This window comes from Lontra canadensis, unplaced genomic scaffold, assembly GCF_010015895.1.
Source record: "Lontra canadensis isolate GAN:19392208 unplaced genomic scaffold, GSC_riverotter_1.0 scaffold75, whole genome shotgun sequence".
NCBI lineage: Eukaryota > Metazoa > Chordata > Mammalia > Carnivora > Mustelidae > Lontra > Lontra canadensis.
The window spans coordinates 6679966-6824144 of record NW_022631069.1 but is presented as its reverse complement, the minus strand read 5'-3'; the positions used below and the strand labels follow the sequence as shown (position 1 = coordinate 6824144).

At 41.9% G+C, this 144179-nt stretch overlaps 2 protein-coding genes across 4 annotated transcripts; one reads left to right on the top strand and one right to left on the bottom strand.

Moving 5' to 3' along the window:
* Positions 1-52696: 52696 nt before the first annotated feature.
* LRIG2 (leucine rich repeats and immunoglobulin like domains 2) lies at positions 52697-117312 on the top strand. 3 transcript variants are annotated; one of them, XM_032881408.1, is made up of 18 exons: positions 52697-53125; positions 87042-87107; positions 88681-88755; positions 88917-89051; positions 89579-89722; positions 89835-89978; positions 90636-90779; positions 90989-91132; positions 94065-94145; positions 94869-94940; positions 95078-95146; positions 100045-100208; positions 107224-107544; positions 108618-108899; positions 110714-111163; positions 111980-112144; positions 113771-114061; positions 115987-117312. In XM_032881408.1, the coding sequence occupies exons 1-18, from the start codon at positions 52887-52889 to the stop codon at positions 116211-116213; spliced, it is 3213 nt and encodes a 1070-aa protein (XP_032737299.1). In that variant the 5' UTR covers positions 52697-52886; the 3' UTR covers positions 116214-117312. The 3 variants fall into 3 exon arrangements, with proteins under 3 accessions (XP_032737299.1, XP_032737300.1, XP_032737301.1); XM_032881409.1 differs by having other exon boundaries at positions 52698-53125; positions 111995-112144; XM_032881410.1 differs by lacking the exon at positions 52697-53125 and adding an exon at positions 53287-53494.
* Positions 84240-84437, bottom strand: LOC116881571 (40S ribosomal protein S27-like). Its single transcript, XM_032881411.1, has one exon. It carries the CDS (start codon positions 84408-84410, stop codon positions 84240-84242), a length of 171 nt encoding a protein of 56 aa, XP_032737302.1. The 5' UTR covers positions 84411-84437.
* Positions 117313-144179: the final 26867 nt, after the last annotated feature.

Here is a 144179-nt window from a genome sequence, read left to right as displayed (position 1 = left end):
AAAAAAAATCTTAAAAAAATGTTAACAGAATTTTATATAATTTATCTTTTGAAATTATTAAGTTATGAACAAGTAATGTTTAATATGTGTTTGGTTATCACTTCTCAAGAATTACCATATCTTGTGAATTTGTATAGAATGAAATAAAATTTAACCTTCAAATACTGTTCTTTTTTTTTTTTTTTTTTCTTAACATGCAGTGCTATCTTAGTTTCAGGTGTACAGTATAGTGACTCAACACTTCCACACATCACCTGTACTCATTACAAGTGCTCCCCTTAATTCCCATCATCTGTTTTACCCACCCCCCACCCACCTCCACTCCAGAACAAACCATCGGTTTGTTCTCTGTAGTTAAAAATCCGTTTCATGGGGTGCCTGGGTGGCTCAGTGGGTTAAGCCTCTGCCTTCAGCTCAGGTCATGATCTCAGGGTCCTAGAATCGAGCCTCGCATTGGGCTCTCTGCTCAGCAGGGAGCCTGCTTCCCCCTCTCTCTGCCTACTTGTGATCTCTGTCTGTCAAATAAATAAATAAAATCTTAAAAAAAAAATTCTAGGGGTGCCTGGGTGGCTCAGTGGGTTAAACCTCTGCCTTCAGCTCAGGTCATGATCTCGGGGTCCTGGGATCGAGGCCTGCATCAGGCTCTCTGCTCAGCGGGGAGCCTGCTTCCCCCTCTCTCTCTGCCTACTTATGATCTCTCTCTGTCAAATAAATAAAATCTTTTAAAAAAAAGTCTGTTTCTTTTTTTTTTTTTTTTAAGTAATCTCCACACCCAACGTGGGGCTCAAACACACAACCCTGAGATTAAGAGTCACATGCTCCACTGAGTGAGCCAGCCAGGCTCCCAAAGAGTCTGTTTTATGTTTTGTCTCTTTCTCGTTAACCCTCAGATACTTTCCAAATGTAATAAACTCCTTTTGAATGTTAATTACATAATTAGTGAACTTCACATGTTACATGTGTAGACATTTAATTGTTTTATTTCCAGAAGACTGATGGTACACAAACATAACTTTTGTTTTAGATGGTAGTATTTTTGTGGTAAACAAATCCACCAATCCAGAAAAGTATAAATAGAAAAGTAAAGTCCTCTTTCATATCGGTCATTCCCTTTTTCTAGAGTCTACAGGTAACCACTGTTGAGTGTGTTTTTTATGTCCTTTCAGAAAATTTGCATACATATCCCAGCATGAAATATATTTATAAAAATACACAAATAGTATTGCATTATATATGTTGTTGAACATCATGCTATTTTCACTTTATAGATACTGTGGGAGTTTTTTTTCATATGTATAGATATGTCTCATCATTTTCAAATGTTGCATAACATTCCACAAGATGAACTATAATGTATTGAGCGAGGTGCCCTATAAACATAACTTTGAAGAAATGCTCATCTTTGGGCGCCTGGGTGGCTCAGTTGGTTAAGCAACTGCCTTCAACTTAGGTCATGATCCTGGAGTCTGGCTCCCTGCTTGGCAGGGAGTCTGCTTCTCTCCCTGACCTTTCTCCACTCATACTTTCTCTCATTCTCTCTCTCTCAAATAAATAAATAAAATCTTAAAAAAGAAAGAAAGAAAGAAATGTTCATCTTTTTTTAAAGTAGTGGCTTTGGGGGGGCCGTCTGGGTGGTCATTAAGCTTCTGCCTTTGACTCAGGTCGTGATTTCAGGATCCTGGGATCGAGCCCCGCATTGGGCTCTCTGCTCTGCAGGAAGCCTGCTTCTAGCCTCTCCCACTCCCCCTGCTTGTGTTCCCTCTCTTATTGTGTCTCCCTCTGTCAAATAAAAAAATAAAATCTTAAACAAATAAAGTAGTGGCATTGTGGGTGACTTTTTCTGCTTTTACGTGGAACTGTATTAATGTTCTACTGGTCGAGTAACTAAATTTTTAAAAAAATTATTAAACATGGGGCACCTGGGTTCCTCAGTCAGTTGAGCATCTGCCTTTGGCTTAGGTCATGATCCCAGGGTCCTAGAATTGAGTCCTACATTGGTGCAGGGAGCCTGCTTCTCCCTCTCCCTCTGCTGCTCCCCTTGCTTGTGCTTTCTCTCTCCCTCTATGTCAAATAAGTAAATAAAATCTTTAAAAAAAAATTTATTACGCAAAAAAATAAAGGGGTGCCTGGGTGTCTCAGTGGATTAAGCCTCTGCCTTCGGCTCAGGTCATGATCTCAGGGTCCTGGGATCGAGCCCCACATCAGTTGCTCTGCTCAGCAGGGAGCCTGCTCCCCGCCCCCTTCCCTGCCTGCCTCTCTGCCTACTTGTGATCTCTCTCTGTGTCAAATAAATAAATAAAATCTTAAAAAAAAAAAAAAACCAACCATCCCTTAGAGTGTGATTTGCCGTAACAAATTGAATAGGAGACTCTGGATGTCAGTAAAGACTGGGAAGGGGCATTTGAAATCACCTATTCAGGAGTAGATAATGCCCCCTAATTACATTTTCAGTAGAGACCAAAACCAAATTATTGGGAGTTAAGAGTCGGGAGTGCAGACAATTTGTTAAGGGAGTTTGACAAAGAAGGACAGAAACAGGACAGAACCTTTAGCGGCAAAACTGGGCAAAGGCTTTGTTCTGAGTTGGAAAGACACAGACAAAATAGGTGTAAGCCCTGTGTCCTTAGCTATTTCAGCTGCAAGCCTGAAGAAGACCTGATTAACAGTGGAAAGTTGATAGAGGGCTCTTTCACCTCTTGTTATTTTACGATCAAGAACTAACCGAGGGTTGAAGGGTTGACAGAGGGAGGTAAGGGGGATGGGCTAACTAGGTGGTGGGTATTAAAGAGACACTTGTAATGAGCAGTGGGTGTTATGCATAACTGATGAATCACTAAATTCTACTTCTTAAACTGTTACACTATATGTCAACTAACCAGAATTTAAATAAAATTCGAAACAAAATAAAAGAGAGCAGGGGTTAAGGGTCTTTATAAATTATGCTCTTGAGAGATCAGTGGCAGGGAGTTAGGAAGGGGAGGAAGGCGCTTGATTTATGTATTCCTCACATTTCGCCCACAAGCAAAATCTAGTTTGTGTCTAGCTGGCTCTTCCAGAAAACATGGGGCTGTCGGGAAAATGTGTCACGTTTAAAATCCTAAAATTAGATTTGCCTTACTGAGGGCCCCTCTGGGGCTTCCCCAGATGCGCATATGGTTTGAGGATGAGAGTGGGGAGAAAAAAAATAACCAGAGGAAATAATTATTAGGTTGGTGAACAGAAAGACTATTAGGCAAAAGTACTGAGTTTGACCATTTCCCTTTTCCTGTGTAGTTCTGGAAGTAATATCCCCATCTTTGCTTTAGTGGGAAGATTAACGCTCACTGGGGGAAATTTCCTGCTTGTTTGAAGGGGAAGGTAGTACTGGGCTAGTGGAGATGTATTTTGGACAAGGCATTGGATCTTTCCACACTTGTCATCACACTGTGCAAACCGCTCTCTCTCTAATACCCAGAACTCTCTGTGTGGGGGCTGAATCACGGTCTCTGGATACCTTATGCTGGTCAGGCTGGCTGGGAGGGCAAAGGAGGGAGAGTAAGTGACTTTTCACATTATGTCTTTTGAATTTTGTATTTTTGAATTTTGTCTTCTGAATTTTGAATTTTATATCTTTTGAATTTTGTATTGTGAACATGTATCATTTTATTTTAAAAAATTTTAAGTTGTTGTTTTAAAGGCTTGGTTAAGGCTGGGAAGGAAAATTGAAGGCTTTGTTCCTTCTGGTCAGAATAGACTCCTGGATTTGCTCTGTTTCATGACCTAATTATTCCTCTGATTTGTGACTTTTAGCTGTGTGACCTTTTAGCTGAAGAACCTCTCCCTGCAAACCGCAACCCCAGCCCAGTTATCTAAACAGGTCCGTTCATATGTAACATCTCATTTTCTTCCACCCCACTTTTTGTTTCCCATCAGCAAACAGAATATCTTGTTAAACACAGACTGTCTACCTCAAGTTTGAGATCAGAGTTACAGTCAGATACCTGCCCTGCTATTTACTAGCTATGTGACCTTCTGCAGGGCACATAAAATGTTCTGGGGTTTGGTTTCCTCAAGTGGGGCTGTGGATGGTGTACGCGCTAAATCAGGGGTCAAAGTGGGTGGGTTCAACTTCTGGTTCTGCCACATTGTTGCTGTGTGCCCTTAGACATGCTGCCCGGCCTGTGAGCCTTAGTGTCTCTGAAATGGGGACAAATCTTACTTTGGGGAGTAAGGGAGGTTGTAAAACTGAGGTAAAAGATGCAAGGTGGCTGGCATCCAGGACACAGGGTTCCTTTCCCCCTATTAGCTTTTTTTTCTTCCTCTTCATTTCCTTCTGATTTTTTAAATTATTATCATTATTATTTTTAAATATTTTGTTTATTTGAGAGAGAAAGAGAGGGAGAGAGGACAGGAGCAGTAGGGAGGGACAGGGAGAGAGGGAGAAGCAGGCTCTCCGCCGAGCAGGGAGCCTCATGTGGGACTTGATCCCAGGACCCTGGGGTCATGATCTGAGCCTAAGGCAGAAGCTTAACCAACTGAGCCATCCAGGCGCTCCTCTCTGCTTTTTTTTTTTTTTTTAAATTTATTATTATTTTTTTAATTCAGATTCCCCCCGTGTTATCTGAATAATAGCCCTTGCCTCTCACGGGGCTTTTTAAACTGCAAAGCAGAAAGAATATTTGGTTGTTTTTGCAACAGGCGGACAGACCCAGGGCCCCAGGCTGTGAATTTCTCTGACCTCTCTAAACTGAGCTTGAATTCCAGAGGAGAGCTCTGTTTTTCTAGGTGGAAGTTAGGTAAACTTTTTCAGGAGCATGCCCCAGGCAGCAGGCTGGGGGCTGGGGACCGTCCTCTGGAAGTCCTTTCCATCATTTGCAGAAGACTCTCAGCATCAGGGGGCCACCTGGGTGCTGCTCTCGCTGCCTCTGGATGAGAGACTGCTCAGGCTTTTGAAGTGGTAGGGGTTTTTGTTTGTTTGTTTGTTTGTTTTAATAAAAGTCATCTCTACACCCAATGTAGGGCTCCAGCTCATGACCCCGAGATCAAGAGTCACATGCTGTATTGACTGAGCCAGCCAGGAGCCCCTTAAAGTACACTTTTTTTTTTTTAAAGATTTTATTTATTCATTTGACAGAAATCACAAGTAGGCAGAGGCAGGCAAAGAGAGAGGGGGAAGCAGGCTCCCCGCTGAGCAGAGAGCCTGATACAGGGCTCCATCCTGAGATCATGACCTGAGCTGACGAAGGCAGAGGCTTAACCCACTGAGCCACCCAGGCGCCCCAAGTACGCTTTTTTTTTTTTTTTAAGATTTTATTTATTTCCTTGACAGAGAGTTCATGAGAGGAGAGAGGGTCGGTGGAGAAGCAGACTCCCTGCTAAGCAGGGAGCCCGATGTGGGAGTCGATCCCAGGACTCCAGGATCATGACCTGAGCTGAAGGCAGTCGCTTAACCCACTGAGCCACCCAGGTACCCTTAAAGTACACTTTTTTTTATAAAAGATTTTATTTATTTATTTGATAGACAGAGATCACAAGTAGTCAGAGAGACAGACAGAGAGAGAGGAGGACGCAGGCTCCCTGCTGAGCAGAGAGCCCTGTGGGCCTCAATCCCAGGACCCTGAGATCATGACCTGAGCTGAAGGCAGAGGCTTAACCCACTGAGCCACCCAGGCACTCCTGTTTTTTCCTTTTTTTTTTTAAGATTTTATTTTTTTGACATAGACACAGTGAGAGAGGGAACACAAGTAGGGGGAGTGGGAGTGGAAGAACAGGCTTCCTGCAGAGCTGGGAGCCTGATATGGGGCTCCATCCCAGGACCCTGGGATCATGACCCGAGCCTAAGGCAGACGCTTAACGACTGAGCCACCCAGATGCCCCAGGTTCTCTGATTTCTATCTTATTCAGAAAACAAGGAAGTAGGTATTCCATAGACAGAAATGGGTAGATGGATATATATATATGCACACATATAAAATCACTATAAATAATTCATACATACATAAATTACATACTGATGTGAATTTACATCAGTAACATGATTTGAATTTACATGAGGGATGCAACATTTAAAAAAAGAAAGAGTTGAGACATTATCCCAGACACTGGAAGTAAGAAAATCGCAGTTGCCCTACCCAACAGATGCTTTTACTTGGAGGGAATTGAGAGCCCATAATATGCTTAAATCAAGTTTCACGTAGAAATCATGTAGAGGGCACCTGGGTGGCTCAGTGGGTTAAAGCCTCTGCCTTCGGCTCAGGTCATGATGTCAGGGTCCAGGGATCAAGCCACTCATTGGGCTCTCTGCTCAGCAGGGAACCTGCTCCCCGCCCCCCGCCTGCCTCTCTGCCTACTTGTGATTTCTGTCTGTCAAATAAATAAAATCGTTAAAAAAAAAAAAAGAAATCACGTAGAAATCACTGGTGAGCTCTTTCTCAATCCATGTTTCCTTTCTTCCCTAATTAAAAAAAAATTACACATGCAATTAACTAAATCATTCTCATTGTGAAAGAGTCCCACAATACAGAGCCAGGAGCCCTCCAGCCAGCCCCTAGTCGCCCTGACCTCTCACCAGAGGGAACCACAACCATCATTTTAATGTGTATCCTGCCCACTTTCAAATTAAAGTTTCATTGCTGCTATCCTTAAGTTGTTGCCTTCAGGGAAAAAAGGCTGGGAAAGAGTGAGGAGAAAGTGGGATTCGGTAACCTACAAAATATTTTAGGCAGGACACTTTTCAAAATGCAACAGGACTGTGTGTGGTTTCCAGTGCAGGGCATCTGGCTCCCTCCACCTTGGTAAATACTCTGACTGACTCTGGCTCTAGCCTGTCTGCCAGACAGCCAGACACAGGAAACCTGACAAATCACTAGCATCTTTCGCTTCTTTATCTTTATTGCTTATACCCATCAGTCTCCTGTCCCCTGATAATGGCTGGGAATTGGAGTTCCTCTTACACACAGTAGCAAGGGCATGCTTTCTTCTCCTCTTTCCTTTCTAAAGGACAATGTCAAGGACATGTCCGGGCCGGGTCAGAGAATGTTACATCAGAGATACTGCTGCTATATTTACCCCCACTCGCCTTTTAAGCAAAGCAATTTATATGATGAAAAACAGCAGAGACAGGCTGTCCTGGGGTATCTTCGGAGAAGAAAAACATTGACTATGAAAGCTGCGTATGATCTTATGTTGCAGTACCTTTCTCTCAGGGCAAAATTTCTCTCTTTCTTTTCACTTTTTGAAAATTCTCTCTGAGGACAGAGATATAAAGAGACTTATTACTTCACCCCAGGCCTAGAGACCAACAGTTGCTATTCAGGGTTTAATCCATTCGAGGCTGTCACCATAGCCTTGAGACAAGAGAGACTAAATGGAATGAGAAGCAGCATCACCACTGGATTCGCTTTGCTATGGAAGTTTCCATATTGCCTCTGTCGCACTCTTGCCCCCAACCCCCTCTGTGCTAATTATTTTTATTCTCCAGGCCTCAGTTTCCTGCTCAGTAAAATAGGAAGAATCAATTCTGTTTCACTTGGAGAGGGGTTGTTAGGGGAATAAATAGGCAGAGGGTCGTGCAGTGGGAAGAAAGGGTTATTCAGTTTTGATTCAATTCAGCAGTTGCTTCTTGAGTACTTACTAAGTACTGGCAGAGGGAACCACCCAGTCAGACACTGTACCTACCCTTAAGGAGTTAACAATCAGTTGCTAGAAAATCGAATTTATGAAGAACCTTCCATGCCCCAGTTTCAGAGGAGGGAATGCTGGGGGAATTGGGAGAAGGTTAGGGGAAGCTGCTAAAGGGGCAGTGGCACTTGAGATGGGAGGGAACAAGAGGACATTCCTGAAAGAGAATAAAGAATAAAGGAAGGGGCCACCTGGCTGGGTTAGTCAGTGGAGCACGCTACTCTTGATCTTGGGGGTTATAAGTTCAAGGCCCATGTTGGGTATAGAGATTATTTAAAGTCTTTTTCTTTTCTTTTCTTTTTAAGATTTAATTTATTCAACAGAGAGAGAGAGACCACAAGCAGAGAGAGCAGCAGGCAGAGGGAGAAGCAGGCTCCTCACTGAGCAGGGAGCCCAACTCCCTGAGCTTGTTCCCAGGACCCTGGGATCATGACCTGAACCAAAGGCAGACACTTAACCAACTGAGCCACCCAGTGCCCCCACTTAAAGTGAAAAGAAGGAGAAGGAGAAGGAAGGAAGGCACAGAGGAGCCAGAGCTCAGGTTGAGCTTAGGGGATGGTGAGTATGCAGTCTGGCACATGAAAGGGAGCTCGGATGATAAGTTGGGTTCACGCTGGAGAGGCTACAAAGTCTGTGCTTAATCCCCTAGGTGTCACAGACATTTAGGGGAGGAGTGACCTGATGGAAGTAGCACTTTAGGGCGATTATCACAGCAGCTGGTGGGAGGGGAAGGGCAGCTTGGAGGGATAAAAGAATAGATGCTTGGGGGAGGTGAGGGCGCAGCCCTGCCACGAGCTCCTTGTTCCTGGACCCATCACCTGCCCGGAATCTTAGTCCAGCGCTGCCAAAGGAAGGACTTCCCTCCTAAGCACTTACACATTCAACAATTAGACTTAGCCAAATCTAGTTTTGGTGGGTCTGATGAGAGAGCAGAAGGAGAGCTGAGGACAAAGCCCCCCCTTGTCCTGGGATAATATGTGACATTCCTCAGGCACTCCTAGTTGCCCTAAAGCTAAGGAAAGGAAAAACAAATGGTTAACCTACAGAGATCACAATCCAAGAAGACCTGAGTCTCCCTCAGTTTACAAATGACTTAGCAATTTACAAAAACAAAGCATTTCTATCAATGGTTTGACTTCCAGAAGGAAATGTAGATACAGTTAAATGTCCTTTTATCCTGCAGCCCAGTGACAGATACTTGAAAAGAGCAGAGTGGACTGTTTCTCCAGGAGGTTCCCAACTATCTTCATGTTAATGCCTTGCTAGAGTGAAAAACCACCTTCACTTGACTATGGCAAGGCCTCCAGTATTCTTGAGTCTTCTTTAACAGAAGAAAATCCTTTTGAAACCTCCCTTTTTCCTTACTTCCCCCAACCCTATAATATATAATCTCCTGCCTGCAGATCCTGTCCCCATGCTTTAATAAACCACCATTTTGCACCAAAGACTTCTCAAGAATTCTTTCTTGGTCATCGGCTCCAGACCTCACCCCACCAAACTTCACCTATATTCCAAAACCACATCAAGTCTCTTTTTTTTTTTTTTTTTTCCCCAAGGTGACTCCTGGCCCCCCATGAGAGCATGAGCTTCCTGCAAAAGGGGCCTTTGTTCCATTCTTCACTCTCCCTCTCTGTGCCTGCATCACCGAGGCCCTCTACACTGTAGCCCGCCAGAGCCCTCACTCGGTGAAAAGATGGCTGCTTGGTCTTCGGACCTAGACTACACTTAAGTTCTGATTTTGTTCTGGGGTGTTTTCCAACATCAGCCAAAACATCCATTTAGTTCAGGGGGTGAAAAAGGAAATGGTAGGCAGATGGGGGAGGAGGAGATGTCCTGCGTCACAGCTGATGGGATTTTGGAATATAGGTGAGGTCTGGAGCTGACGACCAAGAAAGAATTCTTGAGACATCTTTCATGCAAAATGGTGGTTTATTTAAAGCACAGGGACAGGACCCGTGGGCATAAGGAGCTGATGCCCCTGGGGTTGTGAGGGGTGGCTAGTTATATACCATGGGTTAGGGGGAGGTAAGGAAAAAGGGAGGTTTTAAAAGAACTTTCACGTGCTAAAGAGGACCTTGCCATTGTCAAGTTAAGGTTGTTTCCCCCCTCTAGCAAGGCATGAATATTAAGATCATTGGGAGATTCTTTGAAGAATGTCACCCATGTCCCTCCCAGGAGTGGGGGCGGAGTGGGGGAGGTTGCTGGGTGTCTGTTTCTGCTTGTCTTCAGCCAGCCTTCTGTTCCGTCATCAACAGCGAAAGACCAAGGGTTATGGTCCCTTGAAAAAATTTTAAGACAGCATTTGTTGAACAGTAATTACAGTATCAGACATCCTACACTTCAAAAGTATCATCGCATTACATCCAGCTGGATGCTAACATCCAGTTGGCAAGCCTATGAGATAGTTACTGTTATTTCACAGACAAGAAAACTGATGCAGAACCCAATAGTTTGGTCATTAACTCCTAACCAGCGACAGAGTCAGGATTTGAATGGTGTCTTTCCGCTGTCAAAGTCCATTAACTTAGGGACTCCTGGGTGGCTCAGTTGGTTAAGCATTTGACTCTTATCTCACCTCAAGTCTTGATCTCAGGGTTGTAAATTCAAGACCCAAATACGGGTGCTGGGATGTAGAGCCTACTTAATAAAAGAAAATAAGAATTAAAAAAAAAAAAATCCATTACTTTAACCACTGTGGTCTATTGGTTCTTCGGCATTAGGGACGGAGATATCCGGGTCAACATTTCTTCAGCTCTGCAGGCTATACCCTTCTCCTCCAACACAATGGCCCTGTTACTTGAATGTCTACTGAGGAGTTGATCCCTTTGGATTACGACTTTGTTAGTGGAGATTACATTGCAAAGACCTAATCTTTCACTGCTACATAGCTCTCCGGGTAGATTTCAGTGGTTTGCAAGATTTCAGCCTGCCAGATAAATATCATTTATTGATTAATTCAATTTCCAAAAAAACCAATTAGGCCTATTACACTGAGTTGATGGGAACCAGATTAAAACAAAGGAATCTGAGTAACTTAAAAAGACTTGAAAATTTCTAGTAGACTCCTTTGAAATGGAGAGAACAGCTCTCAGACCCCTTTGGAGCCTTCAGGGTAATGGAGGTGGGGGAGTAAAATGCTTGGACCCCTGTTGGAAAACCCTTCTCTGACCTTCTATGGTAGAATGCATTTTAGAGAGCTCTGTTTGATGGTAAGGGAAGAGAGCAGAGCAGAGCACCTGAGGAATGAGGGGAGAGAAGAAGGGATGGTGAGACAGGGTCAGAGAGTCCTTCTGGTTATTCTGCCTTGAGGACGCTTGTAGCTTTTAGCTAATTAACTAAATTAGAGCCAGCTTTGGTTCAGTTGGGAAGGCATCCGTGGAAAGATCATGGATTCTGAAGAGAGGTACATTTGGATTTTATTATTATTGTTATTGTTAGTAAGATTTTTATTTTTTTATTTGGCAGAGAGAGAGTACAGGCAGGGCGAGAGGCAGGCAGAGGGAGAGGAGAAATAGGCTTCCCACTGAGCAGGGAGCCGCTCTAGAACTCGATTCCAGGACCCTGGGATCATGACCTGAGGCAAAAGCAAACATTTAGCCCACTGAGCCACCCAGGCACCCCGCATTTGAACTTTAATTATTGCTTTTTCTCACTACTTTGCCTAATTTCTGAAACTCATGGAATAAAACAATTACTTTTTAGGATTGTTATATATGAGACAGAATATGTTTTCAAAAAATCCTGGTATTGGGGCCTCCCTGCTCAGTGGGGAGTCTGCCTCCCCCTCTCCCTCTGCCCCTCCCCCTGCTTGTGCTCATGTGCTCTGTCTCTGTCAAATGAATAAAAAAAATCTCTTTTAAAAATCCTGGTAGGGGGCGCCTGGGTGGCTCAGTGGGTTAAAGCCTCCGCCTTTGGTTCAGGTCATGATCCCAGGGTCCTGGGATCGAGCCCCACATCGGGCTCCCTGCTCGGCGGGGAGCCTGCTTCCCCACCTCTCTCTCTGCTTCCCTCTGTCTGTTTACTTGTGATTTCTGTCAAATGAATAAACAAAATCTTTAAAAAAAAAAAAAAGTCCTGGTAGGGGTGCCTGGGTGGCTCAGCTGGATAAGCAGCTGCCTTCAGCTCAGGTCATGATCCTGGAGTCCTGGGATCGAGCCCCATATCAGGCTCCCTGCTCATCGGGGAGTCTGCTTCTCCTTCCCCACTTGAGCTCTCTCACTTACTCTTTCTCTCAAATAAATAAAATCTTTAAATAAATAAATAAGATAAAAGAAATCCTGGTGTTAATAGGCTTTGAATAAAGGCCAATGTAAAAATCTTGAGAACTAACATTTTGTACTGATTTAAGAGGTTTCAGAATCAGACAACTTGCATAATTCAGACTTTCTTATGAATTTCAAGTCTATTATCACTAAGAAGTTGTGGTTGAAATAAACTAGAAAAACCTCAGATATTTTTAGTAGACGAACGGCCAGCCAAACAGAAGAGCAAGACCTTCATGAATTTGCTGATCTTCAGGAAGACGGAATGCTGAGGAAGCCGCCAAATTGTCAAAATTTTTCATGTAGCTCTCTAACACCATCTGGATCGGTTGTAGCCTGAGAAACAATTACTTTCCACATGAAGATCACTGAGGACGTACTAAGTGGCATTGTTTCAAGTTAGATCTTGAGACATAATTTTTGTTTATTCCTGTATGTCGAGTCCTCCTTCCAAGATCTGCAGGGTTGGAGGCTTGATATTTCGAGGGTCTAGTTTTAGCTCCCTAGCTTCTTCCTGACTTTCCTGTTTCGTTTTTGTTGCCTGAGACCAGATGCTGAGCTCTTGTGGCAGGGTCCTATCTAAACAAATGGCCCTATCTCTCCAATCTCTCCAGGGAATGTAGGGAGGAAGGTGGGGGGGGGGGGGGGAGGTTATCTCTCTAGTACTACTCTGTGTGCCTCTTAAGCCAGGCCATGGAGTGGGTGGGGGTGGGGGTGGGTTTTGTTTTGTTTTAAGATTTTATTTATTTATTTGACAGAGAGTGATCACTAGTAGGCAGAGAGGCAGGCAGAGGGAGAGGGGGAAGCAGGCTCCCTGCTGAGCAGAGAGCCTGATTGGGGGGGGGGGATGAAGGGGGGGCTCGATCCCAGGACCCTGAGATCATGACCTGAGCCCAAGGCAGAGGCTTAACCCACTGAGCCACCCAGCCCCCCACGCTTTTTATTAACAAGCATCCTGAAATAGTGACAACATTCACACAGTCAGTGGATATTCTTGGTGGATTTCTGAGTTCAAATAATTTCAGAAAGTGTAGCTTAAAATAAAACAATGTACCACCATTGTAACCCCATTTTCAAAATGCAAAGAATGAGCAAGGTAGGTGTGGGCCGGTTCTCTTCCCTGCTCCCCATGAGGTCTGTCCCTTTGGAAACTGGTTTGGGCAGGTAGGGGTTGATGGATACCTGTCTTTCTCCAGTTCAGTGTATTCAGAGACAGGAGTTGAAAATCACTGTATACTTACTTAGCAGCTTTCCCTAAAATCAGGGGCTCTACACATGAATGTTATGAAACAGCAAGGCCATTCCCTGTTTCCAGCAGGGTCTCTGCCTGAGACCTCCTTCCCCTCTTCTTGACCTGGGGGGAGTCAGCTCAGCCATCCCCATCCTCAGGGAAGCCTTTCTTATCACTTCTTTCATCATCGGTCTGGGATAAATACAGGCTTAAACTTCGTTCTCATAAAGCTTTAACTTCTGTGTAGCGTTGTAATGGACCGCTTACAAGTTGATTGCTTTGCCAGTGTTTCTTAGGAGATTTTATTATTTTTTTTACCCCATCTATAGAAAGTAGCATAATGGAGCGCCTGGGTGGCTCAGTGGGTTAAAGCCTCTGCCTTCGGCTCAGGTCATGATCCCAGGGTCCTGGGATGGAGCCCCGCATCGGGGCTTCCCTCCCTGACTCTCTGCCTGCCTCTCTGCCTACTTGTGATCTCTGTCTGTCAAATAAATGAGTAAAATCTTTTAAATAAATAAATAAATAAATAAATAAATAAAATCTTAAAAAAAAAAGGAAAGCACAGATCTGGTATATAATAGGTATTTAATAATATCAGTTTGTGCATGGGAGGAAGGGAGAGAGGGAGGGAGGGATGGAGGAATGGAGGAAGGAAGGTCAAGGAAACCCCATCCATACATCTCCTCACTCCCCCTACCCCACTTCTCCCCCCAGCTCTGCCTGATAAGAGGACCAGTGTACTTCAGTTACCAGCAGGGAATAGCAGTAGAGGTCCTTGAGCATTAAAAAAAAAAAAAAAAAAATGCAGTTTGGGTTCCTAATTCACCCAAGTTTCACCATTTGCTAGGTGTCATTGCTCTGGCATCAAATAATTGAGATTGGCAAAGAGTCCACCAAAAACAAGCAACGTGTTGATGTGCCGAAATAGCATATTTTAAAAATTATCCTGTTCTAATCCAAGGTTTTGCTTCGAGTGAAATCTTGCTCCATGAAGGAGAAGTTGAGAACTCTAACCCTGATTTTGCTGCTGGTGGTGAGCTGGAGCCTTGCCTTACATTTTAATTTGTTTATCTGTAAAATGAGTCTGTGTTTAAAATGAGTTATATGGGGCGCCTGAGTGGCTCCATAGGTTGAGCATCTGCCTTCAGCTGGGGTCATGATCCCAGGGTCCTGGGATGGAGCCCCACATTGGGCTCCTTGCTCGGTGGGGAGCCTGCTTCTCCCTCTTCCTGTGCCTGCCATTCCCCCTGCTTTTGCTCTCTCTCTCTCTGTTGAATAAATAAATAAAATCTTCGTAAAAAAATAATAAAAATGAGTCGTGAGGCATAGTAGGTCGTGTTATCAGTTTATTGGGCTGTACCTGGCATTTTCAAATCGAAACCACTGACCTGTTGGGGTAAGGTCAGGATGGTTTCATGAAGCTTGGTCTGGTTAAACTGTGTACTCGGGTACTCGGTCAGGGTATAAAATGTACTTCTTACTGTGTTGTCACGGTCAAACATTTTGAAAGAATTGTGTTGTATGATAAATGAGGCCCTTCTAATCTTAGTGTGTGTGAATTTGGCAGGACTGCAGCGGAACCACCTAAAATAGAGGAAAAAGAGGGACTGGCAAGAATTAGAGAGATCAGTTGGAGCACTAAGCAGTAGGCAAACTGCAGTCAGACACAGAGCCCCAGGAAGGTGCCAAATAGAAATCCTTCAGGGAGTCGTGAAGCTTGGCTCTTCCCTACCTTCCTTTGGGGGCTTAAGTCTCCTTCTGACCTGTCTGTGGCCTTTATTTTTGTTAGTTGGGAAGAACATTGGCATTTTCTCCAGTCGAGTCGTTCCCTCCAGTCCCACCCCTACCCTTCTCCCCTGGTAATGTATAACTTCCTTTTGCGCCTCCTCCTGACCCCATCCCCCTGCATCCACAGGCACTGGGCCTAATCACTGCTGGGTGTCTGGCTCACACCTCTTTCTGCTCATCTTTGGTGGTCTTCTGCATGTACCCTCCACACTCTTGGAGCCAAGAAGCTTGTGTTGGAATGTGGGGTCTGAGGGGTGTGAATAAAGGGGTGGAATGTTTCTTTACAGGAGCCCAAATCTTCCCAAGGAGGCAGAGCAGTATAAATTAAGAACATATATTTTAATTAAGAGTTAAGAACATAGGGGGGCGCCTGGGTGGCTCAGTGGGTTAAAGCCTCTGCCTTCGGCTCAGGTCATGATCTCAGGGTCCTGGGATCGAGCCCTGCATCGGGCTCTCTGCTCAGCAGGGAGCCTTTTTCCCTTTCTCTCTCTCTGCCTGCCTCTCTGCCTACTTGTGATCTCTCTCTGTCAAATAAATAATAAAAATCTTAAAAAAAAAAAAGAATTAAGAACATATATTTTCATCTCAAACATTGTTTCAATTTACATAAGAAGGCATAAGACTTTATGATTATTAGTTTAAGCCAAAGGGAATCCTGAGCTTTATTTTTTTTAAATAAAATGATAAATAAATTTTAAATTTTAAATAAAATAAATTAAATAAATAAATAAAATAAATTCATTAAATTTTAAATAAAATAAAATTTTTTTTAAATAAATGATTTTTTTGTTTGTTTGACAGAGAGAGAGAGAGCCAGAGAAGGAGCACAAGCAGAGGGAGTGGGAGAGGGAGAAGCCAGGTTCACCGCAGAGCGGGGAACCCAATTCGGGGCTCGATCCGAGGAACCTGGGGTCATGACCTGAGCCGAAGGGAGACACTTAACTGACTGAACCACCCCGGCTCCGGGATCCTGAGCTTTAAACATTGGAGACTCACTGCTCCCTAGAGTCATCAGGGCCCCATTACCCACTGACTCCAGTCAACCTGTCCGTGCTTCAAGGCGGCAAGGTCAGCAGAATGGGGGAGAGAGATGGAAATACTTCTCTGAAACTCTGCTGCAGAGTGACTGATGGGAAAGTTTTGGGCCTCAGAGCCAGAACAGTCCAATTTCTTCAGTCCCTTCCAGTTATCAGATTCTTAAAATCTAAGATTTTTATGATTTAATGAGCAAATGAGAAGTGGTAGGAGATATTAGCGGGTATGTACACTTCTGTTATTGGGGGAATCCGGCTTGAGGACCAGGAGACAAAAGACCTTCAGAGACAAGCGCAGGCCCCCTACTCTGGCCGCACATGCTCTTGGATGGTGGTTAGCACAAACCTGTCAAAGCATGGATTGTTCTCGAGGCCCGTGTTGGGAAAGATGTTACGCACCATGCCTCTAGATTCTTCAACAAGCTCTGAGTCACCGCCAGAAAGCAGAGTTCAGGAGGCTAAATGCTAGCATTCCAGGGTCCAGGACCTTGGCAAATGACCTATCAAATGACCTTTGACATCTGGCTTGACCTCTCAGTTTCTCATTCTTCCTTTTCTGTGGAGTATTCAGATAAATAACAATGGCTTCCATTGCCAAACATTTCTTAAGGTAACGTACATAAATTCAAGGTAGTGGTGGTAGTAGATAAAGAAGTAGAAATAGAAGAAGCAGTAACTCTTAACTGCCTTTCTGTAACTAAAGAATGGAGGCACAGAGGGGTTAAGTACTTTGCCTTAGGCTCCCCAGGTATTGGTGTACGTGACTGAGTCTGCAACAGCCAGAGGCGATATGACTGGGAGGTGAGTAACTGGTGTTGGTTGCTGGGAACTGCGGTGGAAGTTGCTGGAGGGGAAGACTGGTCTGACCCTGCCTGAAGGAGCCTCGAAGTGTTGCTGAGTCACAGCCCTGTGAGGGCCCCCTGCGGAAATGACATTGGCTGCGGTTGTAGTCCTCAAACATTGTTTGCTCCCGTGTCTTTTAGAAGAGTTTTGAAAAGCCATGTGCCCTCTTAAGAGTACATTAAAAGCTGGGATCCAACATTTTTTGCTCATCAGCTTCAAGAGTTATAAAAGTTGTAAAACACAGTGATTGGCCTTTTGTAAATCACTCTTTAAAATGCATCTGAAGGATTCATATTGGTATCAGTTACTTGATATTATCCTCATGGATTTAGCTAATTCAGGACGGAACTCCCTAAATTGGAAGGGTCATATTGTTTCTTTTTTTCTTTGAAATCATATTTCGATTCCTCTGCCATGTAATTTTTTTTTTTTTTTAAGATTTTATTTATTTATTTGACAGAGAGAGAGATCACAAGTAGGCAGAGAGGCAGTCAGAGAGAGAGAAGGAAGCAGGCTCCCTGCTGAGCAGAGAGCCGGATTCGGGCCTCTATCCCATGACCCTGGGACCATGACCTGAGCTGAAGGCAGAGGCTTTAACCAACTGAACCACCCAGGCGCCCTCTTCCATGTAATCTTAAAATAATTTAGTGACTGAAAGCACTTTATTGGACCTCTGTTATACATAATTTTCTGCAACAAAAATGCACACATTGAAACTCATTGAAAAAAATCTTTCCAGTGACAGAGGTTCTAATTGTTTAAAAATATAATGATTAGTAAAATTTATCAAAGCAATAGATTTGTGGGGTGCCTGAGGGGCTCAGTTGGTGAAACATCAGTCTTTGTCTCAGGTCATGATCTCGGCCTCGGGATCAAATTTTGCAGCAGGCTCCCTGCTTAGCGGGGAGCCTGCTTCTCCCTCTTCCCCCTCTCCCTGCTTGTGCTCTCTTGTTTGCTTTCTCACTCAAATAATATTAAAAAAAAAAACTTAAAAAAAAAAACAGATTTATTACAAATTTTTTGATTAGTAAACACGGGTTCATTTTTTTTAAATGTTAATATACTTTATTTAACGTAGTGTATCCAAAATGTTATTTCAGCATGTAATCAATATAAAAAACTAATGAGATATTGATTATTTTTTCTTTTTACATTTTGAGCCCCATTTCTCCCATCTACCACCCCTGGCAACCATCAGTCAGATTTTTGTAAGTAGGAACTTTTTTTTTTAATTCCACACGTAAGAGATATTATATGGTATTTGTCTTTCTTAGTTTGACTTATTTTACTTAGCATAATGCTCTTGAGGTCCATCCATATTGTTGCAAATGGTGAGTTTTTTTGTTTGTTTTTTTTGGTGAGATTTATTTTTATGACTGAATTATATCCGTTGTGTATATATTTATCACATCTTCTTTATCCATTCAATCATCAACACTTAGGTTGTTTCCGTGTCTTGGCTATTATAAACAGTGCTGTGTGAACATACCTTTCTGAGTTTATTTTCATTTTATTTCTTTTTTAAAAAAGATTTTATTTATTTATTTGACACAGAGAGAGATCATAAATAGATGGAGGGAGAGGGAGAAGCAGGCTCCCCACTGAGTAGAGAGCCCGATGTGGGGCTGGATCCAAGTACTCTGGGATCATGACTGGACCTAAAGGCAGGTGTTTGACTGAACCACGCAGGCACCCTTATTTTCATTTTCTTTGCGTAAATACCCAGAGGTGGAATTGCTGGCTCACATGGTAGTTTTATTTTTAGTATTTTGAGGACCCTTATACAGTTTTGCATAGTGACTACACCAATTTACATTTCCACCAACAGTGCACAAGTGTTCCTTTTTCTCTACACTTTTACCAACACTTGTGTCTTGTCTTTTTGGTAATAGCTATTCTAGCAGGAGCAAAGATCTCATTGTGGGTTTTGTTTTGTTTTTTTAAGATTTTATTTATTTATTTGACAGACAGAGATCACAAGTAGGCAGAGAGGCAGGCAGAGAGAGAGAGGGGGACGCAGGCTCCCCACTGAGCAGAGAGCCCGATTCAGGACTCGATCCCAGGACCCTGGGATCATGACCTGAGCCAAAGGCAGAGGCTTAACCCCCTGAGCCACCCAGGTGCCCCTCATTGTGGTTTTCATTTGCAATTCTATTATGATCAATGATGTTGAGCATATTTTCCTCGACCTGATCACCATTTGTATGTTTTCCTTGGAAAAATTCAGATCCTCTGCCCATTTAAAAAAAATTTTATTTTAGTTTTTCAGTGTTCCAAGATTCATTGTTTATGCACCACACCCAGTGCTCCACGCAATATGTGCCCTCCTTAATACCTGCCACCAGGCTCACCCATCCCCCATTTGGACAAACTAAGAGGGGGAAAAGAACAGTAAAAGCACCTCATTGATTTGGGCCTATGTCATAAATGGGGATGAGTAGAGGACAGGAAGTGTTCATTGATACTTTTCTCTGTCTTGTCATGTTCTGGTGCACACACAGAAGTTAAGTGGCTCTCTTTCAATGACCGGACATGCCTTCGGGTGCCCACCTCTCTTGAGGACAACCAGCTCATCCCATGGGGCCCTGTGATCTAGAAGTTCTGGAGTCTGGAGGATGCTGACAAGGGGACAGAGATCTTTGGACACAAGCTGTTAGACACAGCCGGGTTCTCCATCTCCTGACCAGGGGTGAAGGAGGGCCTTCTGCGTTTCTCCTGCCAGTTGGGATGAAAGAAACAGTCAATGGAGAACCAGCTTATTATCTGAACTCAGCCCCCTCCAAACAATGCGCTGGTTGACACATTCTCTGCTCTTGTCTAAGGGGAAGGAACAACAGTAGGCTGATCTATGAGATCTTCTGGCCCAGACTTAGAAGGATCTGGACTTCTAAGCAGAATTCATCTTTTTTTTTTTTTTTAAGATTTTATTTATTTGACAGAGAGAGAGTACAAGCAGGGGAGAGCAGCAGGCAGAGGAAGAGGGAAAAGCACGCTCTCTGCTGAGCAGGGAGCCCAGTGTGGGGCTCCAGTGCAGGACCCCGGGATCATGACCCAAGCTGAAGGCAGCCGCTTAAACCTAGGGGGAATTTATTTTAACAGGATTTTATCCAAGCAAACCAAACAGTATTCACTGCATTTGGTGTACAACAGTGCTACTGAAAATGTAGCCACCCCTGACAGCTTTAAACTATCTTGGGAGTGTTAAGAATGCAAATTCTTGGGCCCTTCTCCAGACCTACTAAATCAGAACTCCTGGGTGAAGCCCAGGAAACTGTTTTAATAATCGCTCAAGGTCATTTTTATGTATAAGTAGACACACACACACCCACGCACACGCACACGCACACGCACACAGGGCTGCCTACAGCTCCTGCGGCTGCTGATGACACTTGGTCCTTTCCCTGTGCCTGCCCTCAGCAAGGCCCTGGGATTTGTTTTTCTCCACCGTGGACCTTGTTCATTTCCTGCTGCTTCCAAGAGGTTGGGAGAGGAAAGAGAGCGAGAAAGAAGGCAGGAGGGAGGGGCAAGGGGTTAGCTAAGGCAGTGGAGCTTTCAAGAATGAAAAGGAAAATGCTTGGTGACAATGTTCCTTTGTCAAGAGTTAGCTTTATGTTGATGAAGCTGCGAGTCATTAGCAATCCAGGCACATGGCAAGCGTTGACCTGGTCATTCTCTAGGGCCAGATCGCCCTCTGCTGCCTACCGGTAAATGACACTCCGGGACTCTGGAAGTGGCAAGGAAAAGGGAAGAGTCTCTGGGGCTGGGGTGGGAGAGAGGACGTGACTAAGGCCAAGAGGTCACAAAGTCACCACTTCAGGCTAGAAGAATCTCGTTACGATATTGTTTGCAGGGAAGGAAGAAGTAGCCAATTCAGTGGGTGTTTCCAGGATCCATCCAACAAACAGTGGGGTTCTGCCAAGCTCTCCAGTGGCTCCCATGATTCCAAGCTCCCAGCTTGATTTGGCTCTGCAGCTGCTTTCCCCCCTCTTCCTCACCCCTACCTCACCTTGAAAAGAAGGGGTGTTTAGAATCAGAAGAATATGAAACAAGATGGAATTTTTTGCTGTGGAGGCATCTAGGGGCTGTTAGTCAAGGCCCAGACCTTTTTTAAAATCTCATTTTCTGAATCCCTTGGTTTCCTTTGTTTCCAGAAAAGCACTATGTCTTTCCGTCTTTATTCCCTTGCCAGGGAACTCTTACCCCACAGTTGTGGAGTCAGCCCTTCTTTATTGCCCCACTTTATTGCTGTTGGGAATTATGGTTCATGTGGGTCACTGATGGAGAGAGCAAAGATTTGTTCCCAGAATCAAAGCTCAGGCACAGCAGTTGCTCCTGCCAACGGCGGGGCAGTGACCCATTTCCTCCTGGTTCTCGCTTTTGCCCCTTCTCGGCTCTGTCGGAGGCCGACCTCTGGCCGCTGTCACCCCGTCACCCCCCACCCCGGGACTTCTGTAGAGTGTAGGACTCCTGCTGGGGAGATACCTTTAGAGTCAGGTCTGGAAAATTACTTAAATTGCCCTAAAAAGACTCAGATGGAGTCGAGGAAGGGAAGGGAAGAGTGGATGGGAGATTGGGGAGAGGAAGAATAGGGGGTGGAGAAGGAAGGGCAGGTGGGGAGGAGATAAGAGCTGTGGTTCAATTTTTCGGAAGGTTCTGGTGTCATGATGAAATACTCTAGCCTCTCCCCAAACCATCTTCATGTACAGAATAAGGCTATCTATGTGATGCCAAGCCCCTTAACCAAAACAGATATTTTTAGATAAAAATTTGGTTGTTTGCTTGCCCTTTTGTCCACATGGGACCAAATATCTGGATCTTTAGATAACCACCTTTAGATAATTTTATGTATATAGCCACAGATGTATGCCTGTTGTATATTTGTATTAAAATCGAAGTTGGGGTGCCTGGGTGGCTCAGTTGTTAAGCGTCTGCCTTCGGCTCAGGTCATGATCCCAGGGTCCTGGGATTGAGTCCTGCATCAGGCTCTCTGCTCTGCGGGGAGTCTGCTTCTCCCTCTCTAGTCCCTCTCTCTGTCTCTCTCTCTGTCAAATAAATAAATAAATAAATAAAATCTGAAAAAAAAAAAATCAAATCAAAGCATCTTTGGGGTACCTGGGTAACTCAGTTGGTTAAGTGTCTGAGTCATGGGTTTTGCTCAGGTCATGATCTCTGGGTCATGAGATTGAGTCCCACATCAGGGCTTGGGATTCTCTGCCTCTGCCCCTCCCCCTGCCTATGCTCTCTGTCTCCAAAACAAATAAATTAAATCTTTGAAAAAATAAAATAAAATCAAAGCACCCTTACTTACAGTTATAAAATAAATGAGACCTGGAAATACGATATACAGCACAGTGAATACAGTTAATAATATGTAATAACTTTGTATGACAGATGGTAGCGTGATTTAGTGTGATGATCAGTTCCTAATGTATATAAATGATGAATTACTACGTCACACACATGAAATTGATATAATATTATATGTCAACTACAATTCAATTTTTTTTCTTTTTCTTTTTTTTTTTTTGTCCCCCCCCCCTTTTTTTTTTTAAATCAAAGCACCGGGGCGCCTGGGGGACTCAGTCGTTAAGCGTCTGCCTTCAGCTCAGGTCATGGTCCCCTGGGATGGAGTCCTGCATTGGTCTCCCTGCTCAGCGGGGAGCCTACTTCTCTGTCTCCCACTCCCCCTGCTTGTGTTCCCTCTCTCGCTGTGTTTCTGTCAAATAAATAAGTAAAATCTTTTTAAAAATGTAAAAAATAATCAAAGCACCTTTACACTGCCTTGTGATTATGATACTTGGAAGACAGTTTCAACTGTCATAACTAACCTACTTGTGTTCATTGTAAGGAGAGTTGCATCTCTGGAGCAATTTTGTGCCTGGAATTGAATCAGAACTCCAAGAAGGGGCATAATCATAGGTACTTTGGATGCAGACACAGGCAGGTCAGAGTTTAAGAAGAAGATATTTATTTATTTATTTTTAAATATTTTGTTTATTTATTTGAGAGAGAGAGAGATAGCAAGAGAGGGAACACAAGCAGGGGGAGTGGGAGAGGGAGAAGAGGCTTCCTGCCCAGCAGGGAGACCGATGCGGGGCTCCATCCCAGGACCCTGGGATCATGACCTGAGCCAAAAGCAAATGCTTAATGACTGAGCTACCCAGGTGTCCCAGAGAAGAATGGTATTTAATGGAGGGTGTGTTTGTGACAAAGTATGGTGACAGATGTTAATTGGACTTACTGTAATGATCATTTTGTAATACATACAAATATCAAATCATTATGTTGTACACCTGAAACTAATATAATATTATATGTTGATTGTATCTCAATGAAAAAAGAGGGTGTGAGTAGCTACATAATTTGCTGGGCACAATGCAAAGTGAAAATGGAGAGCTTCTTGTTCAAAAATTAAGAATTTCAAGATGGCAGCACCAGAACATTAAGTATGGGGCCCATGTAAGCACGGGGAACTGTGTGATTGCATGTGGCCCATTGAGCTCCAGTAGAGGGTCCCATAGGGAGGGTATGGACTAACAAATTCAAGGAGCAGTGATATATCTCCTCCAGTTTAAGTTTCCCCCATTTCAGTGTCCTTCCTTTTGCCATCTTCAAGGCATCTGGCAGGCTTTTTTCAACACCCACTTGCTGGTCCTAGCTGTGCTTTGGGATGGGAAGGATGGAGCCTGTGTCCAAGTTGGGGAGACACAGCTGGGGGAGAGCAGCAATGGTACTGGGGAGGAGCCAGTCCCCAGATGGCATAGGTGGCCTCAGAGCTGTGGAGAAGTACCAGGGGTGGCAAATGTACTTGGGGAGAAATCCTGTAAATGCCAGCATCATGTTGGCTTTCTTTCCTCCCGCCAAAAAAAAAAAAAAACAAAAACAAAAACAAAGGAAAGGGGGAATCCAATGAGGCTTACACTGAGAATCAGCTTCTCATATTCCAGAGAAGACAACTTGAGGTCACTGAAATGTGTTGATGGAAGAAAAGTGACCTGATTCTGTAGTCTTGGGCTAATGAAGTCTTGGGACACTTGGTTGCATAATCAGGCATAACTGGTATGACATGCTTTGTGGCTTGGGGTATGAATATAGTCTTCTCTTTTCATTTTCCTTTCAGCACTTGAGCCCCCAACTGTCTGTCTTTATTTTTAAAATTATGTTTTAAGGTAGTCTCTAACCCCAGTGTGGCGCTTGAACTCACAACCCTGAGATCAAGAGTCATGTGCTCTATTGACTGAGCCAGCCAGGTGCACCAACTCCCTCCACCCCCCCACCCCTGAAGCTTCTGCAGATCTGGCCGGATCCTTGCTTGGGAGGAGAAACAGTAGCAGTCAGTAACTCAGAGAGCAGAGGAGGAAATGATGTTGTCGGGTGTTCCCCAAGGTTGAGAAAGCAGCTCCCCTCAAGTTTTACTTGATTTCCTTCCCCTGCTGGGCAGAATCAGTGCTATATTTGTGCCTGAATAACCCAACTACATCCTTCCTGATTTCTTTCTTAGAATTATGAAGCCCTGCTTAGCATTCAAATCTCACTTTTCATAGACCTCAGTCATAAAACATCAAGACCGGGGCAACACCCTGATGAAATTAAATATTAAGGAAGATAATAAAAGCATATTTAAATATGTTAAAACTGTGTATTTTTTAAAAATATTTTTATTTATTTATTTGACAGACAGAGATCACAAGTAGGCAGAGAGGCAGGCAGAGAGAGGAGGAAGCAGGCTCCCTGCGGAGCAGAGAGCCCGATGTGGGGCTCCATCCCAGGACCCTGGGATCATGACCTGAGCTGAAGGCAGAGGCTTTAACCCACTGAGCCACCCAGGCGCCCCATAAACTGTGTATTTTTAAATGTGTTTAAAATATGTGTTTGAAATGTTTATTTCTAAGTTTCAGTAATTAAAATTGCTATTTAAGATAAGAATTGATCGTTGCTGCTTCTTCCTGCTAAGGGAGGTGATGAAATGCACTTTGATATGGAAAGAAATCTCTCTCTTGGTCCCTGATCCTCCCAGGGACTATGGAGGAAGGAGAAAGAAAAAGGTTTCTCAGTGGCACTGAGGGGTTGACTCTGGGGAAAAAGCTTGCAGGTTAGCTGAGCACAGTCTGAAGAGAAAAGCTGGGGTTGAGAAGGGGGTGAAGAGGTCCATTGTTTTGTTTAATAAGGTGAGGGGGAACTCAGTTTCCCAGAGGTCAAAGAAAAGGGGAGCCTGAAAATTAAATAAGCAAGGAGGCTTTGGGGAGAAATGATGATCAAATTCAGTTTGTGTTGTGTTTCTATGATGTAAATCCCTTCCTGTCCTCACATCTTCAGTAAAGTCTGAACACACAGGTATCTTGGGCGTGCAATTAATAAAACAACATATAATTTGTGCTGGGTATCATATACTATTGTGAGAACTTCACATTCACAAATTTCTTTAATCCTCATGGTAACCTTATGAAGTTGGTACTGTGATTCCTTTTAATTTTTAACTGAAGTGTAGTTGATATACAATGTATTAGTTTCAGGTTACAACATGGTGACTTGACATTTGTGCACATTACAAAATGCTCTCCATTATAAGTGTCAACATCTGTCACCATACAATGCTATGACAGTATTACTGACTGTATTCCCTATGCTATACTTTTCATCTCTCTGATTTATTATATAATTGAAAGTTCATACCCTTTAATACCCTTCACCTATTTAGTCTGCCACCCCATCCCACTCCCCATTCTTTCTATCTTTCTTTTTTTTTTTTTTAAAGAAATGTTATTTATTTATTTGACAGAGAAAGAGAAAGAGAGAGCACAAGCAGGCAGAGTAACAGGTAGAGGGAGAGGGAGAAGCAGGTTCCCACCGAGCCAGGAGCCCAATGCGGGGCTTGGTCGCAGGACTGTGAGATCACAACTGAGCTGAAGGCAGATGCTTAACCAACCACCCAGGGGCAGCCCCCACACCCCTTTTACAATCATTAATTTCTTCTCTGTATTTATGACTCTGTTTCTATTTTGTTTTTTCATTTTTTTGTTTTTTAGATTCTACATATAAGTGAAATTATATGGTATTTGTTTTTCTCTGACTTATTTCACTTAGCGTAATACCCTCTAGATCCATCCATTTTGAGGCAAATGGCAAGATTTTGTTCTTTTTTATGGCTGTCTATATAATCAGTGTATATCTGTATATCTCTACCCCCCCAATACATCTTCTTTATCCATTCATCTTTGGATGGATATTTGGCCTGCTTCCATGTCTTGGCTATTGTAAATAATGCTGCAGTAAACATAGGGGTGCATATATCTTTTCTAATCAGTATTTTCATTTTCTTTGGGTAAATACCCAGTAGTGGTATTATTGCATCATATGGTAATTCTATTTTCAATTCTGGGGGGAATCTCCATACTGTTTTCCATAGTGGCTGTACCAGCTTGCATTCCCACCAACAGTGCATGAGGGTTCCTTTCTCTCTGCATCTTTGCCAACAATTCTTGTTTCTTGTGTTTCTTATTTTAACCATTCTGACAAGTGGGAGATGATATCTCACTTTTTTTTTTTTAAGATTTTATTCATTTATTTGACAGACAGAGATCACAAGTAGGCAGAGAGGCAGGCAGAGAGAGAGAGGTGGAAGCAGGCTCCCTGCTGAGCAGAGAGCCAGATGTGGGGCTCAATCCCAGGACCCTGAGATCATGACCTAAGCAGAAGACAGAGGCTCAACCCCACTGAGCCACCCAGGCACCCCTCTCACTGTGGTTTTGATTTGCATTTCTCTGATGATGAGTGATGTGGAGCATCTTTTCATGTGTCTGTTGGCCATCTGGATGTCTTCTTTGGAGAAATGTCTGTTCAGGTCTTCTGCCCATTTTTAGTTGGATGATGATGATGATGATGATGATGATTTTTTGGTGTTGAGTTGTATATCTTCTTTATTATTTTGTATATTCACCCCTTATCTGATATATCATTTGCAAATATATTCTCCCATTTGGTAGGTTGCCTTTTTGTTTTGTTGATAGTTTCCTTTGCTGTGCAAAAGCTTTTTATTTTGATGTAGTCCCAATAGTTTGTTTTTGCTTTTGTTTCCCTTGCCAAAGGAGGCATATCTAGAAAAATGTTTCTGTGACTGATGTCAAAGAGATTACTGCCTGTGTTTTCTTCTAGGAATTTTATGGTTTCAGGTCTCACATTTAAGTCTTCAATCCATTTTGAGTTTATTTTTGGATATAGTATAAGCAAGTAGTCCAATTTCATTCTTCTGCATGTAGCTGATCAGTTTTCCCAACACCATTTGTTGAGGAGACTTTTTCCCATTGGGTACTCTTGCCTCCTTTGTTGTAAATTAATTGACCATACAATCAGGTTTATTTCTAGGCTTTTTATTCTGTGATATTGATCTAGGTGTCTACTTTTGTATATCACATCTTCTTTATTTATTCATCTATTGATGAACACTTGGATTGCTTCTACATCTTGGCTATTGTAAGTAATTCTGCAATAAGCACAGGGGTACATCTATCTTTTTGCATTAGTGTTTTTGTTTTCTTCAGCTAAGTACCCAGAAGTGGGATTCCTGGATTGTATGGTGTTCTTACTCTTAATTTTTTGAAGAACATTTATACTATTTTCCATAATGGATGAACTAATTAACATTTCTACCAACAGTGCATGAAGGTTTTTTTTTTTTTTTTAAAGATTTTATTTATTTGACAGACAGAGATCACAAGTAGGCAGAGAGAGAGGGGGAAGCAGGCTCCCCACTGAGATGCTCGATCCCAGGATCCTGGGATTATGACCCAAGCCGAAGGCAGAGGCTTTAACCCACTGAGCCACCCAGGCGCCCCTGCATGAAGGTTTTTATTCCATTTTTATGGATGCAGAAACAAGAGGCAGAGAGAGTAATTAAGTTGCCTATAGTCATTCATGGTTAATATATTTTGAAATATCACTAGATATTAACATGCTATTATTTATTTAAATTCCTATAATTCAAAAGTTTCAAAAAGTTATACATCAAATACCTGATGAATAAATTTTAAGTTCTCAAGTTTAAAATTAATGGAGAGATATGACAAGAAGGAACATGGGCCAGGACTGATTTTTATTTGTTTGTTTTCCATTTTTCTTTTGCAAGCTAACAAATCAGTGAGGTCAAAAACTCTGGCCACTTCAAAGTTAAAAGGGATTAGCATAGCAAGTGACAAGCATAGCAAGATTAAAGGCAAAGAACAATGCTAAGAAGAAATTGGAATTAGAATAAGATGATAAATAAGCTTTTTAAAAAAATGCCTCCCAAGGGGTCCTGGGCTGGCTCAGTTGGTAGAGCATGCCACTCTTGATCTTGGGGTAGTGCGTTTAAGCCCCAGGTTGGGCATAGAGCCTACTTTAAACAAGCAAACAAACAAACAAATAAATAAATCCCCCCACCTTCCTGCCAAATCTCTGGGCCCAGAGAGTTACGTTCCATAGTAGAAAAATGATTTGTGGATGGGATCATGGATCCACCAGCAATTTTCTATCTTTGAGCTTAAAGTTATACAGATTTTAATTTTAAATATTCTTGAGAAGTTGTGGTGAAAAAGGGTGTCAAGAGGCTGGAAAACACCATAAATTTCATAAATAGGAGAAGGGCAGATTCCAGAACCTCATACCAGGAAGTAGGAGTTTGTTCACAAGAAAAGAAAAATCCCAGAATAGTGTATTAAATAGTTGTTTTGTTGACACCTGGAATGAGTTTGCATTTTCAAGAATATTTCATGTCAAATTATCTATATTTTATTTTATGATAACATTATCAGATATGTAAATTAGGGACATGTAATAGTTACATTCCCCATCTGGATTTTAGCAAGACATTTACAGAGTCTATTGATGTCATTATGGAAGTCATGAAAAATGTGACAAGATTCTAATACAGTTTGCTGGGTTACATGGGTTAAATCGCCCATGTCAGCAAGAACTGATTCAGGGCCTTTGATCCTGTCCTGCGTGGTGTTTTTATTAGGGACTTAAGAATGCATTTTTTGAAAAGATCTTATTTATTTATTTGATAGAGAGAGACAGTGAGAGAAAGAGCATGCACTAGCAGTGGGGGGTGGTGGTGGGTGGGGGTGGTGGGGTGGGGGAGGAGCAGAGGGACAAGCAGAGTCCCTGCTGAGCAGGGAGCCTAATGCAGAGAGGCTCGATCCCAGGACCCTCAAGATCACAACCTGAGCCAAAGGCAGATGCTTAACTGACTGAGCCACCCAGGTGCCCCCTTAAGAAAGCATTCCTATTAAATTTCTACATCTAGAAATCTGGGAGCAGTATTTAATGAATTAGAGAACAGAGTCAGGATTCAAAATGATCTTGTTATTTTGGGATAATTACCCCAAACCAACCCCAAACCAAGAACATTATTGAATCCTCCAATTATGCCTAGGACTAGATTGAATAGGTATGAGCTTTTGGATAATGGGTTGATGGAAAATCCTATGAAAACAGGTGGGGTGGCAGAGTGGTCTTTTTTATTTTAAGTGTAACTGCTAAAAACAAACCAACAAAAACAAAAAATTAAAGAACTCTTCCCTGGGTGGCCACACCTGGAGCTCAGTCTATGGTTTGGTGTACCATTCTTTAGCATTATCCTTAAAAAACTGGCAGATATTCAATGATAGTAACACTGAGCAAGAGCCTTTGGTAAACATTTTCTTGTTTGTTCTTTCAACAGTCCTGTGTGATAGCTATTACTATCCTCATTTCACAAATGGGGAAACAAGGGCCTTATAAGATTAAGCATTTGCCCCAAATCATACAGCTGTAATTAGGATTTGACCACAGTCTGGCAGACTTCCCCACCCTTATGCCTAGCTGCTGTGCATGCTGCCTTTCAGAAGAATGACACGTCAGTATGGTCCCAAGTTGAATTGTGCCTTAGTGGAAATGGTTAAGGAGCATGGGCCTGTATTTTCACGTATTAATTTCGTGAGAAAAATATGGCTCTAGAACTCTTAATTAGAAGAAAGAGGGTGATCAGTATCTGCTACACTTAAAGAAAGACTTTGTAATCCTTAGAACTTACCAAAAATGGAAAAAGCTGCTTAAAAAAAAAAAAAAGTGTGTGTGTATGTATGTGTGTGTGTGTCCAGACTCTGGGTGCTAGAACATGGCGGAGACAAGTTTCTGTGCTCAGGGAGTTCTTTTCTGTTTAAATTAATTTTTAAAAAAGGATTTTATTTATTATTTGATAGAGAGACACACCGCAAGAGAGGCAACACAAGCAGGGAGAGAGGGAGAGGGAGAAGCAGACTCCTTGCTGAGCAGGGAGCCTGATGCAGGGCTCTGTCCCAGGACCCTGGGATCAAGACCTGAGCCCAAGGCACATGTTTAATGATTGAGCCACCCAGGCGCCCAGGAGTTCTTGTCAGTGTTTCAGTTTCTTGCAAAATGTGTTCAAGATAGCTAGTGATTCTCGCTGGATTCCTGCCTGGAGGGATATTTGAGTTGGGACTATACCAGGTAGGGCTTTGCACTGGGAAGTCTATGTTTGCAGTTAACCCAGTGATTCCTATTTGTAAATATTTGGATAATTTGATATTTAAGATTTTAGACCCACGTTAGCAACATATACTAAAAAGAAAGAGCTCACATGTTACTGTTGTCATTCTATCCACCTCCCCTCCTTGGTCACTCATAGCTGTTGCTCTCGGTGGTGGTGTTTGTTGTTTTTTTTTTTTAAGATTTTATTTATATATTTGACAGGCAGAAATTATAAGTAGGCGGAGAGGCAGGCAGAGAGAGAGAGAGAGATGGAAGCAGGCTCCCTGCTGAGCAGAGAGCCCGACGTAGGGCTCAATCCCAGGACCCTGGGATCATGACCTGAGCTGAAGGTGAGGCTTTAACCCACTGAGCCACCCAGGTGCCTGCTCTTGATGTTTTAACTGTTATTCAAATCGGACTGGGTTAGATGTCTTCACGGACTTGGGCACAAACATTCAGAGCTTGATCAACACTGGCAATGGTTCAAATGTCTAACAGTGATGAATGGATAAACAGGAGGTATCTCCTTATCATGGAATATTGCTCAGCAATAAAAAGGAATGAAATGTGCATATACACAACAATGGGATGGTTCTCAAAATAATTCCTTTTTTTTTTTTAAGATTTTATTTATTTATTTGACACAGAAATCACAAGTAGGCAGAAAGGCAGGCAGAGAGAGAGGAGGAAGCAGGCTCCCTGCTGAGCAGAGAGCCCAATGCGGGGCTTGATCCCAGGACCCCAAGACCACGACCTGAGCTGAAGGCAGAGGCTTTAAACCACTGAGCCACCCAGGCGCCCCTCAAAATAATTCTATTGTGTGGAAAAAGGTACATAGACAAAGAGCTCCTGTTGTGCTCTTGACTATTTAATTATTCATGCGGACAAAAAAATCCGTGCTGTTTGAGCCCAGAAATTAATGGATTCGGAAAAAATGCTCAAAATGCTTGCATAGAGAACAAAAAAAGGCTGCTTTAAGGAGTTGCCCCGAGGTGGCCTAGTTACTGAGAACCTCAAGGCTGAGTTGTAAGCTCTCTCGAAGCTTTCCTCACGGTCCTCTTCCCTTGGGGTCAAAGTTTTCAGGACTCAGCAGTAACCAGAAAATAGCCTTCTGCCTCGCTGGGATCAAGTTAGAGGTCTCTGGGTTAAGAAATCTGTTTATTGTTCAGTTTTAACAACATGTACTTAGTCCTTGGAAGGCGCAAGGCGCTGGGATGGGTGCTAATTGTCTTTGCTGTCAGTTATGATCATCTTTGTTCAGCTAACTTGGGCAAAGCACTCTGCCGGCGGACTTTAGAGGTAGTATCTTCTTTAATCCTGACAGCCCTCAATGATGTGGAAGTTATGTTTAATCTTCATTTTACAGTGAAGGAAACTGAGGTCGGGAGACGTTAGATATCTTCACCGAGGTAATAGAGGTAATAAGGGGAGAGCGAGGATTTTAATCTAGACAGCCTTCCTCTGGAACTAGTGTACTTAACCATCGCTTTCTATCGCCTCGCTCGGGATCCTGAAGTGAAAAAGATAAGAATTGGGGCACCTGGATGGCTCAGCCTTTAAGCAGCTGCCTTCTGCTCAGGTCACGATTCTAGGGTCCTGGGGTCGAGCGCGCATTGGTCTCCCAGGTCAGCGGGAAGCCTGCTTCTCCCTCTGCCACTCCCCCTGCTTGTGTTCCCTCTCTCACTGTCTCTCTCTGTCAAATAAATAAATAAAAATCTTTAGAAGGAAAAAAAAAAAAAGAAAAAGAAAGGGTTTCTGCTCTAGAAGCACCTGTGATCTGGTGCAGGAGACAGGCACAGGGACAGCACAGGGACACAGTGAGCCCAGCATGTGATAAGTGCTATAAGGAGGGTGTGTACTGTGTACGAGGTACCATGAAAGGCCTGAGGAAGGGCCCCTGCTCTGTCTGGGTGGAAAATGGGGGGAGTGGCATTGAAGCTGGACCTTGGAGGTGAGAAGGGTGAAGGAGTATGGCCGGCAAAGGGAGCTGCAGGTACAAAAGGCAACGGAAAATGAAACATGAGGAGCACCGGGTGGCTCAGTCGGTTGGGGGTCTGCCTTGGGCTCAGGTCCTGATACGGGGATCCTGGGATCTAGGCCAGCATTGGGCTCTCTGCTCAGCGGGGAGCCAGCTTCTCCCTCTCCCTCTGTGCTCCCCCTGCTGTGTTCTCTGTCAAATAAATCAATAAAAGCTTAAAAAAGAAAAGAAGAAGAAACATGACAGCAGATGAGATTTGGAGAAGAGCAAGTAGTTTGAAATGAGATGGGGGTGCAGTGGGTGGTGAGCACAGAGGCAGCCTCAAGAGGCCTGTGCGTGAGCGGGGGTGCCACAGGAAGTGAGTGAGCAGAGTAACAGGGGGAGAGCTGGGACAGAGATGCTGCTTTAACTCACCTCAACAAGTTAACAAGGAGAACCCAAGACTTTTGCCACAAGCTGAGGAGTTATTGCTCTGTTTGTTGTTTATTTGCTTCTGCTCGGGCTGTTGGTTCTAGAAGGGAAGGAAGGAAGGAAGGAAGAGGCCCTAGCAAAAGACTTGCTGTTTTCCTGTGAAATAGAAGGAAACTTGCCCGTGGTTATTGCTACCCATATCAAGTGTACCCTGTTGGTAGAAAAATAGAAAAATTGAGTTGCGTAAGGAATTTATCTGCTCATGAGGGTAAGAAGTCCAGGGGGCGCTAGTTTTAGATGAGGCTGGATCTAGCAGCAAAAACAATGCCTTTCCTTCCTCTCTGCTCTCTTCTTACTAAAGCTGACTCCCTTTGGGGGTCTCAAGAGGGCTAAACCCAGCTCCCCCAGGCTACCTGCTTTCTCATTCATGCTCACCAGGAAAGACAGTGTCTTTGTCTTTGTCTGCGGGTCACCCTGACTGCAACAGCTTTGGTCAGGGCACCCTTTAAACCACCCCAAATGGCTGTGGATAAAATGCAATGATTACCTTAGCTCTCAGGGTCTGCTGCTTGACCTTGGGGGTCAGGAAAGGAGTCGCATTCCCTAGGGCTACACAGACCTCCAGATGTAAATAAAACAGGGCTACTGGGAAAGTGAAAAGGAGTCACCAAACCGCCATGCTCTGCTCTCAGGTGTCAGAGCTCTGAAGGACCCCATCAGTTAAAGACTTGATTTGCACATAACCTCATTCACTGTTGTTAGCGGCCCCGCAAAAACTTCATGCCCCTGGCAGCCTCCATTTAATCAGTGATTCTTAACACCCTCAGAGACTCTGATTTCCTAAGCCTGGACATCAGAATTGTGTTTGAGCTCACCAGAGGTTTCTAGTGGGCAGCCAGGGCCGAGAACCGTTGCTTTTGTCTTGCTTTAATGCCACTTCTTGGGTCACAGGTGCAATTTTATGTACAGCTCAACTATGTTGAATCTAAACAAGTAAGAATAAGGGTGCCTGGATGGCTTGGTCAGTTAAGCAGTGGACTCTTGATCCTGGCTCAGGATCAAGCCCCGCATCGGGTTCCATGGCCAGCAGGGCATCGGTTGGGAGATTCTCTCCTTCCCCCATAAGCTCTCTCCCTCTGTCTCTGACTCTCAATTAAATGAATCTTTAAAAAAAAAAAAAGGAATATAGGCAAACATATAATACAAATTAGTAGTAACTAATACTAATTGAGACCTACATGTTTCATGGGTGTTTTGCACCCATTATCTCGTTTCACCCACTCAAACATCTTACGAGATAGAGAATAGTATCTCTTTTTGAAAGGTGAAAAAAATGAGGCCCAGAGAACGTAGCTCAGTTGTCCAAAGTCACGCATCTAGAATGTGGTTCAAACACGACTTAAACCCAGGTATATCTGACTCCAAATTCCCGTGCACTTAACCTGCTATACATGGTTCCAGAACAATGACTTTAAGAGACCTCATTTAGGGGGCGCCTGGGTGGCTCAGTGGGTTAAGCCTCTGCCTTTGGCTCAGGTCATGATCTCGGAGTCCTGGGATTGAGCCCCGCATCGGGCTCTCTGCTCAGCGGGGAGCCTGCTTCCCCCCACCCTCTCTGCCTGCCTCTCTGCCTGCCTCTCTGCCTACTTGTGACTTCTTTCTGCCAAATAAATAAAATCTTAAAAAAAAAAAAAAGAGAGAGAGACCTCATTTACTGTTCATGGCCCAACCCTTTTTAATCCCTAGTACACTTTTATCAGGGCCTGCCAGTGACATTTAGGTGGGGTTCTTAGTGTCTCTTGCACCATCTATGACATTTTATGTACACTGTATTATACATACAGAGATTACACCTAGTATATATCTATAGGTATAAAATGGGGTGTGACCTAAATATATGTTCAGAAATTATGCATTGTGCATTTAGCATTTATATCTATATACACACACACACACCTTTATTTTACACACACATAAAAGTTGTGGGTGTCGTATAAGGGAGAGAACATAGACCAGCACTGTGACCTTAGGCAATCACCCAAATTTGTTAATTCCTTTTCTTTTTCTTTTTCTTTTTTTTTTTAAAGATTTTATTTATTTGACATAGAGAGAGAGAGATCACAAGTAGGCAGAGAGGCAGGCAGAGAGAGATGGAGAAGCAGGCTCCCTGCCGAGCAGAGAGCCCGATACGGGCTTCATCCCAGGACCCCGAGATCACGACCTGAGCGGAAGGCAGAGACCCAACCCACTGAGCCACCCAGGCGCCGCTGTCAATTCCTTTTCATCATCCCTAAAATAGGGAAGTATGGCTTGCTTTTTCTAACCACATGATTATCTGAGGATCAAAGGAGAGCCCAAACCTAGCAGGGAGTCTTGAGCGTTATGTTTTGCTGGCTAATGAGCTTATACATACATATGATGTGTTGACATCACCCTTTACAGAGTAATGTTTTATCTCTGTGTATCCCAGTTGGCGACCCATAAGTACTTCCTCCTCTTGCTTTTTTTTTTTTTTTTTTTTAAGATTTTATTTATTTATTTGAGAGAAAGAGAGAGAGCAGGAGCAAGGGAGGGGCAGAAGAAGGAGCAGGCTTCCCAGCTGAACAGGGAGCCTGATGCCATGCAGGGCTCCATCCCAGGACCCCGGGATCATGACCTGAGCCGAAGGCAGAACCGACTGAGCTCCCCTTGCTTTCTCATCTACTGACAAACCTCTGGATTCTGTGTAATATACATGGGTCAGAGGTCGCAAAGTTAATAGAAAGCAGGGGAAAGCACAGGGAAAGGGAAAGCGTAGGAGAGGCATTTTTACAAGTTTTGCAATCTACACAGTGGCATCTTGTTTTACTCCACAACAAATCTCTGTTGGCTCGGATGGGAGGAAATGGGCTTTTTTGTACATTGTCGATGGCATGTAAATTGCTACAACATTTTGGAGAGCTAGTTATTACACTGAAGATCAGTATGGCCATCCCACTTTGTAATAAAAAAAAATTTAAAAATGTAAGCTCATCTTTATACCGAGATTTAGCAGAAAAAGGCATGAAAAGATAGACCCACCAGGGATAGCCACGGCTAACTGGGAGTGTCTGGGAGGGTAGGTTTCAGTTTTTACTTTATATTCTTCTGTGTGATTTGAACTTGCCTACAAGTATTTATTTATTTATTCAGCAAAAAGACAATAAAAACCAGAAGTCCAGAGCAGAGGCTGGCTAGATGTGCACATATCAGCTGTGCTCCTGTGTTCTTAGTCCTTGGCTTCTCTTGGCAAGGCAGGCCCGCAGTCCCAGGAGGGTGCTGACCCCTGCCTGGCAGGCCCTCCTCATCCCGTGCTGTTTGTAGTTCATTACCAGCCGCTTAAGCAGCAGGTTCCCAGTGGCTGGTCAGCTGGAACTGCTTCACGAGGACAAACAGGAAGGACGCAGCTGCCGGTGCGGCTTACCCTGTTGGCCTCATTGACAGAAAAAATATTTAAGTCCTAAAATGTTGAGGAGATCGTCATGCTATTAATAACTCCCTCAAGCCTCTGCCTGGAGAGGGGAGCCAGGCGGTGTTAGGTTGCCCCGAGGAAACCTTGCCCGTCATGCATTACAAGCCTCCAGACCCCAGTCCTGACCACTCGCACTTGCTAAGGGCTTCGGTTCCACGGGCTAAATCTCATGGTGATCCTGATCCCCTTCATGCATCTAGAACCTCCTGTATAGCCAAATAAACCTTCCCACCCTCCCTGCAGCTCACCTTCTCTTGTGCAGGATGCCATGCTCTGGGCAAAGAGAGATGAAGGGAGGCAGGGAAATAAGGCCAGAATTTCTGGTAGATGGATAGCAAATCCCTGCTCTGACTCTTCCTGGCTGTGTGGTTGAAGGCAAATGACTTCACCTCTCTGAGCCTAAGTTTCCTTATCCACAAAAATAAACCTACCTGCCTTATACCAATAGGGTTGGAGGTGCTGCTGCCCACAGAGGGCTTAATGCCGTCTGCCTGAAAAGAGAAATGATCAGTAAGTGCTCTGTGTGTGTGTGTGTGTGTGTGTCCTCTTTAGCTTTCGCTTCCCACAATGACAGTGGTTCAGAGTTTGGGCTCTGTTATTTATTACATGTATGACTTTGGGCAAACCTCTTTGGGGTTCAGTTTGTCATGGGCCAAACGAATAGAAGGAGTCCCTTCTCCAATGGCTCTAGTAAAGATGAACTTGGATCATGCACACAGAACAGCAAAGTCCCCGAACACAGGTATTCAGGAAACGGGAGCCATTACGATTAGCTGATGAAAAATTAGCACATTTCCTGTAAAACACGGGAGCTTTGCAAAACCAATTCCAAATCCCCTCCTGCCCAGCCCCTGAAAGCTCAGGGAATGAGCTGCCTGTTCCAGTCTGAACTCCTGGACTGTGTGAGGTTCCTGTCTGTACCTCCTTCTTTCTCGCTCTTCTCTTTGTCTCCCTGCCGAGGCCTCTCATTAGTCCAATTAATAAACGGTTGCTGTCACTTCACTTCAACCCCAGGACCAGGGTCCCTTGTGGATGTGCCGTTATGCTGGGGAAGTGAGGCGATGGGGGCACCCTCATGGAGGGGGCACCCTCATTTCTACAGGGGAGTGGAACAAGGAGGGCTTGGCAGCAGACAGACCTCCCTGGGCCCCCAACTCTTGGGTCGTCAACAGGATAATCAACAAGAACTTCATTATACAGAGTGAGAGTCTGGTTTTTGGCAGAATACCAGGGTACCCTTTAGGGCCTGGAGATAATGATCAGCCCAAGCCTCCAGCTTTCCTCTGTGCTCTAGCTTTCATCTCCCCGTTGAATGTGCACGTGCGCGCGCACACACACACACACACCCATGCAGGCACGCACACAAGTTCCAAGTTCTCCGGGCTTTTAGTCAGCCAAAGAGTGGGGTCTGTTCCAGGCCTGGAAAGCTGGTGAGCAAGGTGAAGCTCCAGAGTCCAGAAACGCACGACTGCTCCTGCTGATGACTGAGAATAATCAAACCCTGAGGTTCCCAAGGGCCCATTCAGCCATCGCAAGTGTCTCATCCACAGTGACAGCAGGCTCCCCGCCACTGCCCAACCTGGAGAGGATAAAGGAGCAAGCCTGGGGAGCGGCCCAGCCCACTGAAAACAAGACAATGGGACTAACAGGCTAGCTCAGAGGCTCCGGAAGCCCAGGGAAGGTTGGTTGGTTGGTTGGGTACACAATGGAGTCAGCATTTTCAGCTTCCTCCTCCCGCAACCATGGGGTATAAACCTGGCATTTCTGCTGAGGACGGGGGAGGGTAAAGGAAGGGGGCGTGCTGTGATGGGAAGTTATTTCCCTAGACAGTTACACCATAGAGACCTGTTCAGGCACGTGTTTAGGGAAAAGGGAGTTCCTATCAAACTCACTTCCCTGACACCTAGTCTGCACCTGCTGCAATGTTGGCCCTTCTCTTTGCCCCTAGAATTATGAGCTTCCACGCTGGCTGCAGCCCAAGGTGAAGGTAGAGAGTGCCCCATTTTCTCTCACTGCTTAGTCTAATTCCCCACCACCACAGAAACACATGGGCTTCCTGTAACAGACTTCCTTGTAGGTCTCAAGAGTGTGGTTCTCAAAGGGTGGTCCTGGGCCTGCCATGCCAGCGTCACCTGGGAACTCGTTAGAAGTGCGGACTCCAGTGTTACCCCAGACTTACAGAATCCGAAACTCGGGGATCCAGCCCAACAGTCTGTGTATCAACAAGCCCTCTGAGCAACGCTGACACTTGCTGAAATTTAAAGACTGTTGCTGTATGTTTGAGGACAACTTGAAAAAAAAACCACGACGGAGGGAAGGGGACTAAATTCAAACAGAATTGTAAATAGGACAGTTTCTAAAGCCTCTAGGAATATACAAAGTGTCCTTCATGGAGTTTTGCTTCTTCTTTTTTCTTTTTTAATAAAGATTTTATTTATTTATTTGACAGAGAGAGATCACAAGTAGGCAGAGAGGCAGGCACAGAGAGAGGGGGCAGCAGGCTCCCTACTGAACAGAGAGCCTGACACAGGTCTCAATCCCAGGACTCTGGGATCATGACCTGAGCCGAAGGCAGAGACTTTTTTTTTTTTTTTTTAAAGATTTTATTTATTGATTTGACAGAGAGAGATCACAAGTAGACAGAGAGGCAGGCAGAGAGAGAGAGAGAGAGAGGGAAGCAGGCTCCCTGCTGAGCAGAGAGCCCAATGCAGGACTTGATCCCGGGACCCTGAGATCATGACCTGAGCCTAAGGCAGCGGCTTAACCCACTGAGCCACCCAGGCGCCCCGAAGGCAGAGGCTTTAACCCACTGAGCCACCCAGGCACCCCTGAAGTTTTGCTTCTCTTCCTGAAGACCCACATGCAGAGGTTGATTTCTGCCGGTTAAAAACAATCTAAAGCTTCATCCTTGCCCAATGGTGATTTTCTAATTCTATCATTCCACTTGCATTTATAAGCTCACATTCTTCTTTTTTTCCATATTATTCTTTATAAAGAAACACTTTCTTCCATCTACTGTAAATAAACTTCATGTTATAAAAACAGAAAAACAAAAACAAGAACAAAAAAAACCCTCACACACAAACACACACACACATACACACTCATTCCCTACCTTCTGTCCACAGAGGCCACAACATTCTCAAGAAATTCATATTTGGTGTTTATCATTCACATGCTTTTACTACATATCTACTACATAGTATTTTTTGCATAGTTTAAACTGTATTTTGGACATACCAGACATAACTGCTGGCAGATTGCTTTTTTCCATCTGCCATTAAGTTTTGAGATTTATTTTCGGTGCTGCTATCTCTATCTGTTTTCTTGCTGGTGGACTTTCAGGTCGATTCCAGTTTTCAACTATTATAAATAATGCTGCAGTTAATACTCTTGTATATCAACGCACAAGAGTTTCTCTGGGATGTTTACCTGAGAGTGGAATTACTCTATTATAGTAAGATGCACCCTTAACTTTACTAGATCTTTCCAAGTTATTCTTCAAAGTGGTTCTATAATTTAAGCTGCAACAAAAACAGGGTACAAGAATTCCTGTTGCTCATGGCCAACATTTGGTATTGTTAGACTTTAATATTTATTTTGAATTTTTCAATTTTGGGATGTGAATGGTATTTTTAGGGGGGTAGTTTAAATTTACATTTATCTGATTACTACTGAAGTTGAACATTTTTTACAATGTTTCCTTAGCCTTTTGGTTTCTTCTGTGATTCCATGTTTATTTCCTTTGTGTTTCTATTAGGTTATCTTTTCTCCACTGACCTGAGGCATTTTTTATATAACCTGGGTATGCATTATAAATCTCTGCTTTCATTTATAGCTCCCTTTTTAAAAAAAATTTAAAAAGATTTCATTTATTTATTTGACAGAGAGAGATCACAAGTAGGCAGAAAGGCAGGCAGAGAGAGAGAGGAGGAAGCAGGCTCCCTGCTGAGCAGAGAGCCCAATGCAGGACTCGATCCCAGGACCTTGAGATCATGACCTGAGCTGAAGACAGAGGCTTAACCCACTGAGCCACCCAGGCACCCTCATTTATAGCTTCTATTTTTACATTATTTATGGTGTTTTATGGTATAGATATTTTTCATTTTATAATGTAGGCAGATTTATTAACATTTTTCCATCTAATTGGTGCTCTTTGAGTCATGGTTACAAAATATTTCTGTGTCCATGAAGACAGAGATGCTATGACAAAGAGACCCCAGAATTGTGTGTGTTAAAGAATAGGGACATTTAGGGACGCCTGGGGGGCTCAGTTGGTTAAGCCGCTGCCTTCGGCTCAGGTCATGATCCCAGGATCCTCGGATCGAGTCCCGCATCGGGCTCCTTGCTCGGCGAAGAGCCTGCTTCTCTCATTCCCTCTGCTTCCCACTCTGCCTGCTTGTGTGTACTCTCTCTCTCACTGACAAATAAATGAATAAATAAAATCTTTTTTAAAAAAGATTAGGGACATTTATTCTCTCACAAAACAGTCCCAAGATGAGTAGTCCCGATTGCTGAGGTGGCTTTGCTGTACCTACACATTTGGGAGCTAAGGTCATGCCATCCCATGAGTTTGCCATCCCCTTGGGCATATTGCCATGTTGTACACCCACAGCTGGATTGTTGCCATATTCAAATTCCAACCCACAGGAAAGAAAAGGAAAGCATGGAGGAGGCCTACCTAATGTCAAGTTCCAGAGCTGCAAGGGGCAGTCAGCATTTCTGCTTACAACCCATTTGCCAGGTCCATCTCCAGGCGAGGCTGGAGAACATGCCCAAATACAATGTGATTATTCTGGAAGAATTATTTTGGAAGAATGGGAGAGTAGATTTGTGGGCAAAGAGTAGTTTCTGTGTACCTTCTCTACCCCGAGGTCTTATTCTATTAGGGTTTTATTTTCATTATAATGTGAGTTGGGGGTCCCTTTTACTTTATTTCTTACATTCCGGTATATTTGTTGACTTGTGATGGGACCTCCGTCAAGTTCCCCTGTGGGCATGACTTGATTCCCTGTGGGCATGACTTGATTTCTGGACTGTCTATGCTGTTCTTTTCCTTAAAATTTTTAAATTTTATTCACTTTATTTATTTATTTAAAATATTTTACCTATTTATTTAGAGAGAGAGTGAATGTGTGAGCAGGGGGAAGGGCAGAGGGAGAGGGAGAGAGAGTATCTCAAGCAGACTCTGGGCTGAGTGTGGAGCCCAATGTGGGGTTCCATCTCATGACCCTGAGATCATGACCAGAGCCGAAATCAAGACTTGGGCGTTCAACCGATAGAGCCACCCAGGTACCCCTTTGTATTCTGTCCTTGTTGTTTATCCCTATGTCTCTTCACCAGTCTCTTAATAATTAGAGTATTATTATAAGTCTTATGATCTGTAAATATGAACCCCTTGACTTAATTATTTTTTTATAAAAATCATCTTGGTTTTTCTTGGCCCTCTGCTCTTTATGATTTTAGAATCAACTTGTCATGTTTCATAAGATTCTTTTTTGGAGTCGTGCTGCACCTCTGGATTCATCTTGACAGAGTTGTCAGTTTTAATCTTTCTCTTGTAAAATATAACATATAGAAAAGTGTAAAAAAAAATAAAAATCTACATTTTGGTTGTAAAGCAAAACCCATGTAACCACTCTCCAGGTCTAAGAAACAGAATACCGTGGTAACTCCAGAAGTTCCCTGTGTGTTCTGTGTTAGTCACAATTGTCCTCTTCCTAGGTAGAGGTCACCACTCTTGGCTTTTATAGGAATAATTGCCTTGCTTTTCTTTAAAGTTTTGTGTCTGTATCTCTACATAAATATTTCTTTGTTTTTAAGCTTTATATGAAGAAATAATATAGGATGCACTCTTGTAATTTGGATTTTTGGCTCAAAATTATGTTTAGGTTGTTTCCAGTTTTTGGCAATTATACTAAAGTCTGCTGTCTACATTTTGGTGCACGTGCCCAATGCATAAGCATGCCTGTCTCTAAGGAGTATACCTAAAACTGGGATTGTTGCATTGTGATACATATACATTTTCAGCTTTAGTAGATTAATCCCATGTTGTTTTCCAAAGTGGTTACACTAATTCCCATCCCCATTAGTTTTTTTTTTTTTTTAAAGATTTTATTTATTTATTCGACAGACAGAGACCACAAGTAGGCAGAGAGGCAGGCAGAGAGAGAGGGAGGGAGCAGGCTCCCTGCCGAGCAGAGAGCCCGATGCGGGGCTCGATCCCAGGACCCTGAGACCACGACCCGAGCCGAAGGCAGAGGCTTTAACCACTGAGCCACCCAGGCGCCCCCCCCATTAGTTTTGATGAGACATCTCATTGCTCCATATTTTTTTAAAAGATTTTATTTATTTATTTGACAGACAGAGATCACAAATAGGTAGAAAGGCAGGCAGAGAGAGAGTGAGGAAGCAGGCTCCCTGCTGAGCAGAGAGGCCGATGTGGGGCTCAATCCCAGGACCCCGAGATCATGACCTGAGCCGAAGGCAGAGGCTTTAATCCACTGAGGCACCCAGGTGCCCCTCATTGCTCCATTTTCTTATCAACACTCAGGATTTTCAGGTTTTGTAATTTTTATCCATCTGATATGTGTAGTGGTATTTCACTGTGGCTTTAATATTCCACATCCCCAATACATAATGAGATTAAACAATGTCTCATGTGCTATTTGGCTATTTGTATTTTTTTTTCCTTCTGAAGTATACCTTATAATTTTATTCCCACTTTTCTTTAAGTTGTTTGCCTTTATCCCATTGATTTGCAGGAAATCTTTGCAAATTTGGGATACTTTGTTGATTATGTATGTTGTAAATATCTTTTACTGGTATCTTTTGTGAATGAAAGTTTATTTTGATGTCTACATATTATCATTCTTTTTTTTTTTTTAAGATTTTATTTATTTATTTGACAGACAGAGATCACATGTAGGCAGAGAGGCAGGCAGAGAGAAAGAGAGAGAGGAGGAAGCAGGCTCTCCACTGAGCAGAGAGCCGGATGCGGGGCTCGATCCCAGGACCCTGAGATCATGACCTGAGCCGAAGGCAGAGGCTTTAACCCACTGAGCCACCCAGGTGCCCCTCATTCTTTTCTTTTTTTATGATGAATGATCTTTTTCTGTTTTAAGATATCCTTTTCTATTAAAAAATGAGAAAGATAGTGTTCACTATTCTCTTCTAAAAGCTTTATGGTTTTACTTTTCATTTTTAGGTTTTGAACTGATTTTTTGTATGTGGTGTGAAAAAGGATCTAGTTTTGGAGGGCCTGGGTGGCTCAGTTGTTAAGCATCTGCCTTCTGCTCAGGTCATTATCCCAGGGTCCTGGGATCGAGCCCCCTATTGGGCTCCCTGCTCAGCAGGATGCCTTCCTCTCCCTCTCCCACTCCCCCTGCTTGTGTTCCCTCATCCGCTATGTCTCTCTCTGTTAAATAAATAAATAAAATCTTAAAAGAAAAGAAAAAGAAAAAGGATCTAGTTTCATTTTTCCCCCTGTGTGATTATTTAATGATCTCAGCTCCATTTATTGAAAAGTCTGTCCTTTGTCCAACGATCTGAAGTTCTACCTGGGTCATAAATCAAATGTCCAACTAAGACACTGATATGTACTAAAAGTCTATTTAGCTTTTCCTGTGGCAATACTACACTTTTTAGTCACTATAGCTTTAGCACCTATCTTTTTTTTAAGTTTATTTATTCATATTTGCTTAGTACTCTCTGCACCCAACATGGGGCTTGCACTCAGAACCCTGAGATCAAGAGTCACATGCTCTTCCAACGGAGCCAGTCAGGCACTTGCGCAACATCTATCCTGATATTTGATAAGGCAAATTCATCTACAGTTTTTTAAAAAAAGATTTTATTTATTCATTAGAGAGAGAGAGAGAGAGAGAGAGAGACAGAGAGAGCACAAGCAGGGGGAGAGGCAGAGGAGAGGGAGAAGCAGACTCCCTGCTGAGCTGGGAGCCTGGCATGGGGCTGGATCCCAGAACCTGGAAATCATCACCCGAGCCGAAGGCAGACGCTTAACCATCTGAGCCACCCAGGTGCTCCATCTACATTTTTTTGCTGTTATTTTCCCCTTGCGATACCATGTACATTTGAGATTTTTACTACGATTGCTTTGTCTACAAATCAATCTGGGAGAATTGACATTTTTTTTTTCCCCAAAGATTTTATTTATTTGACAGACAGAGATCACGAGTAGGCAGAGAGGCAGAGGAAGGGAAGCAGGCTCCCTGCTGAGCAGAGAGCCTGATGCGGGGCTTGATCCCAGGACCTTGGGATCACGACCTGAGCTGAAGGCAGAGGCTTTAACCCACTGAGCTACCCAGGCGCCCCGAGAATTGACATCTTTATGATGATGATTTTTCCAATCTAAAAGCAGAGTAGAACTCTCCATTTACTTAGACCTTTTAAGAAATACTTTTCAATAATATCTTATAATGTTCTCCATATACTTTTTCTCTTGCACTTCTTTGTTTGATCAAGGCATCTTTTAGTTCTATCCTAGGTGCCTTTTGGTTTTTATTGCTATTGCATGAGCTGTCTTTTAAAAATTGTATTTTATAATTGCTAATTTATTAATCATTGATTTTAGTTTGTCAATCCTATAGTCAGAAACTTATTGAACCTTTTTACTAACTCCAGTAGTTTACTTGAAGATTCTTTTGGGTTTTTCTTCCAGACAATCATATCCTGTATGAGTAAGGGTACTTTTATGTCTTAAAATCCATATTCCTTTGGGGCATCTGGGTGGCTAAGTTAGTTAGGGGTCTGCCTTTGGATGGAGCCCTGCGTTGGGCTCCCTGCTTGGTGGGGAGCCTGCTTCTCCCTCTCCCTCTGCCCGCCACTCCCATCTGCTTGTGCTACCCCCCACCCTGTCAAATAAATACATAAAATCTTAAAAAAAAATCCTTATACCTTTTATATCTTTGCTTGTACTGGTTACAGCCTCTAGTACTTATTGTATGAAAGCAGTAATAGCCATCTTTGTTTTGATCCTAATATAAGATGAATATATGAATTTTTAAAAGATTTCATTTATTTATTTATTTGAGAGAGAGAGCAAGCCAGAGAAAGAGCATGAGTCATGAGTAGGGGCAGGAAGGTAGCAGAGGGAGAGGGAGAATCAGGCTCCCCACTGAGCAGGGAGCCGTATGGTTGGGGTGTTGGCAAGCCCAGAGCCCAGGATCATGACCTGAGCTGAAAGCAGACCCTTAACTTACTGAGCCCAAGATGACTATTTTTAATGTTTGTATTGCATTGTATTTTTCTGAGGTTTTTTTTTTTTTTTTTAAGTTATCTCTATACCCAGCATGGAGCTTGAACTCATGACCCTGAGATCAAGAGTCACTTGGTCTACTGACTAAGCTAGCCAGGTGCCTCTATTATATTGTCATTTTAGTGTTAATATTAAGTATGAAGTTTGCTACAGGTTTTGGTAAATAGCCTTTATCAGCTTAAGCAAGTTTATTGTGTTCCAAGTTGGCAAAAAGTTTTTTTTTAAGATTTTATTTATTTGACAGACAGAGATCACAAGTAGGCAGAGAGGCAGGCAGAGAGAGAGAGATGGGGGGAAGCAGGCTCCCTGCTGAGCAGAAAGCCTGATGTAGGGCTCGATCCCAGGACCCCGGGATCATGACCTGAGCCGAAGGCAGAGGCTTAAGCCACTGAGCCACCCAGGTGCCCCGGCAAAAAGTTTTTGTAATGAATATATTTGGAACATTTTGTTAAACACACATATAAGATATATTACATATATGATATTTGCATGTTTCTTACAGTATATAAGACCTATATATCATATGGTGTATACATATATATGTGTTAAAAAAACCTTACTATTTTAGTATATGAAAAAATATACGATATACAGTATATTTATATGATATATGTAATATATATATAACATGAATATACACACGTATTATATCTGGTAATGTCGTAAACTGTTGGTATTATCTCATAATGTAGTCAATTGCTGATAACGTAGTGAATGGCTGGCACTCTCTGATTTTCCTGTCAAGGAGTACCTTCATGCTGTTTGCTGTGTGGATGGTTTTGAGGGAAACAAGATTAGAAAAAAGAGTTCGTTTAGGAGGCTACTGAAGTGGTGTATGTGAGAGATGATTATGTCTTGAGCTGGTGTGGTGGTAACAGAGAAGGAAAGAAGCAGTCAGTTTTAAGGTGTATTTTGGATATGTTGATGGACTGGATGTGGGGAAACAGTTGGGAGCAGATGGAGAATAAAGGGAAAGGAAAGATTTGAGAAAGAGTCCTAGATTTCTGGTTTTAAGTTTTTTGTAAAAAAAATTGTGGTAAAATATACATAACTTAAAGTTTACCCTTTCAACCATTTTTTTTCATTTTTTTAAAAATGTATTAACATATAATGTATTATTAGCCCCAGGGGTGCAGGTCTGTGAATCTCCAGGTTTACACACTTCACAGCACTCAACCATAGCACATACCCTCCCCAATGTACATAACCCACCACCCTCTCCCTACCCCCATTCCCCTCGGCAACCCTCAGTTTGTTTTGTGACATTAAGAGTCTCTTATGGACTTTCAACCATTTTTAAGTTACAGTTCAGCGTCATTAAGTACACTTACGTTGTTTTGCAATTATCCACACTATCCATCTCCAGAACTTTTTTCATCATCCCAACTGAAACTTAGTATCCATTAAACGATAACTCCCTATCTCCTCCTCCCCCCACCCCTGGCAACCACCATTCTATTTTCTGTCCCTATGAATTTGACTACATTAGGTACCTCATGTAAATGGAATTAACAATATTGTCTTTTTGTGACTAGTTTATTTCACTTAGTATTATGTCCTCAAGTTTCATCCATGTTGTAGCATGTGACAGAATTCCCTTCCTTTTTCAAGGGTGAATAATACTCCACTGAGTATATATATTCCACAATTTCTTTACCCATTCATCTGTTGATGGACACTTGGTTTGCTTCCACCTTTTGTCTGACTGTGAGTAATGCTGCTACAAACATGGGTATGCAAATATCTCTTCAAGTCCTTGCTTTTAATTCTTTTGGGTATATACCTATATGTGGAATTGCTGAGTCACAGGATAATTCTATGTTAACATTTTTGAGGAAATGCCATACCATTTTCCACAGTAGTTGCCCCATTTTACATTCCCACCAACAAAGCACAAGAGTTCCAATTTCACATCCTTACAACACCCCTTATTTTTTTGTTTTGTGTTTTTTTTTTCAATAATATTCATCCTGATGGGTGTAAAGTGCTATCTTACTGTGGTTTTGATTTGCATTTCCTTAATGATGAAAGATATTGAGCATTTTTCATGTGCTTATTGACCATCGTATATCTTCTTTAGAAAAATGTCTAAGTCCTTTGCCATTCTTCACTTTTTTTTTATTATTTTGTTGTAGGAGCTCTTTTTTTTTTAAAGATTTTATTTATTTATTTGACAGAGAGAGATCACAAGTAGGCAGAGAGGCAGGCAGAGAGAGGGGAAGCAGGCTCCCTGCTGAGCAGAGAGCCCGATGTGGAGCTCGATCCCAGGACTCTGAGATCATGACATGAGCCAAAGGTAGAGGCTTAATGCACTGAGCCACCCAGGAGCCCCGCTCTTTTTTTTTTTTTTTTTTTAAAGATTATTTATTTATTTATTTGAGAGAGAGAGATAGATTGCATATGCTTTGGGGGGTGGAGCAGAGGGAGAGAGAGTTGGGGGAGAAGATTCTCAAGCCAACTCTGAACCAAGTGAAGAGCCTGAATTGGGGCTCAATCCCACAACCCTGAGATCATGACCTGAGCCAAAACCAAGAGTCTGATGCCCAATCAACTGAGCCACTTAAGTGACCCATGTTGTAGGCCTTCTTTATATCTTTACAGGACAGATGATTTACAAATATTTTCTCCCATTTTATGGGTTGTCTTTTCACTCTCTTGATAGGATTCTTTGCTGCACTAAAATTTTTTTTTAAGATTTTATTTATTTATTTGACACACAGAGATCATAGGTAGGCAGGCAGGCAGAGAAAGAGAGAGAGAGGAGGAAGCAGGCTCCTTGCTGAGCAGAGAGCCCTATGTGGGGCTCCATCCCAGGACCCTGAGATCATGACCAGAGCCGAAGGCAGAGGCTTTAACACCCAGGTGCCCCAACTGAACTGAAATTTTTAATTTTGATGAAGTCTAGTTTGTTGGTTTTTTGTTTTTTTTTTTCCTGGCTTTAGATTTTGCTTCATTGAGTAGTAATTATTATTACTATTTCTTCACTTTTGTGCAAAAAGGAGATAGAGGAAGGAAGAGAGGGAAGGAGATGAAATGCATTCTAAATACATCTGTGTTTATTCAGTAAGAGGCAGTGAAGTATTTTGTTTCTTTTTTTAAAATTAAGCTTTTTATTTTATTTTATTGAAGATTCATTTATTTATTTTAGAGAGAAAGAGCATGAGTGGGAGACGGAGAGAATCTCAAGCAGACTCTGCACTGAACTTGGAGCCTGATGTGGGACTTGATCTTACCACCTGGACATCATGACCTGAGCTGAAACCAAGAGTTGGACTCTTAACTGACTGTGGCACCCAGGCTCCCCATTAAGCTTTTCATTTTAATTCAGTATAGTTAACATATGTTAATATTAGTGTAATATTAATTTCAGGTGTACAATATGATGATTCAACACTTCCATGAAACACCGGTGCTCATCGTGAGTGTACTCCTTAATCCCCATCACCTAGTTCCCTAATCCTCTACCCATCTCCTCCCTGGTAATCATCAGTTTGCTCTCTGTAGTTAAGAGTCTGTTTCTTGGTTTGTCTCTCTTTTTTTTCCTTTGCTCATTTGTTTTGTTTTTTAAATTCCACATATGTGTGAAATCATATGGTATTTGCCTTTCTCTGACTAACTTACTTATCATTATACTCTTTAGCTCCATCCATGTTGTTGCAAATGGCAAGATTTTATTGTTTTTTAGGGATAAATAATATTCCATTAAATAAATACACACACACACACACACACACACCCTGGTATCTTCCTTATCCATTCATCTCTGGGTTGACACTTGGGCTGCTTCCATAATCTGGCTATTGTAAATAGCAAGAAATAGTGAAGTTAACAATCATTTATTCAGTCACAAACATTCATTTACTATGTCTTAGATTTACTATCTATTTACTATCTATTACTATTATATTTACTATCTGTCTATTCATCTACTATCTCTCAGACACTGCACTTAGCACTGGGGATATAAAATGAGAATGGAGATATCTTACTTAGTGGGAGGGCAGCTGGAAAAAGTTATTTCAACACAATGGGATGGAGTTGACAACTATAGTAGAAAAATGGAAGTGGAAACCACAAAATGCCTGGAAGAGTCAGAGAAACCTTTAAAGAGGAAGAACCTAGAAGAAGAGTAAGAAATGTCTGGCCAGAGAAGGTGGGGAGGAGCAACCTATAGAAGAAATAACATGTACAAATAAGTATAGACATGCATGGACAAATTTATGAAAGGCAAATAATTTCCTGTGGCTGGAATATGGAGAAAATGGTGAGAAGATAATGGGAAATGTGGGAGGTAGTTGGGTTGGGCCCTAACTGTGGAATCTTCAAAGGTAGAACAGGGAATTTGGAATTTGATATTACAGGCAATAGGGAAGTTATTAATAAAAAAATCTTTCATAATGAATACGGATTACCAAAATAATCCGTATTCATTATGAAATGTTGGGGAATACACCAAAACCAGAATAAAAGCCACTGGGAACACCACACAATGTGGGACTTGAACTTGAAGCCTCAAGCTCAAGAATCACATGCTCTACGACTGAGCCAGCCAGGCACCTCTCAAATACTTTCACGCAGGGAGAAGCTAACAACATATTTATAACAGTATGCTTTGGAAAAATATTCTGGCAGAGAGGAGAGATAGAGGACAGGAGATGGGCTGAGAAGTGGGGAAAGATTTCAGGCATTCCTTAGGGGAAATCTCTAGAGCCCAGTGACTGATTAGATTTGGGAGGAAAGAAAAGGGGGAAGTGTGAGTGACCTTCGGATATCTAGTTTAGGAGACTAGAATTGGCCGTATCAGTCAGCTATGCCTTAGCAAAGATCAAAGTCCTGAGATAATGGAAGATGGAGCAGCTAAATTTTAAGGAGATGGTGTTAATATAAAGGTCTGGTGTTTATAGAAGGGTCTGCAATAAGGAATCAAAAGTGAGCAGTTTTCTTTAGGAGTCTGTAGTTGGGGTAGTCTCAGCTTATGGGTTACATTGAACTCTAGAAACTCAGCCCATGTACTTGGCACTCAAGGCTTAATAAGACAAGTTTAGGACAATGAATGTAAAAACTCTCTATTCCATTTTTAATGAGAAATTGATCAGTAAACTTGTTAATAACATGTATTAGCTAGTTGGACATATGAGGTTATTCTATGATTCTTTTTATTGCTATGAAATAAAAGTTTCATACTGAAAGTTTAAAAGAAAACATTTTAGGTAGTTTTATCAAATAGAGAGTAAAATATCATCATCTTTTCATTCATCAAACATTTATTATCTGTTATATGCCAGGTACTGTGCTAGCCTGTACGGGGAATACAGAGATAGATAAGATGGATATAAGTGCTATCAAAATGGTAAAAAAACAATGTGCAGAAGGAATTAAGAACTGGGAGGGGCTCCTAGCTGGTGTGACGTGCACAACTTATTGGGGAGGACACAGGATAGACAGCATGAATTTCTATTGTGCTCATAGGGAAGCTCTGAAACCATCATTCAGAGAGGTACTAAGATCCTCCTGCCTATGCCCAGTTTCTTAGTGGAGGATTAAGCATGCTTAATAGCCAGGGAAGGAGGTTAAGAGTAAGTTTCACCCTGCTGTCTTGGCTTTTAAAGTTTGGTTAAGATTGCCACATTGGATAGGTCTTTGGATATCCAAGCAATATTTCAATCCAAGCAATATTTCAATCTTAAAAATGGAAAAAGGGTTTTAAAAGTGTAATTGTGACTCCCAGTCTGTCATGGAATGATTACTTTCTAGAACTTTCTAGGACAGCCATATGACCTAGGCATTATCATTTTTTTTAACCTGCTCAGTCTTTCTATTTGCCAGAGTCAGAAAACTCATAGTGATGCAGGTCTGCCTCTGCTCCAGGTAATTTGTTGAAACGGAAACAGCAGGTCCAAAATGGAGTCACCTGTGCTAAGCCCCACAACAGCAAACCAAGATTAAATACCTAACCTAAATGCAGTTTCCGAAACTCCCAGGACTGTGACATTTAATCATTTCAGTCTGGAATGACCTGGTCTGCACTGGTAAGGTAATGTGCCTGATAGACGCCCGCCCCTCTTTCCACCAAAGGAGGTGACTTTTTCCTAGAAACTTCGTTTTCCCGCCCACTTCTGCCTACAAAAGCCTTCCATTTTGTGCAGCTCCTCAGAGCTCCTTTTTACTTGCTGGATGGGATGTGGCTTGGTTCCTGAATGTCATGTAAAGCCAACTAGATCTTCAAATTTACTCAGCTGAATTGGTTTCTAACACTTTAACCTCTCTGGGCTTGTTTTCTCATCACCAACAATCGTCCTGTCAGTTTCACAGTCACTGAGAGATCAAACGAGGTAACAGATGCAAATGCTCTTTGAAAAGCATAAAAGCAGTACGTATAAGTGAGCTACCACTCTTATTCTCAAAGTCTTATTAATTAACTTGGATATAAGAAATGGCTGAGTGAGCATAAGGAGGCCAGACTTTCCTCTTCCTAGTAGGTTTTTCATAGCCTCTGCTTCAGGATAAATAAAAAATTTTGTTACCCCCGGCCTTCATTATAGGTCCCACTTGCTTTTCTGAGTGTGAGCAAAAGGACAGCTTCCCTGAAACAGAAGAAAGCAAGGTATTTTCTTTAGAGACTTGCCTTGGAGTCCCATCCACATTTATTAAGCTCCAAGCTCGCATAGAAGCAGGAGGTACACAGTTGAGCGGAGCTGATCCACCGACAGCCGTCCATCAACTGATAGTGGTAACATGCTTCCTGTTAAGACAGTGGGAGTTGCCGCCCACCTGCAGGACTGCACCAGCCGCAGACAAGCAGGAGGGGGCAGAGGCGGCCCCAGCTGGGCCCTGGGGCCCCACACCAGGTAACATATCTTCAGAGTCCTCTACTGGGAAGGTAGCCCTTCTATCATTCCCCTTCCTGGGAGCCCAGAAGAAAGATCTTTCTCTACTATTATAGGAAATAGCCCCCAAATCCAGACTTCGGATTAGGAGATTTAGCCTCTATTCCTTTTAAGAAGCTACTGCGCCCTCCAGCGGAGAATTGGCGGCGGAACCACAAACGGGCGCCTCAACGTGCCGGACACCTTAAAATCCTCCTTAGGAAACTCCCAATCACTGGCCCCGCCTCCTCACGGAGTCCCGCCCCCGGCGCGACCTCGTTCTGTGGCACCGATTGGTTGGCTCTTGTGCGTGAAGACGTTGCGTCGCGGGGCGGGGCGGAGGAGCGTTGTCCGTAGGGCCTCAGCCGTGTGTCCTCGGCCGCCACCCCCGCTGCTGTGCGTATCCGCCCCTCTCCTCCTTTTCGAGGGTACTGGCGACAGCCGGGCCCTGGGGTGGTAGCGCAGCCACCAAACGTCTCCGCCGAATTGTCTTTGCTAGTTGGCGGCTCTTCTCGGCTGGGTCCAGATCGGGGGTTGGAAAATGGCGCCGGCGCCCCAAGGCGTCCGGGAGGAGCCGCGGCTGGATTGTCGGTCCAGAGCACTTTCCCGGCTTCTTTTCCTCGCCCAGGCTGCTCTCCTCTTGCTGCCGGCTGCTCGGGCGGGCCTGTGCCCCGCGCCCTGCTCCTGCCGCATCCCTCTGCTGGACTGCAGTCGCAGGAAACTACCAGCGCCGAGCTGGAGGGCGCTGTCGAGCCCGCTGCCCCCCGACGCTGCCAGCTTGTAAGTAGAGTTGCCGGGTGGGGGTCCAAAAGAAAGGGAGCTCCCGCTCCCAGGGCACGCTTGGTCGGAGGTCGCGGTCGGGAGCACAAGTTCTGAAGGGATATGCCGTTACAATGTTGTGAACTTTTTTGGGGGTGGGGTGGGAGCCTAAACAACCTGGAGTTAAGGTTCTGGAGGCTCGAATGACAACCAGGGTTAAGGTTCTTCAGGCTGGGGAGTTTGTGATTCCGGGGCCAGGGAGGAGTTGGGACGGGGATCTTGTTAACGCCTCACTGGACCTGGGCACCGTCCTTGACTCTGGATGGCTGGAGATCCTCGCCCACTTTGGGCTGCCTCATCCAGATCTAACTCAACCTGAATGCTCCGCAGGTACGTGATTTTATAACCAGGGTCGCCAGTGATACATAAGAACGGTCCTTTTGTCTCTAGTTCGCGTTTTGGCACATTGGGTGCTGTCGTTTTGATACTTGAACTACAGGGTTGAAACAGCATGTGTTAGGAGATCTAGTACTAATCCGATGAATTACCTTTATAAGTGGCATTTAAAAAAAAATCTAACTCAGGATTCACTGTAAAGAAAGGAGGGAGTATTCTTTTCCAGATCATGTGTTGCTTTAATTGTTTTCGGTGCATTTCCTTGTGTGAAGAACCTAAAAATCAGTTCTCTTTGTTTATGTGTGAGGAGCAAGTACAGTGATTGGAGGAATTCTTCTGGAGACTCTACTGCTGAATGCTCATCTTGACAGGCCTGTGTTAGTGTCACCTGGAGAGATCCTTAGTCTGAGTCAGCCTGGTGGCAGTAGGAGCAACAGTAGGCGTTAAATGCTGCAATTATGGGGTTTCTTAATCACTAACAGTTATTCCTCTGTTGCTAACTGAGCATCGCATTTATTAATTGACAGACTTCTAATAGAGTCTTCTCTAAGAAGAGTGTCACAAAAAAGAATAGTTTGAGGTGCCATTAAAGTATGAGAGGCTGCTTGGATTTTCCTTGCGAGTAAATTACAAGTAGAAATTCTCTCAGCTGCAGAGGTTAAGGTATTTAAACGTTTACAAATAGGTTAAGATAGATGGGAAAGAAAGCAACTTCAGAAATTCTTTGAGAAAATTAAGGTAACTTAAATAACCAAATGTCATAGCATTGATTGGCATAAAAATGTTTTCTGTTGTATTATGGTAGTGACACCTGTAGCTAACTCTGGTTCTGCTGACCCAGATTAAATATAAAAATTGGTATCAGTGATCAGCGTAGTCTGTATTGAACCTAGCACAAAATCTTTGTAATGCAGCAAGTGCCTTTTTCTAAGAAATTCTTGGAACAGCTTCCTGATTATGATCGAATGAATCTGATGCAGGTTTAAAACCAACACTTTATTTAGCTGTGTTCAAGGTAAATATGGGTTACTTTTTAAGATCCTCCATTGGTAAGTTAACAGTAATTAGGAATAGTTTTATGTAAGACACAATTATTTTGTGTCTGCGTTTGATTTAGTCTAGACAGATTTCCTAAAGCCTAATGACATCCCCAAATTCTAAATGTCCTATAATGAAATTGACATTTTCAGTTGAAGTAAAATGCCTTGGAGAGTAATTCTGTTGTAGAAATGTAATTGGATGGAAGTCTTACATTAGCAGAAGTTGTTTTAGAATAATAAAACATTGCACTTTTATAAACTGAGAAATGTAACATTCTTCAGTCATTGCCTTCAGCTATAAAACCACCAGGTACACATGGGTTTTTAAATGTAATTTTGAATGTTTATAGTAGTTGTCATGCTCTAAATACATTAGTGATTCAAACTCAAATGCTGAACCTTGTGGCCATCATCAAAAAGATGATAGATGAAATCCGTTAATCTTGGTTTTTGAAATATGTATGTATGTATATTTGTACTGAGTTCCTGGCACAGAACTCCTGAAACCTTTGTAATTTCCTAAATGATAAGAGCACTAGGAGCATTTTGTGTTCTAACGTTCAGTCTTTGACAGATTCCTGACACAGAAGCTCCTAAATCCCTTGGTATTTCCTGGGTGATGGGAGTGTGTTTTGATCTAAAGAGGAGACTCTTGATAGGCTCTTGAAGAGCTTCAGGATGGGAGTCCCTCACCAGAAAGACCAAGCCATTATTAGAAGCTTGGAACTCTCAGCCCTATCCCTATTCTCCTGGAAGGGGAGGGACTAGAGATTGAGTTAATAATTGATCATGCCTATATGATTACCTTCCAAAAAATCCCAAAAGTATGGACTTGAAGAGCTTCTAGGGTGAACATACCTTCACCCTGAGAGTGGCACACCTCAACTTTACTGGGACAGAAACTCTAGCACCAGACCTTTCCAGATCTTACCAGATCTTACCATGTGTATCTCTTAGCCTGGTTGCTTATCTCTGTTCTCTACCATATCCTTATGTAATAAGCCAGTAAACATAAGTAAGTGTTTCGCTGAGTTCTGTGAGCTGTTCTAGCAAGTGATTGAATCCAGTGAGGGGTTCCTGGGGACCTCCAGTTTTTAGCCAAGTCAGACAGAAGCTGTAGGTAATATGGGGACCCACCACTTGTGATTAGTGTCTGAAGTGGGGGGCAGACTTATGAGGCTGAGATCTTCTGTTATGAGGTCTGCTGTAACTCCAGTAGTGTTAGAATTGAATGGAATTGTAGCTGGTGTTGGAGAATTGGTTGGTGTGGGAGGAAAACCCTCACGTGTCTGATATCAGCAGTATTATGCGTAGAGTAAAAGGGAGTAACAGGTGACAAAGACTCTTTGCTTGGGCAGACTTTAGTTAGACTTCTGAACTTTTCTGGGCCATATGTATACATCTTTGTAAAATTTAGTTATAGCAAGAAGCTTGCTAAGTCAGTTTAGCAAGAAGTGCCCCCGCTCAGTATCTGATTGGGTTCCTCCTCCTAGAACATCCAGAAAGTGATGTCTTACTGCTCTTGCTTGTTTTTAGCAAGAATCCTTTAGGCTGTTTAGTCGGTGCTTACCCCCTGCCCCCCGAGTTTCCTCTCAATAATTTTCTATTCATTGACCTCACTTCTGCTTTGCTATAAAGTCCGTCTTGCCCATGAATTATTCGGAATTGAGCCCCATCTCTTTCCTCCACTACAAAATTTCATCGCTTCACCACCTCCCAAAGTCTTCCTTACCATGCTTTAAGAAGTATAATTTTTTTCCTTTTACCAGTTATGATCCCTCAACTTGGATAGGATCAGATTCATCATTGGACCCCCGGACCTCTCACCCAGGACCCTAAGTGCATACCTTTGAAGTCTTTATCTTCACTCCTGACTGATTGATCGGGGATCCATTGGTGAGTCCGACTCCTGAACCATTGCTCCGGACAAACGTCCGTGGAAGCTGGTAAGGACAGATTTTGATTCTTAAGAGTCTGAGTATACTCCAGAAGATGAGATAGAGTCTCAGATAAACACAGGTTGGGTTGGAGTCCCATGTTTTTCTGTAAGAAGCTCAGTCAGAGTGCCAGGCAAACAGCTGTTTGTAAGAAGCTGGGTTAGAGTCCTAGGCTTCTTTCTTTGAAAGCTACTTACCAGACTGGAAATCTCTCCTTCTTGACTCTTTTTTTTTTTTTGAGTGGGAATTATTTTCTGACTCTCTGGATTGGAAATCTGTTTTTATTTTTCCCCCTGTCTCCTTGTACTTGAAGTTTAGCTTCCTGGCTCTCTGTAATACCTCTTAGTTTTCTGTGTTGGATCCTGCTTTTTCCATGGGAAGTTTTCAGTTGACTCAAAATACCCATCTTGAACCCCTGCTAACTATGTTTGCTGCTAGCTGTGTCTACGTCCATTCATGTTGGCATGCTTTTGCTGAGAATAATGGAGAGTTTCATTGGCTTCTTTGAGAAACTTGAGATCTCCCCAATCTGGCTCCTTGAAGAGCTCTCCCTTCCCATTGCTGCTTTTCCTCCTCCTTCCTCTTACAGCCTTAAAACTTCCAGTTCCATTGAATCTTTTCTTATGTCCCTCTCCAAATTCTTTTCTTCTCTCTACCTCTGCCAGGCCTTTTTCACCACAGTCTTTATAGTCACTTGAATTTTGGGCCCCCTGCCCTCCATCAGGGGCTGTTAGGGGACTTAGGGACCCCCATAAGCAACTACTTGACCTGAAAAGGAGAAGGCTAATTGGAAACAGACTGGATGTTTTGGCCAGTCGGATGGGCTTTGGAGATACCCAGGTAGTTGGCTAGATGTCTCCTTGGTCACTCACTTAAAATTTGGTCCACAACCTCCATAAAATGACATTATCAGGGCGAGGGAAAGTCTTGAAGACGGTCTTTATATAATTGGTAAACAAATACATTAGCTTGGCCCGACATTTCCTAGAAACACAATAAAAAAAAAAAAAAGATCTTTATTTATTTATTTATTTGAGAGAGAGCATGCACATGTGTGTGCATGTGCCTACAAGCAGGGAACGAAGAGTCAGAGGAAGAGGGAGAAGCAGACTCCCTGCTGAGCAGGGAGCCCGACTTAGGGTTGGATCCCAGGACCCCAGGATCATGACCTGAGGTAAAGGCAGATGCTTAACATACTGAGCCACCCAGGCACCCCTAGAAACAGTTTGTATAAAAATAAAAAATGGAGAAAAGACAAGAACGAATTATTTTGTATAAACCAGTGAATTTGTATTACTATGTTTTACTGACTTAAGACTGAAATTTTAGAATGAAAACAGTAGCTCTCTTTCTGTGTGTGTGTGTGTGTTGTAAAGGTGTGATATTTTTCTACCTCTGGATAATATTATCAAATTAATTTATGAAATCCCTTAAAGGAATTTAATTCAAGCTGCCTTAGAGGTAAGTGAGCACTTACATAAATTAAATATTCCTGAAACTCTCAGAAATAAAGAAACTAACCCAGTGTTTTGTATTGCCTCCCACCCCCCTTTTTTTAAAGATTTCATTTGTTTGAGAGGGAGTGAGGCTTGTACATGAGCTGGTAGGAGGGAGAGGGAGAAGCAGACTCCCTGCTGATCAGGGAGCCCGTTGTAGGGCTCTGTCTCAGGACCCCAAGATCATGACCTGAGCTGAAGAAGATAACTGACTGAGCCACCCAGGCACTCCAAAACTAATCCAGTATTTTAAGTTTACATTTGTAAATAAAGCTATTTTGAAAATTGATGGTAAAATAGAAACAAGTATGTCTTTAAAGTCAGCATTAAATATAATGCGAAAATATTTTTCTTCTACCTAAGCTTACTAGTCAAGCTTATATAATCTCTGCTAGACTTTAAGATTATAAAACTATAAATCCAAATTAAGACTAAAACATAAAATAAAAATGAATTGCTTGATGTATGTGAAGCACTATAGTTAAAAAAAAAAAAAGACAGTGGGGAGACCATGTATTTAATCTTCTTGGGTTTTTACTTTTGAGATGCTTATCATATATAAAATATATATGATATATATAAAAATATATAAAATATATACTTATATATATTATATGTTAATATTTCTATATAATATATAATTTATATTTATACTATATTTATATTTATATATTAGTTATATACATAAAAATATATAACTAAAAATAGTTAATGGGAGTGGGGCATCTGGGTGGCTCAGTCAGTTGGGTATCTGCCTTCGGCTCAGGTCATGATCTTGGAGTCCTGGATTTAGGCCCCACGTCAGGCTCTCTGCTTGGTGGGGAGTCCGCTTCTCCCTCTGCCTCTCCCCCTGCTCTTGTGCTCTCTCTCTCTCTCTCAAAAAAATAAAATTTAAGAAATAGTTAATAGGGTGGGTGCCTGGGAGGCTCAGTTGGTTAAGCCTTTGGCTCAGGTCATGATCCCAGTGTCCTGGGATAGAGTCCCACATCACCCTGCTTCTCCCTCTCCCACTCCCCCTGCTTGTGCTGTCGCTCTCTGTCAAATAAATAAATAAAATCGAAATAAATAAATAAATAAATAGTTAATGGGGAAATAACTTGAGATGATGGCTGGCTTAGTTTGGTGTTAATATCTGCCTAAAATAAAAAGGTAGACCATTTTTTAAAAGTTTTTCTATCTTTTTTTTTTTTTTTTTTAAGAGAGAGCGAGCACAAGAGTGTGTGCATGTATATGTGTGGACAGGGGCAAAGAGAAAGGGAGAGAAAGAATCTTATGTAGACTCCACGCCAGTGCAGAGCCTGTTGTGAGGCTTGATCTCATGGCCTTGAGATCGTGACCTGAGCTGAAATCACAAGTCAGATGCCTAACCAAGTGAGCCACCCAGGCACCCCAAATGTAGGTCATTTCTAAGCAGGGTAAACTGCTGAAACATTCGCTACTGAATCTCAGTTTGGGTTTATGTATTTTCGGTGTCTTGTTTTTATGTGGTGTAGAAAATCTAAAGATACTTGAATCTCTTAGTAAACATGTCATTTACTACATTGAAAAATCATTTTGTGAGGAATTAGATGTCTCTAGAAATTGTGAAATTGCATATTCATAAGTTTACTAATCTACAGAATGCTGATATAGGACAGAAGGCAATTGTCTATGTCATAGTATTCTCTGTAAAAGAAAGTTTATTAATGCTTTTAAAAATTGTAGGGGCACCTGGGTGGCTCATTTGTTAAGCGTCTGCCTTCGGCTCAGGTCATGATCCCAAGGTCCTGGGATCGAGTCCCATGTAGGGCTCCCTGCTTTGCAGGAAGCCTGCTCCTCCCTCTCCCACTTCCCCTGCTTGTGTTTCCTCTCTGACTCTTTCTCTCTCTGTCAAATAAATAAAATCTTAAAAAAAAATTGTAATCAGTATATGTAGGTAGAACTATTAGAAACCGTAAAAATAATAAGAAACAATTTGGGGCACCTGGGTGGCTCAGTGGGTTAAGCCTCTGCCTCCAGCTCAGGTCATGATCTCAGGTCCTGGGATTGAGCCGCACATCGGGCTCTCTGCTCAGCGAGAGCCTGCTTCCCCCTCTCTCTCTGCCTACTTGTGATCTCTCTCTCTCTGTCAAATAAATAAATTAAAAAAAATAATATGAAACAATTTTATATGCAGAGTGTGCAAGGCATGAAGGATGTGTTTTTGTGCAGGGAAAAAAAAATAATTTTCTAAGGCAGACTGATTGGTTGTTCCGAATGAGAAAGAATAAAAAATACAAGATGAAAACTGAATGGATGTTAGAAAAATGGTTATAGATGTTCTGAACAGTAATTATATGTGTGGTGAAGTTGCTAAGGTTTAGTGATTTATTTATAAGTTAAAAAAATTTAACTTTAGTCAATAAAGTGTACCTGATGCAGAACTAGAATGTCACAGTTTTCTTGGATTATTTCTCTGCTTTTATTAAGAAACTGTAAAAAGGTTTTCCTTTACCTTTTATGTAATTTGCCTAGGAAACAAAGATTTTGTGTCTGATTAAAATAATTTCCTATGCTGGGGTGCCTGGGTGGCTCAGTGGGTTAAGCCGCTGCCTTCGGCTCCTGTCATGATCTCAGGGTCCTGGCATCAAGTCCCGCATCAGGCTCTCTGCTCGGCAGGGAGCCTGCTTCCCCCTCTCTCTCTCTCTCTGCCTGCTTCTCTGCCTACTTGTGATCTCTCTCTGTCAAATAAATAAAAAAATAAAATCTTTAAAAAAAAATAATAGTTTCCTGTGCTTTTTGTGTTTATCAGTTCTTTGATAATTTCTTTTTTAAAAAGATTCATTTATTTATTTATTTATTTTAATTTTTATTTATTTATTTGACAGACAGAAATCACAAGTAGGCAGAGGCAGGCAGAGAGAGAGGGGGATGCAGGCTCCCTGCTGAGCAGAGAGCCTGATGTGGGGCTCGATCCCAGGACCCTGAGATCATGACCCGAGCTGAAGGCAGAGGCTTAACCCACTGAACCACCCTGGCGCCCCAAGATTCATTTATTTTAGATTAGAGAGAGCGCTTGTGCAGAGTGTGGGGTTGGAGGTTGCAGAGGAGAGGGAGAGGGAAAAGGAGAGAAGTAGATTCGCTGCTGAATGAGGAGCCTGACTACTGGGCTCAATTTCATGACCCTGAAATCATGAGTCCAGCCAAAATCTTGAGTTGGACATTTATCCAACTGAGCCATACAGGTGCCCCAAATCTTTCATTACTTTAAAGAATTGAGTCTTTTCAGTATTATAAAAACTAAGATTTTTTTTCAACCATGTGATTTTCTGTATTTGCCTTTGAAATCTTTTGCCACCTTTTTAAATGAGTAGGTATTGTTTCGCAGTGACCTGTTAAGTCATTTGTTTATTTTTTTAAAAGATTTTATTTATTTGAGAGATAATGAGCATGAGCAGGGGGAGTGGCAGAGAGAGATGGAGAAGGAGATTCCCTGATGAGTGCAGAGCCCTTCACAGGGCTCAATCCTAGGACGCGGAGATCATGACCTGAGCTGAAATCAGACACTTAACAGACTGAGCCACCCAAGTGCCCCTTACTTAGTCAGGCGTTTAAACCATTTGACATTTTTGACAACTTCCCCAAATAAAATTCTAAATGGATTTTTTTTTTTTAAAGTAGGCGTTACTCCCAGTATGGAGCCCAGTGCAGGGCTTGAACTTATGACCCAGAGATCAAGACCTGAGCTGAGATCAAGAGTTGGGTGCTTAACTGACTGAGCCACCCAGGGACCCCCTACATGGAATTTTTTGACCTCACACTAACTTTGAGATATTATTTTAATATTATTTTTTCAGAGGGTCTCTGAAAAAATGTCAAAGGATTTGTCGCTCATCCTGTAAAAGAGACATTTAAGCTAATTAGGTTTATTTGCTATGTTAGATTACATGGGACGCATTGTCAAATAAGAAATGATGACAAACCTTCTTAGGTTATTTGTGTATGGATATATGTTACTAATTTTGGTATTCCCAGAAATGTTTGAAGTTTATAGTTGTTGTCTAGTATGTTAAAGTATTATATGATACAAGAATAACTTTTTTTGCTTATCAAATGAACTCTCATCAGAATTTTAACCATGGCTGTTATAAGTCTTTTTCATTCATAGACAAGTTGTTTTACTTTCATTCTTCTCTGAGACCAGTTACAGTCAGCTACAGGCAAGAATACTCCATAATGTTGTCAGTTGAATAATTTTTTTAAAAAAGATTTATTTATTTATTTGAGAGCATGAGCAGGTGGGAGGGCAGAGGGAGAGGAAGGAGCAGACTCCCCACTGAGCAAGGAGCCCAAAACAGGGCTTGATCCTAGGACTCTAGGATCATGACCTGAGTTGACGGCAGATGCTTAACTGACTGAGCCACCCAGGCATCCCTCAGTTGAATAATTTTAAGGCAACGCATTGGGCTGAGTAAGAATTTTCAGAACTAATGAAGAAGCTGATGGATTCATAAAACTGCTAACCCAAGATCGAGGAGAATAAATTACATGGGACCAAATGAACTGATGAAGATGATTATATTTTTTTAATGACTGAAACAGTGCTCCTTCTTTAATGTTTTCCAGATTTAAAGAAAGCCCCCCCCCCTTTTTTTCTCTTAAACTGTAGCTTACAACAATCTGATTATACCTTTGTGAACAAAGATTAAACAATTTCTTTTTCTCCCTATCTGATCCCTCCAGAATTTGGAAACTCTTAGTGCATATTCTTGTTTTCATGGTACTGTGGTTATTTGTGTAAGTTGAAGAAGAATCTGTTCTTGTAACAGGATACAATTGGAAACATTGGTTTTATTATCAGGGCTTTGACTGTAATGTTATATTTGAGGGTGACATGCATAAAATCTGGTTTAAAGGGACTAAGATTGCCCTTATGAAGCTAGTGCTCTTGGAAAAACTGGCCTGCTATCTGTCCTACAGGGTTCCCAGTGTTATAGGTGAGTAAGGAATGTCACTTCCTGGCAGGCCTAGAAATCTCAGGCTATCTTGGGGATCCCAAGGAAAGAGGAATTCTCTCAGGCTTGTAGATGCGAGAAGATAAAGTCTGGTAGCTAATTCCTGGATTGGCTACATAATCGCAGAGGCTTTTAAAAGTTTATTTATTTATTTATAAAAATATTTTATTTATTTATTATTTGACAGAAATCACAAGTAGGCAGAGAGGCAGGCAGAGAGAGAGAGGGGGAAGCAGGCTCCCTGCTGAGCAGAGAGCCTGATACAGGGTTCAATCCCAGGACCCTGAGATCATGACCTGAGTGGAAGGCTTAACCCACTGAGCCACCCAGGTGCCCCGAGGCTTTTAAAGTTTAATCTGAGATTTCTGTATGAAAAGGTCCAGTAAAAGCAAACTCAAAAAGTGGCTGGATGGGCAGTCACTATTTTTGCTGCACCTATGTAAATAATCAGGACAAATCTAATGAGATCAGAATTCTTTGGTTTTTTTTTTTTTTTAAGACAAAAACTAAAAATTTTATTTTAACTGAAATGTCACAGAAACAACTTAGACAACTTGACAGACTTAAATATCCCAGGCTTTAAGTGAGACCAGAATTCTTTCATTGAAAGATTCACTATAGAGAGAAATTTTTTTGTTTCAGTGCAGATCTGTAGTGCACCCTTGTGGAGTCTGTCTTGCACGTTTTGCCAGTCCTTACCAGATACTCAACTCTGGTTTCCTCCAGAGTTAGTTCTGATTTTTCAAACTAATGTTTATAGTTTTAATTTTTCAGTTATTTTGAAAATTTAATTTTCAGTTTTTCAAACTAATGTTTGTAGTTTTTCAAACTAATGGCTCTAATTTTTCAAACTAACGTTTGTAGTTTTTTCGCCCACCCTCCTGACTTGACATCACCGAAAACTAAAACTTCTCTTTTCCTGAAACCCTGCAAGCTAAAGCTGGATGACTTGATACAAACTTCAAAAAAAAAAAAAAAAAAAATCACCACATATCATATATCATATATATATGGGCAACCCTTGTGCCTCCTGCTGTATGGACAAGAGGTTCACCAGAACACCCAGTGCCATCACCAGAGGCATTCATACTGCAAACCAGGAAAATTCTTCAGATGGCTACTGCCACCCTCATTCCACCATTTAAAGATGCTTCGAGCTCTAGTCTGAAATTTCAGCTGGCACTCCTCTGGACTCAGAAACTAGGTTTCTAATCTAACTATTAATTTTTGTTTTTCTTGTATTTTCATAGAAGCTCCCCTCATTAAATGCCTGTCTCCTAGCATCATCAAGCGGATATCCTTTAATACTAAGTCCCAACAGAAGCTTTCCCTGGTCCTTAATGGACAAAGGCGACTGAACAAGAGAATAGACTTAATTGTTCAGAGGAGGGATGAATGCCTCTTTCCTTGGACTAGAATAAGGACAGACAGATTCTTTGGTTGACCAAATTTTAGACTCCTGAATCATCTTCTGGGCTCCTCCTTCTAGGTCGTTGTAAAAGCAGTTTTAGCAAGAACCCTGCTAAGTTAAGCAAGAAGCCTTCACTGTAGGATCACACCCTTGGTATCTAATCACACCCTTTGATGTCTGATTGGTTTTCTTACCTTCCAGCATTCTTCAGGTTCTGTCTGGTTACCCAGGCCTGTCTTCAGCAAGAATCTGCTTATATTTGTTTAGCCAGAACCCACCTTATCCCTGTTTTTTCCTTTTAGTGATTTTCCATGCACTGGTTTTGGCTGACCACCCTGCTCCTTGGCTATAAATTCCCACCTGCCCGTGCAGTATTTGGAGTTGAGCCCAGTCTCCCCTTCATTGCAAAATGTCACCACAGTGGTTCCTATACCTGAAGAGAAAACCTGTACCACCTTGAATAAAGTTTTCTCATGAGGTTTTAACAGGTGTTATTGAATATTTTTTACTTTTAACACAGGTGTCACAGAAGTGAGATTTACTAGAGTGGCCCTGGCTTTAGAAACATGGTTTGGGAAGAGAGGGTAGAGGATGGGGAATGTGGAGCCATTGATCCTGAGAGACATGTGTTCACCTCTGGTATGGAGCAGTAGCTGTGCTGCTCTCAGTTACTGAAGATAAAAGTTACAGATGGAATTTAGAGATGGATCCAGTTTCCAGCACTTTGGTTCACTAGATATATGTAAGGAAATGGAAACTAATAAGGAAAAGGTGAAATGTTAAGTCCTTTGGCTATTGCTATGTGTGATAGTTAAAATGAAATTAAAATAGACTTCTGGGTCTGACTTTGATGCTAGACTGAGATCAGACTTCACTGAGTCAGTTTTGACTACTAGCCCCAAAGTTGCCTCCCTCATGGGGAAAATTATGCAAAGACAACAAAAAGTTACCTCTAGAACCTCTGGTCACCAAGAAGACCATTGGTGTAAGGGGAGGGCAAAAGTGAGAAACTACTGAAACCAGGAAATATTGTGTGAAGGAGTTGTTTTCATTTTGTGTATCAGTAGTAGCAGTTTCCTGAAGAACCTTTATTAAAATGGATTTGGAGAGTAACTTAGGAGAAGTATCTAGTTTTAAATGCTGTAGTGTGGGAGACTATGTTTTGGGTTGGTGCAGGATGCATGGCTCACTGTGGAGCAATCACGTATAGCTGTCTGTGGTCCAGACCCAAAGCAGGTTATTCCCGAGGGAACAGCCAGCCTCGTCGTCTGGATAAAAGCCAACTAAGGTCTCTTTACCCTGATAATGGGGACTGCCCACCTGGCCTTGTAAATGCCAAATGGAACACCCTCAATGGAGCAGATGTTATGCTTCATATATAAGCTCAGTGGGATTATCTTTATGATAATTGGGATATTCATCTGCTGAGTATGTCTGTTACTCTATTGATAGTAAATGCTGTGGTTAAGGGGAGCTCTTTTGCATGAACACCCCATATAACCTTAAGTGCTGCAAAACCTAGGGACAATAGGGGAAGCCTTACATATTTGCGGTCTCAGCTTCCCCTCCCAGGTTTTATAGCCTTTAATAAAAGTATCGGGTTAATTAGCAAGAGAACAAGGAAAGGCAAAGGAAAGAATCAAGGGACTAGTCTTAGCAAGGTGAACATTTTTATTTTACTCATTTATTTATTTTTAAATATTTTATTATTTGACAGAGAGAGACACACAGAACAGAAGCAGTGGGAGAGGGAGAAGCAGGCTTCCTGCTGAGCAGGGAGCCTGATGTGGGCTCCATCCCAGGACCCTGGGATCATGACCTGATTGGAAGGCAAATGTTTAACTGACTGAGCCACCCAGGCACCCCAATGTGGAAAATATTAAATAATTTTAAGAAATAAGGTGAATAAAGCATATATCATTTGGAGCAAAACAAAGGAAAAAGAAAGGGAAGAACCATAGGATTCAACCGAGGAGAATGGAAAACTTTAGATGGTTATTAAGAAATGGATGAATTAGGGATACCTGGGTGGCCCAGTTGGTTAAGCATCTTCCTTTGGGTCAGGTAATGGTCCTGGGGTCCTGGGGTCCTGGGATTGAGTCCCGCATTGGGCTCCTTGCTCAGTGGGGAGCCTGTTTCTCCCTCTGGCTGCTGTTTTCCCTGCTTGTGTGTGCTCTGTCTCTGATAAATAAATAAAATCTTAAAAAAAAAATTGGATGAATGAGGTAGATATTGATGGGGTTAAGACAAAGATTTTAGTACAACACTACTTAAGGTTGGGCAGTCCACAGAGAACTTTATCTGTGGCCCCCCCCCCCATAAATTTATCCCAGTTTGGAGAAATTAAAAAAATCTAAAGGCAGAGACTACAATGAGTAATGTTACTAGTAATTGCTTGGGGCATTGGGTAGATAAATTAAGTGAGCTAGAAAAAAAATTTTTTTTAAATTTTATTTATTTATTTGACAGAGAGAGATCACAAGTAGGCAGAGAGGCAGGCAGAGAGAGAGATGGAAGCAGGCTCCCCACTGAGCAGAGAGCCCAATGCGGGACTCGATCCCAGGATGCTGAGATCATGACCTGAGCCAAAGGCAGCGGCTTAACCCACTGAACCACCCAGGCGCCCCAGTGAGCTAAAAATTGATGAAGGGCCAGGGTCCCTTGGCTTCATCCCTGGGAAGACCCAAAGCCTTTTGCACAAGAGTGGGTAAAATAATCAGGAGGTGGAGAAGGAAAGTTCCCAGGATTCCTTGATATGGGAGTCTCTTGCGCTGTGGTATTTGCACTCAAATACCAGAACCCATTGATAAAGCCCTAATGCAGTTGAAGGAACAGAAACATAGAAGGGTTGATAGGAATTTGAAAGTTGGAATGTTTAAACAAGGCTGTATGTAAAGAGGTATCTCCTTTACCTGAATCTTTTATGGGAATGAATTGTGTCTGGCTTGGGGATCAGATTTCCTAGTATGGTAGAACCAAGATGTGTTCATAAGTTTCTGCTGGAGGCTATAGTTAGGAATATAAGGTGAAAGTTTTTGAGAGAATGGGTGTATTCGAATAAGTTTTTACCTGATTGTATTTAGGGAGATGGACCTTATATCTGACTGGGGAATATTTCCTTTACCCGTTATTGTAAAACCGAAGTCAGGTAAAGCCATCTTTCAACATTAATTGGGTACACTAAAGGGGAACCTGTAAGATTGCCCAAGCCCAGACAATGTAGAATAGAAGTCCAGGTGCTTGGATGGACAAAGTTTCTGCGTTAGTCTGCTGTAGTAGTGTACCATACAGACTGCGGCTTATGGCAGAAGCCTCTGAGTGCCTCCCAGCAATGACTTTCTGGACTTTGGACTAGAGAATTCCCGCTTGAAGGGCAATTACTGCCTTGCTATTGACCAGTAATTGAAACAGCCACTGTGACTAAAAATCATAAAAATAATCTTGCAAACTGAAATATTCATGATGTCTTGCACAATGTCGGATAACACTTCAGTAGGTAGGGCAGTTCCTGGAGAGTTCTGTACCAAAATGGACATGAGTGGAAATGAGCGGAGGCGATACTCAAGAGCAGGAAGGCTCTTCCCCCCTAGGACGACTAGGGAACTATGCGGAGCTGCTGGATTCTGTTGTCACTTGGGCAGTGTCCTAGAAACAGTTCATAACTGACCAGTGAGGAGCTACTTGGTTTGTGGATGGCAGTTCCAAGGTGAACTTCCTGTTTAGAAGGCCACCGCTCTGACTGGAGAAGGTAAAGACAAATTAGCTTGGTGGATTGAATTGCATGCTGTTTTCCTAGAAGCACGGGTGAATTGAACAGTGGTAAAAGTCCCTGTGTTTGGGTTTTTACTGATTCACAGGCAGTGGCCAGTGGCTTGGCCATATGGCTAGGCGGAAGAACAGTGGAAACCTACCTGGCCTCTTAGAGGGACGCCCACATAGAGCACAGCCCTGTGGAAATCGCTGCGGGAATTTGAAGTGTGCGTTAAAGTAGGGTGTCTCAATGCTTATCAGAAGAACCCGTTTTCAGGTTCGTAAGCCAATTGGAATCAAGCAAATACTCCTGTGTACTTGCTTGAGGTGGCCACCTGGGTGGACAGGAGTGGATAATGGGGCAATGTAAAGATGACTGAATTTAGACATAATCCTCTTTACCTTCTGAGGCACAAAATGCCAGTAAGAACTGTTTTATTGGCAAGCAAAATAGAGATTGTAGATGGCTAGGTGGCAGATTCCTGTTAGGAAAGCCCTACATATTGGTGGCAAATGAGACTGATGCTGTAATTCTGGTAGGTTACGGTTGGGTCCTGACAGGAGTAGACACTGAGTCTGGACTGGGCTTTGGCTATCTGACAGTAGATGCAAATACTCAAATTACTACAGAAGAACTGGAACAGAAGATAATTATAACAATTTGGGTGGCCAACCATAATTTCTTCAGACCGAGGAATATACAGCTCATAGTGTCCAACAAATGGGCAGAGAGATGTCCTCAGAGTACTGGTTTAATAGAGAATTGAACAGGTACTGAAAACATTGGTTGTGTAAAATGGGAGGTAAAGACCTGAGCGTATGGCTTACCCATGTTCATGAGAGTGTATGCTCATTCATTGTGAGGTGGGGCTAAAGGGAGTGGCCCCACCAGGCAGAGTCCTCTTTTTTTCCCGTGGATCTGGGGAAGAGGGTGTGGCAAAGGGTGCTGGGATGACTGTAGCTCTTTCCAAGAGAGCAGTATCCTCATGTCATGACTGTACTTTTTCTTGTTCACATCTCCTCAACTTTTTTCCTTTGTGCTTGGTACACCAGTCATATGACCAGGGCTGCAGATACAAAGTGCTGAAAACAGAGGTGATTCCTTAGCAAGAAACTGTATTTTTAAGCTTGGGTTGGAATCCTAAGGGCCTGATGGGGTGGGTTGTGCCTTCGCCTCATCTGGCAAAATTGAGGTTAAGAGTGAATGCCACTCCTGTTGCTTGGTGGTAAGAAGAGCCTAGTGGTTCTACATCTATATAACCTTTCCCCAACTGAATGGAGTGGACTGAGGGGGAGGTGGTTCCTGCTAGATTGTTATTGCTGTTTGCAATCTAGATCACAGTAGCCAGACCTTATGTCTCTTCCAAAGGGGAAAGAGTGCATGTTAAGTGGAGAGAAGGAGCAATAGTAGCTGAGGGTAGAGGGATGAATAAATGGGTTGTATAATGAGGGAAATCCAATGTTAGCACCTCAAAAGGGGCTCAGAGTAAGAGATGATAATCATCTCTTCGTTATCTCAGATGCTTTGCAGAAACCTTGTTTGCTTATACCACTCCTGCTTTTGTGACCTTACAAGATTAGAAGCCTGTGAACCTGAGTGGCCTTGGCTGGAAAGCAATTTCATAGGAGATGATGATGGACGAGTGCAGTTATTAATGACTGAATGGGATTCTAATGTGTATCTTTTGAGTTGTGTATGTTTTTGCTTTAAGGGGGTCTGTGGCCAGAGACCAAGCTGGGCTGTGAAATAATAGAAAAAGTATATACTGGTCTCTGACCCTGGTTGGTGGCAGAGCTGAAATCCTTGAAACTTCCAAGTGATGAGAGCATTGGAAATATCTTGTGTTCTAATACTTGGTCTTTGCCTCCTGACATAGCGCCTGCTACTTAGAGTTACATTTTGTGCCTGTGATATCTTCACCATACTTCTTTTATTTATTTATTTGTTTGTTTTTTAGATTTTTTTTTTTTTTTTAAGATTTTACTTATTTGAGAGAGTGAGACACAGTGAGAGAGGGAGCACAAGCAGAGGGAGCGGGAGAGGGAGCAGCAGGCTTCCCACTGAGCAGGGAGCTGGGTATGGGCCCATCCCAGGACCTGGGATCATGACCTGAGTGGAAGGCAGATTCTGAACAACTGAGCCACCCAGGTGCCCCAGATTTTTATTTATTTATTAGAGAGAGGGGTGCCTGAGTGGCTCAGTTGGTTGGACATCTGCCTTTGGCTCAGGTTGTGATCTCGGGGTCCTGGGACTGAGCCCCATTTCAGGCTTTCTTCTCAGCAGGAGGTCTGCTTCTCACTCTTTGTACTTTCAAATGAATAAATAAAATCTTTAAAAAAAATAGAGTGAATGAGCATGAGGAAGGTGGGGTTGGGGGGAGAGGTGGCTGTGGAAGGACAAAGGGAGAGGGAGAAGATTTCCTGCTGAGCAGGGAGCTCAGGACCCTAGGATCACAACCTGAGTTGAAGGCAGATGCCTAAGTGACTGAGCCACCCAGGTGCTCCTTACCATACTTCTTATACAGAAGTGAGATGGGCTGTGGGGCTGAATTGGGGGGTAGTCTTCTGGGACTGAGCTCTTAACATGTAGGGTGTGCTGTAACTCCCATTAATGTCAGAACTGAATTGTGGGACATCCAGTTGGTGGTGGAGAATTGGTTGTGTGTGTGGGAATCATACATCTGGTGTCAGGAGTGTTGTGTATAGGAATAAAGGTAGGAAGAAATGGAATTTTTGCAAGACAGAAACCTGTTTAGATTCTGTCTTTGTGCTTCTGTGTATCAGAAACTCAAATTTTATTTGGTTATTCAAAATTTGACTGGATTGTCCATGGGTGCTAGGCTTTGTATCACATTATTCTGATATTACACACAAAATTGCATGCAGGAATTGGAGGCCCACATGTATCAGTCAACTTCTTGATTTATCAAGTGACACCATTAGAATTCCTATCCTTCAGTTATTTGTTGTCATGGTCATTTCATGACAGGACCAAAAGTTAGGAAGTGTGTAATTATAGAATAAAGGCATTCTGTAGATTAAATATATTCAACTTTATGGAAAACTTGTAATCTTGTCCTTCCTATCTTTGTTTCACTGTGGACTGGTAAAAACTTCATCATGGATCAGTATTGGGAATCACTGCTATATTTGATTAAATTTCATATGTATTTATTTCTAGTTTCTTGTCACTTCTGTTCTCATGATGATAACTTTTTTTTTTTTTTTCAGATTTTTATTTATTTATTTGACAGAGATCACAAGTAGGCAGAGAGGCAGGCAGAGAGAGGAGGAAGCAGGCTCCCCGCTGAGCAGAAAGCCCGACGTGGGGCTCAATCCCAGCACCCTGGGATCATGACCTGAGCCGAAGGCAGAGGCTTTAACCCACTGAGCCACCCAGGCGCCCCTCATGATGATAACTTTAAGAGTTGTTTGCATTTGTTCTTTTAGAATAGTTGTGAACAGATGAGTTCTTTAGCTTACCGAGAGGACATTGATTTATACTGGATAACTCTTAAGAAAGTCCAAATTTGTGGGTGACTTGAGCTTCAACCTCTTTAGCTGCTGCTCTTGGTCAGTAGCATTGGCAGAATGTTTTCACTGTTAGTTAACAGGTGGAGTCACCCTTTATCCTTTCAAAGGTCCAGAGCTTACTACCAGTGTGATAGCAAGTAAAAATTACATAGCTTTGTCGATACTTTGTATTTCCTTTCTAAAGGGGCAGATAGGGGTTCCTGGGTGGCCCAGTTGGTTAAGTGTCTGCCTTTAGCTCAGGTCATGATCCTGGAGTCCTGGGATCAAGCCCTGGGTGGGGCTTCCTGCTCAGTGGGGAGTCTGCTTCTCCCTCTCCTTCTACTCCCCCTGCTTATGTGCACTCTCTCTTTCAAATAAACAAAATCTCTAAAAAAAAAAAAAAAAAAAAAAAGGGATAATTTGTAGTGTCTTTCCTTTCTACACTTATAGTGATACTGTCAAGGATTAAAATACGCTTTGGAGGGGCGCCTGGGTGGCTCAGTGGGTTAAAGCCTCTGCCTTCGGCTCAGGTCATGATCCCAGGGTGCTGGGATCGAGCCCCACGTCGGGCTTTCTGCTCAGCGGGGAGCCTGCTTCCTCCTCTCTCTCTGCCTACGTGTGATCTCTGTCTGTCAAATAAATAAATAAAATCTTTAAAAAAAAAAATAAAATACGCTTTGGAAAACAATCTTAGGTTTTAGAAAGTGATGCATGTGTTAGGGAAGTTGATTTGAGGGCCTTAAGTTCACTGCAGATGTATGTATGTTTTTCTGAAAATGAACTCTCAACCTTCCGTTGTATGTTGTGAAGAAAACTGTGAGAGGCAGAAACATAACATTGACATAATTTGATACTCTTTAGTTGAATAATCTAGCTGGAATGTGAAAAGAACTTTCACAAGGTGGTGAACTGTAAATGAGTCCTTTTAAAAACAATATTGATGTGATTTCCTTTCTACTAAGGTCCCTCATTTACTTCATTTATTTATTACTATCATTTATTACTGTCAACCTTTATTTTCTACTTCCTCCATCCGTTTGTTGTGTTCGTGTTATTTTCACCATACTTATTACAGAGAAGTAGGATTGACTATATGGAACTGAACATACAGTGTGTTTAGAAAGCTGGTTCTATCTAATCAAACCTAGTAGGACTTCCTTCTCTTGGTCTCTAGGCTTCCATAAGGTAGAAATCAGAGTAAACTCTTTGTGCTCTGGATAATACTACCCTGTTCCAAGTCGACTTTTCAGAGTAAAAAACTGGAAAGATGCTCTACATCTTCATTCCTCTCGCCTCTCACATTCTCCCTACCAATCAGCACCTGCCATGAGACCATCAGCACCAGTGTCATTATACCCTTGATTCTTTTTTTTTTTTTTTTTAAAGATTTTCATTTTATTTATTTGACAGAGATCACTAGTAGTCAGAGAGGCAGGCAGAGAGAGAGGGGGAAGCAGGCTCCCTTCTGAGCAGAGAGCCTGATGCAGGGCTCCATCCCAGGACCTTGAGATCACGACCTGAGCCAAAGGCAGAGGCTTAACCCACTGAGCCACCCAGGCGCCCCAATGCCTTTGATTCTTATTTATACCAGTCTCCACAAGAATCTCGGGCTTTCAGATTATCTCTCCCCTCCCAGAGACAATCGCAACTCCTTGGCTCTCTTTTTGTCTTTAGCAGGCATCGTTTTCTGATGTGCTACATATTCTACTTTGTCTTCTTTTCAGTAGATTTGTAGCTACCATGAGGGCATGGATTTTTGTCCATTGCTGAGACAGTGATCAGCAGTAAGTACTCAAAAATTTGTGTTTGTTGAATGAATGCAGTAAATAAAGTGTATGGTTGTGTCTTCTGAGGAGAGAGAGATCAAGACAAGTTCAAAGCAGTCTTTTCTCATTTGCCTCTCTAGTCTTTTATATATTAGATGGTTTCTTTTCAGGGCACTTCATTTTCCATAGTAAACACTGTGAATGAATTAGGGTATTAGCTAATTATTTGTATTTTAAGGTAAAAAAAAATTTTTTTTTTTTACAAACAAAAATTCTAAATATAGGCACATTAAATTAAGCTAACTCTGGTTTTCATCTTACTCTGTCTGGGATATTTTGTCTGAGTACACCCAGAAACTTCTCCATGCACAAATAATCTTTGATTTATTCTGATCATCTTTGTTCTTATAGGGCTTTGCGGCATCTGTTAGTAAATATTAGTGAATAATCAGTTGCACACACAGTGTCATCATGGCTTGCAGCTGTGGTTTGAGGAGTTTTTAATAGCCTGCACAACTTCATTTCAACTTGTACAGCAGCCATCTGTTTCTAGAGTAGGGGTACTTCAAAAGGTGTTTCGTCTTTCACATACCTTATTTTCCCAGGCACTATGAGAAACACCAGTTTTATTCTTCAAAAGACACAGACCTACTGGTAAATTCCTAAAGTACATTGAGGGAAAAGGGAATAATGCTACCACAGTGTTTCTAGAATCCAATATATATTGTCCTTGGCTTGCATACAACTGTTACAATGAAACTTTTCACTTCCAAAATCATTTCAAACATACACAATGTGCTTTTCTTTCATCGCATTCAAGATTTAACATACTTCATTTTTATCCTGGTCTATCTAGGGAAGTGGTATACAGAAGATGTGATCCCGTGAAATCTTATGCAATCTTCAAGCATTAGTTCAGAAGATACCTAAGAAGAAAGCCTACAATGAGAGAGCCTTAAGAAATCTGAACTAATACATTATTTGCTACAGCTCATACAGGGCTGGTTGTTAACACAGGTCTACCCTGAATTACCTTGGTAGTTTATGTGGAACTCAGCACAAGTAAACAAGTTAAACTTTAGGCACCCTTGAGAGTGCCTGTCTTACCATACTTCACCTAGCACTGATTATTGTTAAAAATTTTGTCTTTGATAATTTGGTAGAAGGAAAGTGTTTTAATTGCTTTTGTTTGAGCAGTCTGTTTGGTTCTCTTAATTAACTTTACCTCTAGGGATTGCCTTGCCCCAGTGGCTCTTAATTTTAGGTGTTAGAACCACTGGGAAAGAAGAGCAGTAGTGTGCTCTTCACATCCCGAAGGAGTTTTACCTTCAACCTTTGCCCTTTCTGATAAGATCTTGCTGGGTGTGGAAACAATAGTTAAGGGATTGGAAAAAACAAGCCTATAACTGTAAATTAAAGAAGCCTAGGGTCATTAACTTTGCCATGGACTCTCTTACCCAAACCCAAATCCCACTTGTCCCCAGTGAAATATGTAGCCAAGGATTATCAAAGAATCAACTAATATGTCTTGCTGCATTTATCTACAAATGCATTTTAAAAATCTCATTTTGGGGGGGCGCCTGGGTGGCTCAGTGGGTTAAAGCCTCTGCTTTCAGCTCAGGTCATGATCCCAGGGTCCTGGGTTCAAGCCTTGCATCAGGCTAACTGCTCAGCAGGGAGCCTGCTTCCCCTTCCCCCTCTGCCTGTCTTTCTGCTTACTTGTGATCTCTGTCTGTCAAATAAATAAATAAAATCTTAAAAAAAAAAAAAAATCTCATTTTGCGGCGCCTGGCTGGCTTGGTCAGGAGAACATGCAGCTCTCGATCTCAGGGTTGTAAGGGTGAGTGCCATGTTGGGTGTAGAGATTACTTAAAAATAAAATCTTGAAAAAAAATAAAAATCTTATTTCAAAAATCATATATAACTTATGAGAGGGCATATATTCTCATTTTAAAAAAGCAAAACAGAAATGTATTAAATAGAAATAAAAGCATCCATTTCTTCCTTTACCCTTTTATCCCACCCTCCTGTGGTACAAATAGGAATTAAAAAAAAAAATTATTTCAGTGAGAGAGAGCACATGCAGGCATGCAGCGTTATGGGGGGCAGAGGAAGAGGGAGAGAGAAACCCAAGCCGACTCCCCACTGAGTGCAGAGCCGGATGTGGTGCTTGATCTCACGATGCTGAGACCAGACCCCAGCTGAAACCAAGAGTTAGATGCTCAGCTGACACAGTTGCCACGCAGGTGCCCCTGGAATTTATTTTTTTCTTTCTTCCTTCCTTTCTTTCTTTCTTTCTTTTTCTTTTTCTTTTTCTTTTTCTTTTCTTTTTTTTTTTTTTTTAAGAGAGTGTGTGCCAGGGGAGTGGCAAGGAGAGAAGGAGAGAATCCCAAGCAGACTCCATGTGTTGACTGTGGAGCCCATATGGGGCTCAATCAATCCCATGACCCTGAGATGATGACCTGAGCCAAAATCAAGAATCCAGTGCTCACCCAACTGAGCCACCCGGGTGCCCCAGGAATTTACTTTATAGGAATTTCATCTTGATAGTGAATAGAATTTAGTGGCATCTCGGTGCCAGTGAGGCTTTAGTTTAGGGTGATTCTGTAAACTACGAGAGGGAGCATGTAAACTCCAAAAATGTCTGTTTTGTTCATGCCTGCTTAGTGTGTTGCCTGGCAAATGATGGGTGTCAAGTCTTTGTTGACAGGTTTATTGTAGGGCAAGCAAAGGAAAAGAATTGAGAGAATCTTAACAGAACACCCTCTGGCCACAGGCTTTGGTTTATTCGATTTCTCGATGAGTGCAGTGATTCTCAGTGCTCACTGCACAATAAACTGTCACCTGGAGAACTTTTACAGAATACCAATGCTTGGGCTCCACACTCCAGTGATTCTGATTTGATTGGTTTGGGGTGAGACTCCAGCATCAGTATGTTCGAGTCTTCCCTGGTGATGCTGCAACAGTGATGGAGAACCACTGAACCACAGACAGTTGTTGCTTATTGAATGTTAATTGAGATCTGTGTTTCACTTAATTCTTTGAAAGTCCTTTATGCTTTGAAGGACACTTATTTTTATAGAGAATATTGTCCTTATGTTTCATTATATTAAAAATATTTTGCATTTCTTGATCTACAACATACAATAGTACACGGATATTCAGAACTTACTTGTATATTAAGATAATCATTTCTTCCTGATGCTAGAAAATACATTTCCCTCATCTTTGGTCCATGACCGTTCATATGGTATATTTTATTTTTTAAAGGTTCTTCAATCCTAACGGAAGATGGGCATTTAGCAGTAGAGAAAAACACATCATATTAACAGTTTAGCAAAAATATTTTTGAAAAATATCTGAAATTTTTATCCAGTACTTTTTCTGTGCCAAAGTAAGTGACTCAGCTTGTTTATTCTGTAATATTCCAGTCATCAAAAGTATTAAGATGTTCAGCTGATGCAAATAAAAAATAAAAGCAATTTAAGTAACTACATCCTATCTAAATTATTAATTTCATGTTTGGGACAAAAATCGATGGAACAGAATTGTTAACGCAACCTTTACTTTGCTATTAGCCTTTAAAAAAAAAAGTGTGTATATTCTTTACCTTTCTCTTTTCCTTGTCCTTCCCCAGCTTTTCCCCAAAGAAGAAATTATGTTATTTGTAATAAAATTAACTGCAGGAATAACTGTCAGAATAACTAGTGGTGATTAGCAGTTTTAAAGTTAAATCATAAATAATGCAATATCAGTGAAGTGTGGTATAAGTAAGTTTGTAACAATACTTCTTAACTTTGGGTTCCTTGTACATATTTTTATTTTTTACCTATCTGTTTAGAGGATCACTATTTTATCTTGCTTGTATAATCAGAATCTTGGCAGGTTGCTGCAAGAAAAGCATAACCGACCATGAGCATAAGTATGCTTATTTGTGCCACGTTAAACTATGTGGATATTAAGGAATGATGGATTACATTAATAATGAGAACCCCAACTGATGCTTGGCTTTGATTAGACCTTCCTTTTCTACCAGTAATGTAGATGATAATTTATTTTAATATCTACTCCTAAAAATTTTTATAATCTAAAAATATGTTCTGATACAAAGATGTGAATTGATATGCAGAAAATGCTTACTAATAATGATGGAAAATGCATAGTTTTTTGTATATTTTCATGTATAAGCAGCAGCATTTGTTTTGCTATTGCTGAATTATTTTATTAGTATGCTGTGGTTTTGTACTGCTTGCTAAAATTTCAACTCTCTTCATTGGCTGGAAATTTGAAGGCCAGACACTAGGTTCTAAAATGGAGTTTACTGTTTCATAAATCAGTCTAAAAACAGTCTGTTTACATTTTCCACTTTCTGAGGCATATTACTGATTAGGAATATAAGAGAACCATCTAGTTACCTTTTTTTCCCTTCCGTCCAGTTCATAATTAACCTGATTTGGTCAGTTTAGGGAATTATTCTGCAAACATTCTGTGGGAAGAATTCTAATCCCCCTACCCCCCCCTTTTTTTAAAGGTTTTATTTATTTGATAGAGACACAGTAAGAGAGGGAACACAAGCAGGGGGAGTGGGAGAGGGAGAAGCAGGCTTTCCCCTGAGCAAGGAGCCTGATACAGGTCTCGATCCCAGGACCCTGAGGTCATGACCTGAGGTAAAGGCAGACGCTTAACGACTGAGCCACCCAGGTGCCCCAGAATTCTAACCTCTTAGAAAAATAATTAAAATCTTTTCTAAGGGCACCAGGGTGGCTCAGTGGGTTAAGCCTCTGCCTTCGGCTCAGGTCTAGATCTCAGGGTCCTGGGATTGAGCCCCAAATGGGGCTCTCTGCTCAGCGGGGAGCCTGCTACCCTCTCTCTCTCTGCCTTCCTCTCTGCCTACTTGTGATCTCTTTCTCTGTCAAATAAATAAATAAAATCTTAAAAAAAAACCTTTTCTAGTCACATTCTTAGTTGAAGATAGATCTTATATGTGAGTTTATTATTATTTTTAGATAATATTTTCCCATGGTAAACTATTAAAACAGTACAGGAGCATATAAAGTGCAAAAATAACAGTTCCTCTGTTCCGCCTAAGGAAAACCCACCATTAACTATTTCTTGGGTATACTTCTTGAAGTTCTACACACACATACGCACACACACACATATATCTTTTTTCTTTGAAATGCACATGTGCCTGCACACACATGAAGCCATACTATGTACCATACATAAATATGTTATTTTTGGGGTGCTTGGGTAGTAGCTCAATCAGTTGAGCGACTGCTTTCAGGTCGGGTCATGATCCTGGAGTCCCAGGATCAAGTCCCACATTGGTCTCCCTGCTCAGTGGGCAGTCTGCTTCTCTGTCCCTCTGCTCCTCCCCCTGCTTGTGCTCTTTCTCTCTCTCTCTCAAATAAATAAAGTCTTAAAAGAAATGTGTTACTCTTTTTTACTGACTGCAGAAATTTCTGTTGTATGGAACTTTCCTAAGTTATTTAAGTGATCCCATTTTAATAAACAATTAGATTTCTTTTTATTTTATGATTTTGCAATTCCAGTAAGTTCCTGGTAGATACCTCTTCATAATTATGTGACCGTATATAGAATAGATCTGTAGAGGTACAACTGGGTTACTCTAAAACATCAGAGCTTGTGGTATAGGTATGTACTTCAATAACTTGACTAAATGTTTGGTGGATTGCCTTGTTTTTGGAATCTTATAAAATTGGAATTCACAAGCAATATTTAGTTTACTACTTTTAAGTTAATGTAGGGGAGTAGTTCCAATTAATTAAGGTTTTATCTTGGAAAGTGGATTGTGTCTGCATATATATAGATAAATACTCAGAAAAAGTGACAGTGCTTGACCATCATTCTATTTCAGTCCAGTAAGAACTTATTATATACCTACTCATTTGTATGCTAAGCATTTGGTATATATTCTTTAATCTCCTGAGCAGCTGAGTGAGATCAGTATAGTGTTCTTATTTAACGTTAGAAGAGACTGAAGATTAGAGACATTGGATGCTTTGCCCAAGGCCCCAAAACTGGTCATGTGGAAACTATCCTTAAATGTAACTGTACATTGAGCACTACATCAAAAACCGATGATGTACTATATGTTGGCTAATTGAATTTAAATTAAAAAAATATATATAACTGTAGAATTTGTATTTCCTGTTTTGTCATTGTATTCCTTCTAGTGAAGCAGTAGTTTCAGTTCTTAAGAACCCAGTGAAATAAAATGGAAGAAAAGAAAACCTCCCTCTGATTCTTGAAATGAATGCTGCCATCTTCCTACCACCTCCAACTTTTTGGAGTATAAAAAGTGTTGTACGGTGTATTACAAATAAATAGAGTAAATGAAGGATAGAAGACTTAATTTGGAATCACACTATGCTTCATGCTATGATAAAATCTCATTTATCCTAAAAATAATTTACCTAGTATCTCTAGTCAAAGCATTTCTTCATAAAAGAGCTGCTCAGACTCTTACTCAGATCTCATTTACTCCTACTTCAGACAGTTCAAGCACTGGGGTTTCCTAACTTATGGCGGTTGATTAGAAGCAACAAATTAGGGGGTACCTGGGTGGCTTAGTGGGTTAAAGCCTCTGCCTTTGGCTCAGGTCATGATCTCAGGGTCCTGGGATCGAGCTTCGAATCGGGCTCTCTGCTCAGCGGGGAGCCTGCTTCCTGCCTCTCTCTGCCTGCCTCTCCACCTACTTGTAATCTCTGTCAAATAAATAAATTTTTTTTTTTTTAAAAGCAAATTAGAAAAATTTCAGGTAGTGAAATTTTTGCTGACAGTTCTAAGAAGGGTAGCTTTTGGTGTAAAGCTGGTAGTGGTACAAGAAAATCAAACTTAAAAGACAGGATTTTAAGAGTTCTTTTGGGGGATGCCTGGGTGGCTCAGTCAGTTAAGCCGTTGCCTTTGGTCATGGTCCCAGGGTCCTGGGATTGAGGCCTGTGTCGGGCTCCTTGCTTGGCAGGGGGCCTGCTTCTCTCTCCGCCTCTGCCTGCCTCTCTGCCTGCTTGTGCACTTGTTCTCTTTCTCTCTCTATGACAAATAAATAAAATCTTTAAAAAAGAAAAAAAGTTGTTTTGGAATCCTTGTCTTCAGTATATTTCAGGAGTACTCAAGGTCATCAACTTCTTTAAATTACAGTATTACAACTCATTGTAATGATAATCCCAAGTATTATTTTTAAAAAAGTAAATTATGCTAGATACACTTTAATAAGACAGGGATTTCTTTTTTAAATTTTTTTTAAGATTTTATTTATTAGAGAACAGTGTGTGTGTGTGCGCGCACGCAAGCGCCTGCCTTGCCTGCCTGCCTTGCCTGCCTGCCTTGCCTGCATTTGGGCAGGGGGAGGGGCAAAGGGAGAGTGAGAGAGAGACTCTCCTGCAGACCCTGCGCTGAGCCTGGAGACTGGTGTGGGGTTTTGTCCCACCACGCCGAGATCATGACCTGAACCGAAATCAAGAGTTGGCCACGTAGCCGTCTGAGCCACCCAGGGGCCCCTGACCTTTCTTTTGTGAACAGAAATCCCTGTCTTGGGTGCCTGGGTTGCTCAGTCTGTTAACTGGCCAACTCTTGATTTTGGCTCAGGTCATGATCTTGATTGTGGGATCAAGCCTCACATCAGGCTCCATGCTCAGTGCTGGAGATTATTTCTCTCACCTTCTGTGGCCCCCCACCGTGCATGCGTGTGTGCTCTCTCTCTCTCTAAAAGCAAAACAAAAGGGCAAATTATGCTGGATAAATACGTACAGCATTGACATACCTAAACTGTTGGATATGATGTATTCTCGAGAAGGGGGCCCTTCTCAGTAAAGTATTGTTGAAATTCTCAGCATAGTCTATTAGTGCTGCAGATTCTCAAAAAAGATTGATGAGGACTTAAGAAGTGCACACATGTGACTGGGCAGAAGAAAACCTCTGCATCTCTGTTGCTGTAGGACTTTTTTGCAATTAGCTTGCAGATTTTGATTCCCTTCCTCTGAGTGTTGTGATTGCTCTGTACATTCTATAAATTATTTACACCCTGATGGTACTAAACGACTACATTAATGGCACCTCTGGCTCCACATGATATCAAGAACTTTAATAATTGATTACTTATTACAGTTACATCCCTGTAAATTAGCATGAGTGGGAGCTGAGTTTACAACATTGAGATAAGGCATTCTCTGAGATCTTTACTCTCTAAGCATTATATCCATAAATATTCAGATATTAGTGATGTTTAAAAATAAAGGAAAGAAAAAAAGAAAAAAAATTATTGACTATTACAAAGCTAGACTCTTTAGGTTTTATCAAGCATTAGATTACTTGAAGTTCTTTTTTTTTTTTTTTTTTTTTTTCTTTTCTTTTTTCTGACAGAGAGACACACACAGAGAGAGGGAATACAAGCAGGGGGAGTGGAAGAGGGAGAAACAGGCTTCCTGCTGAGCAGGGAGCCCGATGTGGGGCTTGAGCCCAGGACCCTGGGACCATGACTGGAGCAGAAGGCAGACGCTTAGTGACTGAGCCACCCAGGTGCCCCTACTTAAAGTTTTTAAGTACATTTTAGGGATATTCAGAGTGAAAATATTTGAAGGACAGTTCTCTATTTCAGTACTTCTGCTTAAAAACAAAAAACAACCCTGACAAGCCTGTATTAACTTATGCAAACTAAATGGATTAATGATTTGCACCGGGGAAGAATGGTGAGAGACTTTGTTTATTTGACAGCAAGTAGGAGAGAGAGTGAAAACACAAACAGGGGGAGCCGCAGAGGCAGAGGGAGAAGCAGGCTTCCCATTGAGCAAGGAGCCTGCTATGGAGCTCCATCCCAGAACTCCGGGATCATGACCTGAGCTGAGGGCAGCCCTTGAACCAACTGAGCCATCCAAACACCCCTCCAAATTCTTAATCCTTAAGAGTTTTACATCTCATAATCGAAATCTTCCAATTTTAGTCTTCTTCAGCCTTTTTGAAGTACTTTATTTTTTATTATTTATTTTTTAAAGATTTTGTTTGTTAGCACATGTGAGAGCACAAGAAGGGGATCCCAGCAGCAATGGGAGAGGGAGAAGCAGGCTCCCTGCTGAGCAGGGAGCCTGATGCGGGGCTCAGTCCTAGGACCCCGAGATCACAACCTGAGCTGAAGACAAATGCTTAACCGATTGAGCCACCCAGGAGCCCCTTGAAGTACTTTAAAAAAAGAAACAGGAAGAGCATGGTTATGGAAAGCAAGGATATGTCTGTGCACTCTCATATGCGCATGTTGTGATTAAATTCCAGAGGGAGATTTAGGTATGAAAGAATGCATACATTACTAGGGAAGGAGGGGAATGGTTGAGTTGATGTTCAGTCTATCTTTAGTTTTCCAGTGATGCCACCTGAGTATTGTAAATGCTGCTTTCAAAAAAGACAAAAAGGGGGGCGCCTGGGTGGCTCAGTGGGTTAAGCCGCTGCCTTCGGCTCGGGTCATGATCTCAGGTTCCTGGGATCGAGTCCCGCATCGGGCTCTCTGCTCGGCAGGGAGCCTGCTTCCCTCTCTCTCTCTGCCTGCCTCTCTGTCTACTTGTGATCTCTCTCTGTCAAATAAATAAATAAATAAATCTTTAAAAAAAAAAAAAGACAAAAAGGTTACTATAGTTGATAGTTTGTAACCCTAGTACTTAGCACAGTGCCTGGCACATGGTTCAGTAAATTTTATTGCATGAATACCTGATGATCAGATCAATCCAAATAATTTTAGACACCTGGTTTTGTGTGTGTTTTTTTTTTTTTTTAAGATTTTATTTATTTGACAGAGGAAAAGCGAGAGAGGTAACACAAGCAGGGAAAGTCGGAGAGGGAGAAACAACTGACTGATCCACCCAGGCGCCCCAACACCTGGAATTTTGATAACTCAAACAGCTATACAGATTTATACTGTAGTAGTCTCCCTTCCCCCATATTCACGGGAGATACATTCTGAGACTCCCAGTGGATGCCTGAACCTGTAGATAGCACTGAACCCTATATACTCTGTTTTTTCTTATATATACCTATGATAAAGTTTAATATATAAATTAGGCACCATATAAAACATTAACAGCAATAATAAAAAAAATTCTAACCATATACTATAATAGTTATATGAACGTGATCTTTCAAAACACCTTATTGTACTCACCCTTCTTGTGATGATGTGGAATGATAAAATGCCCATGTATTGAGATGAAATAAAGTGAGTGATGTAGGCATTGTGAGCTAGCGTTAGGGTCTTCTGCTCCAGAGCACAGTTGTGAGCAACTGAAACCATGGAAAGCCATACTGCGGATAATGGGGAGTGGGGGAACTACTATGGTTGCTTTCTGTGATAGTACTTCTTTGGGAGTGTATTTTAGTTCACTGTTAGTGTTTTAAAATCCCACCTAATGCAGATTTGTCACAGAAGGGTCCAGAGAGCCTCATTATGGAGTTCTGACCTCTGAGGCATATAGTTGTTTTTTTTTTTTTAATCCATCCATAACCAAAACTTTATTGAAAAATAGACAAGGGGTGCCTGGGTGGCTTAGTTGTTAAGTGTTTGCCTTCTGCTCAGGTCATGATCCCAGGGTGCTGGGATCGAGCCCCACATCTGACTCCTTGCTGTGCAGGGAGCCTGCTTCTCTCTCTCCCACACCCTCTATTTGTGTCCCCTCTCTCACTGTCAAATAAATAAATAAAATCCTAAAAAAAAAAAAAGAGACCAAAATAGAACCATTGTGTACCTTACAAAATTAAACATAATTACATTATTTTGGTAGATAACTGGAATTACTGGACTGATTAGGCTTTCTGCCATATAACACAAGTTCAGGAGGTTGTGTGGATCGCTAGTGTTGCTTTCTTCTAAGTGAAGAACACCCTGTGAGTCTGGCCTTTCCTTCTGTTGGCTTGCACAGCAACACTGTTGAACAGCCCCCACAAATAAAGACCATCTGAGCATGGTTGAAAACCGTGGTAATCTTGGTAATCTTGTAGCAACCTGGACCTTTTACATCCATAAAATAGGAATGTGGGCTTTGAACTAGCTGTTTCTTTTTATGTTTTTTTTTTTTTTTTTTCCCCTTTTCCTTTTCCTTTTCCTTTTCCTTTTCCAAGGACGGGTATAGTAAATCTCTAGCCAAAGCCTGTTGATCTTTCATGAGCCCAGACAGTCTGATCTCTAACGTTGACACCGCTTGTGAGCAGCACGAGATTGGGCTTGCAGCATCTGAGGCATATATTCTTAAGACAGCATTATCCTGTAGAGAGGCTCCAAAGTATTTCTGGTATCCTTTGAGTTCCATCAAAAAGCCTTTAGAAGTTCTTCAAAGAGATAGAGAAAATCACTCCTTCCCCCCAGTAGAGACACTGGACAGTTTTCACTGATACTTAATACAAAGTAGCTTATACCATGTGTGAGTTGGGTTAACTTGTTTTAGATTTCTTTAATGATAGTTTTCTTTAAAAGTGATTATTGCTTTAAAAAAAGGGGGGGGGTGTGCCTGGGTGGCTCAGAGGGTTAAGCCTCTGTCTTTGGCTCAGGTCATGGTCTTGGGGTCCTGGGATCGAGCCCTGTGTTGGGCTCTTTGCTTAGCGGGAGTCTGCTTTCCCCTCTCCTCTGCCTGCCTCTCTGCCTGCTTGTGATCTCTCTCTCTCTGTGTAAAATAAATAAATAAAATCTTAAAAAAAAAAAAAAAGTAATTATCTGGTCATTGACATCCATGAGAGAACTGTAGGAAATGAGTATAGTCAACAGTTACATTGGCAGAGAGATTAGGGTTTGGGAAGGCATTAGAAGCACTGTTACGATTAAAATGAAAGCTCTTAATCTGTAAAAGGGGGGAAAATAAATTTTAGCAAGCATCAGATATGGAATTAAATCATACTGGGCTAGCCTGCGACACAGGTGATAGTTGCCGGACCAGCCACCTTAGAGCAGAATGTGGACTATCTAACTTAAATTAGAAGAGCTGAATTTCTTCTTTAGTTGACATGCCACAAAAAATATCTTTTCACTTGTATAAAATCCAGTGTTGTTTAGTAGCAACTGTGAGTTGGATGAAAGTATCTGAATATAAGATTTTTATGAGGAGTAAATTCCTATTTTTATCTCTAGCATTTGCCAGCACATACCCCCCTAGTCATGAGTGTCCTTGAGCTGATATCTGGTGCCAGGTATCTTAGAATAAAGGTGTTAGAACTGTTGCGGAAAAGGGTTTCATCTAGCCTTAATTATCTTATGGTGTAAATTAAGCTTCTAAATGAACGTGGCTAAATTTTACAGATGGACAGAAATGAATCTAGCTGAGAACAAATTGTTCTGCGGTGATAGAGACATCATTCAGACCTGTGTGCATCTGTCAACTGCCTGTGGTGGCACAGTGAGATAAAGTGATCTGTAATGTTTCTCTAGTGTATCCCTATTGCTAGCCATATTGTAATGTATAATACATCTCTTGGGCAGACAGCTTGTGTGGGCTGGATTCCACTTCAGCCTTGTAAAGATGCCAGGAAGCATCAAGGTGAATTTTTAAAAAGCCTATTTAAATATTTAGACTCATGACTAATTCCAGTGAAATCTCTGCTATATCTAACAAACTTACTTGCCAAAAGTGAGATGGATTTTCAAGTTTATGGCTTCCTCACTTATTAGCTGTATGGCCTTGGATTGACAGATTATTGCTCTCTGCCTGTTTCTGTCTTAGGCAAGCAAGGATTGTGAAAGTATTTGCCTCGTAAGGTTGTTGGGTGGATTTAGGCAGTTAACGTGTATGTATAAAGTGCATAGAGGAGTGCTTGATGCTTAATGAATGTTAGCCACCACCACTACCACCAATCATCATCATTAACATAATTTTGGAGATGGATTTCTCTTCCCCGGAGCTGGATTGCTTTTTATAGGAAGACTGTATCTCTATTAAGGATATGGTCAACTTTAGTTCTAATATAGAAGCTCATTATCTTGACTTGCGAAATCAATTATGCTAAAGTATAATGCAGTACATTACAATATTATTTTATAATATGTAAATACTTTAAAGTACATACAGTACTTTAAATTATACAATATGTTACTTTAAAAAGTGTATTTTCTTTCAAAAATATATAAAGTGTAGTTCATTACAATAAAAGTAGAAGATAATCACAAAAAGGATGAAAGAACCTTATAATATTGCTGTGGAATGGTCTACCAGATGTATTGTTAAGTGAAAAGACTAAGGCAAATTAGTGCATAAATTACTCTACCATTTTTGTAAAAATTTGCTGGTGCGTGCATAAAATATCTGGCAGGCTGCTCAAGAAATGGTATATTTTCATTTGTTGCTGTTGGGGATAGAAATCATAATGGCTGGTGACAGGGTGGGAGACTTAACTGTATTTCCTTTTACACTTTTTGATTATTGAATCATGTGACTGTATTCCCCAGTTAGTTTTTAAAAAAGACCTCATAAAAATGAAGAAAAAGTAAAATAGCTGTTTTGAAATCTAGATATTTATTCTTTATAAACATTTCTTTTTGTGTGTACTACTCAAATTCACATTCGATGGGGCTTTTAGATTACGTTTTAGTTTAGTTTAGTTTAGTTTTTTTTCCCCGTTAAGTCTCTTTTCCAACACTGAACTAAGAATGATCTTTTGTCCTCCATTAGGGATCTGAGTCATAATCGATTGTCTAACTGGAACATCAGTTTGGAATCTCAAACCTTACAAGAAGTGTAAGTTACTTTTATTTGTTTAAATTTAAATTAAACTCTTAGAGGTGGATTTGATGTATTATGAATTTGAGGATGTTCAATCAGAAATGCTGTCTGAAATTGACGGAAAAAATTTAAAAGACATTTTTTAATCTAAACTTGTCTTTGGCTTTGCTACCATTACAGGCTCTCTGGGCGTTGCACTATTAGGTTGGTGATTAGTTGCAAACTGTGTAGAAATATTATTCTATCTACTTTCTTGGGGCCAAAATTTAAGATTTCCCCCCCCTTTTCAGAATAAATATATTTTGCATGTTTCTTGCTGGTTTCAGCCAGTGAAGTTCTCTGTTGTTTAAACTTTTTCATGTCTTGACTTGTCTTGAGATACAAGCATCATATCTAAAGTAGAGTTACGTGGGGGTGCCTGGGCGGCTCAAGTTGGTTAAGCGTCTTGACTTTTGATCTCAGGTAATTATCATTATCTAGCCCCAGCATGGAACCTACTTAAAAAAATGAGTTACCTGAAATAGAGTATTTTTGTATTGTCTGTAGTGTGGTGGTTAATACAGTTCAATTTTCCACTTCACTAAAGTTTTTCCTTTAATACTGAGATGTATTATTATGTATTTTTTGGAGGAAATTTTCTGAAATACTATTAATATCAGTTATTGCATTGTGATGTTTCCAGAAGCACAAGTATTGAGCCGTTTTGCTAAAATGCAGAACCTTTGGACTTATTTTTCTTTTTTGATTTCTTGCTGATGGGGTTAACTTCTTCATGCGCTCATTGTCCTTGAATTCCCTCTGTCTCTGCTCCAAATTGAATGGTTTTGATCTGCTTTGCACTGAATAAACAATTGACAAGCTTATTTGGCTTAAAGACTAGGTACTGAAGAAAGTCCTGAAAAATGCTTCAGTGGGAAATGCATGAGCTTTATGACATGGACTTTGTAACTTCGGCTGGTTTCTTGGAGGCCTTTTACTTCTGGTTTCTTTTCTGTAGTCTAGGTAATTGAGGTTGTTCAGTGATTGAAAACCAGGTTAATGAAATGTGATTATGTTGGATTTGCTAGTAAAACATTGGAGACATTATGTTTAAAGAGCTGCTAAGATCAGATGGTGACATGTCATGTCATCTGTAAAATTAATCATAGGCTCCATCTCTTGGGCAGATTCATTTGTGGACTCAAGCAACCCTCTCTAACTTTGAGTAACTTAAAAAATGTGTGTATGTTTTAAAAATTCACTTAATTTATAATTTCTTAATCTTATTTACTATAAATGTATAAAGAGATATGGGTAGGTTAATTCTTTAAGAAGGACTGGTATTAGCTGTCAGAAAAGTAACTTCTAGAACCTTGCTGGGATTAAAAATACTTGGTGTGCAAAATAGTGATGTCAATCATAAATCTACATTATGAAAAAACATTTCTTATTAAAATCTTCAATTTCTCAGTATAATGCATTTAGTCTGATTCTGAGTCATCTGCCTTTTTCAAATTTGGCACTGATCCTAAAAAATAATTATCGTCCAGAAACCAGAACTCAAGAGGCAACATTTCCCCTTCTAAATCTGTTTTTCCCCTTTGCCTAGGAAAATGAATTATAATGAGCTAACAGAAATCCCATATTTTGGAGAACCCACCTCTAATATTACTCTGCTCTCATTGTAAGTAAATCAGATTTCAGATCTTTTAAATTATGAATAGTACAGTTTAAAAAATTTTTTGTTTTCAGTACCCTTATTGTTGATCCTAACTGTTTAACATCCTCATGGCCTGGGGTGGGTCTCTGGCAATAGCTTCATTACAATCTTTTTTTTTTTAATAGAGTCCATAACATAATCCCAGAAATAAATGCAGAAGCGTTTCAGTTTTACCCTGCTCTCGAGAATTTAGATCTCAGTTCAAATATAATATCAGAAATCAAGACCTCTTCATTTCCTCGAATGCAGCTTAAATACCTGTAAGTAGTTTAATTTAGATTTATTTTAAAGTTCATGTTTATTATTTATTGATACTTATCTTCTCAGAAATGTCTGTTATTATTGTGATATTGATATGCTTATGAAAAACAAATCTGATGGAGTCAATTTTTTGGGTTTTTTTTTCTCTCCTATTGTCAGAAAATATTAAGTATCCAGGGTAATTTTTGAGGTTTAATTCTGGGTGTGTTTTACTAACAGTTTTGTAAAAGGTAAATAAGATTGGTTTGTTAAACAGTGGCTTATCTTATATAATGATAACATGTGTGCTAGTGTTTTACAGTTTACCAATCATATCCATATTTACTATATGAATATACTAGATGGATGTACTAAATGAATCAGGTATTATCCTTATTTTGTAGTTGAAGAAACAAAGCAGTTAAATGATCTGTAAAGTTGGGTGTAGTTGCTAAGTGGTAGAGCGGGAGGCTCACTCATAGACTTTGGGTAGCTGTCAAGGGGTAGAATGTTTCACTAAATTTTTTTGTTATCTTGTTCATTTTAGAAATTTGAGTAATAATAGGATAACCATCTTGGAGGCTGGTTGCTTTGATAATTTATCCAGTTCCCTACTAGTGGTAAAGTTAAACAGGAACAGAATCAGCATGATTCCACCCAAGATTTTCAAGCTACCTCACCTCCAGTTCTTGTGAGTAACTAAATAGATGGATTTTAAAAAGGTTGTTTTTTCTTTTAAATTATTTTAATTATTGTTAGAGCAAATCAGCAAATTTCTGATTGTAAAACCATTTTTGTTAAAGGGAACTTAAAAGAAACAGGATTAAAGTGGTGGAAGGTCTGACATTCCAAGGGCTTGACTCCTTAAGATCTTTGAAGATGCAGCGGAATGGTATTAGCAAACTTAAGGATGGAGCGTTTTTTGGCTTGGATAACATGGAAGAATTGTAAGTACTATGAACTAGAATAGAATATTGTTCGAAAGGGGTCTGCCAGTGCCATTAGTGCCAAATGGCTAGGATAGTTGATTTAATTATACCCAAGTTCACTAGCTCTTTCTCCCTACTCTGATGCGAAATAATTGTATACAAAGTTCTTTAAGCTTTGTTATTGATATTGTTATTTGGTGTTTTTTTCATCATTCTTAAAAACATTCATCTAGGGGCACCTGGGTGGCTCAGTCAGTTAAGTGTCCTGCTCTTGATTTCAGTGCAGGTCTTGATCTCAGGATTGTAAGTTCAAGCCCCATGTTGGCATTCACGCTGGGCATGGAGCCTACTTAAAAAAAAAAATGTCTAGAAAGCCTATATTTTTCTTAATGTTTGGAGCTGATGAAAGTGATTAGGATTTACCTCGAACAGGTGTATCAAAGTTCTTAGTGTGTTGATTTTTATAGATCTGATGTTTTAGATGGTCTTACTACCTTTTAGCAGTAAATTGTAAGTAAAATACTAGTATTTCTTGAATAGAACTTATTGGCTCACTTGAATTGAGCAAAAAGTATATGCCTCTCTGAGCAAGACCTAATGGAGGGTTTTGGAATCTTCTCATTGCAATGCCTTGTTTTGAAACATATTTTCTCCTTTTTTTCTCTAATTCTGCAGAGAGCTAGAGCATAATAACCTTACAGAAGTGAACAAGGGATGGTTGTATGGCTTGCGAATGTTACAACAGCTCTATGTCAGCCAGAATGCTGTTGAAAGAATCAGCCCTGACGCGTGGGAGTTCTGCCAAAGACTATCTGAACTGTGAGTGTTGGATGGCATTTCAGTGAAGGCTGTAAGACTAGAGTACATTGGAATAAATCACTCTCATGGCCAGTAATGAGATCTAACATCCCTCTTTATTAGAAGTTTGTTGAAAACTCTAAATTTATCACATAAATAGAATGAGAATAGGAAAGTTGAGTACAATACAATACAACTAATTCCTTATCTTTCATGTTTCCTGTTCTTAGTGATTTGTCCTATAACCAGTTGACCCGCCTGGATGAGTCTGCCTTTGTGGGTCTGAGCTTACTGGAGAGACTGAATTTAGGGGACAACAAAGTCACTCACATTGCTGATGGTGTATTTCGGTTTCTTTCCAATCTTCAGACACTGTAAGTACATCTGTCCTTTTTTTTTTTTTGCTAATTTTTTAAAAATAGTAAATAGGGACGCCTGGGTACTCAGTTGGTTAAGTATCTAACTATGGTGCTGGTCGTGATCTCATGGTCCTGGGATTGGGCCCTGAATTAGGCTCCCTGCACATTGGGGAATCTGCTTGTCCCTCTGCCCCTCCCCTTCCTTGTGCTCTTTCTCTCTCTCAAATAAATAAATACAATCTTTAAAAAAAAATAGTAAAGCAAAATAAAACAGCTAATCAAGCTACATGTTTATGTTTATGTTAATATTTTGCAGTTCTTCTTCTATTTTTTTTTTTTTAATTTTTATTTATTTATTTTTTTTAATTTGTCAGAGAGAGAGAGAGAGTGAGCACAGGCAGACAGAGAGGCAGGCAGAGTCAGAGGGAGAAGCAGGCTCCCTGCCGAGCAAGGGGCCCGATGTGGGACTCGATCCCAGGACGCTGGGATCATGACCTGAACCGAAGGCAGCTGCTTAACCAACTGAGCCATCCAGGCGTCCCTCTTCTTCTATTTTATACTTTGGGACAAGACAATCTTAATTGTGTCTGTCCCTATACATAAATCTTATTTATCTTTAGCCAGTTCAGTTTGTGCTTTAATTCTGAATTTAACCAATTAAACAACAAGGCATCTCTTATTGTGCCAGTTACTATGGAATAAAACACAGTCTGCTAATCAAGAATGCACATTTTTTTGTTCCTCTGACCTTGGACTACTACAAGAAAACACTCATGCAGCAGGATAAGGGTGTGTAGTGGGAGGAGCTCTGGCAGGAGCGCTGTTCATTGTTGCTAATTTGCTGCAAAAAAACTTAATATTTATCAGTGATCTGATGTGTGCTAGGTGCTTTCAGAATACTAGGATATTACTGTTCTTTTCCATATCAGGAGGCTGAGGTTCAGAGAGATTAAAATGATGGTTTAAAATAACACAATTTGTATTCCCAGCTGGTCTTTCATCCAAGTACTAACCAGGCCGGACCCAGCTTAGTTTCAGAGATTAGACAAAATTGGGCACATTAAGCATAAAGTCACACAGCTCATAAACGTTTGAACCAGAAGTAGAACCCAGGTCTGTTTGACACTAAAGTTCAGGTGCTTCTTACCATACTGCCAGATGAACAGAATCACTTAGCCTTCCCTACGTGTCATTTTGCATATGTCTTCATCCAGCAGAGGATGGAGACAGGAATAAATGATTGCTGCAGGCAATTGCAGTTCTAAAGTTCTGGGGTTCTGTAAGTTGGATGTTTTACCCTTGTCATGAAATGTAATTGGACAAAGAGGTATTTTAAATGAAATACAGTGATTTTAAACATAGAGGAGAATAAGAGAAAAAGGCTAATTAGTAGAATTTGTAGATTCTTACAGTCTCTGAATAGGGGACTTTCTGGTCTGAAAAGAGGCAAGCTCTCAACTTTGGGACCTAGGCATCAGTGAGAAAGAAAGTATGATAATTTTGTGAAGGTGTGTTTACCTGTACAAGTTTGTTTGATTTTTTTTTTTTTAACTTAATGAGGCAGTCTTCCTTCACATTTGGCCTTGAAATATTTAAAGTGATTTTTTTTTTCTTTTATCTACATTATTAGAGGTGAGCCTAGAACAGTTCAAACCCAGGAGCTTCTCTCAGATGCAGCTGCAGCCTTTTGGCAATTCAGAGAATGGCCAGCAGGTTCTTTCAGCTGATTATTACTTTTAGTATTAAAGTTTAGGAAAGTAATTGCAGAAATAAGTCATGGTTTAATGCTACAAAGAAGGTTAAGGCATAATTAGGATAAGATCAGAAAATCTTGCTTGAGGCCAGTACTCCTGCCAGAGTGTATACTTCTTCCTCCCTTTGGTCAGTGAGTTCTGTTTATGCTGTACTCTGGAGGTGGGGGAAAGTCCTGGAAGGTTGAGTTGTTTCAATGTTTATTCCTTAGTAAAATAAAATGAACCTGTTAGCTTTCACTTCAAATAAAGATAGAGCTAAAGGGGAAGAGTGAGCTTCTATCGCCGTACTGTTACATAACCTAAAAATGTATTATGAAGAAAAGAGCTTTGTGTTTTATTATGAGATGACTTAAGGAAGCAACAGTGATTAAATATCTTTAACTGAGGGGCGTGTGGGTGGCTCAGTGGGTTAAGCCTCTGCCTTCGGCTTGGGTCGTGGTCTCAGGGTCCTGGGATCGAGCCCCGCATCGGGCTCTCTGCTCGGCCGGGAGCCTGCTTCTCCCCTCTCTCTCTCTGCCTGCCTCTCTGCCTACTTGTCATTTCTGTCAAATAAATAAATAAAATTAAAAAAAAAAAAATCTTTAACTGATACTTCTTCCAGCAGGACACCGCATGATGCAATTGCATTTCCTCTGAGAATGCTGCGGTGGATTTTAAAAGATCCATACTTTTCCTTTTAAAAATAACAGAGTGATCACTCTAGTGCAAGGGTTTATCAGTCTTGCCTCCCAGGGGGGCATGTTTAATTGCTGTCGAGCTGTGAAGCTTTATACTGACATTGTTCTTTGTTAGCCATTTTATGTTTAAGAGCCCACGGGAAGACTTGGGTCACCCAGAAATCCCATTAGTCTAAAATCAATTTGTAAGCCATATCCCCTGCGTCCTGAAATCCTGCTTTTTGCAGGACCCTGACTATAATTTTTAATATGCTTACAAAATTAGGGGCTATTAGATAGTAAGATTAATTCTCTTAGCAGGTTGCTTTATTTATTTATCAAGGCCAGCTTAACCCTTTGCTTATGAGAATCAGTTCTTATATGCTTATTGCAGATATTCTCTAAAAAAAGAGTCGAGTCATCTTCATAAATAACTGTTAAAATAAGGATGAAAATTAGTATTGCCTTGCCAGGATGATGCCCAGCATTGTCATGGCCATGTGAACTAACATAACCTGTCTTGGATATTTTTTTTAGAAACTTAAGGAACAATGAAATTTCATGGGCCATAGAAGATGCTAGTGAAGCTTTTGCTGGACTCACAAGTCTCACTAAATTGTATGTATTTATAATATTTATGTATGCCTATAAAGGTGTATTTTCAAGAACCAATTGTATGTGTGATTGCATTATGTCTTTTTGCTATGGCTGGAAAGTCAGCCTTTTGACTCACCCACTAAAGGAAGAACCTTTTTGTTTACTAAGTTTTTTGTTTATTGGTGGCTTTAAGTTTTATTTATTTAGTTAGTATTGGGACATTTCTATTGAGAAAAGCTGTCCACTGGGCACTCAAAGAGGTTATTCATAGAAGTAGACTTAACGAGTCACATAAAAGAAATGCACTGAGAAATCAGAGTTGAAGCAGTATTCTTTTTACTCATATGAAATTTATGGGTAATTTATCTAGAAAGAGAGGAATTCTCTCAAGTAAGATTTTAGATCTTCTCTCCTGAGAATTTCTCCAAAGCTTCACACTTGTCTGAATTTCTTTGACCTGATCTTTTGCCAAGAAGGGAGAGATTGGGACTCTAATCCAGTTTCTCCCATGAAATTTAGCAGGGCATCACTGGTCCTCACCACTGTTCACAGCACCTCGTTGAGCTCCAACCTCTTAATAGAGGCCTTCATTCTGTGCTTTGCATTAGTTGGTGATAAAGGTTCACAACTTTCTTAAAAATGCATGTTAAGCTTATTTTCACTTTTTATAGGTAAATGTTTGATTTAATGAATTAAATTTTGCTTAGTGGAGAACGTTACTAGAAAGGTCTGTTTGTATTTCAGAATCTTACAAGGAAATCAAATTAAGTCAATTACAAAGAAAGCATTCATTGGTCTTGAATCCCTTGAGCATCTGTAAGTATTTTGCATCCATTTTGCTTAGTATATAAGTAATCTTTGCTATTAGCAGAGGTTCTTATGACCATTTAAAGTGTTTATATAATTTAATTGTAGAATGGTGACCGGTAATACTTTATTTCTCTTCATTTCAGAGATTTGAACAACAATGCTATAATGTCTATCCAAGAAAATGCTTTTACTCAGACTCGCTTAAAAGAACTGTACGTAACAAGTTTTTTTGTCACTGATCATTAGATCATTATCCATACTTTTGCTCTTAAAGTGACATGAATGTGACCCATGTGTTTCCAAAAACACACAATTTAGGCAGGAAAAAAAAAGTTGATATTCAGTTATTTTAGTGACTGGATATAATTTTAAAATAACCCAAGACCGAAAAGCCAGAATTTATGGCACCAAACTGTTTTCATGTGCTTTTAGTTAAAAAGACCTTAGCATGGCTCCTTGTGCTTTAGGTATATCTTCCTGTTCCTTTTCTTCCCCCTGTTTATTTTTGGATTATTGGAAAAATGTGTTCCTAGTATCCTTAGGTGGGAACCTTAGGGTGGATTACAGTTAAGGTATTAGGTGATTTGTTAGAGATAATTTAGCACATTCAGTATTGTCAGAAGGAATGTCTCTAATCTGTTTTTCCAAATTACTAAAATGGTCAAACACTATTCAAAATAGTTGTAATAGAAAAACACACATTACTTCATACCCTTTTTAATTTATGATTTTTAAGAAATTGCTCTTACTGATTTAGAGATTTCCCCCCGGGGGGTGGAGGGTGGTTAGTTGGGCACTAGTATTAATTTTATTAATTTTAAACTCTGGTGACTTGATTGTTGAGCCAGTGTTAAGAATCAGTGGCCTTGGGGTGCCTGGGTGGCTCAGTGGGTTAAAGCCTCTGCCTTCAGCTCAGGTCATGATCCCAGAGTCCTGGGATCGAGCCCCGCATCGGGCTCTCTGCTCGGCAGGGAGCCTGCTTCCTCCTCTCTCTCTGCCTGCCTCTGCCTACTTGTGATCTCTCTCTCTGTCAAATAAATAGATAAAATGTTTAAAAAAAAAAAAAAAAAGAATCAGTGGCCTTGCTTCAAAACCACTCAAAAGAAGGACTGTGGACCAGAACTGGTCCATGAAGAGATAAAGATAGAAATTCATAGTGTTTAGAAACTTTTAAACAATTTGACATTACTCTGACACTTTTGTTGAATATTACAGTATTAATCTACAACAGATTGGAAATTTATAAAACTGGTCCTTCATCACAGGTAGTTTGAGATGCACTGAAGTGTGTGAAGTCAAACTCCCTTGATTTCAGATTTCTGCTTCATTCTTTACACCTGTGTGACATTGGGAAAATTTAGCCTAGGACTCAATTTCCCTTCTCAAAATGGAAGTTGTACATACCTCCCTCAGAGTTTATGTAAGGATAAAATTAGATGATTTGTTTATTCAAGAAATATTTATTGTCATCTGCTATGTAAGGTGTACTGTCCTAGATGCTAAAAACACAGGAGTGAACAAGACAAAATCTCTGTCCTCATAGCATATTACAATGAATTCTAGTAAGGGAATCAAAGAATAAGTCAGTAGGTACATAGTATCTCATCAGGTAATAAGAGTTCTGAAGGAAAGTAAAGGTGGGTCACAGGTATGGAGAGTGACCAGGATTTTGGATAAAGTAGTGAAGGAAAGCCTTTTTTTTTGGGGGGGGGGCAAGATAATAACATTTGAGTCAGGACCTTAGTGGCAAAGCATTGAATACTGGGTGAAGAGCATTCCAGGCAGAAAACAGCAAGTGAAAAGGCCCTGAGGTAGGAGCTTGCATTTTATGCTTGAAGAACAGCAAAGACAACAGTGTAGCTGGAAGAGAGCAAGAGGAAGAAGAGGGGGGTAGGAGGTGAGGTCAGAGAGTTAATCAGGAATCAGACCACCCAGGGCCTAATGAGTCATGAGGACTTTGGATTTTTTTTTCCTCTAAATTCATTAGGAAACTTTAGAAGGTTTTGAGAAGGTGCTAAGCACAGAGGCTGGCACATAGTGAAAGTTGAATAACTAATACTAATAAAATAAAAATGTTATGGGAATCATTATTAGCTATTTTCTGCCAGACTTCTAAGTGGCTTTTTTTTTTTTCTGGTCAGCATATTTTGATTTATTTCTCCTAGGCTTAACTTTTTTTTTTCCTTTTTTAAAAAATTTAAATTCAACTCATTAACATAGAACAATGTATTATTGGTTTCAGAGGTAGAGATCAGTGATTCATCAGTCTTATACCTATTATTCATTATATTATGTGTTGTCCTTAATGCCCAACCCCCATCCCCCTCCCCTCCAGCAACCCTCAGTTTAACTTTTAAGAGCATACCTTAGTGCATTTCAGTATTACCCATTTTTTGTCCATGGTAATCTGAGGGCCACCATAAGGTTTTAACTCTTGTTAATGAGAGCTAAGTGTAAAATGTAATTTAGGTAGTAGGTGAAAGCAGATCGTGTAGTTTCAGTCTTTAGTCATTTGGTAATTTGAGAATTGGTTTGAACAAACTGCTAACAGAGGAAACTGTAACATACCTTTTTTACTGAGAAATTTTGGTTGCTTTTGGTTTACTTTAAGTCATATTTACAATACTGTTACATCAAGATTTATTAAAATGTATCCTTGTGCTTTCTGGTATCCTTTACAGTGCTTTGCATAAATATTAGGGGGAGATGGGAAAGTCATATGTAAATTAAAAAATATTTTGCATTAAACTTATATAATCATGGTAGAAACAGTAGAAAACATACAGTTAAAGCAAGAAGGAGAGTAAAGTCCCTAGATCCCCACTACTCTTGAAACAATCACTCTTAATATTTCGGTGTATATCTGTCCACACACTTTTTGAGAGAATGCGGACTATTCTGTGAGGTCCTTGGGGGCAGGTTGGTTAGCACTGAGGCTGGAAAGATGCAAAAGAAACATAACTAAAGGGAAGTAATGTGAATTCAGTGGCATCTGTGTACAGACATTGTGCTAAATGCTTTATTTAAAATTTTTTTTGAGGTAGACATTCTCTAACCCATTTTCCAGAAATAGAAACTGAGATTTTAGAGACATTAAGTATTTTGCCCAAGGTAAGTAGCAGAATAGGAGTAAGTCCAGGTCTCATGAGTCCAGATTATACCCAAGAAAGCATAAGTCAGACCACGTCACTCCTCTGTTTTTAACCTTCCAGTGGCTTCCTGTACAACACATAGGAAGAAAATACCTCAAATTCTTTTCTTAGTTTGCAAAGCACCTGCATGGCCTGGTCTTCCCTGCCCAGCTCCCTGAGCTTGTCCTTGTCACTGCCCCCTCCCTCACTGTGCTCTAGCCTCAGTGGCCTTGCTTTTCCTCCCAAGCACTGGGCCTGTGTGCCTCAAGGTCTTTGCATACAGTTTCCTATGTGTGCGACACTTTCCCCTTAGGTCTTTGTGGGATTTGCTCTCTTGCTTCTTTCAGGTCTTTGCCTAAATGCCATCTCTTCAAAGTATTTTTCTCTGACTGCTTGATCTAAATTAGTAGCTGCCCTCTCTTTACTTTTGCCTAGCTTTGTTTTTCTTGATAGCACTACCTTTCTGACATTGTGCTTTGCCTTTATTTGTTCACTGCTTGTCTCTAATGAATATGCAAGTTCTGTGAGGCCTGTATCCGCACGGCCTAGAACAGTCCCTCGCATAGAGGAGACTCAAATGTTTGTCTATCAGTGAATGAATATAATGAAGAACTCTGAAATGCAAAAGGTAACTTTTGGCCCAATTAATTAAAATAACCCTTAGTCAAGTAAGGCTTTTGAGATACCATTGAAGACTGATTGAAACGTCTTCGGAATCACATCTTAGATACTTTAAGACTAAATGAGGATTTGGGTGATGCACATAAAACAAGTCACAATCTTCTCCAAATCATTTGCTCTCACTACTTCCAGGTGGATGGTACATTCATGGGGTCATTAAGAGAAAACCGATCTTATTTTTCTGATTATGTTTTATAGCCCTATCATAGACAACAAATACAATTTCACTGTTTCCTAGTTTAAGTTGCAGTACACATTGCCACAGGGATGAAATGTTTTCAGTCTTTTCTTTTTTTTTAAGATTTTATTTATTTGTCAGAGAGAGAGAGGGAGAGCACAAGCAGGGAGAGCAGCAGACAGAGGAAGAAGCAGACTCCCCGCTGAGCAGGGACCCTGATGTGGGACTCTATCCCAGCACCCTGGGATCACGACCCGAGCTGAAGGCAGACGCTTAACCCACTGAGTCACCAAGGCGTCCTAATGTTTTTAGTCTTAATGAAATAATTTGAAAATAATCCTTGTGGAATTATTGTGGAATATTCTTTTGGAAAATATCTTCTCCACAACAAACATGTCTCTGTGCTGCAATGTATATGGTAAGCTTTCCCCTAGACTTTTCTGGGAAAAATCTTAAACCTCAAAAACTGAAAGGAAGGTACAGTTAACATCCATATTCCCTTTACCTAGATTTACTGCTTGTTAACTTTTTGCTAAATTTGTGGTATTTCTCTCCCTTCCTCCTCCCATCTCTCTTTCCTTCTCCCATCTCTTTCTGTCCCTCTCTCCTCTCCACACACACGACTACTTTGCTTAGCCATTTGATAGTAAGTTGCAGGCATCATGACATTTTACCCCTAAATATCTCAGCATGTATGTCCCAAGAACAACGATGTTTTCCTACATATAGCCACAGCACTATTATCTCATTCAATTAAATTAACTTTGATAAAATAATAGTAACTGATATGGAGTCCATACTCATTTCCCCAGTGCCAAAAAATGTTCCTTGTAGATATTTCTTCCAGTCTAGAATCATGCACTGCATTTGGTGATGAGCCTTTAGTCTCCTTTAATCTAAAATAGGTCTCTTACTGTTGTTTTGCCCCTTTTCTTAATGTCTTGAATGACACTGACGTATTTGAGGAATTGAGGCTGACGGTCTGAATTTGTGTTCTTGTGGTTTGATTCAGGTTGAGCACTTTTTGGAGAGAAGAATGCATGGGTGTGCAGTAAGCTTTTAATGGTGAAGAAACAGAATGAAAAGTAAAGGGTCTTTCTTTTCTTCTTGGCTTCTGCAGGATTCTGAACACAAGCAGTTTACTCTGTGACTGCCATTTGAAGTGGTTGCTTCAGTGGCTGGTCGATAATAACTTCCAGCATTCTGTGAACGTAAGCTGTGCACACCCTGAGTGGCTAGCAGGGCAGAGCATCCTGAACGTGGACCTGAAAGACTTTGTCTGTGGTTTGTATTTTGTTTTAAAATTTTTTATACTACATGCTGTCTTTTTAAAACACGCTTTTTATTTTATTATTATTTGTTATTTATTTTATTATTACTGTTTTTTTCATCATGATAAATGTACTCTTTAATCTCCATCTCTTCTGACCACCCCCACCCCTGGTAACCATCAGTTTGTTCTTTATGGCTAAGAGTCATTTCTTGGTTTGTCTCTCTTTATTTTTCCCTTTGCTTGTTGTTTTGTTTCTGAAATTCTGCATATCAGTGAAATCTTGTGATACTTGTTTTTTGCTGTCTGACTTATTTCACTTAGTGTTATACTCTCTAGCTCCATTTGTGTCACTGCAGATGGTAACTTTTCTTTCTTTTTTATGGCTAAGTAATATTCCATTGTATGTATAGACCACATCTTTATCCATTCATCTATAAATCTATAAATAAAAAACACAGGGGTCCATGTATCTCTTTCAGTTCATGTTTTTGTATTCTTTGGGTAGTGTGGCTCCTGGGTTGTAGGGTAGTTCTATTTTTAATTTTTTGAGGACCCTCCATACTGTTTTTTTCTGTAGTGGCTGCATCAGTTTGCATTCCCACCAACAATGTAGGAGGGTTCCCTTTTGTCCACATCCTTTCTAACACTTGTTGTTTACTATGTTTTTGATTTAAGCCATTCTGACATATGTAGGGGTGATATCTCATTGAGGTTATCATTTGCATTTCCCTGATGATGAGTGCTCTTGAGCATCTTTTCATTTGTCTGTTGGCCATCTGTCTGTCTTTTTGGAGAAATGTCTGTTTGTGTCTTCTGCCTATTTTTTTTTTCAAGGATTTATTTATTTACTTTAGAGAGAGTGCATGAGTGGGAGGGGCAGAGGGAGAGAGAATCTCAAGTAGACTCTGCACTGAGCGTGCAGCCCAGTGCGGGGCTCGATCTCATGACCCTCAGATCATGGCTTGAGCCGAAACCAAGTCAGATGCTCAACTGACTGTGCCACCCAGGCACCCCTGCCCATTTTTAAATTGGATTATTTGGTTTGGGGTATTGTGTTGTATCAGTTCTTTATATATTTTGGATATTAACCCTTTATTGGATATGTCATTTGCAAACATCTTCTCCCATTCAGTAGGTTGCCTTTTAGTTTTGTTGGTTGTTTCCTTTGCTGTGCAGAATTTTTTTGTTGTTTAGATTTTATTTTATTTATTAGAGAACGAGAACATGCACACAAGTAGAGGGAGTGGCAGGCAGAGGGAGAGGGAGAAGCAGGCTTCCCATGGAGCAAGGAGCCTGATACAGGACTTGATCCCAGGACCCTGAGGTCATGACTGAGCTGAAGGTAGATGCTTAACAGACTGAGTCACCCAGGTGCCCCTGTGCAGAAATTTTTTATATTGGTGTAGTCCCAATAGTTTATTTTTGCTTTTGTTTCTCTAGAAACAAATCTAGGAAAATGTTGGCTACTGCTTAGGTCAGAGAAGTTGCTGCCTGTGCTCTCTTCTAGGATTTTTATGGTTTCAGGTCTCACATTTAGGTGTTTAATTCATTCTGAGTTGATGTTTGTGTATGGTGAAAGAAAGTGGTCCAGTTTCATTCTTTGACATGTAGCTGACCAGTATTCTCAGCACCGTTTGTTGAAGCAACTTTTTCCCATTGTATATTCATTCCTCTTTGTTGAAGATGAATTGACCATATAGTTGTGGGCTTATTTTGGGGCTTTCTGTTCTATTCCATTGATCTGTGTGTGTTTTTATGCCATATTAACTACTGTCACTTTGTAGTATAACTTGCGATCTGGAATTGTGCTATCCCCAGTTTGTTTTTCTGTGTCAAGATGGCTTTGCCTACTCGAGGTATTTTGTGGTTCCATACAGATTTTAGGATTGTTCTAGTTCTTTGAGAATGCTGTTGATATTTTGATAAGGATTGCATTAAATGTGTAGATTGCTTAAGGTAGGGCAAACATTTTAACAGTATTTGCTCTTCTAATCCATGAATCTGGAATGTCTTTCCATTTCTTTGCATCATCTTTAACTTCTTTCATCAGTGTTCTATAGTTTTTAGAGTACAGGGCTTTCACCTCTTTGGTTAAATTTATTTCTAGACATTTTATTGGTATTGGTTTAATTGTGAATGGGATTATTTTTTTAATTTCACTTTCTGCTGCTTCATTATTAGTGTATAGGAATGCAACAGATATCTGTACATTGATTTTGTGTTTTGCAACCTTACCGAATTTATCAGTTCTAGTGGGTATTTTTTTGGTAGAGTCTTAAGGTTTTCTATATATAATATCATGTCATCTGCAAATAGTGGAAGTTTTACTTCTTCCTTACTGATTCAGATGCTTTTTATTTCTTTATGTTGTCTGGTTGCTATGGCTAGGACTTCTAGTACTCTGTTGAATAACAATGTTGAGAGTGGACATCTTGTCTTGTTCTTGACCTTAGGGGAAAAGCTCTCAGTTTTTCACCGTTGAGTATGATGTTGGCTGTGGGTTTTTCATCCAAGACCTTTAGTATGTTGAGATATGTTCCCTTTAGACCTACTTGGTGGAGGGTTTTTATCATGAGTGGATGTTGTACTTTTGTCAGATGCTTTTTCTGCATCTGTTGAAATGATCATATGGTTGTTATCCTTTCTCTTACTGATGTGATGCTTCACATTGATTGTTTTGTGCATATTAAACCATCCTTGCATTATAGGAATAAATCCCTGTTGATTGCAGTATATGATTTTTTAAAATATTTTATTGGATTTGGTTTGGTAATATTTTGTTGAGGATTTTGCATCTATATTCATAAGAGATATTGGTCTGTTCTCTTTTTTTTTAATGTCTTTATCTGGTTTTGGTATTGGGGTAATATTGGCTTCGTAGAATGAATTTGGAGGTTTCCTTCCTCTTGTGTTCTTTGGAATAGTTTGAGAAGAATGGGTATTAATTCTTCTTTAAATGCTTGGTAGAATTCAACTGTGAATTCATCTGGTCCTGGACTGGTGTTTTTTGAGAATTTTTTGATTATTGATTCAATTTCATTGCTGGTAATTGGTCTGTTCAAGCTTTTTTTTTTTAATTTCTTCCTGCTTTAGTTTTGGGGGGTTATATTTTCTAGAAATTTACCTATTCTAAATTGTTGAATTTGTTGATATTTAGGTTTTCATAATACTCTTAAAATTATTTATATTTCTATGGTGTTGGTTGTTATTTCTCTTCTTTCATTAGTAATCTTATTTATTTGGGTCCTTTCTTTCTCTCTCTCTCTCTCTCTCTTTTTAAGTGAATTTTGCCTAGAGGTTTATCAGTTTTTTCTTGATCTTTTCAGAGAACCAGCTCCTAGTTTCATTGATCTGTTGTTTTTTTAGTTTCTATGTCATTTATTTCTGCTCTTATATTTATTATTTCCTGTCTTTTGCTGGGTTTGGGTTTTCTTTTTCTAGCTTCTTTAGGTGTAAGGTTAGGTTGTTTATTAAAGGTTTTTCTTGCTTCTTGAGGTAAGTCTGTATTGTTGTAAACTTCCCTCTTAGAACTACTTTTGTCGTATCCCACAGATTATGGACTCTGTTTTCATTTTCATTTGTTTTCATGTAATTCTTTATTTCTTCTTTGATTTTTTGGTTGACCCATTCATTGTTTTTTTTTTTGTTTGTTTGTTTTTTAAAGATTTTGTTTATTTATTTGACAGAGATCACAAGTAGTAGGCAGAGAAGCAGGACAGAGAGAGAGGAGGAAGCAGGCTCCCTGCTGAGCAGACAGCCCGACGTGGGGCTCGATCCCAGGACCCTGGGATCATGACCTGGGATCATGACCTGAGGCAGAGGTTTTAACCCACTGAGCCACCCAGACACCCCCCCACCCATTCATTGTTTTATTTGTTTATTTTTTAAAAGATTTATTTTGGGGGCGCATCTGGATGTCGCAATTGGTTAGGTGTCCGACTCTTGGTTTCAGCTCAGGTCATGATCTCAGAGTCATGGCATCAAGTTCCACATTGGGCTTTAGTCTCTGCAGAGTCTGCTTAAAGATTCGCTCTCTCTTTCTCTGTCCCACACCCCCGTCCTGCCATGTACTCTCTTCTCTCAAATAAATAAATAAATCTAATCTTAAAAACAAAAAAAATTATTTTTAGGTAATCTCTATACCTAACATGGGGCTTGAACTTAGAACTCTGAGATGAAGAGCCACATGCTCACTCTATCAACTAAGCCAGCCAGGCTGCCCATCCCATTCAGTGGTATAATAACATGTTATTTAACCTCCATATATTGTGTTCTTTTCTATATTTTTTATTGTGGTTGATTTCTTTTTTTTCTTTTTCTTTCTTTCTTTTTTTTAAAAAAAGATTTATTTATTTATTTATTAGAGACAGAGAGAGAGAGAGAGAGAGAGAGACAAGAAGGAACACAAGTCCGGGGAGTGGTTTAGAGGGAGAAGCCAGCATCCCACAGAGCAGGGAGCCCAGTGTGGGGCTTGATCCCAGGACCCTGGGAACATGATCTGAGCTGAGGCAGACGCTTAACTTAATGACTGAGCCACCCATAAGCCCCTTGTGGTTGATTCCTAGTTTCATAGCATTGTGGTCAGAAAAGATGCATGGTATGCACTTAACTGTCTTAACAACAGAATGGAAAAAAATTAAGCCAGGATGCTTTCACTTTTTTAAAGTTTTTATTTTTTTATTTTATTTATTTACTTACTTGACAGAGCACAGATTGGCAGAGCGGCAGGTAGCGGGAGAGATGTGGGCTCTCCGCTGAGCCGGGAGCCCAATTCGGGGCTCAATTCTGGGACCCTGGGGTCATGCTCTGAGCCGAAGGCAGACGCCCAAACAACTGAGTCACCCAGGCACCCCAACTAGAATGCTTTCTAACTAGCATATCTATTTCCATTTCTCTGTGTTCTTCTGTGAAATTTTTATATTTTGTAATCATAGATTTAAATTAATTTTGTATTCTTTGACTTAATATATCATAAGCAAGTTTTTTCCTGTGTGTTCTTCATTGATCATTTTCAGTGTCAGTATAGTATAACAGCATCTTTATGAATGTAGGCCTTTCCCTTTTAGGGGGTTGTTAACCTTTATTTTTTATTTTTTATTTTTTTAAGATTTTATTTATTTATTTGACAGAGATCACAAGTAGGCAGAGAGGCAGGCACGGGTGGGGGGAAGCAGGCTCCCTGCTGAACAGAGAGCCTGATGCGGGGTTCGATCCCAGGACCCCGGGATCATGACCTGAGCCGAAGGCAGAGGCTTTAACCCACTGAGCCACCCAGGTGCCCCAGGTTGTTAACCTTTAATATAAATATCCAGTAGTAAGATTCCTGAATCAAAAATGATTTTTTTTTAAGTAGATCTTAAAAAGTACTACCAGCTGTTTTCTAGAAAGAGAACACTTGTTTATGTTGTCACCAGCAATGTGTGAATATAGTTTCACATTGTTTCTATTTTTGATGCAGTTTCTTAAGACTAAAGTGGTGGCAGGGTTTTAGTTTTTTTTGGCGGGGGGGGGGGGTAGAAGGACAACCATGTAAAAGTCATGATTCCAGAGGCGCCTGGGTGGTTCAGTGGGTTAAAGCCTCTGCCTTCGGCTCTGGTCATGATCTCAGGGTCCTGGGATTGAGCCCCGCACCGGGCTCTCTGCTTGGCAGAGAGCCTGCTTCCCCCTCTCTCTCTGCCTGCCTCTCTGACTACTTGTGATCTCTGTCAAATAAAAAAAAAAAAAAAAGTTGTCATGATTCCAGTACTCGCAATTTGAAGTATGTATCTATATTGTTCTTTCTCAACTTGGGCATTTTTCCTTTACACTTGAATTTCCTTTATTTTATTTTATTATTTTTTTTAAAGATTTTATTTATTTATTTGACAGGGATCACAAGTAGGCAGAGAGAGAGAGGGAGGAGGAAGCAGGCTCCCCGCTGAGCAGAGAGCCTGATGCAGGGCTCGATCCCAGGACCCTGAGATCATGACCCGAGCTGAAGGCAGAGGCCTTAACCTACTGAGCCACCCAGGCGCCCCTTAAATTTCCTTTAAAGTAGAATAACTGATTCCTAGCTTTAGGCACTAGAACTTTTACATCAGCGTAGTTGTCTTGCATGTCACTAGTATCTGATTATTTAGATACCCATATATTGCCAGATCTATTTTTATAATCTACTTAAAAGATACTTAGAACACTTGGAAGCTCAGGCCCACAAAATATTTATGTTGTTTTTTACATATTAACAATATACTATTACTGATGAATCTGTAATATATTAGCCATTCCTAAGCCTATTTGGAATTTCTCACTATTTGAAGGGAGAGTTATGCATATATGATGTATGTTCCAGTAATGCTTAATTTTTTAAAAAAGATTTTATTCAGAGAGAGAGAGTGTGTAGGGGAAGGAGCAGAGGGAGAGAGACAGGCAGACTCCGTTATGAGCGTAGCCCTTAATGTGGGGCCTGATCTCAGGACCCCGGGATCATGACCTGAGCTGAAACCAAGAGTCAGACACTTAACCAGCTGAGCCACCCAGGTGCTTACAAATAATGTTTTATTAATAGGTACACACTGTAAAATGTAATTTTTAATCCCCATTTTCTTTATTGACAAGGAAAAGATAATGGGTCTTATCATATATATGTTTATATATGTAACCTCTACATATTCACAAGAGCTAACAGGATTAGAACTTGTCTTGAGATTTGAATTTAGGCTTTTCTTTTTTCCTAGTAACTGGTAGTACTTAAGAAATACATTCTAAGTGTAAGTGGTCATGAGTGATAGTAGAAAGTATGCTAAACCCTGAAGTCTGAAAACCTGGGTTCCCCATCCAGGCTTTGTCTCTGAACAAGTTGTTTGACCCTCTGGGCCTCATTTCCCACATCTTTGAACAGAAGGGAATTGGATTCTAGCCCTGTAGTCTCTTGTCAATCTTAATATGCCATTTTGTAAACAGAACAAGTAATTTTACGTTATTTGTTTCAAAATGTGTAGAATTAAAAATGAGTGAATTGGCTCCTGCCCCATTTTTTTCTCTTAGATGATTTTCTCAAGCCACAGATAAAAATGCATCCTGAAAATACAGTTGCTCTAAGAAGCATGAATGTGACTCTGACGTGCACCGCAGTGAGCAGCAGTGACTCACCCATGTCTACCGTGTGGCGCAAAGACAGTGAAATCCTGAATGACATCGATGTTGAGAATTTTGTTCGTTATCAGCAGCAAGCTGGAGAAGCTCTAGAATATACGAGTGTCTTACATCTTTTCAATGTGAATTTCACGGATGAAGGAAGATATCAGTGTATCGTTACTAATCACTTTGGATCTAATTATTCTCAAAAAGCCAAACTGACTGTGAATGGTAAGGAGTTCTGGTCCCTGATGGTTCTACAGTTAGAAGGATTTTTCATGTTCAATTTTTGAACCACTTGGACAAGAAAATGAGGCTAAGCCTGACATTTGAGGGGAGATTTTAGTGTTTCGTATTAATTAAGGTTGTGCTAATACGTAGACCGGGTTACCGTTTTGTCCAGTTATGTCCCTAATTGGTCCTTGGTTGGAAGCGAGGAGGGGGAGTTCTCCCCCCAGGAGATAGGCTGCTTGTTATCATGGTCTAAATGTAGTCATACAGAATCATTTTTTTTTTTTAAAGATTTTATTTATTTATTTGAGAGCAAGACAGTGAGAGAGAGCATGAGCGAGGAGAAGGTCAGAGGGAGAAGCAGACTCCCCATGGAGCTGGGAGCCCGATGTGGGACTCGATCCCGGGACTCCAGGATCATGACCTGAGCTGAAGGCAGTCGTCCAACCAACTGAGCCACCCAGGCGTCCCCAGAATCATTTTTTAAATTAATGCTCTTCTTCACTGTGGCTGTAAAAAAAGAACTTCTCCAAAACAGATTGATTAATCAGTCACCCATTAGATTGAATCACTAAAACAGTTTAGGTTTTGTGCAACCAAAGGACATACTTGTGTCTTACTTCAGTGTTGTTTTATGAAATTTTTGAAGGCATACATTTTTTTGTATTCTTTATTTTTTGGTATAAATTTTTTTAATGTGCATTTGCCATGTCAGCTTTATAGATGTTAGCTTGGAGAGCACCGTTTAGTCTCTTAAGTAAGGGAGTCATAATAAATGTACGGAGTTCTGAAAGGTTTGTGGCCTTTTGCCTTTCCTGTCCCCGTCAGAGAGATCAGGTAGTAGATGTGTCATGCATTCTAGAAGAATTTATTCATCACTGTACTCTAAGTATTCTGAGGTTTGAAGAGAAAAGATGGCCTCTGCCAATCCAGAGAGTATGCCTTCTGAAAGAAATAGAATATTACAAGTTGGTACTTTGTGTGTGTGTGTGTGTGTGTGTGTGTGTGTGTGTATTCGTGTTCCCACCACCACCACTCCACCCACTTTGTTTCGGTAATCTTTCTTGAAACAGAGATGCCATCTTTCCTGAAGACTCCAATGGATCTCACTATCCGCACTGGTGCCATGGCCAGATTAGAGTGTGCTGCAGAGGGGCACCCTGCACCTCAGATTTCTTGGCAGAAAGATGGTGGCACCGACTTTCCTGCAGCTCGAGAAAGACGCATGCATGTCATGCCTGAGGATGATGTCTTCTTCATTGCCAACGTGAAAATAGAAGACATGGGAGTCTATAGCTGCATGGCACAAAATATAGCTGGAGGCCTCTCAGCAAATGCCTCTCTCACAGTATTAGGTATGTGTACTGCCCCATGGGTCCTTGGTTTGGATGGAGCCTTTATATTTAAGGGTCTACTCTGGTCTTAATGGCAAAGAAGATCCAACTTTGAGATTTTAATAGTGATCCTTATATCTTGGTCACCGTGTTTTGCCAATATATGGCTGGGTCATGTCAGCCTAGGATATTAGTGGATCAGAGAACTGAAATCTGCAGAAGCAGTTAGGGCAGAATTAGAGATCTTCATCACATGAATTGAAAATTCAAATCCCCGTATCCTGTTACCTTGCCCACTGGAGGTTTCTAATTCATACATGTTCATTCATTCATTCATACACACCAGTGGGTTTGCAGTTGTTTTATACTGCTTCACAGACCACTCAAGACAATTTGTTTCTCCTCTAACTCATTTTTGAAAAAAAATTTAATGCATAAAAATTACCATCTTTTGTTTAGATTTCCTGTTCTCCTTCCAGTGTACGCCTCTTGATTCTGTGTTATGGTAAAATAAAATGTCTTTTCCCTAAGTTCCTCTGACAAGCCTATTTTTTTTTTTTCTTATGAGAATACTTTTCTTCATAATCAACCCAAAGGCAGATTCTGCTTTCTAGTTCTCTGTTTTCCCTAGATGTTAGGTTTTTTACTTTTTATTTTTTTTAATGGATTTTATTTATTTATTTGACAGACAGAGATCACAAGTAGACAGGGAGGCAGGCAGAGAGAGAGGAGGAAGCAGGCTCCCTGGTGAGCAGAGAGCCCGATGCGGGACTCTATCCCAGGACCCTGGGATCATGACCTGAGCCTAAGGCAGAGGCTTTAACCCGCTGAGCAACCAGGCACCCCTGATGTTAGGTTTTTTAAAAGTTTGTTGGTTTGTGTTATTTCACAAATCAGAAAAATAAGTATATTGTTTTAAAAATTTAGGATATATAGAAAATTAGAAAAAGGGAAAGTCACTAAAACACTGTTAAAGATTTTGGCATATGCTGCTGGACTTTTTAAAAAACACATTTTCATGAAGTTACGTACCTACTTTTTTCCTCTTAAATACCATATCACAAGGGTTACTCTGTCATTAAGTCTTCAAAAAATATCATGTATTTGTACTGTGGTTTATTTAACAACCTTTCCTGTTAGATTTAAAGATCTTTTCCTTTATTTTTAAAAATTACAACTAATTTCATAATAAACCTGTTCATGTATAAATCTTTTTGACTTCCTTGTGTAGGATAGCTTGCCTAAGGTAGAATTAGTAAGATAAGATTTTTGAGGCTTTTGCTTTTCTGAACACTAACTTCTAATCTTCCCATGAGTATATGAAAGTGCTTACTTTTTTTTTTTTTTAAGATTTTTTAATTTATTCATTTGATAGAGATCACAATAGGCAGAGAGGCAGGCAGAGAGAGAGAGGAAGGGAAGCAGGCTCCCCGCCGAGCAGAGAGCCTGACGTGGGGCTCGATCCCAGAACCCTGGGATCATGACCTGAGCCAAAGGCAGAGGCTTTAACCCACTGAGCCACCCAGACGCCCCTACTTATTTTTTTTTTTTTTTAAGATTTATTTATTTATCCTAGGGGGTGAGAGAGGGAGAGGGAGAGAGAGAATCTGAAGCAGACTGCATGCTGAGCGCAGAGCCCGACGCAGGGTTTGATCCCAGGATCTATAGATTATGACCTGAGCTGAAATCAAGAGTTGGCTGCTTATTAACCCACTGAGCCACCCAGGTGCCCCTGAAATTGCTTACTTATTGCATCATTACCTCATTCATCTAATTCAGTAGGATTTAAGAAATAAAATTGTTTAACATGATTTTTTATACAATCTTTCTGTTAGAGACACCCTCATTTATCAGACCCCTGGAGGATAAGACAGTAACCCGAGGTGAGACTGCAGTATTACAGTGCATAGCTGGAGGGAGTCCTGCCCCTCGTCTCAACTGGACCAAAGATGACGGGCCACTGCTGGTGACAGAACGGCACTTCTTTGCGGCGGCCAACCAGCTTCTCATCATTGTCGATGCTGGCCTGGAAGATGCTGGGAAATACACCTGCATTATGTCTAACACCCTTGGGACAGAACGTGGTCATATTTACCTAAATGTCATTTCATCTCCCAATTGTGACTCTTCCCAGAGTAGCATTGGGCATGAAGATGATGGCTGGACCACAGTTGGCATTGTCATCATTGTTGTGGTCTGCTGTATTGTGGGCACCTCTTTGATCTGGGTCATTGTTATTTACCACATGAGAAGAAAGAATGAAGACTACAGTATCACAAACACAGGTGAGTGGTACCCAGTTGATACCTACAGCTTATACTTGAGTCAGGAATGTAGTATACAATTTATTATAAAATAGAAAAAGCTATGGAGCTTTGACCCTTTATGTATGGTAGAAGGAAGAGTTTTTTTTGTTAAAATGTCCAACTTCGTTGAAATAATGGAATGTCTCCAATGAAATTTTTTTTTTTTTTAAGATTTTATGTATTTATTTGACAGAGATCACAAGTAGGCAGAGAGGCAGGCTGGGGTGGGAGGGGGTGGGTGTTTGGGAAGGAGGCTCCCTGCTGAGCAGAGAGCCCAATGCGGGGCTCAATCCCAGTGTCCTGGGATCATGACCTGAGCGAAGGCAGAGGCTTAACCCACTGAGCCACCCAGGCACCCCTCCGATGAATAATTTTAAGAATATTTTTAGACAGTTCCCCCAAACTTTGCTCTTATAAACATGTTACAGGTGCACCTTCTTTCTTTAATGCCTAAGCCTCATTTCCGTCGAAGCTTCTCTGTGGGTGAAGAGTGGAGCCCTTCTGACTGGGATCGGCCTTTCACACCCCTTCCCCGAAATCTTGAAAGAGAAGAGGCTCAGTCAGACAGTGAAAGTACACCTATGGATTAGATTTTAGACTTTAGGATTTGCCTCTTTTAGTAATACTTTTAAAATGAATCTTTGAAAAGAATTTTAGCAAGAAAGAGTTTTGGGGGAAAATCCTAAAACCTGTTCCTAGTTAGATAACATTTTCCTGGCCAGTGGGTATATCAAAGTGGAGCACATTTGCACTACAGTCTTCTGAGTGTTGCCTAATGTTATTTGAAAGTTACAGATGTCTCTTTTACAGAGGAGCTTAATCTGCCTGCAGACATTCCCAGCTACTTGTCCTCCCAAGGAACACTGTCAGAGCCGCAGGAAGGCTACAGCAACTCTGAGGCAGGCAGTCATCAGCAACTTATGCCTCCTGCCAATGGATATTTACACAAAGGCGCTGATGGTACTGACTCTTTGTTGTATATGCTTACAATTTTGGCCTGTTTTGTTGAGTTTATTTGTCAGTGTGTAGTTTTCCCATTAACCTGACACAACATTTTAAAGTAAGATACTCATTGAAAACATTTGACTGCATGAGAAATAGGATGGATGGAAATCGACTGAAATCGTACCAGAGAAGAAAATCATCTGACAGAAGAAACACATCCCAAAACAAGGGATTGGCATACCCAGCAAAGTCTCCCAAACCAAAGTATTATTATGAGAAGGAGGTGCTCTAGAAACTTTTTTGAGGTGTCTTATCTTTTTAAGGCATGAGCATTCTTCAGACCATATTCAGGGGAGGTTTGTGTCTCCTGCTGACAGGTTGATAGTCACTGAAGTTCAGAGGGCAGTGATGATTCTCAGCATATGCTGGAGAAATCAAAGAGATACAAGATGTTCCATAATTAACTTGGCTTCTCAGTACTACTTCTCTTCCCCACTCCCCCCTTCCCTCAGGGAGCGACAGAACTCAGGGAGGTGAATTAAGGGATAGAAGAATTGGGTTTGATTCCTAGTTCCTTTTTTCCAGCTCTGGGACCATGAACAAGTTACTGACATCTGAGCTTTAACTTTCTCATTTTTAAAGTAAAGAAGCGATATTTTATAAAGCACTTCCCTCAGGATTCTCACAGATCCTTTCAACAAATAGGTGTAGTCCTTCCAGCACTGTACAAATGAAAGGCCTTTTCTGTTCATACGGAGATTTTTTTAGGCTGAACGTTAACAGAATTTATCGGTTTCATCACTAAATTGGATTTTATTTTGGCTTTCCATGGAAAGAGGGGTACTGCTATCATTTAAAAGAATCTTTAAATGCCTCTGCTCTTTGAAATTGGTGGGAAATAACACTGCTTTCTGGGCCAAACTAACTTCCAGTTGTAACACTGTTGCTTGATTAGGAAGTTACTTGCTCTTTATTTCTCACTCTTTTTTTTCTCTTTGAACAGTTTTCAAAGCACATAACAGTCTGGGGAGCTCGTTATTAAACTTTACCTCTGCCAGACATGCACATGTGTCAGACAGGACTCTTGACCATCAGAGGCTTTCTCTAGGGATACTTTAAGCCATGAGTGTTGCTTAATTCCTTGACTCATGAAAGTAATGCAGGCTTTATGAAGTGAAGTCCTCCCAAGTCCTTGTTCTCTGCTTTAGTTCGCTTCAGCCAGACCTGTGTCTTGTAGCACAGTGCAGCTGCATCTTCGTTCCCTTGAATTGGGCATCACCTTATCCAGGCTGGACAGAAGTGGTTTACTGTAGCATTCAAGAGCATGGGCCCCGGAGCCAGAGTGCCCAAGTTTAGATTTCAGCCCTGTGTTGTAGCAGTGTTTTGGAGCAAGTTCCCTCATGTCTCTGTGTTGTAGTTACCCCATCTGTAAAACGGGGTAATAATAGTACCCACCTCATAGGGATGCCGTGAGGATTAAATTAGTTAATGCACAGAAGGACCTTGAGACTTTACCTGGTGTATCAAGTAAGTGCTCAGTCAATGCCAGCTGCGGTGAAAATGGGGATGGCTGGTGCAGAAAACTGGTGATTGGCAAAGCTGACTCCTTAACTGAAGGATTCTTTCCTGTGTTGTCATCAGGTGGTCCTGGTACCCGGGTTATTTGCTCAGATTGTTATGACAATGCTAACATCTACTCCAGGACCCGAGAATACTGTCCGTACACGTATATTGCTGAGGAAGATGTTCTAGATCAGACACTGTCCAGCCTTATGGTCCAGATGCCCAAAGAGACATATTTGGCACATCCTCCCCCAGATGCCCCTACCTTGGAAAGCCTGGTGTCATCAGCAGACAAAGAGATGGCTGCCTTTCCCACCAACCATGAGAGGATAAATGAGAAGAAACTTCCCTCCACACAGATGAACAGTGGTAAAGGACACAGTTTACTTTGTTTTTACTCTCACCTACTTGATTTTTCCTTCTGTCATATAAGTAGCACTCTGATTTGACAGGAAGCAAACAAATTGGAATAATAGAGTAATTAGCTACAGCTAGCTGGTATAAACTAGGGCTAGAGATTTTCAGAGATTAGAATTAGAGACGTCTGCATCAGTAGGATGGAAACAGCTTCTGTGGGAGTATCAAGATCACACTTCTAAAAATTCAGAAGCTAGATAGAAAAAGCTTTAAAAAAGTTTCAAATAGGTTTAATTTTTTCTTCCATCTTTATTTAAATAATGGAGATTGGAAATGCTGAGGATATAACTTGGTGGAGATTTTTCCTGAGAAGATTTAAAAATGATTTGGTTGCTGTTCTAGAGGGTAAATACTGAATGACAGTATCACTTAGCCAGTGTTTGATTTCGTCTGTGAGGCCTTATGATCAGGTCCCAAAGTGGGGAAGCAGTTGTGGGATGACCCAGGGAAAGAAACACATGTCACATTGTGCAGAGAAGGCATTTGGTAACAACTTGGTTAGTAAAACAGAACTCTTTCTAGACCATGAAGGGCACTGCTGAGCATGTCTTTCTGGCCATCCAGGTTTTTCATCAGCTGTCACCCTTCTTGTCAGCACAGGAAATTGGGTGGGGCTGAGGCCTGCAGGTGCTTCCAGGGGTGCTTCTGGTAGGAGGGAATGATCTGACTTGGGACTTCTAAGATGTGTTCTGTTGTTCTTAATTCAGAGACCAACTCCAAAGATTTCCAAAGACGGTACAAGTCAGAGAAAAGTGTACTGTCACTCACTAAAGCTAGTCTCTTGGCTTTAAAGTTCATTGTCCATGAAAGAAAGGCACCAACACTAATCCCGTGTTCCCATGTCCTAAAAGAGTTACACACCTAAAAAGGCTTTAAGTAGAACGAAAAATGCAGTGCACCTTTTTCTTCATTTTGGAGAGGTCTTAATTGTTGCCTTGGTCCGTAAGTGAGGAGATCAACAAATGAGTGCTTTGGTGCATTGCTCATTCCTACCTGGGGCACTCTCACTCCTTGCTATTCACAGTGTGGTCTCCGCTTCAGCATTACCTAGAGCTTGTTAGAAATGCAGACCAAGGTTCCCACCCCGGACCCAGTGAACCAGAGTCTTTATTTTAACAAGATCCCTAGGTTATTTGTATGCACATCAGAGCTTAAGAAACCCTGCCTTAGCTTACTTTAACGCATGGGTTTTGTTTTTATTCCTGAGTGTTTGTTTCCAGAACGTTTGCCTGACTTTTTCCAAAATGTATCCCCATGAAGTTAATATAGCTTTCAGCAAATATTCTTTGGGGAAAGAGCTCACCACTGCAGTAAGTAAGGGGAATGAGAGATGTATATCTTTGAAACCAAAGTATAATAATCTGATTTAAAATTGCTGCTTTTCGTTATTATTTTATTGTTAGGATTTACTGGCATGCTAGAAGCTGGAGGGAAATGGTTTATTTTTAAAACAATTTTTTTTAACATGCTCATTTGTTATTTAAAGATGTAAGGGCTGTGTTAAATCAGTGATTTTTGTATCATGCAACTTTCACTATAGTAGGGATACTATTTTAGTCTGTTTCCATGTGTCTGAAGAGTTGTATTTTTTAATTTTTGTAGCAGCAGAAGCACTAATCGTAGATGAAAGCAGAGGACATATCATATGATTTCAGTAAATAATCGGTTAAGCTTGTTGAAAGACCATGGTTCTAGTTTCTGTTTTGTTTTCTTTTGTTAACTGTTGCTAAGAAGATGACAAGTGTACATTTGCTCTCAATGTCCTTATTGGAATACTGGATCTTTATTTCTGGGAGAATTTGGATAAAAGAAAATGAAGTTTTAAACCATTCATTTTGAACTTCCATTCGCCACTGATTGTTGTCTTTCGTTTTCAGAAACGTTGCCGCGGCCTCTGTGGAACATAAGCAAAGAGCTAGGCCTGCCTCATCCTCCCTTTTCGCAGCAGCCAGTCCTTGAGCCACCACAAGTCCATCAAAATGAGGGTCTGGCAGAGAGTGGCCCAGACTGTTCCGCCTCCCCCACGCCTTGTCACAGGTTGCACGACCATGCTTTTGATTTTAGTAGGACTCGGAACATTCAAGATGGTAGTGAGGGCACATGAAACTCACTCCAGAAGGAGATGTGGGCAGAGACTCAAGTTACTTCATTTTGTATTTATTACTACCTCAGAGTTCAGAAGAAACCCCAAAGTCAGCATTTGCTTTACCCTGTCTGCAATTACATCTGACCCCACTGAGGTGCGCCAGGCATTTCTTTGGGCTTATTCCTGATGAAGAAGGGGAAACGGCTGACAGAAATGGGTACATCTAATAAAACCTGTGCAACACGGGCAGAGGAAAATACAGGACAAATGTGCTTGCTGATGGTTCCACGGGGATGTGCCCAGCTGTGCACTGCCTGTTAGGGAGAGTCTCATTGCTGCTTAACGTGCTGGATTGTCTCAACCTGCAGAATGATTCTGAGAAAACATCACTGTTCTGGTGTGTCTTCCAGGAACAGAAATAACTTTGGAGCCCTCTGGGAAGTGTGTCTGGGATTCTTCAGTGGTTTTAAGCATCTAGTTGAGACCAGGGCTTTGATATTCAAGGTCTTTGACAAGAATCCCAGGCTTGACCAATTGTTACCACATCAAAGGGTTTTGTATTCTTGTGAATCTTTTTTTTTTTTTTGGTCCCTATCACCTAGGGATCTCATTGTAAATATATGTGCATTTATAAATAATTTTTGTATTCATTGACCATATGTGTTGGCTGCATTGTAAATATTTTTGATATGCCAGAATTATATATAATATCCAGTTAATAATATTGACAGCAGTGTCTCAGACCACAGATTTTGTATGACTTGGTTTAGTGAACCTAAAGACTTTGTTTGAAGTTTTAAAAATATGTTTGTTAAGAAGTATATGTATAGAGGCAGGGAACCTAGTGATTGCATACACACAAACACAGTCTTGGTATAATTAGCTACTTTACTCAGACCTAAAAGTTCATACGTCTAATTGTTTGCCGTCTGTTTACAAGTGCCAGGTAGTATTACCTTTCTCTAGCATAAAAAGACTCAAAAGACTAGCAGTCAGTCTTATCATAGGCATGTGCACATAGACAAAGGAAAATTTCTTTGGGAATATCTTCTTTCAGCAAAGTATTTAGGTGATGAGGAAACCAAAGATTGCTTCTTTTCTGTTTTTTGTTTGTTTTGTTTTTGTTTGTTTGTTTTTTAATATCTCTTCTGCCAATACACAGTGTATCTTAAGGGAAGAGTGCTTTTGGGAATAAGTTGAATGTGCACACATTCTTAAAAAGCTTTAGAGTGTTTTCCTTGTTTTATACAAGGAAAGATTATTTAAGCCAAAAAGTTCTCTTGAATTTTTGATTGCAAAAAGCTTTATGTGAACAAAGGACTTTATAATGGAATGTAATGAACTAAAGTTCTTTTTTGCTTTGTGCTTTCAGATATCCTTACCTAGACTGTCAGATTCTGTCCTCTCAGTCTACTGAGTACTAGTTACGTGCTGGATAACTCCCATCACTTAAATGAAAATATCTATTTCTAAGTTATTGTGCATTTCAAGGGTTCTAAACTCATATTTTGCCAGAAAGTTGAATTACATCTAGTTCTTGGTCCTATTTTTTTTCTCCCATAGGCAGTAGTGTCTCTAATGGTTTTGTACCACCAAGCCATTCTCTTTTTCCTTTTTTGAACTGTCAGCCTCTGTTCATTTTTACTTCGAACTTCTTAAATATCACTATTTTCCCATCCTCTCAATTTGTGATTCCTCTTCTTCCTTACTAGGTTGTACTTTAATCTGTACAGGGCTGATGTAGAATAAGGAGACCTGATTTTGTTCCTAGCTCTGCCCCTTATTGGCTGTGCAGTCAGGGGCAGGTGTCTGCTTTGCAGCCTGATTTTCTCATTTCTGAAATGAGGGCATTCTCCTAGATGCTCCAAAGCCCTTTCCAGCTGTAACGTTCTGTGAATTTGTGATCCCTTCAAGGACCAGGGAGGATTATGCTACTCTAATACAAAGCTGCTTTCATGAAACATTTGTTAGTGTAACAAGAGTGATGCTGCTTACTCTGACTTGAGCCAGATTCACTTCCTCCTTCGCAGGAGGGACGGTGTAAGATGTATTTGTGAGAAGAGCTCTTCTGCTTTGAAACTGGCTCAGTAAAGGAAGACTGTTGACTCAGTGGAAGCCACCAGTTGCGCTCTGGGGCAGCGGGTGTGAATGCCAGTGCTGCCGCGCCAGAGCATGGAATCAGTTGAGAGGCGCGCTGCAGCTGATCTGTAGCTAGTTTGTGACTCCCTTACCTTTCAGATGTCTTCATTCATGCATGTGATCCTATAACTATCTGATACTCTCACTCAAATTCTGACAGACTTCTCTTGAGTGAAAAGGGGTAGTTGGAGTGAGGCTGCAGATGAGTATCAGCTCTTATGGGTGACAGGACCGAAAACCAGGGTGCGAACCAGTGTTGTAGAAAACTTAGAATATGGTGGTCCTCTTCCTCTTAGGACTGTCAGAGTCTGGTCTCCTGAATGGCCAGGTTCTCCCTTCCGTCAGCACCAATGGTGAGACGCCTTCCCACATGCTCCTAGCTTGCCAAAGTAATTAAGGAACTAGTCAAGAATTTGTTTAAACGTGAAGTTTAACAAAAATGGTTTTAAAAAAATAATAAATTTAATAAATTCTAATCTTAGAAGGGCTTCCTGAAATTTTTTGTTAATTGCATATGTTTTTGACCAAGCAGTGATTTATCCATCTACCATAAACAGGGTTAGTGGCTCATCAGTGTTCCTTCCCTGTAGTGTGATGTCTGCCTAATGCCTCTTTTAATCAGGATTGTTGTTAAGCAAGGCAAACTGAAATGCCAGGAGAAATACTCTCTGCCCCTCATCCAGTTACCACCTTATATCAGTAGAGATATATAAGTTCTCTTAAGTTGTTCCCCTTTTACACTGATTCTTCAAGTCTTACTTGGAAGAAGAAATAGCATCTTCCTTTAACTCCGCACTGGCACGTGGTCTCTATATAAGCCATTGGCTGTCATTCAGCAGCTTCTAAATTGCTCTCCCTAGTTGTACAAGTTACTCTGTGGGATACGAAGTATCAGGAACCCTCTAATGTGCCACTCCAAGAGTTTTATGTGTATTTTTCTGAAAGGTAACTTTCCTATTTAAAAATAGTTGCCTTCACACTGCCCATTGTGGAGTTGTAAAAGCAACATTAAGATGTTTAGCAACTTAGACTCATATCCATTTTCCTAAGAGCTGGGAGATATGATAAAAGTCTTTAATACCTTGAAGTGTTGCCATGAATTGGGATTAAATTCACTGTTTTTATTCTTGAGGACAGAGGTCATGTCTGCTCCCATTCTGTGGGGCAGAAGTTAACAGGGAGGTACAATAAACACTTGCTAGTAATTCTGTGTAAACTAATTCTCTACAATTAGGTTTGCCCAATAATTGGAATAATCTGTGTTTTGTGGGAAAAGTCACGGTGGAAGCCAGATAATCATCTGTTAATAGTGTTGAAGAAATTTCTGCACTTAGAATGGAATATGGGCAAGATGACTTTCAGGTCTCTTTTAGTTTTATCATTGGAAATTTCCAGAAGCAATCTGACAGTCTTAAAACTTCTTTCAAAATCCTTTATATACAGTAAGTATAGAGCACTTAAATTTTTTTCAGTTCAAGAGTTTTGGTTTTTGGTTGACAAAAGGAGACTTTCCTGTTAATGGCTAAAAACATGAAAGTCTGGGCTTAAGCTTCTGAAGAAATCTATAACTAGTTAGTAACAGAAATGGCATTACCATAATAAAAACTTTAAGAGCCTATATAATGTATTATGACCCTCCTTTTTACTCTAAATTTTTTTTAAATTTTTATTTATATATTTGACAGATCACAAGTAGGCAGAGAGAGAGGAAGGGAAGCAGGCTCCCTGCCGAGCAGAGAGCCCAATGTGGGGCTCAATCCCAAGACTTGGATCATGACCTGAACCGAAGGCAGAGGCTTTAACCCACTGAGCCACCCAGGCGCCCCTACTCTAATTTTTATGCCTGTTTCTTCTTATCAGCAGGACTCCAGTTGGAATGGGGTTGGAATTGCGGTATTCGGCTTTACACCCAGTATTTTTACCCAAGGGGGTTGGAGCCTTTCCAATCATTTTAATATCCACAGGAATACCAGGAGGTAATGGAGCAACAGAGGTAAATTTACTGCCATTTTATGCTGTGTGCTCCATTTTTGAGTTTGCTTCTTAATGCCAATTGCAGAGGTAATGTGAAGTAGTTGGGCCTTCCAAGGTGGAGCTGAGATTTTTGGCAACCTGCAAGGAATGTCTCATTCTTCTCTGACGTGTCCTCTTTCCCCATTCAGTCTGGCAGATGTTTTTCCCTTCTGCTTCTAACTTAGAACTTTTTTGTTTAAAGTGCCGTCTCAACCAACATCAGTTAGCCTTAATTTTTTTTTTTCCTTTTCCGGACAACTGCCTGGTTTGTTGATGAAAATAACAAGCTCTGAATTAAGAGATATATTACAAGCTGCTCTTTACAAAACAACATCTGCAAGCCCATGAATCATCTGAAGATGTTGTGGGTAATAAGAGGTAGGGACGTGTGTGTGTGTCTGTGTGCACGTGTGTGCATGTGTTGGTGTGTGTGTATGTGTGTGCGAAGAGTAATATTTGGACCTGCTCCCTTCAGGTTGTGTGTTGAGTGTTTCTTAACAGTCTCAATAATCTCCACCAGCGAGTGGGGTGAGGGTGAAAAAACAACTTGATTTGAGCCTGTCTTTAGATTAGAAAGAGTAAAGTGATCCTTTATCAACTAAACCATCTTGAAAGAGAAATTGATTATCAGGTGGTCAAGTGCTCTTGGAGTGTATCTCTTGGCTACTTAAAGTGGCCTCTTGATCCATAGAGAGACTGTTTCTACCCTTTCCTGTTCCCTCTTCTTCCCATCAGAGGATGTCAATCTTGAGTAGCCCTGATACCAGATGTATCGAAAGAGAGTTCTAAGCCAAGTTGTTTTTCAGTGTGGTCCTTTCCTAGTATCTATTTATATTTTCTCACACACGAGAATGTATATTTTATAAGGCATGTGTTTGTCTACTTGTTTGTCTACTGTAATATGTCTCCAATAAAGCTAAAATACATTATGATTTTCTGGTTTTCTGTCACCTGACGTATAGGAGTGAAGTGGTATATTTTAAAGTTTGTGGTCCTTTGAGAGGGTCGCCAAAGAGTTGTACAAGGTATGGCCCCTCTCTCGTTCCTGCTGTGTTTGAGTCACATACTGTCTGGAGCCTGCCATCCAAACACCCTGCAGCCCTGTGCTTCCTGAGGGCCTGCGCCGTGTGCCCTTTGCCTATCATCGTGTCCGCCGTGGTGTTAGATGCCTGGCAGTATGGATGGAAACAAACACACTTAATAGTTCATTAGAAAATAAGAGTGCTTTCTAAATAGGGAAAGATTAGAAGGTATCATTTTCTAATTGAAAATTAAGAAAATACTCGAAGAATGTCAATATTCTTTTTTTTTTTAAGATTTTTATTTATTGATTTGACAGAGATCACAAGTAGACAGAGGCAGGCAGAGAGAGAGAGAGAGGGAAGCAGGCTCCCTGCTGAGCAGAGAGCCCGATGCGGGACTCGATCCCAGGACCCTGAGATCATGACCTGAGCCGAAGGCAGTGGCTTAACCCACTGAGCCACCCAGGCGCCCCAGAATGTCAATATTCTGATCAACTTTCTCACTCTACTATATTAGGGACTTTCTTTTTTTTTAAGGTTTTATTTGACAAGAGCATGAGAGCACAAGCTGGGAGAGCAACAGAGAGAGAGGGAGAAGCAGACTCCCCACTGAGCAGGGAGACTAACTCAGGGCTTGATCCTAGGACCCTGGGATCACGGCCTGAGCTGAAGGTAGACCCTTAACAGACTGAGCCATCCAGGTGCCCCTGGAACTATTTCTTTTGAGATTGTCAGAAGCTCCTGTTTTATTCTGGCTGGGCCTGCAATCCCTTTCCCATCATGTACTTTATGGGACGCATTCCACAGACATTATCTATTTGAGCCTCCTAAGATATAGATTGGGTAGATGATTTTAATCTCCATTTTTTTATAGTTCAGGAAACTGCTCAGTGAGATGATCACTTAACACAATGTTAAAAAGCCTTTAGGCAGTAAAGCCAGGACTTGAACCCAGATTTTCTGTCTCACATTCAGAATTTTCCCCACTGGTATCTTCTAGTTCTGAACAGAGTGTTGTTGTGTCTGTGGTCTTCAGAAATGCTTGAAGAAAAAGCCCTCTGGACATTGATGACTTCCATTGTGGTGAAGTTTGGACTGGATTGTATATTGGAAGCTGATTTTTGTTACAGTCCTGATAAGAAAACAGACTATTATTTTCTTATGGGTGGAATGAAGAAAAGTGTTATGGTTTTACTGTATTTTTGATCTGGAGGGGGATACAGCCCAAGTAGCCACATCCTGCTGAATGAGGAGAGAGATTTGTACTCACTCAGCTAGCTATTTAGACACTTGTAACCCAGCACTGAAGCTGTCTGCTGCCGGACTTGTGGCCGTGAACCAATGCTTCCCCCCCCCCCCCCCCGTCAATGCTTTTGTAAAGGACAGTGAGAATGAATTTCTAAAAAAATGAAATAAAAAGGCAAAGTACAACCGTAAAATTTTTATTTTAGATTTAACAGACATAAAATTACTGTCAAACTGCTGTTGAAGTTTCTAAATGTTACTCTTGATTTCTGTGCTTTGTCATGGGCCAGCAGCAAATAGTTTATGGATAGGCACAGGTCTGCAGACCATAAGGGTGGTAACCGTGTAATGACATGGTTATGTGTCATGATAGGGATCATCTTACTCATTTCTGGAGGTTCCTTTTATTCTTGCTGGTTTGGAGAACCGGGCTTCTGTCTCTTGAGGCCATCCTGACTGGAAGCAGTGATTTAAAACACCTTTTCAGATGGCTCAGTGGGTTAAAGCCTCTGCCTTCGGTTCAGGTCATGATCCCAGGGTCCTGGGATCGAGTCCCGCATCGGGCTCTCTGCTCAGCGGGGAGCCTGCTTCTTCCTCTCTCTGCCTGCCTCTCTGCCTACCTGTGATCTGTCTGTCAAATAAATAAATAAAATCTTTAAAAACAAAAAACAACATCTTTTCAGCTCAGTCACCCACCCCTGCCCTGAAGCTCCTTGCTTGCATGGTGGAGTTTTTGGTAGCATGTGGCTTGTTTTCTAGTCCTGTGGTCTTTCTGGCCAGAGCTCTGTGACTTTTGTTACAAGGGAGACTGTCATGAGCTAGGTTAAGGGGGAGAGGAAGAGCATGTGTCATCACAAGGGGAAGGGAATAGGAAGAGCATGGGTCGTCATACTGGGAGGGACACGGTCTGATGCTGGGGGCTGATGTGGACTTGTGTAATCGCTGTAGTAAGGCTCCCTTGGGGAAATTTCAGCTGCCACCTCCGCTGTTGTCTTTATTCAGCCAACCAAGAAACGGTTCTTGAAATCCCTAGGAAAGAAATTTCTCACTTTGTTTATTTGGTTCACTGGTCATCACCAAGGCTAGCTGCCAAAGCACTTTGACAAAAAGAGGCAAATAGGAAGCATTAGTACACAATTATTGCTAAGATGAAATAATGCAGTAAGAGCTGATTCTTCCAGTATGTTAGAAGCAGTTCCTTCCAGTATGTTAAGTATGTTAAGCACTTCAGCATTTGATCTTCACAACAATCCCTTTGAGGGAGATACTCTTATACCCATTGTACAGATGATAAAACCCGCTTGCCCAAATTTATATAATTAGCAAGCAATAGAACCAGGAGCTGGAAGTAATGCTTTATTATTTTTTAAACATATTTATTTATTTGAGAGAGAGAGCATGAGCAGGGGGAAGGGTAGAGGGAGAAGCAAGCTCCCCGTTGAGCCGGGAGCCCGATGGAGGACTAGATCCCAGGACCCCAAGGTCATGACCCGAGCCGAAGGCAGGTGCTTAACTGACTAAGCCATCAAGATGCCCAAAAGTAATGCTTTATGATTTCCAAGCACAAGTTTTTTCCTTATGCCAAAGATAGGAAGAATGTGAACTTTTATCACCTTTGTCCCTTAGTCTTTGTTACAGTCTGAATTGGGTGTCCCCTGAATTCAGATGTTGCAGCCCTAATCTCCAGTACCTCAGAATGTGACTGGATAATGTCTTAGGGAGGTAATGATGTTAAAATGAGATCTCCAGGGTGGGCCCTAATCCAATATGACTGGTGTCCTTAAAGAAGAAATTTAATCAGCAGACAGCATGTTCACAGAGGAAAGCCCATGTGAGGACACAGCAAGAAGGCAGCCCTCTGCAGGCCAACAGGGGAGAGTTCCGAAGTAATCAAGCCTGCTGGCATACTGATCGTGGACTTCAAGCCTCTAGAACTGTGCAAAGAGCTGTTGTGTAAGCCACCCCATCTGTGGTATCTTGTTATGACAGCCCGAACAGACGAACACAGACTTCAGTAACCGAGCCAGGTTGGCAGAATTTTCTTAGAACACAGGCTACATGATTTGCCTGCAGCCACGTACTCCAAAGCCCGTGTTCTGTATACTGAGCCACGTTGTCTTCCACCCCAGTTGGTGCTTTCTAGCCTGAAAAGCCCTGTAGAGAATCTGGAGATGAAACTGAAGAACCCTGGCCGGTAAGCTTGTAGTTCCGACGCCCAGCACGCACGTCGCGAGCCTCACCGACGGCAGCTCTGAGCCATGCTTGCCAGAGCGCCAGAAGCCTCTCATGTTTACAGCGTACCCTCAAATTGAGTGCATCTGGGAACAAAGAAGCAGGCTGTTTGGAGCATTCAAAAGTAAGTGCCTTTAAGCTCCTATTTTATTCTTTTCTCCCAAGAAGAAACCAGGTTTTTACATCTGTAAGTAGAATCCTGTGTGTGGAATGACTGATTGCTCTGGAGTTATATGCTGGATCAAGTAGTTTAATTTTGTGTACCTTTTAAACGCGCCATCAAAGCCGATGCGAATTCCTCTGTCTCAAAAACAATAGGCTTGTGGTTAAGGTCAGTCGTGATGGAGGCTAGTTTGAATTATTTATACTTCTGGGCGAGCTCCAGAGACAAGTGCTTGAGTATATGCTCTATGCCAGAAACCGTGCAGAGAAGAAACACTGTTGTTGTCAAACAGTAAATTCCTACTGCATCCAGGGCCCTGTTCTTTATATCTGTAACCTGGGGGTGGCTCGGGGACCACACTGATACGCTTTCACTGAAAAGGAACTTTTAAGGTTAAGATTCAAGTGTGTGGTGCTGAGAATTTTGGAGAAGCACAAAATCGCAAGCAGATTTGGAGAAAAAGTGATGCATCAGTTGGCGGGAGTTTTGCCTCCTGGGCCCACTCCACCTCAAGCACCGGCATTTTCTCATGCCTTTTGTAGACCTTACTTGCCTGTCTCACCTGCCAAAAGTGTACTTTTCCTAAAGGTCCCTTGAGCTCAAAAGACTAATACCCAGTGAAGAAAGAAGTTTGCAGAGTACCTCCTGATCTACCCCAAGGAAAGTCTCAGTGCTCCTTCCTTTGGGCAGCCTCCATTTAGAGAAGCCCCAAGAGCTGGCCGGGTACGTTACTTTCTTCACTCAGGGAAAGTGGTTTTATAAAGAAGAATTCCAGGGGCGCCTGGGTGGCTCAGTGGGTTAAAGCCTCTGCCTTCGGCTCAGGTCATGATTCCAGGGTCCTGGGATCAAGCCCCGCAGCAGGCTCTCTGCTCAGTGGGGAGCCTGTTTCCCTTCCTCTCTCTCTGCCTACTTGTGATCTCTGTCTGTCAAATAAATAAATAAAATCTTAAAAAAAAAGAGAGAAATCCAGTTGAGAGATGACTGGTTCCTTTTGACCTGAAGTCCTTTCCTTCTGTCTTAAGTTCTAGAGGATGCAAGACTTGTTAGCGAAATGTGGCTGAGGTGGTGGGAGACTTTCAGAATGGCATCGAATTTCTTCTGGAGCTCTTGAAGGCAGGGTGTGGCCTTTAGAATATCTTTGGTTTAGAAAACAAACCTGTCTGTTTTCTTTCTGTCCCTACTAAAACCTCCAGTTTTGAATGTTTCCTTCCTCACTGCCCATCTTACTCTTCCCCCGCCTCCCAGTTAAAGAGTCTGGGCAGAAAAAGGAAGAAACTCAAGTCCCAAATCTGCCACTGGGGTAGAAGTCCCCCCTTTTAGCTAGGCGGGGGCTGCAGTTTTTGGCAGGGATAGTTGGCCAGTGCATCAGGATTCTCTATGGTTAGCCAAAATTTAATTTGGGTATCCCTGGGCCCTGCCTTACCATATGGTTTTAAAAGTCAGTGGTTCAGAGTACTGGCTTTAATACAGAACAGAGCTGGACTACGACCCTCCAGTCCTTACTCTTACCAGTTGTGGGAGCTTAAGCAGCTTTCTTAGGTCCTTTGGGCTGCATTCTCCTCATCTGTAAAGTGGAAATAATCATACCTGATATGGTTGTTGAGAAGATTAGATGAGCTAATACATATAAAATACTAAGCACAGTGCCCAGCACAGTGCCCAGTAAATTTTGGCTGCTGTTAGTTATTGTTATGGGGACTCTGGATGGAAAGCTCCTTCTTCTTTTTCCCTTTCTTTCTTTACTCTTTCCTTCCTTTCCCTATCTAGGATAGCTCAAGATGGGGAATGTCAATAGTTTCCCCAAAGAGTCTTTTTAGGGATAGTGCTGGAGAGCTGGATTGCTAGCTGGATTTTATTTAGAAACAAGACATAGTCTCCTAAATGATGATTAAGTGAAAAGTGCCTTCAGGTAGGAGTCAGTGGGACTGGGATTCTGACCGGCTCTGCCACTCACTTCAAATGATCTTGGGAAGTCACTTGACTGCTGGGTCTCAATGTCTTCTGCCAAAAGAGAATTTGGACTGTTATCAGGTGCTTTCAGCAGCCCCTTCCAGCTCTGAATTTCACTATGGTTTTTCCAGGGGCATAGACCCACCCTCATCACTATCTCTGTTGTGCCTGTTTCTTGCACTTGTTTAGCAGTTCTTAACTCTCCCGAGAGGGAACTCACTTTATCAGAAGAAGAAGAATTATAAATACGTGCATGGGACTTTAGAGGGGACGAAGAGCCTGTCTGGTTTAAATGAAAGGAAGGAAGTGGGAGACAAAGGAGAATTTTTTGTTGTTCACTGGAGAAGTTCTAAGCCTCCCAGGAAGTACATTGTGTGAGCTGACCTCCAGTGAGCGTTATTTCTCCATGGGGGTCTTCACTGGTCTACAAATTCCACCCTGTAACATAGTTCTCATGATTGTGTAAGAATTCTTGCAACAATCTGTGGCAAACTGGGTTGCTTTTCAGAATATTCTCTTCAGTACTTAATATGTTGGCTTCATGCCATGGTAGATGATGGCATTGGAAGAACTGAAAGCAGAACACTTGGTTCAAATCTTGGCTACTTGGCTTATAGGAAAATTACTCAACTTCTTTTGGCCTCTGCTTCTGTCTTTGCAAGACAGCCATGATCATACTCACCTCAAGGTCTCATGTCAAGACTGCTGTGAGCACCAGGTGGAATTGTTTCTACTGTGGAGAAGCAAACCCTTCAGCTTCAGTAAATCTGACTTATTTGGAGTATGGCTAAAGGAAACAGCAAACTCACTTTCTCTGGGCCCTTTGGCTGGTCAGTGGACTGCACGCTACCCATGAGGAACAGCAGTAGCTTCTTAATAGATTCAAACACCTTTCTGGTTCCCCCCAAGTTTCCTCAGGGTTTACTCTCAAGGGTGCCCCTTGTTTGAGTTGTCGCTGGTCTGAAGAGGGACCAGCAACTGCTTGCAGGCAAAGATGTATTGTCGCCTCTGAGAGTACTCCTTGGATACTGCGCACAGCGGCTGTCCCCAGCAGCGTGGACTACGAGAGCTTAAATACTTTATGGACAACGAGAGCTTAAATACTTTATGTATCTTATTTTCCAATGATACTGAAGAGTTCAATAAACACAGTTGGTAGGACGCTAACTTGTTGGTCTGGCAAAGGATTGAGCAGAAAAACCTAAAGTAGGATGATTAAAAAAAAAAAAAGTCCTTGCTCAGTTTGGGAGCTTGGCTTACTTTTCTTGATCCTCTGCTACCATCTGGCTTGGATTTTCTTCAGGCAAAAATAACTCCATGCTGATTTTGAACTATTGGCTTATCGTTGATGTCTTTATAGACTCATCCAGCTACTGCTGAAAAAATGGCTCGTAATAAATGTGCGTTCCTCCTTGGTGTAGGGCAGGCAATTCCAGAAATATAAGGAGAATCAACAAACTCTCCCCCAAAGAAGACCTCATCCACTGAAAGTCCCTTCTGCCGAGCTAGCCAGAGAGTCTGAAGTGTGGGATAGGAGATCAGATGGACGGGGGGTCGGGCTGCAGGGCAAACTGGAGGGTTTTCTTGCATGTTTGCTGTTTGGATCCAGATTTTAGAATATGTGAGAAACAGCGCCAGTCACATGCTGGTCCCTGGCCATGGAGGAGAGCCTGTCTCAGTGAAAAGCTGAGACATTTCAGCTCTCGACTGTCTCACCGGTGAACGATGCGGAGCTGGTGAAGGGACTGATGGGGTCCTCTTAGGGGTCCTCTGCCATTTTCTTGCCTGAGCATCTCTTTTCCTCCTGTTTCCCCTGCTGAGGCAGGAAGGACAGCGCACCTACCCATTTGTTTGATCTAGGACTGGGCTCCAGGTGGCGCTCCAACACAGCGAAAAACAGTGGCTGGTGTCTCTTCTGGCCACTGTTTCTCAGCATCTTGTTATATAAAGGGATTCATGGAAATCGGGCTTCTCCAGCTACACAATGGGGGGGAAGATCTAGCCTCTGTCACTGTTCAAGCTGGGACCCTGGAGAGGTCAGGGAACAGGGTGAGGTGGGGGGTGGGGTGACAAAACCTTTTAGCCCCAAGCAAAATAACATCCATAGGTTTAGGTTCCTGCCAGGACAGAGCCCAGAGCAGCTTGGCCTGGGTAGCAAGGTTTGGGCTTGGCCTTTTGGGATAATGAGGCCAGAGCTTCAGGCTTTGTCCTCACTCATCCAGGAGGCTGTGCCTGGGAGGCTATGTCCAGGCTCACAGCCCCAGACCAGGCACTTAGCTTGGTCAGCTGCCTGCCTGCCCAAGGTCTGCAAACATGGCAGACAGCATCTGGGTTGAAATCCTCTCCCTCTCCCTCCCCACGAACCTCATTCTCACCCTCTCCTGTTTACAAAGCGCTTTCCCCTGTGTGATCTCATTTTTTGGCTCACAAATTCCCTGCGGGGAGGGGCAGGTGGGCCCCTCCCTTGCTCTCAGGAGCCCTGGGAGGGTGCAGTGCACAGTGCAACAGAAAGATCCCCTTCCTGGTCTGTCTCTACCAGCAAATCCTGAGTTCCTTAGGGGCAGCTACTGAATTCCACTTAGTGCTTTCAGAGCCTAGGGCTGGGTGCTTGGCAGGGTGGAAATGCTCAAAATGGTTTGCTGAATGAATGTATATTTACGGGTGAAAAAAAACCTAATCAAGGGACAGTAGGTGGTAGAGTGCAGTCTAAAAGTTAGGGCTTCGGGCTTCTAGGAGCAGTGACATTGCTGCTCTGGGTACCAGTTACATCATGTGTTTTTCCAGGCAGAAATAGAGTTTGCAAGTACATAAAGGGACCCATGCAGATCTTCTCCATGTGTGACATTCCAGAACATGAAGACTTAACTTCAGGTCAGGCCTTGGAGCACCAGTTTGCTGTCAGGGGGACTCTAGGAGATGTGGGTGGGTCTGGGGGCGTGGCTGTCCTTTTGGAAGCCTGGAAGCCTGCCTTCAAAGTGTGAGGGATGGGGATGCTAGGCACTCTGTGCTCCCATCTATCAAAACCTTTCTGTCTCTAGCTTTAGGAAGTCTGGGGGTAAAAAACTCATCCAGTGATCCATCCCACCCCACTCTGATCCATGAATTAGCACTCTGTTGATTTAAATGTACATTTTCCAGATAGTTTAGGATTCTGCAAGGAGAACATACAAGTTTAAATCCCAGCTCCACCACTTCTTAGCTGCTGCCTTGGGCAAGACCTTTAACCTCTTCACACCTCGATTTCTCATCTTTTAAGTGACAACCATAGAGTATTTAATTCATAGTGATATACTAGGGACTTAGGGGATAACTATATAACAATTAAAACAGTCCCTGGCAATAAGTCAAGGATAAGACGTGTTCCACACATCTCTCTTTTTAGTATCCAGGATTTGAGAACTGGCTTGTGTTTACCCTGTGGGGGCTCTTCATGATTTTGTAGCATTCCCTGGACTTCCTGCATTGTAGCTTCCAGGCCCTCAGTTTTCTGCCACAGTTATAGCTCTTCTGAGGTCTAAAAATGAGAGGAAGCAACTTGAAATGCATTTTTCTGTTGATCTGAGCAGTGGCATTATCTTTGCTTAATATATAGCCTCTCCTGGTGGCTCCAGTCCAAGTTCAAGGGCTTTCTTTTCTATAGCGGTGCTTGCCACATAGCACATAGTAGGTGTTTAATAAACGTTCATGGCAGGAAGGGAGGAAGGAAGACAGATGATAACATTAGTACAGAGTACTTTATAAGACAAGGTCCCTGTGGAATTCACACTTGTCCCCTAAGACCTACCGACTAAGCATGAAAATCACCGAGGAAATGTGATCAGCTTGGAAGAGAAGGAGGGGGAGGAGGAGAGAGAAGAAACTGGAGCAGCCTGTTATCAGACCAAAGATATCAGTCCTTCTACTGTACGTGGTTCCATTGCTGATGGTTGCATCAGCTTGGGCCAAGTTGGAAAGCTTGCTGCTGCTCTGAGATATCGAAGGAGTCTCCAACTGCTGCCTTCCCCAGAGAGTTATTTTTCTAGGGGTAGTTGGTCATTCGTTTTGTAGCCTCTCAAGTGCTCTTCTTTAGGTCTAGAGACCAGCCAGCTCACCAGACACTTCTGTGGGGTCTGGCACGAGAAAAAGATGGGAGGTGGACAATGCTAGTGAAAGCCCGTCTGACCTTCGCAGTCTTATTCCGGTTCTCATGTCAAATTAGACTCCTAACAGATCCTCGCCCACAGCCCAGATCCTCTAGCCTAGAAAGCTTGGAGTAGATGGAGTGTAACTGGAGACCACTGTAGTTTGAGGTTTCATAAGGGAGTTGAAATTGAAACTCGACAGAGCTTTTCTAGTAAACACATTCACTCTATAATCAGTTAGGTCATTGATGTAAGTAGGACTGTCTCAACTGGCATGCCAAATCTGATCGATGGAGCATACGTGCCTGGGGAGTGCTGTCGGAGGAGGACTCTGAATCTATACCCCGCACCTGGGACTCAGGAGCAAGTGCTGTGATCAGTCAACAATGGCTGTCAAGAATGCAGGAAAGGGAGTAGCCCCAGGAGAGGTAGAGACTTACTTGCTTGAGTTGCTAAGGAGAAGCACAGGCTGTTTATTTGGAAGTCGGTAAAACGGAGATGGTGGAATGGTCCACTATGTTCATTTAAGTCAATCAGGACAGACCTTCAGTGGTTCAGCTTTTAGGGGAAATGTGGTACCAGCTCAGGAAGGAAGGCAAAGAAGGGGTAAGGGGGGCGGATGGATCAGTGTTCTGGCTTCCACGCCCCTGTAGAACCCTGATGGTCTTCAGAAACAGTCAGATGGAGAGAGAACAGGCATGACAACATTAGATGGTTGTTCTCAGTTGGGAGTTTGAGACCTGAGCAGATTCTAGAATAGAGTCAAGCCATTGACAAACAGATGGAAAAGCATAGAGAGTGTTTCCCAAACTGAGTACCATGAATCACTTAGTATCCATGAAATGTTATGGGTATTTTGCCATGATAAATACGCAGGGGTAGGGGCTCCTGGGTGGTGCTGTCGGTTAAGCCTTTGACTCTTGGTTTCAGCTCAGGTCATAGTCTCAGGGTCCTGAGATCAAGCCCTGCATTGGGCTCCATGCTCAGTGCTCCATGTGGAGTCTGCTTAAGACTTTCTCCCTTTCCCCCTGCCTGCCTGTGCTCATGCTCTCTCTCTCCCAAAATAAATTAAAAAAAATATATAGACAGAGGTAGAGTTTCACAGTATACAAGTTTGGGAAATCCTCTATCAAAAAAATTCAAGAGGGGCACCTGGGTAGCTCAGTGGGTTAAAGCCGCCGCCTTTGGCTCAGGTCATGATCCCAGGGTCCTGGGATCGAGCCCCACATCGGGCTCTCTGCTCAGCAAGGAGCCTGCTTCCTCCTCTCTCTCTCTCTGCCTGCTTCTCTGCCTACTTGTGATCTCTGTCTGTCAAATAAATAAATAAAATCTTAAAAAAAAAATTCAAGAGAGTTAACTAGCCCAAGGTAGCTCTTGGCCAGAGGGGGTTATGGAAGAGAAATGTAAATATGAAAGCAAAAATGTGGGTTGGTTTAGGCTCTGAAAGGTGTTGAGTGACAGTCTGAGTAGTTAGGTTTGGGTACGCAGTTGTGGAGGGCTGTGTGCTAGAGACATAACACAATCAGAAATAACTGTTGATACCATGAAGAAAAGCTTGGAGAGGAGAGAGGCTGGAGGGCAGGAGATTAGCTAGGAAACTGTTATATGGTCCAAATGAGAGGTATTAACAGCCTGCATTAGGGAGGTAGCAATGGGAACAGAAGAGAAGGGCCAAGGTCAAGAGCTATCTCACTAGGAGTATTGGCAGGACCAGGCTGACATCAGGAGCCCTCAGGTTCATGAGGGGTCTGTAAGGCACCAACCAGCTCTTTCTTACAACCCAAGAGCAAAACCCCCAGACTGGGAGGTAGAATGCTGAGATAGAGTATTTGATTAGACAGGAAGTATAACTTCTTGTCTCTGGTCTCTGAGAATGATTAACAAGTAGAGGAGTACCAAGAACACTAGCATGACTTCAGGAGCTCACTCACAGGCTACAGCCATTGCCCTGGACCACCAGGCTTATGGCCATGCCCAGCTCCTTTCTTCTCCATGAGTCTTCTAAGTATGAGTGTGTGAATGTTGGAGGGGGGCCTCAGAGCTCATCTAGTCAGTGGCTTTCAAATCTGACAGAACATCAGGATTCTTCAAAGAGCTCATTAAAATGCAGATTCTCAGTCTCCATTTCCAGAGCCTGGGGATCTGCATTTTATGATGTCCTGAAATGGTTCTGAGGGTTAGTCAAATTTAGGAATTATTTTGTCCCATCACTTCGTTTTATAGATGAGTAAACCGATGCCCAGATTGGAGCAAGGACTTGTACCAGACCCTTGCAAGAGGGCAGGAGTTAGTGGCAGGGCCAGGACTAGTACCCCCAGCTAGAGCTCCTCTAATCCGTCATGAACTAATACTTGGTCCCATTTCTTGGCTTTAGGCTAAGGGTTACACAGCGATGAAAAAGTTCAGAAAGTTCTCCTGTCCCACCCCGTGCCCTGGAGCGCCCCCAGGAGACATGTAGCTTAAGTCTGGAATATACACACAGGTGCACCCAGGACAAGAATTATACCAATAATAGCAGCTAACATGTACTGTGTGCTGGGCATTGCTCTAAGCGCATTACACGGAGAACTCTTTCAAACCTTTAAACAACCTATGAGGTGAATATTCTCTCCCCATTTTACAGAAGAGGAAATGGAGGCACAGGGAAGCTACAGGGGCAAGGAGCTGCTTTCACCATGTCATGTCCAGGTGATTGTTTTCCTCTCCTTGGGGTGCTCTGAGCCCCTGCTTCCTTTATTCAGCACATACAGAGCTGGCCTCTTCCTCTCCACACCGCCTCTTTCTCCAGCCCAGGGCGCCATTCAAAACTGACCCAGGGGAAGGCGGGGGAGGGCTGGCTGCAGTATCTCCCCGGTGCCAAGCTCCACTATGGACCTCCCTGTACTGAGGGGCCGCAACATGTGCTGGTGACCCTGAGTCAGGCAGGCAGTGGGGAGAGGCTGCTTCTCCCGCCAGCCTTCTGTTGCTGCTGGAGGGTCGGCATTTTCAGGGAATTCATTCTGTGCTGTGAGTGGGTGGGTGAGGGCACAATCTAGGGGGTGCAGAGATGTGGTGTCTTAAACATACTTTGTTGCCGCTGAGCTGCCTGGTATATCACTGTTGAAACTTTATCTAATTTTGTTACTCCAGGCCCTGTGTTAGGACTCACAGTTCTTTTTCAGCATTGTGAACAAATCTGATCTCTCCTAGTGGTCTTGGCCAGAAGTTCTCTTAGCTGTGTTTTTATTTTCTCAGTGGCTGCTAGGAAGCTCGGGGTTCTATTTGTTGCTTAAGTGAACACTCCGTCTGATTTTTGAGTTTGTGATGAAATTAACTTCCTCCCTTCAGTTTTTCCTCCCATTTTAATGGTTATTGATCTCTGAATTAATTTTAATTTGCCACATTTCTAACTATAATATCTGAGAGTGCCAATTTCACCATCCTCCGCTAATTGACATTTTTAATAGGTTATTTTTGGTTGCTATTTAAATTCTTATGTCTTTGTTGAGCATTTTTCCATGTTAAGTCATTTTCTCCTATAAACTTTTTTCTCCTATAAACTTCTATAAACTCCTGTCCTTATTAATCTAGGTGATATTAATGATTCCTTTCTTGATCTATATGAATTTTCAAGTATTAAAATTATTTACCCTTGGGTTGTAGAAATTTTTTTTAATTGCCTGTTAGTGTAGGCTTTTATTTTATTTTATTTTTAAAAGATTTTATTTATTTATTTGACAGAGAGTGAGAGACCACAGGCAGGGGGAGTGACAGGAGAGGGAGAAGCAGGCTCCCCACTAAGCAGGGAGCCTGATGTAGGGCTTGATCCCAAGACCCTGGGATTATGACCTGAGCAGAAGGCAGACGCTTAACTGACTGAGCCACCCAGGTACCCTGTGCTTTTATTTTAAGCTGCCTCAAATAGTTTACCAGAAATAAGCAGGGCAGAAAATGAATGACTAGATTAAATTTCTTATTTATGTACTCAACAAGTATTTATGGAGCAGTCTTTCTGACCATCCACTTTATCTGCAGTTTGGTTCCTTTTTTCTTTTCTTTTTTTTTTTCATTAGCAGTGAATTTTAATTACAACTAATAGTTCAGATGAAGGACAGACTAGAATAGTGTTTAAAACCAACTTCTGAAAAAAAAAAAAATCACAATTATACGAGGGAAATAAAACAGGCAAGCAAAAGTCCAAAAAAGTGCAGCTTGGATTATCACACTTGGATGATGTAATTTGGTCTCTACGGTAAGAACAATAGCTGGCATCTAGCGAGTGCTTATTATGTGCTAGACACTGCTCTTTACATGTATTAACTTATTTCACAACAGTCTTACAAGGAAGTTACTATTATCATCCCCATTTTAATGGACAGGAAAACTGAGGCCCAGGTTAGTAGCTAACAAACTTGCTGTGCTGACACAGCAACTGGACGGTACAGCCGGGATGCAGACTCCAAGCCTGTACACCAGTGGTTCTTAACAAGGTGTGATTTTTACCCCCAGGGGACACAGGAAATGTCTGGAGGCGTTTTTGGTTGTTACCACTGGGGAGTTGCTTCTGTTATGTAGTGAGTCGAGGCCAGGGACGCTGCTAAATGTCCTACAGCACAAAGGACAGTTCTTCTCCCTCCCCAACAAAGGATGATCTGGCCAAACGTTCATCATGCTGAGACATACCCACAGTGGTTGGTAGACCAGCCATTACCGATGGATCATCTCCTTAGGCTTCCCCAAAGCTCTTTAGCCTGGTTCTCTGTCCTTGATCTGCCCAGATAACTGAAAATGGGATGGGCTGGGTGACCGTAGCCATAGTGGCACAGTCCACTCGAGGGAGCGTAGGCATTCCAGGGGGCACACTCTGGTGCTTGGGTTCCCCAAAGAGTATAAACCTCATGGGGACGGATTTCTGAAGGCAGGAAGCAAAACCCAGAAAGCCTTCCTGTCCATTGTTATTGCAGGTCCAGTGAGGGGCAGGGGCTGTAGGAGGAGCTGCTGCCTTGTTAGGGAGCAGTGCCCCATCCCATGACAAGGACCAGCCAGAAAGCCCGAGGTTACTGAAGCCCCAGATGGAGAGTTCTCTGTGCCCCTGCACACCTGTTCCACCCTCCCTCTGCCTGTGGCTTCCTTTCTCCCAGGTTCCCAGACACTAACACTGCATCCACCTGGTCCAGATGTCTGTGAGCAGGTCCTTCTTGTCCCCCATCTTATCTAGATACTGACGCTCCCTAGGGCGGGATGAGTCCTGTTTCCACTGTAGCCTCGCACCTAACCCATGGCAGGCCCCTCGAACAGAAATCTCAGTTGCAGCCTTCTAGAGTGCGCTGCTGGAAGAAAGCTCCTTTCTGGCAGCGAGGGCATCTCCTTTGTAAGGCTGTGCTCTTGTGGAAAGAACACTGCCCAAGGAATTGGCAGGCCTAAGCTGGTGGTTTCTGTACTCAGGAGCCCTGCGTGGGGCTCACTGCAGACCTGAGTTACATTCATCTCCTCCGTGGTGCCTGGCATGGGGCTCTGCATGGGGCTGCTCGTCAGTAGTTATTTGTTGGATGGAATAGGGGCATCCCTGCTCTGCTCTGCTCTCCTGTCTGGACAGATCGAAACCACTTCCACAGATGGACTCAGGTGGTGGCTGCGGCCTGCTCCAGGGAAAGGGAAGGAGATACTTGTCGATCATGTGGGGTACACGGCTGATGGGTTTACTGGTGTCCTCCTGCCTGCAGAGCAGGTGCCTGGACACAGCAGTGAGTCCTGTCCCCTGTCTGTGGGCTTGACTCAGCCTATCCCACTCCACCTCCCCAGGCTAGAGGATCTCCGGGGCAAGGGGCTGTTAGTGAATTACACTCAGACTTCTCAGGGGCCTGCTCTGTGCCAAATACTGTGCTGAGTGTGGCAGACACAGCAATTAATGAGAAAGACATGGTCCCTGACTAGCAGGAAGAGAGATTTTGCACTAGCAGCTACGAGTGGGATGTGTAGTGGAGGAAGTGCGGGAGATTGTTACTGTTTGTTGCTGATACATAGAAATACTAGATATTCAGTGGATACAATTATTATCTTAGAAGCCGCCTTTGTGTCCCCTTCCTCCAGGCGGATGCCGCCCACAGGCAAAGGTGGGAGTTATGGGCATTGACTGATTTTATGGAGACTCCAAGTACATCCACCCCAAAATGTCCAGCCCCAGGGTGTATTATGAGACAGTTACAAAACTCTAGGAATTAAGAAAAGATCTAGTTCCCAATCTTGCCTCTTCCTCTTCTGGGATGTTCGTGTTTCTGAGATCATCTTCCCAGTCTGTAAGATGGGAATAACAATAACCATCCCTAGCGTGGTTGACTCTGTTTACTTACTCAGCAAGCACCTCCTAGAACTCACGGTTGGGTTACTAAACAGAGTTAGCCTTGGGACCGTCCTCTTCTTAGATCAGACCAGAAAGCCCCACATCCAGAGCAACGTTAGGCCACAGGCAAGGCCAAGTCCTAAGAAGCGATGATTAAATGTCCACATTGATTGGTTGATGGAGGAGCAAGGTCAGAGCTTGTCCTCTCTGCAGCGGGCTAGTCTGTAGACACGGCTTGGAGACCCTTCGATCAAGGTTCCCAAATGGGAGGAATAAGACTGGTGTCATGGGGAGTGGATGCACATTTCTAAGTTTGCTATCTCTTCATTGATTTTAATGTGTTTGGGGAAAATACAAGCAGCCCAGCAAACCCATGATTTTATGAACATTTTTGTTTAGAATGATGTTAGGTTTTAAAAGAAAAGGTGAATTAAAAAAAATAAGTAAATAATCATTTGGTTGGTTGGTGCGGTGACAGAGCAAAAATCGTGAAGGTGAATGGATGGATAAAGAAGATGTGGTACACACATATATACAATGGAATACTATGAAGCCATCATAAAAATGAAATCCTGCCATTTACAACAATGTGGAAGAACTAGAGAGTATTATGCTAAGCAAAATATGTCAATTGCTGACATGTGGAATTTAAGAAACAAGGCAGAGGATCATAGGGGAAGAGAGGAAAAAATGAAACAAGGTGAACACAGGGAGGGAAATAGAAATACTAGATATTCAGTGGATACAATTATTATCTTAGAAGTGTTTGGAGGGATGGGGTAACTGGGTGATGAAGACTGGGGAGGGCATGTGATATAATGAGCACTGGGTATTAAAGAAGACTGATGAATCACAGAGCTGTACCTCTGAAAGCAATAATACATGATATGTTAATTTAAAAATATTTTAAAAATCATGCAGTGGGCTCACAAATGACAAAAGCTTGGGAAACACTGATCTAATAAAGCCTCTTCACGTTAGTGACGACGGAACTGAGGTCTCAAAACATGACATTTAAGGATGGCAAGAAACAGACCAGGATTACAACCAGATCTTTGGGATGATCTCCAGGTGGAGTTCCTCTGAGCAGCCTGGGCTACCTGCCTTTGCTGGGCTCCCTCCACTAGAAGATGCTTTGATTAGGTTTCTTTTATTTTTAAAGAAAAGTTTTATTGAGATGTAACTCACGTACCATAAAATTCAACCCTTCGAAAGTGTATCATTTAGTGGGTTTTAGTAGATTCACAGAGTTGTGTGACCAATAGCACATTTCAGAATAGTTCCTTGCCACCTTGAGAATCTGGGTGGCCACTGAGTAGCCACGGATCCAAGAAAAATGACGAGGCTCCTAGAGCCAGCCCGAACCCAACTGGCAGCTGGAGCCAAATGCGAGAGAGCCACAGCTGAGCCACAGACCCGTGAGTAAAAAGACTCTGTGTATAAGTGTACAAGTGCCTTTGGAGTCAAATGGGCCTGGTTTGAATTCCAGCCTATGAATTCTATCATCTTGTTATTTGATGTCTCCGTGACTGTTTCCACGACTGAAGTGGGGGCGACCCCTATCTTTAGAGTTGCTTGAGGGTGAAGGTGGTCTGCCACAGAGCATCTCACACAGCAGGGCTCGGCGATATTGTGGGCTGCCCTCGAAATGGCTAGTGCCCCTTTCTCACATAATTCCAGTTTCTATTTAGGCTTCCCGTATGTCCCCCTGTGCTTCCTGGAAAGCTGGCTGCACCCTGAACTTCAGAGCTGGTCTTGACTGGCATAAGGGAAATCCAGACTCTCTCTGGCTCAGGAACTCAGGTGTATACCGGTCAGCAGAGGGCACGGGTCCAGCCCCGGCCATGTGCCCAGGAACGGGGGTGTGCCTCCATCAGGTTCTTAGCTGCAACAACAGGAGCCGAGTCCAGGTGATTCAGCACTTTCAACATTTATAGAAAGGACAATGGGTGGCTTGCCAGATCATAGGGAGAGCTGGAAAGCCAGGCTCCGGACCAAGCTGGCCCAAACCATTCCACGGGTCAGAGCTGACAAGAAAACGGCCCCAGTCACCACGATCTGGATGCCCATGCTACAGACTGCCTTCCAGCTGCTTCTGTGCTTTGACTTTACTCTGCACCACTAATATCTCCACCGTGTGTGTGTGTGTGTGTGTGTGTGTGTGTGCACGCACGCGCGCGCGCACGCGCGCACATGTGGTGGGCTGGCATGCAGGGAGGCGTAGAGGGGAGGACTAGGAGAAGGCACACTCCATGCTTTTCTTCTTGCATCACTCACTCTTGAGTAAAAGACCCATGTCTGTGTCAGGAGAGCAAAGTCTGGCCCCTACTTTGGGGAGGTGGGACTTATACTTTCAAACTTGTCCTAACAAAGGAAGAGCAAAATCTGGCTTCTACCTCAGAGAGGTGGAACTTATAATTTTGAACTTGTCCTAACAAAGGATGAGTGTTCAAAAGAGCCCGAGTGACCACAGGTATGACAGATGTCTACCACAAGATTTGTTCCAGTTTGAGAAGATGAGGCACAAGGGGATTGTTTGTTGGGACTTCTTATAAAGAATCGTCCTTATTTATAAAAGGGACACAGAAGAGATTCTCTTTTCTCTGCACACTGTGACGTGTTGATGTGGCGTCTGGAGTACAATAAATCACTCCGGCATGAGGGAAGCCAGCCTGGAAATGAAGCCAACACACAAAGGAGGGGGAAAAGCAAGAGGGGAGCAAAGAAAGAGCGCAGAGCTGCTGTCTTGCTGATCCTGAAGCCGTCCAACCTCTAGGTTTCCAGTTACCGGAGCAGGTGCGACTTGGATTTTCTGTTGCTGGCAGCCCAGTGCATCCTAACTGATACATTAGCGAGGACTCACGAAGAACTACTAGGGACAGTGGGAGGCAAGGCGATCAGGGGGGAGACCTGGGTTCTAGCCCCATTTCTGCCTCGTGCCTCCCAGCCGAAGCATGAACCCCTGAACCACAGTTTCGCTGTTTTCACAGCATTGTTGGGGAGTGAAATGAAGGATGGAAGAGGACTGTGTAGACCAAAGCGCAGAGGATTCTTCCTCCCCGGGGGCGCTTGTAATCAAACAAGACAGGGGCAAAAACAGGGTAATACATGAACAAACAAACAGCTGCTTTCTCAAAGGCTTGAACATTCCAGGTTCCCATTTGGCCCAAGTTTTCATGTGTTCTCTATACTTGGCAGCTGGGTGGGAGGTAGTGGGAGGTAGGAAGGAGACAGAAATGCTTTGAAGTAGAATTAGGTCAAAGCTGATCATTAAACAGTGTGTAGATCTGGGGGAGTTTGCTTTTCCTTTTCTCTGTGTTCTGAAAGGAGCACGGGGGAAACTGTAGGCTCTCCTTCAGGAGGAGAGGGAAGGAGAATGCCAGATGCGCCAGATGTTTTCCCTTTCTTCTGTCTTCTAGTATCCTCACAGCAGGTAGGTGGGACATGTGCCTCATTTCTGAGACAGGGAAGTGGTTCCAAGCAGTGGAGTCACCTGCTCTGGCTATGAACTTGAACTTGGTGTCCTGAGATTCCAGACCCCATGCTTTTTCAGTACACCCATCAGCTCCCAGGGAAACACAAAAACATACTCCATTTGGTATTTGAGCTCCAGAGGTTAAAGAGAAGCCTACCAGGAGGGCTGAGGGAAGGTATTGTCTCCTTGGGTCAACTTCAAATGTTCTTTTTCCCCCAAGCAAGGCAACTGTGCTCTCAGAAGAACTTGGTCATATTTGTAAATACCAAGGATATCTTGGAAAGACATTCAAGAACCGGTCATAGTAGGTGATCTGAGTGTGGCAGCAAAGGGAGCCTGGTCACTGGGGAGAGGAAGACACTGTTGGCCTTTTCATTGGTAAACATCGTAGTATGTGTGTGTATTACCTACTCAGAAAGTAAATAAACGAAACGGGTTTTGGCATTTAGATCTTGGGTCCGCCGCTTCCCAACAACGACCTGGGCTAGCCACTCTTTAATGTTTCCTCATCTGTGAAATGAGGATAAAAATGTCTGCCTCTCAGATCTACTCAGAAGGTTAGATCACATCATGCAAATAAAAGAGCTTTACATTTAGTAAATGCTCAATAAACAGAAGGTATTTCTCCAGACTGCAAAGCTCTAGCTGTATGAAAACAGCTTTTTTGTTGTTGTTGTTCAGGGCACTTATACAAATAATTTTGGCATATTTCATTTTATTTATTTTTTAAAGATGGCTGTTTGAGAGAGAGAGAGAGAGCACAAGCAAGGGGAGAGGCAAAGGGAAATGGAGAAGCAGGCTCCCTGCTGAGCATGATTTGGGGCTTGATCATAACCTGAACCAAAGACAGACGATTAACTGACGGAGCCACCCAGGCACCCCTAATTTTGGGATATTTTAATTTTCAATCTGGACTACCTCCTGGGCTTGAAATCAGGTAGTGAGTCCACCCTATGTTAGAGGAAAGAACTCAAGTGTGGAGTCACACAGATCTGACTTTGCAACCCAAGGCTGCATCACCCTGAGCAAGGCACTCAATGTCCTAGTCAGCCCCTCATCAGCTGATTGGATCCTTTTGGGTAGTCTTTGTTCCTTGTCTGATGCCCACCTCCCAAAGCATATCCAATTCCATTTAGAAATCTTTTGGGGGGTGGTGTGGGGAAGAAGATACAGATCACACACCACACCATAGAAATTAAAACAAATTCTCCATCAGGCATCTCCCAAATTCCTCTTCCCTGCCAATCCTCTTTTCTCTCTTTCCTTTGATTCACCTCTAGGACTTTTTAAAAACCCCTTTTGTTGTCCAGAGCAGTTCATGCCTACCCCTCAGAAGGTGTGCCCCACTAGGCAAAACAAAGACCAAACCCAAGCTCCTCTCCTTGACTGTGTCTGTTTGCAGGTGGACAGGATGGCCTCAGTCCTCCTGCCACAGGGAATGGGGGATGGATGATCATGCTTACCTGGCAAGCCCGTTGTGAGGATGGGCAGAGCTGGAACTCAGGTCCAAGTTTTGTGACCTCAAGTTCAATAGCCCTTCCCACAGCTCTCTTAAGCCAACAGAATTTTGTAGAATCTAGGTTGCTGGTTTTGTTGTCGTTGTTACATTCAGTTAGTCAGGACTGTGACAGTAAGAATTCAATTTCCAGAGTATGTGTTGGGATCGTACAAAGTCACGCCAAAGTCTCACTCTCTGTGTATCTGTGATGCCAGCCAGGGAAACTTGAATTTGGAGTGATGACCCCTGAGGCCAAGTGGCATCCTCCATCATCAAAAAGCCGTCTTACTATGTACACGGACTTCCGCTCAGGCAAGAATGTGGACTGAGATGTTTCAAAATTCATCTGCAAGCTGTAAGATATGAGGAGGTTTTCTTTTTAACCTGATGTCCCACTTCCTAAGCCTTCCAGCAAGTTGGGTCTTCATTGTAGCTAACGTCCCAGGCAGGGAATCGAGCCCATCAGTGGGGTTGGCAGGCAAGGCAGTGGAGGCTGTTAGCAGTAGGGCCTGCATTGAGTGTGGATTAGTTTCCCAAGGCTGCTGGAGCACAGTACCACACACGTGGTGCTTTAAAACTAGCATAACATCATAAAAGAATTATTAAAAACAAACAAATAAACACCAAAACAACAACTCACATTTATCATCTCGTTTCTAGAGGCTGGAAGTAAAAAAATCAAGGCACTGGCAGGGCCATGCTCTCTCTGAAGGCTCTAGGGGAAGATCCTTCCTTGCCTCTTCCTAGTTGCTGGTATTGCCAGCAATCCTTGGTGTGTCCTTGGCTGGTAGATATACCACTCCAGTCTCTGACATCACATGGTGGTCTCCCTGTGTGTCTCTTTATCACTGTTATCTCTTCTTATGAGGACACCAACTGTTGGATCAGGCCCACCCAATCCAGGATGGCCTCACCTTAACAATTCACACCTGCAAAGACTCTATTTCCAAATAAGGTCACAGTCCCCGTGGTCCTGGGGATTAGGACTTCAACTTACTGTTTTGGGACACTCAACTCAACCCGCGACGGAGTGCTCTTCTTCTCTTCCAAGTTTGCTGGCAAAGGTGTCTGCAGAAATGATTCCATAGCTAGGACCTAACTAACAGTGATTGAAGGAAGGGGAGGAGGATGGGAAGGTGAAGTTGTGGGGAGCAACTTCCCCATTGTCAAAAATGGGGCAATGGAGCCCTTAAGTGCCAGCTCAGTCCTTAAGAGCCTCCCCCATTCCTGGTGAAGGTGGGTTTTCAAAACAAGCACCTGAAGAGCTAGTCTGACCCTGACCCATAACTTTGAAATTAATGCCGGCAAATTGGCCTGTTCACCATTTATAATGTTTCACATGATGGTTAACACCCCCTTCAAAGGTGGAGGTGCGTGTAATTCATTCCCGTTTTTAAGAGTGATCTCCCAGAGTCCTGCGCGGATTTATGGTCAAATAACGGTTCTGAAAAATTGCGCCTGATGCTGACTCAGGCCCGGCAGGGAGAGTTGTCACAGGCATGGAGTTTTGCCATCAGTTTGTGACTTCCTGGGGAGAGAATGTCAGTGGTGGAAGCCCACAGGCCTGATTGCCCTTTTGGATTAATATTTGATAGGATGACCGCCTCCTCCCAGGCTGCCAGCCCAGATCATTGCCAAAAACCAAACCTCAGCCTTGCTGGGCACGGGGGCTATGAGGAAGACTTGGCAAAATTGTAATTAACTGAAGATAAACATACACAGGGAGCGTGAGACCATTAGCTGGCCTCACCACCCAGAGAGAAAAGGCCTTGCTAATTGCACGTCACAGCAGGTGAAATGACCTGTA

Coding starts and splice junctions, on each gene's coding strand:
- LRIG2 (XM_032881408.1), top strand. CDS start 52,887: ATGGCGCCGGCGCCCCAAGGCGTCCGGGAGGAGCCGCGGCTGGATTGT. Junction 89,979..90,635: donor TTGGATAACATGGAAGAATT/GTAAGTACTATG, acceptor CTAATTCTGCAG/AGAGCTAGAGCATAATAACC. Junction 95,147..100,044: donor CAGACTCGCTTAAAAGAACT/GTACGTAACAAG, acceptor TGGCTTCTGCAG/GATTCTGAACACAAGCAGTT.
- LOC116881571 (XM_032881411.1), bottom strand. CDS start 84,410: ATGGATGTAAAAGGTCCAGGTTGCTACAAGATTACCAAGATTACCACG.